Source organism: Antechinus flavipes, chromosome 6 (assembly GCF_016432865.1).
Source record: "Antechinus flavipes isolate AdamAnt ecotype Samford, QLD, Australia chromosome 6, AdamAnt_v2, whole genome shotgun sequence".
In the NCBI taxonomy this organism is placed as follows: Eukaryota; Metazoa; Chordata; class Mammalia; order Dasyuromorphia; family Dasyuridae; genus Antechinus; species Antechinus flavipes.
Window position 1 is genome coordinate 174124198 of NC_067403.1, and position 144179 is coordinate 174268376.

At 34.6% G+C, this 144179-nt stretch overlaps 1 pseudogene; it reads left to right on the plus strand.

Moving 5' to 3' along the window:
* The first annotated feature begins 25273 nt into the window (after positions 1-25273).
* On the plus strand, positions 25274-116528 carry LOC127541477 (DNA topoisomerase 1-like; annotated as a pseudogene).
* The last annotated feature ends 27651 nt before the right edge of the window (positions 116529-144179 follow it).

The following is a 144179-nucleotide window of genomic DNA, read 5'->3' on the forward strand; positions in this document are numbered from 1 at the left end:
TCAAAATACATTGTTTATTAACACAATATTTTAGTTGGACTTCTTCTTTTATTTAAAAAAGTCATTCACTCTTACCACAGAGTTATGATAATGGTTTTGGGCATAATAACTGTAGTTGATTTAAACTAACTCCCAGAAAGCTGTATATTTTATTTCAATTATTATAAACATAAATGTATTGGTCGCATATTTTAAATAAGAAACAATTTTCCATGTGAATTTCAAATTCCAAATACTCCACTGTGCTCACTATGCTTCTTTAGTTTATATATTTGATTTAATCCAAGAATATAGGTGTAAGTCAAAGATTTTGCAATAATCAAACAATATAAATATTATGACACCTTTAGATGGCGTATTTAACAAATGTCTAATGAATAATGACTTACTCTGTAATGGGCTGAGGCTTGAGTGGATGCACTGAGGTCCCAAGCACGTGAGACTAAATAGCAATTGGACTATACTCTATTAATATATATACGTGGAGAAAGAATGGCCCCTGCCCACTCTTTGTGCAAGTCCTGATGTGTTGTATAGGAAATGACGATTTTGGTGGGTGGAGGCAGGGGAGTGGAAAGGGAAGTGGAAGGAGAGACTGCTGGCTGGCGTCTTGACACAGCTGCTCGTAGTGCTATCACAATGGCCCTTCACCTCCGATCCCCCTCTGCTAGCTGACTTCCTGTCGCAGCTGCCCATATTGCTAGCGCAATCCTTCTTCACCTCTACTGAGAATAAAGATTGAAGATTTTTCCCTTAACCTGAATTCCTGACTCCTGCTGATTTTAAATACGTGGTCATCACATTACTCATCATACCTATAAAATGTTTAATATACCTCTTTTGCTATTTAATCAATCAATAACTATTTATTAAGAATCTATTACATTAAAGACACTGTGGCAGGCACAAGAAAAATCAATACAAAATTTAAAAGTGTCTATTCTTAAGATGATTACATTTTTGGGGATTACATTTTACATATATATAGCAAAAGCATGTGTGCATATACATACATGCATTGATACATAATATATCTATCTATATATAATATACATATGTATATACATTTTTTGAGTTGATTTGGGGACATAATGAGCTTCAGATGATTGCTAGAGAACTAGTCTGAAATATTCATGTAGTCCTGGCAGGTTCTAAAGAAAGAATCTGCTCCTGGATATATAGATTTGGGAATCCTTTGCATAGAGATGATGATTAAATCCCTGGGAGCTAATGATGTCACCAAGTAATTAATACCACTGCTTCATCAAAAAAGTTTTTTTCTGCAAGATTTATTATATTTTTAAATGATATGAGCTATGACAGATCTATCTAAAGTACATATATACTTAATTTTGAGAACTTGTTGATCTCATCATTTGAATTTGATGTTAGTTATTTAAAAAGATAGATCAGGTACACATCAGAAGGGAAGTTGGTAAAATATTTTTTAATAAGTCATGTGCCATTATATAACTTTTAAGGCAAAAATTATGTTTGTCCTGCAACTTCACTTGCAATTTTGAGTTTTAATCTTCTCTCAATTTAACCATTCTATCATTCATTATCTTAAAGGAATTCAAGTTTTCTCTTTTGCACTTGTTTTCTTTGTACTGTATTTTTTTCAGCCATATAGATGATCAAATATTTTTCTGCATTATCCTTTTCTCTCTCTGTCTCTGTCTCTGTCTCTGTCTCTCTCCTCCTTGCCTTCTCTCTCTCTCCTCTGTTTTCTTTGATTTTTATGTCCCAAGAGTATGGAGTTTAACTGATGGTAGCATGTTTGGTTTGTTCTTTGCACTGTTTTCATTCTTTGAATAGTATAATTTTTTTTCTTTTGATTATTGGCTAAAATTTCAAGAATTTCTTATATACTGATGTGTGCATGCACACACATAGGTATGAGTGTATGTAATTTTTCTGTCAATATGTGACACAAAAAAGATCCTTATGTACAGTTTAATTGCCATATTTCTATCTTAGTTTAACAGCTCTTCTCCTCAACTATGTTCATAGAAGCAACTTCCTCCCCTAATACTGGTAAAATCCCATTTCTAAGTTCTATCTCTATCTTTAATCTATCAATGGTGGAGATGAGGTAGTTCTGTACTTATCCTATGAACTAAGGTTGTCACTTTTCCTTAAACCACTTCTGGGCTAAGGTTCCCATCCTCTTCCATAGTTATTGCTCTTTGCTGCTTTTGTTATCCTGATCTACTTTGTCATTACTTACAAAGAAAAACAAAAAACAAAAACAAAACCAAAAACTGAATGGAAAGCCTTACCCAGGCTTATCCAGGGCCAGTTCTAGGAAAGAAAGCAGTGAATTGAAATGTCCAGAGGTAAAATTAAAGAAAGTTAAAGGATCACTCTAGTGACACTTAAGGTTGAATAATGGCTGGCCAGTAACCTAAATTATGAGTTGCAAAATATCTATTTATCTATCTATCTGTGTATCCTCTATCTGTTTGTCTGTCTATGTGATGATAAACAATTCCTCAATTGTTTCTTATAATTTTTGTATGCATATTGTCTCTCCTATTAGAGTGTGAGCTTTTCTGGGGCATGATTTATTTTTCACTCTGTAGCCCCTGCACAAGAGATGATTAAAACTTAAAGTTAACTTCATTGAAATAATTCAATCAAGAGGTAGCTAGTGGTGCAGTGGATAGAGCACCAGCCCTGAAGTCAGGAGGACATGAGCTCAAATCTGACCTCAGAAACTAAACACAGAAGAGCTATGTGACCCTGGGCAAGTCACTTAACCCCAAATGACTAAGAAAGAAACAAAGAAACAAAGAATTCAATCAATAAACATTTACTAAGTGCTTATTATTCATTAGGAACAAGTGATAAACTCTGATAATAAAAAAGAATGTTAAACAACAATTTCTGCCTTCCAAGAACTTGGATATTAATGGGGAGACAAGTATATAAATAAGGACCTTCTTGCTAGCATAGAGACTAGAAGGAAAGACAGATTTTGAAGGAAAGGAAACTCGGAGTGCAAGGCTTAAGTGCATGGGAATTCTAGGAAAAGCCTACTGTGAAATAATGGTATTTGAAGGTAATAATCTTGAAGAAAGACAGAAAAATTAAGAAGCAGTGTTGAGGAGGGAGGTCATTCTAGGTGTGAAGGACAGCTGCAAAGACTGAGAAACAGAAAATCATGTGAGAAGTAGCAAGGAGGGTAATATAGATATTTCATTGCAAGTAATGAGGTGAGCAAAGCATAACAAGTTTAGAAAAGTAAGGAGGGCACGATTGTCAAGGACTTTGAAAGTCCAATATAATTTTAAAATTGGATCTTAAAGGTAATAAGGAGACATGAGAATTGAACACATGGTTAATCCTCCACTTTAGGAAAATAATTTTTTGTAGCTATATGGAGAACAGATTGTACTAGTTAGATACTTGTTTGCAGATAGAAAAATTAGAAAGTTGTTGCAATAGTTCAGGGAAGAAGGGGATGAAGACTTGAGCAAGGGTGGTGGCTGTGTGGGTGGAAAAAGAGGATATATCTCTAAGATACTATGTAATAAACTGTTGGCTCTGTGCCTTCAACACAAATACTGATTCAAAGGGGTGTTTTTTTTTTCTCTTTACTAGTACAGAAAAAAAGTTAAATCTTAAGAATGCAGCTTATCCAAAAATACAAAGATTTTTTTTTAAGACTAATCAACAAAATAACCATTCGTTTTCTCTACTCTTATCTTTGTATAATGATTTTTTTTGGCTTTAAAAAAAATCTCAGGAGATTTCTGTTTATAAAATAAAAGTAACTATCTTTTGGTCAGTAGTCCTTCAGAATGTATGCAAATGCTAACTGGAAATGGGCACTCAAATTGATGTAACTTTTGAATTGAATCAAGTCCCAGAATGCTTCTGTCCTCAAGGGAACATCTCTTTACAATTTCCCTAATTGGATATGACATATCCCAACTAATCTACATTACTCTGCAATCTTATAAATAAAATGTGTCAAATTTTCTATTTATGTGCCATTGCATAACAGAGAGTAAAGATTCATTTAAATTCCTGTTTGTAGAATTTAAGTGAGATAAATCAACAACAGCAAAAATCAGGTTGTTGAAGCAAATTAAATATAAGTTTTCTGGAATTCTCTTTTGCATTAAATATAATACAATTTAATCTGTGTTAATGACTCATACTAAACTAGTTGAACAAGGTTTTAAATTGCTTTTGGAGGAACATAACAGAGAGCAGAGGGAAAGATTTAATAAGGCTAACTATTGTAAAATCAATTCATAAAGCATTTATTAAGTATTTACTTTATACCAGATGATGGAATAAAAAATATTGAGTTGTCATTTCCATGGAGCTCTTTTGGTATAAAATAGAGTTCTCATAGGAAAGCAATTATTTAAATTTCTTTAAAATGTGTTAAAATATAAAATTGTTCAAAGTGACTTCACTAAAAGAAAAAGATTGGTAAACAACCAAACCTGGAAGGGTTTAAAAGAAAAGTTACTTAAGAGAAAGCTGAACTATTCTTTCTATGGTGATTGCAAGATGTGGTGAATTCAAGAAACAAAAGACTGAGGGAGATAAGGAAGATCAAACAAACCCTTCATTTTTTCAAATGTTATTTACCCTTTTCCAAGCAAAACTCTGGTATTGGAAGTCAAACTCTCATCCCCACTGGGGTCTTACTTAGTTCCATTCAAGGATAGTTAGGCTGAAATCTTTTGAGAAACTATGGATCTTGTAAGAGGCTCTGAATTGTTCCATAGCTTTATAGAATTAGTATCATGTTATTTGCAAACAAGAACTTCTACAGGACCACACCATCCATATGTAGTATCTTTCATTTTTACTACACATTGGACATTCTGTATGATTTTTGTCATTGTAATAAGGCAAGAGCAAAAAGTTAAAAAGCTAATCATTTGTATTGAAGAAATTATTTTATTACTAAATAAAAAATAGCCATTTTTATTTTTATAATCAAATGATATCATTTTGTATCTATGTAATAAGCAATTAGCATATTCTCTATTTTCAGAAAAATAGGGATAGGCCTGAAGCATACACATTTAAAGGGATGAAGAAGTCTTCAATCAAGAAATGTAGCTTCATGGATTAATGTTTCCCATCAAGAAGGAATATCTTAAACACATGTCTAAACTCAAATTTGTTAGCTTTCCCCATAATCCTTATTATCTTTTCCACTTACATTAACTTCCCACTTAGTGTCCAGGATAATGCTATCCTCCCAGTCCCTCAGTCTGGCAAACTAGTTGTCATCTTTGACTTCTCACTGTCTCTTCCATTCCCCTCTCATATCCAATCTTTTGTTAAAGCCCAGAGAATTCATTATACCATTATCTCTTAAATATACCTTCTTCTCTCCTCTGACACTATCATCTCTCTATTGAAAGCACTCATCAATCTCATGTCTGGATTAATTTGTTAGCCTGCTTGTGCAGGCTATCTTGTGCATCCATCTGCCTAAAGTCTCTACCCATTCCCAGACCCTCAACCCTTCATCCATGAAAGTGACTTTCCAAAAGCTCACTTACAACTGTGTCACCCCCTACTCAATAAACCGCAATTGTTCCCTGTTCTACATTTTGCATTTTAAATTATTTATAACCTAGCCCCCTCCAACTTTTCTACTTCCTTACACTTTACCTTACATCCTACTCTTTGCAATCCAATAATATTGGCTTCCTTGCTGTTCCATTGGCAAGATATCCAATTCTAGGTTCTAAGTATTTTTCCTGGCTATCCTTAAGGCCTAGAATGTTCTCCTTCATCAGTTCTACCCATTGACATTCCTGGGTCCCATTAAATCTCAATTAAAATTCCATCATCTTCAGGAAGCCTTTCTCTTTTTTTTTTTTTAATAACTTTTTATTTATAGAACCCATGCCAGGATAATTTTTTTTACAGCATTATTCCTTGCATTCACTTCTGTTCCCATTTTTCCCCTCCCTCCCTCCACCCCCTCCCCCAGATGGCAAGCAGTCCTTTACATGTTGAATAGGTTACAGTATATCCTAGATACAATATATGTGTGCAGAACTGAACAGTTTTCTTGTTGCAAAGGGAGAATTGGATTCAGAAGGTATAAATAACCCAGGAAGAAAAACAAAAATGCAAATAGTTTATATTCATTTCCCAGTGTTATTTCTTTGGGTGTAGCTGCTTCTGTCCATTTTTGATCAATTGAAACTGAATTAGCTCTCTTTATCGAAGAGATCCACTTCCATCAGAATACATCCTCAAACAGTATCGTTGTTGAGGTATATAATGATCTCCTGGTTCTGCTCATTTCACTCAGCATCAGTTCATGTAAGTCTGTCCAAGCCTCTCTGTATTCATCCTGCTGGTCACTTCTTACAGAACAATAATATTCCATAACATTTATATGCCATAACTTATGTAGCCATTCTCCAATTGATGGGCATCCATTCACTTTCCAGTTTCTGGCTACTACAAAGAGACCTGCCACAAACATTCTTGCATGTACAGGTCCCTTTCCCTTCTTTAAAATCTCTTTGGATATAAGCCCAGTAGTAACACTGCTGGATCAAAGGGTATGCACAGTTTGATAACTGTTTGAGCATAGTTCCAAATTGCTCTCCAGAATAGCTGGATGTGTTTACAATACCACCAATTATCAGTGTCCCTGTTTTCCCACATCCCCTCCAACATTCCACATTATCTTTCCCTATCACTCTAGCCAATCTGATAGGTGTGTAGTGGTATCTCAAAGTTGTCTTAATTTGCATTTCTCTGATTAATAATGATTTGGAGCATATTTTCATATGTCTATAAATAGTTTCAATTTCTTCGTCTGAGAATTGTCTGTTCATATCCTTTGACCATTTATCAATTGGAGAATGGTTTGATTTCTTATAAATTAGAGTCAATTCTCTATATATTTTGGAAATGAGGCTTTTATCAGAACCTTTGAGTGTAAAAATGTTTTCCCAGTTTATTGTTTCCCTTCTAATCTTGTCTGCATTTGTTTTGTTTGTACAAAAACTTTTCAATTTGATATAATCAAAATTTTCTATTTTGTGGTCAATAGTGATCTCTAGTTCTTCTTTGGTTATAAATTCCTCCCTCTCCCACAGGTCTGAGAGGTAAACTATCCTATGCTCTTCCAACTTATTTATAATCTCATTCTTTATGCCTAGGTCATGAATCCATTTTGACCTTATCTTGGTTTACAGTATGAAGTGTGGGTTAATGCCTAGTTTCTGCCATACTAATTTCCAATTTTTCCAGCAATTTTTGTCAAATAATGCATTCTTATCCCAGGAACTGGGGTCTTTGGGTTTGTCAAACATTCAGGAAGCCTTTCTCAATCCTTCTTCATTGTTCCTTCTATTGTTACTTATTGCCTATTTATCTTTTATATAACTTGCTTATTGTATATATTTGCTTCTTAGTTGTTTCTTTTATTAGATTAAGAGCTCCCTGGAAACATGAAATGTCTTTTTTCTCTTTTCATATCACCAGCTCTTAACATACTATTTATCAAAGAGTAAGTGCTTAATAAATACTTATTAACTGACTTCATGCAAAGAAGAAAGCAAGATGGTCCTGAGGACCACAATGCCAGCCAGTTTGAATGACATGGGACCATAGAATTGGCCCAAGATTGAGATCTGAAATCCTGAGTTCCAGAATTCTTGTCATTAGAAACCATGAACTCAAGGACTAAGCATGGAGGGGGAGACACAATCACTAGAAAGGGGATTCAGCATCAGAGATTATAAACTCAATGGTAGATATGAGTAATATGAATGAATTCAAAAAAGAAATTATGGGTCCTGGGAGGCTATCTGATCAACCTGACAAGTAAAAATTATGTATCCAAGGGGAATATAATAAGGAATCTACCAATAAAGCAAAACATTCCAGCATTCACAGTATCAAAAGGTTTAATTTAACCTTTTACCATGAGCATGGACAGAACTTATTCTAAATAGAATTTAATTCTATTATAATTCTAATTCTAATAAAATTAATTCTAAACAGAATAGAATTACTTAAATAAGTAATATAGAATTAACTTAGGCAGTAGCACAAAAAGACTTAACTAGTCAAAATAATTTTTAAGAAAGAATATTGTCAAAAGAATATTAAGAAAGAATATAACATCCTCTGCCTATCCCTAGCCTTTGCCCAAGTGAACTAGCCATCTTTGCCTTAAATACACTGCTTCTCATGGTTGACAATAGCCTCCACAACTTTAATCCAGTGGTGCTTCAAGATTTTTCTCTCTATATTTCTTCCTCTCTTCTCTCCCCATCCTCTCTTTCTCCTCCCACTCTGGTATCTCTTATTCTATCTTTCTCTCTCACACTTTCCCACATGTATACATTAAAATTTTGCTTGATTCTTAATTCTTTTTTAGGATGTTGTATAGGAAGAAAGATCAATATCAGAGTAAACTGAACTGGGGGAGCAATGTTAAGGAAAAAGTAAAGTGCTTTTTTTCATCTTGTATGGTAAATAAATAAACATTTTTAAAAGCATTTATGGGTATTAAAGGGGCATTGATACCATATTGGGGAAAAAAAAGGTAGACTTTTAAAATTTTTTCTGGGAATTTATGCCCATGATCAGTAAGTAAATATAAAACATTTCATCAAAGAGATATCCAGAATCATCTCAAATTTACATCCTTCCAAAAACATTTTGTATTTGTGTGTATGTGTGTGTGTATGTATATTCAGTATATATTTATTTCACTTCATTACAATGTAAGCTCTTTTAAAGTATGGAATTCTTACTTTTATATTTACATTTATATCAAGTGTCTAGAACAATCAAAGTCACAGAAGAGGCACTTAATAAATGCTCACTGATAGAATAATTAATTGATTGAGATAATAGCATAGCACTCAGCTATCACTGATGAATTAAAGTAATCAAATGCAGATGAAGTATGTCCTAGGCTTCTAAGAGATCTAAAAGGTGTCATTGGAAGGTTGTTTATCATTATAATTATGCATAAGATGTTGGAAAATGGAAGAAATGGCTCAAGATTGAACAAGAGCAAATATCAAAACAATATTTCTTAATAATTTCTTGAATTATTGTATCCAGATTCTTTTTTTCATAATAATGTTCAGATAGTCCTACAATTCTTATATTGTCCCTCAATCTCCTCTCTAGATCACTTACTTTTCTAATGAGATATTTCATATTTTCTTCTAGTTTTTTTTTTGTTTCATTACTGTTCTGTGTCTTACATTATCATTTGATTCCTCTTGCCCAATTCTCATTTTCAATAATTCATTTTGTTCATTAAAATTTTGGACATCCTTTTCTAATTGATTAACTTTCTTTTCATAATATTCTTAGATTACTTTTGCTTTGCTCAATTTTCCTTTGTCCCTCTTAATTGATATTTTAATCTCTTTTTAAGTTCTTCTTTGAAATCTTTTGGGACATATGACCAATTTATGTTACTCTTTGGGGTAGGAATGGCTGATGCTACTCATCTCTAGGATAGAGGATTAAAAAAAACCAAGAAAAAGAAATTCACATGATAATTTTGTTGTATACTTGGAGGGAACAACAAGTTCTACATGGTAAATTTGCAGCTTCATGTGCAATCATCTTTTTTATTGTATTGTGTTATGGAAATGTTTGTTTTAGGACCCACACTTAACACCACATACCAAGATAAGATCAAAATGGGTCCATGACCTAGGCATAAAGAACGAGATTATAAATAAATTAGAGGAACATAGGATAGTTTATCTCTCAGACTTGTGGAGGAGAAAGAAATTTGTGACCAAAGATGAACTAGAGACCATTACCAATCACAAAATAGAAAATTTTGATTATATCAAATTAAAAAGCCTTTGTACAAACAGAACGAATGCAAACAAGATTAGTAGGGAAGTAACTAACTGGGAAAACATCTTTACAATTAAAGGTTCTGATAAAGGCCTCATTTCCAAAATATATAGAGAACTGACTCAAATTTATAAAAAATCAAGCCATTCTCCAATTGATAAATGGTCAAAGGATATGAACAGACAATTTTCAGATGAAGAAATTGAAACTATTACCACTCACATGAAAGAGTGTTCCAAATCACTATTGATCAGAGAAATGCAAATTAAGACAACTCTGAGATATCACTACACTCCTGTCAGATTGGCTAAGATGACAGGAAAAAACAATGATGAATGTTGGAGGGGATGCGGGAAAACGGGGACATTGATGCATTGTTGGTGGAGTTGTGAACGAATCCAGCCATTCTGGAGAGCGATCTGGAATTATGCCCAAAAAGTTATCAAACTGTGCATACCCTTTGATCCAACAGTGTTTCTATTGGGCTTATACCCCAAAGAGATACTAAAAAAGGGAAGGGGACCTGTATGTGCCAAAATGTTTGTAGCAGCCCTGTTTGTAGTGGCTAGAAACTGGAAAATGAATGGATGCCCATCAATTGGAGAATGGCTGGGTAAATTGTGGTATATGAATGTTATGGAATATTATTGCTCTGTAAGGAATGACCAGCAGGATGAATACAGAGAGGCTTGGAGAGACCTACAAGGACTGATGCTAAGTGAGATGAGCAGAACCAGGAGATCATTATACACTTCGACAACGATATTGTATGAGGATGTATTCTGATGGAAGTGGATTTCTCTGACAAAGAGACTTAACTGAGTTTCATTGGAGAAATGATGGACAGAAACAGCTACACCCAAAGAAGGAATACTGGGAAATGAATGTGAACTATTTGCATTTTTGATTTTCTTCCCGAGTTATTTTTACCTTCTGAATCCAATTCTCCCTGTGCAACAAGAGAACTGTTTGGTTCTGCAAATATGTATTGTATCTAGGATATACTGCAACATGTTTAGCATATATAGGACTGCTTGCCATCCTGGGGGGGGGGGAGGAGGGAGGGAGGGGAAAAAACGAAACATAAGTGATTGCAAGGGATAATGTCGTGTAGAAATTATCCTGGCATGGATTCTGTCAATGCGAAGTTATTATTAAATAAAATAAAATTTATTATAAAAAAAAAAAAAAAGAAAAATCCCTTCATAAAAAAAAAAAAAATAAAGGAAATGTTTGTTTTATTCCATGAATTGAAAATAAATCAAATATGTATTTTAAAAATACTATTTGTAAATAAGAAAGAGCATGTAGTCAGAAAATTATGATCTAATAAGTTTGATTTTTATTGCTGGCAAACTCTTTTCAAAAGGATCGTAATTACACAACTAGAAAAGGAAAGAGTTATTGTAAAAAGAATGCATGCCTTTGTTTAGATTTAGTGTTTCCAGACTACCTTCGCTTCCTTGTTTGACAAGCAGGCTGTATATTAGAACAGGGAAATGGTATAGATAAAAGATTTCCACAAATCACTTGACAAACCTTGTATACTATTTCTGTGACTAAGATGGAAATATAGGTGGGTGGGTGATGGTTAACAATATAGTTAGAGAAATCCTAGAACTATTTGAAAGACTAAATCCAAAAAGTAGTCACTGAATAGCTCAATATTAATATGAAAAAAATAATTCTAAAAAAGCAAATCAAGGGCCTGTCCTTTGACCTTAAACTGATATCTATCAGTGTTTTCAATGATAATATATAACATGGTTTTCAAACTCATGGGTAAAACAGTGCTGGAAAAGAATCCTGACATACTAAATGACAGAGTTCTAAATCAAAAGCAAGAGCTTTTAGCTAAAAGCAGACAAAATTATGAGGTGCCTTAGTATTAATTGAGGAGTATTATTTTAACAAATCAGTGATTTTTAGCCTGGAGAAGAAAAGTTGGACATTTTACCTAAAGAAAGTATAGCCTTACCACGTTTAGGCTGTCATTTGAATTAGTTAGATTTATTCATCTAAGTTTCAGAAGAAAGAAGTAAAAGCAATAGGTAGGAATTTTAGGGAAGCCTATTAAAATTCCATGTAAGGTAGTTGTTCTTAATCTAGGATCCATGGATACTCAAAGGACATTATTAAGTGTCAATAGTTTGCACCAGATTTCTGAAAGAGTCTATGATTAAAAAAAAAAAAAAACTCAAAACATTTCTAACGTTCAAAACCAATTCTAACATAAAACTTCTAACATAATTTCTAAAATTAACATTAACATCTAGCAAAAATAGAATAAATGTATCCATAAAATAGAAGAGAATAGAAAAATTTATTAGAAAGCAGAATCCAACATTCTGTTTTGAAGAAACACACTCAAAACATAAATATCCATAGAATTAAAATAAGGGATGGAAGCAAAATATATGTCTCAGCTAAAGTTTAAAAAAAAACTGGGAGTGAGATTCTGGACTCAGAACCATATTACTGCTTCTTCTCAACTTGCTTGTTCTCAGAACAGCCTAGGCCTTATAAATCTTCCTTCCCTTACATACTACTCCTAGTGGCAGGGTCCTTCTCTTTTTTGTCCTACATTTGTAGTCTTCTATCAAAGATTAGATAATTACTTATTGTGAATGGTATATAGAGGGATCTGCTTCTGATATGGCTTGGACCAGATGCTCCCTAAAGTCCATTACTAATGACTATCTTCTCTTTAGAGACATAGTGTAAACCATCTAAAATAACTTCAGAATTATTATGATGAAAAGCAAAAAAAAAAAGTGACAAATGCATTAATATGGCAAATCATGTCAAAGACATGGAATATACTAAAAATGTCAAATTAATTTACTGAATTGATATATTACCAATTTAAGACCAATGGATTTCTTCATAAAATTAGGGAAGAAACTAATAACAAAATCTCAAAATAATAAAATTACTAGGGAAAAGTAGGTGGAAATAGATAAAAAGAATAATAATTATTGAAGGATCTTTATTTTTAAAAAATGACCTGCCTGATTTCATAATACATTGTCAAGAAATCTGGATATAAAAACAAACAGATTAATGGAGTACAATGGGAAAAGTAAATAAAATATTATGTTTAAAATATAAACTTTTTTTAAAATAGGAGATAATATCCAATAGTTAGAAGGCTCTGATTGGAAGTAAAGTGAATGAAGTAAGATATAGATTGAAAGAGGTTTTCTAGTGAAATTGGATATTTGATGCAAAACACAAAATTTCAGCCTTTTTAACTGATGAAACACCACTTAGAAAAGTATTATGTATCATAGAGACTTTGTGCATTGCAAGAGAGAGTTTCTCTTGATAAATTGATTTGATATTTTATTTCTCTTTGAATCTGAGTGCATATAAGGAAAATTAATGTTTTATATCAAGGGATGGCAAATTCTGATTCCAGGTTCCATCTGAATGGGGGTAATGCTAGTGAGACAATTCCAAAGGGTTCTCTTGTCCTTCGTGTGTAAAGGACACTCCTGACTCAATGGCTATATCATTGGTGAAAACATAGGTAGCACAATAGTTAGGGTGCAGGACTTGGAATCACAAAAGACCCGAGTTCAAAACTTGTCTTGGACACTCTGCTTTGCCACTATGTACAAACCCTTTAAGCACTATCAGTCTCAGTTTCTTCTTCTGTAAAATGGGGATAATAATAGCATCTATCTTACAGAGTTGTGAAGATCAAATGAAATAACATTCATAAGGTACTTTTCAAACCTTATTGGATTTACATAAATAATAGATATTATTAGTGTTTTCCTCCCTCTGAAATTATATGCATTTCCTTTCCCTCTTCTTGGGAAAAGGGTGTAGGAGGGATTAAAAAGATGACACTGTCATTCCTTTTTGTACAAAAAGGAAATTCAATTACATGCAAGTATACATTAGAGTCATTTTATTTGCAGGAATAGTGGTTTGGAAATGAGAGGGTACTTGTGTCCTAAAACTCAAACTACCTTCTTCAGGACTTAACCTACTGCCAGGGAATGAATTAAGGACTGAAAAAAGAGAGGTCATTGTTTTGTATAATAGTTGCACGACGTGATTATTATTGCTAACGGCTAAATAAGAGGCAGGTATGTTTTAGTTTGATTTGTTTTAATCGAAGGCAATGTCTAGTTCAATGAAACTTTTCATCTCACAGCTTTCTTCAGGCTTTTCACTTTTATGCCAAAATGGCTAATACCATTAATGACTGATGTGGAGACATTTTCTAGGCAATTACTAGCCAGCTGGCAAAGGTCACCTGGCTTTAACTCAGCAATACTAACCAGACACTAATTGCCAGGAAATGCACTCCCTGTTAGACATTGCTGCTTAATTATATGCCTTTCACCTGTGAAAAAGTATCCAGGGTACAATTTAAAGCTTTGTAAGAGTTTAGTGGTAGCTTTTAGACCCTTATTTGCTCTTTATAATGGGGGTACATGCCATTGACATGGGTACAATTGAGAATATGTCAGCCTTTCCATTATCTAATTCCCTATGTTAAAGGTTTATAACTATGCAGTAAAAAATCACTTAAGGCTGAAACTTGGAAACAAAGGCTTAGCAAAGCAAAAATGGGTGGCTGAGGGATTTTTAAGACAGTTTAAAAAAACCTCCAAAATCAAGCTTTTGTTTCAAAAAATGCTGCAAGCAAAGAAAATTAAAAAAAAAAAAAACATAATTATACCCTATGCTCATCATTATGGCATGGGTTAATTGTCCAAACCAAATGTTCCCTACTGCCTGATTAGAGGGTCAGAAGTTTTGTCCTATTAATATGTGCCTTTTAAAACACTGACCCATTTCAGTATTTCATTATATTGTTCATCATAAGTGATTTCTTCTTTCTCTTTGTCCTCACAAGGGGATTTTGTCATTAACTTACATCCCAAGTAAAAAAATCCTCTAAAGAGAAGCTTACTTTCCTTTATAAAAACTCCTGTCAGAGATCAGTTGGATAGGATCTGGCTCCTTAGAAAATATCTACTTTTGGGAGAAAGTATGCCATCATTTTCATCAAATCTTTCAATTCTGTAAAATTATCTTCCCCTGATCCACGTTCTCTTCAAAAACCTTATTCAATTGAAACTTAATTATGGGCATGGTTGGATGAGGCTACACTTCCCTAAACAGCATAATATCTTCCCTCTGCTTAGAAAATATATCATATTTCTAAGAAAATTGCCTTAGATTTATTCAAAGAATGTTTTATGACAAGTTTTCTTATTCTATCATCTTAATAAATGCCTTTGTTATGCACTAATTGCTTCTATTGGCTGATTATTAATTAAAGTACATGAGTAGGGGCTCCTGAATTATAGTAGTAGAAATAGCCACCCATGGTATTTACCACTAGGAACGAACATGGCAGTCAACCTCTGAGGAGTCATCCTGTAGTTGTATGTAAAAGTAAGGGGAGTAATAGTTTTTCTCTAAAGATAGTGTGTATATGTATGTGTGTGACAGACAAATAGAGATTCTGAAAGAGATAATTATACTTTGGCCTAAAAAGGGAAAGTGACTTGCCATTAAACCTCATAGATAATAATAGCAAAGTAAAAATTTGAATCCAGGTCTTCTACTATATTATACATGCCATTTGTGGAAAAGTTGAAGAAATTGGTGATATTTAACCTGTGGTAGTAGGGCTTAAAAAGGTATATAGGGTAACTATCTTCAAATATATGGAAGTTTATTAAGGGAAAAAAAGGATTAGACTTGTCCTTTCTTATTCCAAAAAGTGAAACCAAGATCACTGAAGAAAAGTTATCTAAGAAAAACAGCTACAGCAGCAAAAAAATATGTTATGCTTAAGTATCTTTATAAGTAGATTCATAAAGGTACTCAATTATTAGAGAGCTAAATATATGCTGATAACTACTTACCATGGTTGTTTTAGAAAATATCTATGTTCCTACTAGGCAATCTAATGGTAGAGTGGAATATTCTATCTCTTACCTAAATCCATTTTTTTCCTGGCTGTTTTTTTCTGGAAAGCTCTCCCTCTTCTTCTATGAGCATCCATTAACTCTAATCTTCTCTAAGAAGACATCCCTAACACCTCTTAATTAAAATGTTTTTGTTGTTGTTCAGTCATTTTCAGTTGTGTCCAGTTTTTCATAACCCCATTTAAGATTTTCTTGGCAAAGATATTGAAGTGATTTTCATTTTCCTCTCCAGATTATTAAATAGGTGAAGAAACTGAAGCAAATAAGGTTAAGTGATTTGCCCAGAATCACACAGCTAATAAATATCTGAAAGCAGATTTGATCTCAGGAAAATGATTCTTCCTGTTTTCAGGCCCAGCATTTTATCCACTGTACCAGGTAGTTGCTTAATTCCAATGCTTACTCTCTTAATTATTTCCTATTTATACTTTATATAGCTTGATTTATATATATTTCTTTGTATATTCTTCCCTCCATTACATTGCAAACTCCTTGGGTTTAGGGATCATCTTTTGCCTCTTTTTGTATCCTGATGTTTAGCACAGTGTTGAACACAGTAGTCATTTAAGAATTGTTTATTAAGTGAATGATGAATGGTCTCCCTGTATCAATCTCTTTATGTTCCAGTATGTTTCCCCCTCAGTCATTAAAGTGATTTCCTAAAGTGCAAGTCTATGTAATTCCCCTCTTTAGTAATCCCCAGTTAATTCCTATTACCTTCGATATTAAATATCATATTCTCTAGGATTTAAAAGTCTTCACAACCTAGCCCCTTCCAAATTCTCTAGTCGTTTTACACTTCATTCACTTCTACCCACTACTTTATGATTCCATAGTGCTAATGTTCTTGCTGTTCCTCACAATCTACAGTCTCTCTTACAACTCTGTTTCTGTTCATTATCTCCCTGGAACATTCATTCCTTCTAACCTTTCATTCCTAGATTTCTTCTCTAGCTTCAGAAAGATTCAGTTGAAACATATTCTTTAGGAGACATTTCCTAGTTTTAGACTTTATACTTCCCCCTTTCTTCCCCCCCCCACTCCTCCCCCCAATAGTTGCTTACCTCTGAGTTGACTTATTTATCTAATATATATCTTGCATGCATTTATTTATTTACATGTTATCTCACCCATTAGAATGAGCTCATTGAGAAGAGAAACTATATTTTTTGCCTTCTATTGTACCTGGCACATAGGGGAAGCTTAATATATATACATTTGTTGATTGAAGATCAAACTTCCTAGAAAAGAAGGAAAAGGATCCTGAGAAAAGTTCTTAAGGTTCTTTTTTGTGTTATAGACTCCCTTGACAATTTGGTATCCATGGGCCCCTTCTCAAAGAAACATTTGTAAATTCATAAAAATAAAATAAATAGAGTTACAAAGGAAGCAAAATATTCTGACATTATTTAAAAAAAAAAACTTTTTTTGAGGTTACAGACCCCAAACCCTAAACTAACAATGAGAAGGTAGTTTTCCTTCCATAAATGGAACATTCCAAAGAAGACAAAGGATATGAAGATGCAAAAAAGTCATCTATGTCAATATATTAAAGAAAAGAACAAAATAGAAGAGAAAATAAAGGGGGTCCACTAAGCACCTAGCGTATAACTATGAGGTTCTCTCCAACAATGCAAGAAAAATAAGAACAATTTGAGCATGAAATTGCTTTGTGTGCTTCTATAAATGATGATAAGAATGATATCTACCTTCAATGAGTTCAAAAGGAGGAATATAAGTCTACAACTATTGGGGTTTACACATCCAATTTAAACTTAGTCATTGCAAAATGGCTGGGGGTTCAGAATCACATATTTCATGAGCTCAATCCATGAATAGATGACTTTATGAGAGGAAAAGGAAGAAGAAGGAGAGAGAGACCGACAGAAAGACACAGAGAGATACAGATACAGAGAAACAGACACAAAGGCACAGAAAGAAACGGGGGGGAGAAGACATGGGGAGAGAGAAAGAGACAGAGGCAGAAAGAGGCAGAGTTGGGCTTGGGAGGGGGAAAGTCATGCCCCAAAAGAGAAGAAATTTGCTAAAGAAACTTTCTCCTTGGAGAAGAAGAGGGGAATGTGTTCTCTAATATGTAATCAGGGGCCCAGGCTTAGATGTGATTAATAGTTCTGTCTTTCTTGCCATCACCACCTGGTAGTTATATTGGCATGAAGAACTGATGAATGTTTCTGAACTCCAAGCCATTTGGCTTCTATTGATTGAGAAAGACTTACTTATTAATTCAAAGACCTTCTGTGGCTTGAGAATAGTTTTGACATATGCTCTAAAAGATACACATTAACAATACAGTCTTTCTCCCAATCCTGTCGCTCTGCAATTATAATCTTTCTCATTTGCACTCCCTCCGACTCCTCGATCACTTTGCAATGACCTGTTTTTTTTTTTTGTTGTTGTTGTTTGTTTTTTTTTTTAATCTACTGGCAACCTTTGATTGTGTGAATGCCAACTGAATAATAGTTATTTATTATTGAACTTCTATGGCATCTGTTGTGGTATATGGTGTATTATATGAAAATTATGTTGTCTTACATGACTTGCCAAAAATGCATTCTTCTTGAAATGCAAGGATTGATTTCCTTTGACAAAGGCTGTAAGCTTCATTAATTTTTTTTTAAATGTCTTTCTCTTCACTGAAACTTTCAACAGCTCCTCAGTATTCTATCTCATCAGTGCTACAACCAAAAAACTACATCTAAGATAATGATAAAATAACATCAGTAGTGTAACCCAACTTGCAGAAAGGCTAAGTACAAGGACAGTTCTATATACTTAAGAATTTTTGTAACTTTTGATTCAACAATACTCACAGGGATCCTCAAACTACAGCCTCGGGCCAGATGCGGCAGCTGAGGATGATTATCCCCTCACCCAGGGCTATGAAGTTTTTTTTTTATTTAAAGGCCCACAAAACAAAGTTTTTGTTTTTACTATAGTCCGGCCCTCCAACAGTCTGAGGGACAGTGAATTGGCCCCCTATTTAAAAAGTTTGAGGACCCCTGCTAGATTAACAATAAGAAAACATGTATCATCCATTTATATCCACAGACAAAAAGGTAGACAGACAGACATATATACACAAAGTGATTATCAGTGTAAAATTAAAAAAAAATAAATAAATAACTACCTTAAAGCTATGGATTGAAATGTCATACAGAGGTCCCAGCTTAAAGAAATATTCTCTGAGACTGTTTGGCACTCCACCATCATCTTTCCATTCCTTTGTTTCAGGAAAAATCTTTTCCTCCATTTTATAGAGTTCTTTAGTAAAATTGGAATTTTCTGAAAAGGAATTTTAAATGAAAAAATATATCTAAGGAGGTGTCTTAGATTAGCTTTTAGACAAGTGAGGTATATAGATGTAAAGGAATATTATTGCATTTGAAGAAATGATTAGAGTTGATTTCAAAGAATTCTAGATAGTATGAACCAAAGTAAAGAAAGCAGAAGTAGAAGAATAATTTATACAACCAGCCATCAAAGGAAAAAAAATGAGTTACAAACCAATCCATAAATTTACTGTGCCAATCACTATACTACATCCTGGAGATACAATAAAATCAAAAGTCAATCCATGCCAGCTATGGCTTTCTGACAGACGGAATGAAATGAGATGTACAGACCTAGATTTTTTGGAGATGTTATGCATTCATTTTGGTTTTCCATGTTTGATCAAATCTGGCCTCAGACACTTAACACTTTCTAGCTGTATGACATTGGGCAAGTCACTTAACCCCAATTGCCTCACAAAAAAGAAAGAAAGGAGTGAGAGAAGAAACAGAAGAAGGAGAAAGGAAAAAGAGGGAGGGAAAGAAGGCAAGAAAGAAAGAATAAAACATCGTTATGCTATGCCTTCTTTTAAAGCAAATAAAGTGTATGTAGATATTATATTTCAACTAAGGAACTTCAAAAAATGAAAAAAATAAATTAAGATATCTCTTAAATTCATAAAATAATTTTTATACCACAAAATGCCTATAAGTTAAATAATGGCTGGGTCATCCCAGAACACTTGGCTAAATAAGATGAGATTGAGATGTCAACTGCATTATCAAAACTTCTCTCCTTCCTTAGAGGCTTGCCAATATTAATCCACAGGAATCGTCATGCATGCAGCCAGTCAAGTAAAATTTTTTATCCCCAGCAGCAGTTCCGTTGGCTTCTGTCAAATCTCTGTCAGAAGAATTGTTTCCTTGTGTCATCTGGGTGTTCTCTTTCACTGTGTCCAGTGGATTTGTGATGATAATTTCTTTGCAAGAAATCCCAAGGAGACCATTTTTTAAGGAAGGATAAACATTTCTGTTAACTTCCTGAAAACATCTCAGGGCCTGTCTTTTGTGACATATTAGAAACTTTATCATCTTTAAGAGTAGAAAGAATGTTAGTGTTCAGAGAATTCTGTATACTTAAATTCCAGTGCTTACTAGATGAAGAACAGACTGGTAAAGACTAGTTTTGTTTAGTTTGTTCATTTGTTTTTTTCTTTGTTTTTTGTTTTATTTTACCAAGAACATAGTAGTATCAATATGGTTGGCATTTTATGATTAATATAATTGTATATCAAAGCATGATGCATTGGGGACACATTTATTTACTGGTAACTAGCTTAGTGGATATGTTCTTTTTCTTAATTTGTGAAGTTTTTAAAACTAGAAAATAGTATACATTCTTGTTGACATATCAAGAAAAAATGAATACTTTAAAAGAAATTAAAGTCTCTTCTTGACAGCATATAAATGATATACTAATTACTAATTTTCTCCTTTCTTTCATTGTCTCTCTGTTTCTCTGTCTCCATCTGTGTTTGTCTGTCTGTCTCTCTCCCTTCTTTTTTTTTCTCTCCCTCCAGCTCTCTCTGCCTGTCTCTCTCTTTCTCTAACTTTCCCTTTTTTTCTCTATCTTTTGGTCTTTCTTTTCCTCTGTTTCTCATTTACTCCTAGCTTCCTTTTCCTACTGTCTTCCGTCTTTCTTATCCCCTGCCTATGGGTTTGTATTTCAACTTGCATTCAGCTTATCATTATGAGCCTAGATGGATGAAGAAAACAATAGACTCAATTCTTTTCAGTCCATGAGTCCCTTCCTGATCATAAGAGAGATGCAGAGGGAGACTTATGAATTTATTGAAGCCCCTGGTTGATCACTGAGACAATTAAACAAGATTTGTCATCAATGGAAAGAGTCAAAGCTTTTGAATCAGTAACTAAAAAGCTTCACTACAGCTTGTGATTGAAACTAAAGTTAATCAAGTAAGATGCCCAAGGGGAAAAACTAAAGATTGAGCTCTTCCATGAGAAGAATGTGAAAATCAGTTAAGAAGAAATTAAAATTTGTACTTGCATATTATCAATTCTTGTACAATTGAACTTTGACATTGAATTAAAGATCTCATTATTATGATTTTTTTTCTGATGTACTCTTACAGTAATACATTAAATGGCCCCAGAGGAGCTCCAAGGAATGAGGGCACTTCCCTCAACACCTAACAAAGTACCAGTTCTGATAAAAGATTCTGTACTTATGGTATATCACAAGCATTGACTGTCATGTGGGTACCCATCTGATAATTCAGGCCTCAGATTCACTTTTGACTAATATGACAAGAAAATGAGTTGATACATATAGATAGATTGACATATTTATTGGACTACAAAATAAATACATATACACATTTATCCTAAATAATTTAGGTCAAATATAAACACATAAATGCTGGGGCTGAGGATTATTTTTAAATATTACTTTAAATTATTCAAGCCAAAAATATATGAATAATAATAAATGTATATACACATAGATGAATATTATGTATGTATAGGTATAGGTAGTATAATATGTATGATTTACTCCTGTGTGTAAATGTATATTTGTATAAGCATGTATAGATAAATATAAAAGTACCCTTATATAACTATAGTAGATCATTCCAATTAAATATATGTGTGTAATGTATATTATATATAAAGCATTATTTTATTTTAAGTTTTAACCTTAATGATTCAAGCCAAATATCTATTTAAAGACCTGTACATTCTGGTTCCTAGCTTTCAAGCTACCTTTTCTTTCTTAGTTCACATGACAATACTTTCTTTGTACATTCTCTACTTTAGTCATTTTGCCATGTTAGATGCTCCTGGTACATGGAATTTTAGAAGTTTCCTCCACACCTTTACCCTGGCTCTATCCAGGCCTAGAATGTATTCCCTTCTCAACTCTATCTTATAAAATTCACTTTCCTTTAAAGAACGACTTCACTGTAAAATCTTTCCTAATACTCATAATTATGAACTTGCTCTCCTTCTTAAAACTGCTTTAGATTTCTTTCTATATCCTTTGTTTTTGTGTTACTTAAGACATCCCCTAGTGGAAGATATGCCCCTTGAAAAGAGACAATGTCATTTTAATTTGTGTATTCTATCACCTAGCACAAGGTTTTGCACTTTATGATTAACAAATATTTATTGAATTAGTTTTGATTGAATTAAAACTTTCCCTGATGGACTCTACTGATTATATTTCATTTTTGTTTTATATTCAATGGCTGATCTCTCCTGTCCCCAACAAAATGCAAATATGATAGCAGAAAAACTCCAGAACATAAAGAAAATGAATTAAATCAAATTTATCTGGGAGTGAAAGCAAATGAAGTCTGGGAAAATTGCTCAGAAGATGGGCAATTGCATTAATAAGAAATTAGAGAAAGAATGAGAATCACAGGCTGCACTTAAAACCCGAATTGAACCATGAAAATATATGAAAAATGCAGAGTATAACTTTCTTAAAAACACATTCTGAAATCTAAAATAGAATTTTCTGATGAAGAAGTGGACCAGCTAATAGAAGAAACATGAGAGAAGTGATAGGTGGAAAGATGATGTACTATAAATATTGAATTCTTTGTAAATATCTGGAGGATGAAATTGAGAGGCCAGCCAGAAGACAGTCAAAGCATCCAATTGGGAAAAAAGTGAAGAAAAACCTGGAATTTGGGGTATCAGTAGAGTTAGGATTGTGCCTTTTACAAAGGTCAAGTGGATTCAGTAGCAAGATTATGCAAGATCAGATCCTAGAATAAAACAAATTTAAATGAGCTATAGCCTCACATATTAACTTTCTAAGATACCATCTTTTTGTATCCTACAAAGATAAACATTGTATGAATGAAAAGCAGCTGTTGAGTCATTTTCCCCATATTAAAAAGTAAGAGAATTATCCCAATGAGGCCCAATTAGAACCAGTTTACTGATATTTAGTGTCTGAAATTAAAACAGGAAGAATGAAGCTAAAAACAACTGCTTAAATAGTACCTATAGAACAGAGTAAAGAGGTCTAAATATTGAAACAGAATTCCTGGATTCCTAAGATCAAAATTTAGACCTAGAAATGAATAAGAGACTATGTAGTAATATAATCCCAGACTATGAGAATTAGAAAGTACATTAAAAGACCATTGCATCAAACCGATGCCAGACTTCCCAAGTTCAAATCCAGCCTTAGACACTTATTAGTTATGTAACCTGGGAAGTCACTTCACCCTTTTTGCCTCAGTTTCCTTATCTATAAAATAATTCAAAAAAGAAAATGAGAAATAATTACAGATCCTTTGTCCAAAAGAAAAAAGAAAAAATTCCAGATAGGATCACAAAGAGTTTGAAATGACTCAACCATATCAATTGTTAGTAAATTTATCTTAATATCAAATCTATTTTTTTTTTTTGAAATTTCCACTCGCTGCTTTTCATTCTACTTTCTGGAGTTTAAGCTCCTACTTCTTCTAATTGACAATACTTTACATACTTAAAGATGGTTATCATATCCACCTCTGCCCTACAACATCACTACCATTACTCATCTTCTCCTCTACAGAATATGAATAATTACTTCAACTGATCTTTCTCTGAATACTCTCTAGTTTACCAAGCTCTTAAACCATAATTCCCAGAACAGAATATAATACTCTAGATGATGTCTTATGATGGTAGAAAAAAAGAGTTAATATCATCTCCCTATTCTTGTAAGCTCAATTTCTTTTAATAAAGCCCATAGTTATATTACTTTTAATTGCCACCTCACACTACTAATTCATATTTACTCTCATACACACCACAATTCTCCATATGTCTCTCCTTTCCCACCTTCCTAGAACAACTGTAGCCTCTCCCATCCCCAGTATTCATTTTTGTACCAAGTACAAGACTCTACATTTATTCTCATTTAATGTAATTTCATTAGGTTCAGCCCAATGCTTTAACCTTTTTAAGATACTTGTGGATTTTAAACTTGTCAACCAATGTATTAATATATCTCTCAATGTTTACCACCTGCAAATTTGGTAAGCAAAATATTTGCTTTTATATAAATCATCGATCTTATTCTCATGCTATGTTAACATTAAATCTTTAAAATATATTCTGAGTACTGCTATCAAACTAAGTTAGAATCTATCTAATCCATATAAAACCATTTTCTCCACAAGGAAAGAATAATATTTTTCTAACACACTTATGGCTAAAATCTAGATAAAAACCATCACTAATATTCCTTTCATCTCCTAGCAATTTTGTCTCAAAACAGAAAGCATGTTAATCTGTCATAACTTCTTCTTTAAGAAGCTATATAAAGTTCAATCTCTCCATTTTACAGAAAAAAACACTAAAGGTAAAAGAATGAAATAGAGAAGATTGTGGAGTATAGGCAGGAACTTGCCTGAACTCTCCCCCAAATCACTCCAAACATCTTTAAATCACGACAGATTTAAACTCTGCCATGATTTCTTCTTTCTTTCATTGTCTCTCTGTTTCTCTGTCTCCATCTGTGTCTTTGTGTGTCTGTGTCTGTCTGTCTCTCTCCCTTTTTTTTCCCCTCCCTCCCGCTCTCTCTGCCTGTCTCTCTCTTTCTCTAACTTTCCCTTTTTGTCTCTATCTTTTTGTCTTTCTTTTCCTCTGTTTCTCATTCACTCCTGGCTTCCTTTTCCTTATGTCTTCTGTCTTTCTTATCCTCTACCTATGGGTTTGTATTTCAACTTGCATTCAGCTTATCATTATGGGCCTAGATGGATGAAGAAAACAATAGACTCAATTCTTTTCAGTCCATGAGTCCCTTCCTGATCATAAGAGAGATGCAGCGGGAGACTCATGAACTTACAATTTTTAGAACTCACCAAAAGATAAATGTAAAGATTTTTCCAACCAAAGACAACTTAGAAAGTCAACAGAAAATGTCTTTTGCACCAGGGTGGGAGAGAACCACAATTCTGACACAGGACAAGACAACATAGCCTCAGCCCCAGAAAACCAGGACTAGGTTTTGGGGTCTGAATCAGTGGCAGCAGTCATAGTTTCCAGATCTCTCAGCTCATAGACACCAAAGATAATTTGAAAGGTCAGCAGGAAAAGTTTATCTCATTAGGCTGAGAAAACCTTGGAAAATCAGTAAACCAGAAGTGAGACATGGGAGCCATTGAACTGGCAGCAGCTACAGTGGTAGCAACAGTGGCAGTATCTTCCGAAGGTATCAGCCTAGAGATGATAAGGGGTCAAAATCTGGTTAGAAGGAGATGTCTTTCCTAGCAGGACTCTGTTGCTTTGTTCATACTCAGATCTGGGACATACTTTCTCACAGCCCCAGGACAAGGAAGAGCTCTATTACAGTAGAACTTAGAGCCAGAGTGAACCCTTCTCATAGTTTCAGTGCAGAAAAAACTGCTTGTGGTCATTTACAATGCTGATAATAGGCCAGGAGAGTAGTAAATACACTTCTCCTTGAATAATCCACCTTGGGAAGAACTGAAAACTTATAGGTCCCTAGAAAGATCTCTGAAAACAACTGCACAAAATCCCTGAAGCTTGGAATTTTGCATCCTTTACCCTGGAAATGGAGCCCTATTTTCACAAAGAATTAAAAGCCAATCAAGGGCCTGGAAAAATGAGCAAACAACAGAAAAAAATATTCTAACCATAAAAAATTACTACAGTGACAAGGAAGATCAAAACACACACTTAGAAGAAGATAAATAGTCAAAGGTCCTACATCCAAAGCCTCCAAGAAAAACCAAGGATTGGTCTCAGGCCATAAAGGAGCACAGAAGGGATTTTGAAATTCAAATAAGAGAGAGAGGGGGAAAATCGGGAAGAGAAATGAATGTGATGCAAAAGAAAGTACAAAAAGCTAATGAGGAGAAGAGTACCTTAAAAAACAAAATTGGCCACATGGGAAAGGAAGTGAAAAAGCTCGTGGAAGAAAATAATCCCTTAAAAAAATTAGAATTGACCAAATGAAAGCTAATGATTTTATGAGAAATCAAGAAAAAATAAAATAAAGCCAAAAAAAAATTTTTAAATAGAAAATAATGTAAAGAATCTCAATGGAAAAAAAGTAACTGACCTGGAAAATAGATCCAGAAGAGATTATTTTTAAAATATTGGTCTACCTGAAAGCCATAATTATAAAAAAAAAGAACCTAGAAATCATCTTTCAAGAAATTATCAAGGAAAACTGTCCTGATATTCTAGAACCAGAAGATAAATTAAAAATTGAAAGAATATGCCAATCACCTATTGAAAGAGATTCCAAGATGAAAATTCCCAGGAATATTATAGAAAAGTTACAAAACTCCCAGGTCAAAAAGAAAATATTGCAAATATTCAGAAAGAAACAATTCAAGTATAGTGTTGCCACAGTCAGAATAACACAAAATGTATCAGCTTCTACATTAAAGAACTGAAGGACTTGGAATATAATATTCCAAAGAGCAAAGAAGTTAGAATTATTACCAAGAATCACCTACCCAGCAAAACTGAGTATAATCTTTCAGGGGAAAAGATAGATATTCAATGAAATTGAAGATTTTCAAGCATTTGTGATGATAAGACCAGAGCTGAATAGAAAATCTGACTTTCAAATACAGGGATCAGGAAAAGAATTGGGGAGGAAGGGTAATTAGGAAATGGAAATCACAAGGAATTTAATAAAATTAATCTGTTTATATTCCTATCTGAGAGGATGATACGTTCAACTTATAACTACTTTCTCATTATTAGGGCAATTAAAAAGCATGTGTATATATAGATAGAGGGTGTGTGAGCTGAATATAAATATGTAATATCTAAAAATAAATAAATTAATGCATAAAAGGGGAATGAGGTGCAGTAGATAGAGCACCAACTCTAAATTCAGGAGGACCTGAGTTCAAATCTGGCCTCAAACACTTAACACTTCCTAACTGTGTGACCCTGGGCAAATCACTTAACTCCAATTGCCTCAGGGGAAAAAAAAAAAAGAGGTGGGGTGTACTGGGAGAAAGGCAAAGGGAGAAGAGGAATGGCATAAATTATTTGTTATAAAAGAGGCAAGAAAAAGTTTTATGGTGGATGGGAAAAGGGAAGATGGGGGCGGGGGAGGGGGGGAGGGAACGTTACTCTCATCAGAATTGGCTCAGAGGAAATTACATACACACTCAATATGGGTATAGAAATCAATAGAAAATTAGGAGAGAAAAGGGATACAAGAAGGTGGGGAGGTAATACAAGGCAGGGCATATTAAGGGAAGGCATGGTCAGAAGCAAAATACTTTAGAGGAGGGACAAGATGAAAAGAGAGAAAGAAAAGAATATGAGGGAGAAATAGAAATACAGTAATTGTGAAAAAAAATTGAAGCAAATTTCTCTGATGAAGCCCTCGTTTCTCAAACATATAGGGAACTGACTTAAATTAATTTTTAAAACTATTTCCCATTTGATCAATGATAAAAAGGATATGAATGGTTTTCAGATTAACTAATCAAACTATTTGTTTTCATATAAAAATAATTTTACTATTGAATAGAGAGAAACAGGTTGAGGAAATTCCAAGGTACTACCTATACATATCAGATTGGTTGATGGGCCCAAAAAGGAGGATGACAAATTTTTTTTTTTAATTTTTATTTAATAATTACTTTATATTGACACTCGTTTCTGTTCCAATTTTTTTTCCCTCCCTTCCTCCACCCCTTCCCCTAGATGGCAAGCAGTCCTTTATATGTTGGATATGTTGCAGTATATCCTAGATACAATATATGTTTGCAGAACCGAACAGTTCTCTTGTTGCATAGGGAGAATTGGATTCAGAAGGTATAAATAACCCGGGAAGAAAAACAAAAATGCAGATAGTTCACATTCGTTTCCCAGTGTTCTTTCTTTGGGTGTAGCTGTTTTTGTCCGTCATTTATCAATTGAAACTCAGGTCTCTTTGTCAAAGAAATCCCCTTCCATCAAAATATGTCCTCATACAATATCGTTGTCGAAGTGTATAATGATCTCCTGGTTCTGCTCATTTCACTTAGCATCAGTTCATGTAAGTCTCGCCAGTCCTCTCTGTATTCATCCTGCTGGTCATTTCTTACAGAACAATAATATTCCATAACATTCATATACCATAATTTACCCAGCCATTCTCCAATTGATGGGCATCCATTCATTTTCCAGTTTCTAGCCACTACAAATAGGGCTGCTACAAACATTTTGGCACATACAGGTCCCTTTCCCTTCTTTAGTATTTCTTTGGGATATAAGCCCAATAGAAACACTGCTGGATCAAAGGGTATGCACAATTTGATAATTTTTTGGGCATAATTCCAGATTGCTCTCCAGAATGGTTGGATTCGTTCACAACTCCACCAACAATGCAATAGTGTCCCAGTTTTCCCGCATCCCCTCCAACATTCATCATTATTTTTTCCTGTCATCTTAGCCAATCTGACATGTGTGTAGTGGTATCTCAGAGTTGTCTTAATTTGCATTTCTCTGATCAATAATGATTTGGAACACTCTTTCATATGAGTGGTAATAGTTTCAATCTCATCCTCTGAAAATTGTCTGTTCATATCCTTTGACCATTTATCAACTGGAGAATGGCTTGATTTTTTATAAATTTGAGTCAGTTCTCTATATATTTTGGAAATGAGGCCTTTATCAGAACCTTTAACTGTGAAAATGTTTTCCCAGTTTGTTGCTTCCCTTCTAATCTTGTTTGCATTAGTTTTATTTGTACAAAGGCTTTTTAATTTGATGTAATCGAAATTTTCTATTTTGTGATCAGTAATGGTCTCTAGTTCATCTTTGGTCACAAATTTCTTTCTCCTCCACAAGTCTGAGAGATAAACTATTCTATGTTCCTCTAATTTATTTATAATCTCGTTCTTTATGCCTAGGTCATAGACCCATTTTGATCTTATCTTGGTATATGGTGTTAAGTGTGGGTCCATGCCTAATTTCTGCCATACTAATTTCCAATTATCCCAGCAGTTTTTATCAAATAATGAATTCTTTTCCCAGAAGTTAGGGGCTTTGGGTTTGTCAAACACTAGATTGCTATAATTGACTATTCTGTCTTGTGAACCTAGCCTTTTCCACTGATCCACTAATCTATTTCTTAGCCAATACCGAGGATGACAAATGTTGAAGGGAATGTGGGGAAAATGAGAAACTGATACATTGCTTGTAGAATGGTGAACTGAATTAACTATTCTGTAGAGTAGTTAGAGACTATTCCAAAAGGGCTATAAAATCATGAATGCCCTTTGGCCTAGCAATACCACTCCTAGGCATATATCCAAAAAGAGATTTTAAGAAATGAAAGGAAAGCTACCTGTGTCTACAAAAAAGATTTATAGCAGTTCTTTTCTCAAGGTAAATTAAAGGGATGCTCCTTGCTGTGGGGAATGACTAAATTGTGGTGTGTGATTGTAGTGAAATACTATTGTTCTATAGAAAATGATGAATAGGATGCCCCTAGAAAAGATTTGAGCTCATGCAAAGTGACATATACCATGGATGAAGTAATAACAATACTGTGGGATGATCATCTGTGAATGACTATGTTATTCTTAGCAATACAAGGATGCAGGATTACTCTGAAAGACATATTATGAAAAATGCTATCCAAACTCAGAGAAAAAAGTAATTATATCTGAATATACAGATTAAAGCATACTTCCCCCCACACATACACACTTTATTTTTCTTGAGAGTTTTTTTTTTTTTTTTTTTTTTTTTTTTTTTTTTTTTTTGGTGAGGGAGGGAGACAACAATGTTTTCTTCTGAAGCATGACTTTTATATAAATGTTTTGCCTAACTTCACATGTGCCTTCTCAATGGGAGTAAGGGTAGAGAGGGAGTAAGTGAGAGAGTCTGGAGCTCAAAGTTTTAAAAACAAATATTAAAAATTATTTTACATGTAACTGGGAAAAATGTTAATAAAGAAAATTGTTTAAGTGCAAAGAAGAAAAAAAGGATAAAAAAGAGAAAGGGAAGGGAAGGGAAGGGAAGGGAAGAGAAGAGAAGGATAAAAGGAAATATAGAGAGCAAGGATTTCCTTGTTTTTATTTTTTATAATTTATTTCTAATTTTCCTTATTTTTAAATTTTAGGTTTTGAATTTTCTCTCTCCTTAATGCCGCTTTCTCACCCATTGAGAAAGCAAATAATAACATCAAATATACATGCAAAACCTATTTCCATATTAATCATATCACATACACACAAAACTGAATCAGAAAGTAAGAAAATGTATACTCACTCTCAGAGTTCATCAGTTCTTTCTCTGGAGGAGGTTTGAAAGTTTTAATCATGAGAACTCTGCAATTTCTTTGGATTGTTTTATCAGAATAGCTACATTTTTCACAGTTGATCATTATTACCATATTGTTGTAATTGTGTATACTGATCCTCTGGTTCTTCTCAAATCATTTCCCATCAGTTCATATAGGTTTTCTCTTAATTTCTCTTTTAAGAATTTAGATGCTACACCACTTGGTACATATATGTTTAATATTGATATTGCTTCATTGTCTATGCTACCCGTTAGCAAGATATAGTGCCCTTCCTTATCTCTTTTAATTAGGTCAATTTTTGTTTTTGCTTGATCTGAGATCAGGATGGCTACCCCTGCTTTTTTAACTTCACCTGAAGCATAGTAGATTTTGCTCCAACTTTCTACCTTTATTCTGTATGTATCTCCCTGCTTCAGGTGTGTTTCCTGTAAACAACATATTGTAGGATTCTGGCTTTTAATCCATTCTGCTAACCGCTTCCTCTTTATGGGGGAGTTTACCCCGTTCACATTTATGGTTAAAATGACCAATTCTGTATTACTTGCCATCTTGTTAGCCCCTGTTTATGCTTTTCTCCCTTCTTTCCCCCTTACCTCACTCCCCAGTATTAAACTTGTGAGCACCACTTGCTTCTCACAGCTCTCCCTTTTTAGTATCCTTCCCCCCTCCTGCATTAGAGTTCCTCCCCCTATCTTACCCCTTTCCCTCACAGTTTCCATATTCCCTTCTGCTTAGCTTATTCCTTCCCTTTTCACTTTTCCCTTCCCACTTTTCAATGAGATTGGAGAAGTTTCATCATAAATTGAATATGTCTAATTTTTTTTCTCTTAAAGCTAATTCTGATGGCAGTAAGATACCCACTATATTCATCCCCCTCCCTTCTTTCTCTCAGATATAATAGGTTTCCTTTGTCTCTTTGTGAGATGTAGTGTCCCCACTTTACCCTTTTTCTGGTACAATGTCCTTTCTACCTCTAGTTTCTAGAACAAGATATTAATGTATTCTTTATACATCTTTATAGCAGAAATATAGTTCCCAAGATTTCTTTTTATTTTTTTAGGTTTCTCTTGAGCTCTATATTTGTAGATCAAATGTTTTGTTAAGTTCTGGTTTTTTCATCAAAAATAGATGAAATTCATTTATTTCATTGAATGTCCATCTTCTTCCCTGGAAAAAGATGCCCATTCTGGCTGGGTAAGTTATTTTTGGTTGTATACCGAGTTCCTTAGCCTTTCGCAATATCATATTTCAGGCCCTTTGATCTTTTAATATGGATCCTGCTAGATCATGGGTGATCCTTATTGTGGCTCCTCTATATTTGAATTGGGTTTTTCTAGCTGCTTGCAGTATTTTTTCCTTCATCTGAGGGTTCTGGCATTTGGCCACTATATTTCTTGGTGTTTTGATTTTAGGATCCCTTTCAGTAGGTGATCGATGAATTCTTTCAATGTCTATTTTACCCTCTGTTTCTATGACTTCTGGGCAGTTCTCTATGATAATTTCCTGGAAAATAGTGTCCAGGCTCTTTTTTTCGTCATACTTTTCTGGGAATCCAATAAGTCTCGGATTGTCTCTCCTGGATCTATTTTCCAGGTCCGTTGTTTTCCCAAGAAGGTATTTCACATTTTTTTCCATTGTTTGATTTTTTTTTTTTTTTTTGGTTTTGCTTGACTTATTCTTGTTGTCTCCTCGAGTCATTCAATTCCATTTGTTCGATTCTGATTTTCAATGAAGTATTTTCTTCACTCACTTTTTTAATATCTTTTTCTGATTGTCCGATTGAGGTGTTTTGTTCTATTGAATTTTTTTCCATTTTGCCAATTTTATTTTTTAGAGAGCTATTTTCTGTTTCCAGTTCACTAATTCTGTTTTTCAATGATTTGATTTCTTTATCCACTCTGTCTTTAAATGAGTGGGATGATTTCTCCAGACTCTCTTGCCAAGCCTCCTTTTCCTTTTCCCATTTTTCTTCTAGCTCTCTTGTGAGAGCCTTTTTAATTTCTTCTATGAGATTCATCTGTGCTGAGGAACAGATGATCTCCTCCTTTGGGGATTCACCTGGAGACAGTCTGTTTTTAGTCTCCTCAGGGTTTAAAGTCTGCTCTCTATCTGTATAGAAGATGTCAAGGGTTAAAGTCTGTTTCAATTTTTTGCTCATTTTGTCAGAGAAGAATCAAAGACAAACTAGCAAAGAAAAAAAGAGAAGAGCCCCCCAAAAAATCTCCTTTCTTTTTGGGGCTGGGTGCTTCCTCTAAAGACTGCAGGGGGGCAGCAGCGAGGCCCTAATGGGACAGTGATGGCTGTGCTGCGCCTGTGCTCTGAGACTCCGAGAGCATGCTGAGGCACTGTAGGGGAGGGGTGGCCAGGTCCTGAGAGACTCCAGCTATTTGGGGTTGTATTCTTCACCCCCTATGTTCCCAGCCTCTCCTCCTGTCTGCCAGACAAAGTATCCAATCCTGTAGCAAAGCTCTCCCCGCAGAGATGGCTGAGATCACACCCCACCCGGCTCCAATCTGCTCAGCTGTGAGCTGTCTGATGGGCTCTCGCTGCCGCTGCCTGCCCTTAGCCTGCGCCTGATCTAAAACCATCCCCACCCTGGAACAAAAACAGACCTTTCCTGGCAAATTTCAAGGATGTCTTCTCTTGATAACTATTTGTGGGTTTTTTTTTTTTTTCAGTCAAGCATCAATTCAGAGGCTTGTCATGAAATGAATTCTGAGAGAAAATGCAGAGCTTACGCAGCTGTATGCCTCCTCTCCACCATCTTGCCATATAGGTTTTCTAAAACCACTTCCTTCATGATTTCTTTTGTCACAATAATATCCCACCCACAATCATCCATTAGCCAATTGATGAGCATTACTTCAATTTCTTTTTCTTTTGCCATCACAAAAATAGTTGATATAAATAGTTTTGTATATATAGATTGTTTTCCTTTTTCTTTGATCTCTTTAGGATATAGATCTAATGATGACATTGCTGGGTCAAAAATCATTCACAATTTTGTAATCATTTGGAAATAATTCCAAATTATTTCCAGAAGGATTTTAAGCCATGCAATACATTATCTATCTTCCTGCATTCCTTCCAGCTTTTGTAATTTCTATGTGTGAGGTAGTACCTAACACTTGTTTTAATTATACATTATCTCATGATGCACCAGGACCAGTGTTTAAGAGGTGTGAAGTATAAACACCTCTAGGCTAGCTCCACAGAAACAGCAAGTGGGGAGTCGTGGGGCTAGTTGGATTTGAAGGGATCCTCAGTCCAACCCACAGAAATTTCACCTCCAAGACAAGGTGGGAAGTCAGAAGTCTGAGTCTGGAAAGACTGAGGGAACCTCTGCTGATTAAGAAGGGCCAAGCCCAGCTGTGTTGCAAAGGCACTGCCCTGGATAAGAGGGAACCAGCACACTTGGTGAGTACAAAAGCAGTGGGGGAAGGATGTTGCTGGCTTGGGGCACTTGGGAGGAGAATGGAGTTTTGGTCTGAGGTTTCAGGTTAGAGGGGAGAGCTAAAGTGAAGCTTGTAGCAACATTTCCCCCTACCTCAGGATTAGAAGACCTTACACTAATAGTTCTCATTGGGGAAAAAAAAAAAAAAGAACAGGCAAAAAAGAAAGAACTCAATCATAAAAACTTACTATGGAAATAGGGAAGACCAGGGTTCATTTTTAGAGGAAGACAATAAAGTTAAAAAAGCTTCTTCTACCCCAAAGAGTGACATTAGATGGTTATCTGCCAAGAAAGAATTTATAGAACTCGAAAAAGATTTAGAAAATCAAATGAAAAAAGGTTGAAGAAAAACTCAAATTAAATAAATGCATAAATGAATTAATAAAATAATTAAATAAATAAGGTAAATAAATAAATAAGGAGAACCATTCAAAGGAAAAAAAAGAGATGATTAAAAATAAATTAACCGACTTGAAAAGAGATAGAATATTAAAGAAGAAAAAACATTGCCCAGGTATTTTTTGTTTGTTTGTTTTGTCTATGAGGTCATATAATATGTCTAGAAGGCATTTATCAACACATGTCTGGAGGTTAGAAAAGGTAATCAATATGGCTATGTCAATCTGAGATACATATATGCATAATATTGGACATATGAGAACTTGTAGAATTACTAAAAACAATAGGAAAGAGAATAAGAAAGAGAAAGAAAGAGGGGAGGAGGGAGTATTCAGATTGGCAGATGGAAAACCAAGTGATAAAAGAATTGAAGAGAAAACATTATCTAGAACAGAATTCTAGGAGGATAGACTATCCAGAAGGAAAACATGGTCCATATTGTCCAAAACATTTATAGAAACCAAGTAGCATTAATATTAGGAGGCAAAACTATCAGATTCATTTATCTGAGACAGAAATTTCAGTAGATTTTTTTTTTTTCTGAAACAATTGGGTTAAGTGACTTGCCTAGAGTCACATAGCTGGCAAGCTTTAAGTGTCTGAGGTTAGATTTGACTCAAGTCCTCCTGACTTCAGGGCTAGTATTCTATCCATTGTACCATCTAGCTGCCCCTACTAGATTTTTAATCTAGGTTTTTCATCGTATACTATGCTTGCCTTATTGGAAAATAAGAGTAAAACAATCAGTAATGTAGAGTGCAATTTATAAAATAACAAAAAAAGTTTGACAAAGACAAATAATTTAACAATACTTTTTAATTTACCTGAGATCTTATCTTATGATGAGAAGTTCACAAATCTGCTGACAATAATTCTGACTGGATTTTCAGAGAGTTCAGAAAAAGAAATCAATTGAGAAATTAGAGATGTGATTTATTTTTTTTTTATCCCTTTGACAAGAGGACAAGAAGGAAAATAACTCAGTGGATGAATCCAAAGGTCCTTTTATTTTTTTTTAAATTTTATTTCTGAATATCTGAGAGTCAGAGTTCTTACTATAGCTGACATTTCTTATCTTTAGACCTTGATAAATTCAGATTAGATGTTTGAAATAATACAGAAATCACATTAAGGATAGTTTAGCACATAATTGAAAAGGTGGAAAATCATGAGAGAACTACCCAAATTCAAAGATTCTGGGTTTGATTCTTGATCTCAGGGCTTCCTACTCAAATTACTTTAGCCCAGTCACTTAAAATTTCCTCCTCTTTAAGATATGATTACACAAAATATCCTATCTTTCTCTATAGTGTCTAGTTCAAATAATTGTCAATTCAGATTTGCTGATACATTAAACATGTCTTCATGCAAGGAGCTTTGCTGCAGCCTCCATCTCTAACTCTGGAACTCAAACACACTACTCCTGTGTTTCTTTCTTGATGATTCACCTTATTATTCATAAGGTCTAACCTTGTTCCTGACCAAATGTGTAGCTTTTTAGCCATCTCCCAGTCTCATGCCCCACATTTTCTGACTATTTTTTGGAGTAATAATCAAACTAATATTTCAATTCTATTTCTGTTAAGGATATGCCAATCAATTTTCCTGAAACTCTAATCATTATTCCTTCTGACTTGCTTTCCCTAAATACTAGAGCTAAAGCCCATTTATGTGTATTGTCTTCATCTATCAGAATGTAAGATCCATGAAGGCAAGAACTATGCTGTTTGATTGTATTTTATTCTTGCCATTTACTGCAGTGTCTGGTATAGTCTTTCTTTCATCCTGCCTTTCTGCCTTCCTTCCTTCCTTCCTTTCTTTTTTTTTCTTTCTACATTTCTTTCTCCCTATTTCTCTTCTTTCCTCCTTTATTTCTTTCCTCCTTCCTTCTCTTCCCCCTTCCTTCCCTCCCTCACTTCCTCCCACCCTCTTTTTCTTCCTTCCTTCTTCTCCTCTTCCTCTTCTCCATTTCTTGCTATTTTCACCCCACCCCCACCATTTTACAGATGAGGTAATTAAAGCAGGAAGAAGTTAAATGATTTGCCCAGCATCACACAGCTACCAAATGAATGATACTAGAGTTGAATGCAGGACTTCCTGACTTCAGACATACTTCTCTGAACAAAAGTTCTGCTTCTTAAAATATGCAGAATCTTTCAGTATCTGTATCTTATAACATTATTGGAAACTGGTGGAACCTTTTAGGTGAGATGAGTGGAAGACTGTGTTATGAGGATTGGGAGGAGGGGAGATTTTTTTTTCTCTTTTTTTTTCCTCTTTAAAGTTAAAAATAAAAGGGCAACTAGGCATCTTTGTGATTTCTACCTTTAATTTGTCAGTTTTAGAAATGGAAATTTTTCCTTTTTGAATGGGAAAAAAAATCATCTTTCATTTATAATACTTCTCTTAATGTATCAGACAAAGAATGCAAACTATTTTCATCCCCTCTTTTTAACTCCTCTTAATAATACTTTATGTTTTCTTCTTTTAAAGTATATCACTGCAAACTGTCATTTAATGATCTCTTCATTTGTACAGGTGATTGTAACTTAGAAACCCTAAAGCTCAGAAAGTTACCTTTTCTTTAAGAAAAAAAAATTTCCTTTCTCAAATTTAATATTAAAAAAGCAGTGCTTATCACATGCATTTAATATCCTTTAAATCAGGGGTCCTCAAACTATGGCCCATGGGCCAGATGTGGCAGCTGAGGATGATTATCCCCCTCACCCAGGGCCATGAAGTTTCTTTATTTAAAGGTCCACAAAACAAAGTTTTTGTTTTTACTATAGTCCGGCCCTCCAACAGTCTGAGGGACAGTGAACTGGCCCCCTATTTAAAAAGTTTGAGGACCCCTGCTTTAAATGTTAGGCTTCTGTGGAAGATTCTAGATAATTGAAATATAAAGATTGTTGGTATGATTCCTTTTCTTTGAAACTCAGGTAAGTTAATTTTAAAATTATTATTATTATTTTGTTTGTTTTTTGATTTTCTTTTCATTTTAAAAGGGAAAAAATCCCAAATTATAATTTCTTCTACAGGATTGTGAGTTGACACTGAAGTTTAGCCAGAAACATTTCTGCTTTAAACATTCAGAATATAGGCCTGGTTTTAATACGGACTGAAGCTTTGGGGAAAACTGTTTGGACTTATATAGGACTGTGTGGTGCTGCTTGCCAGGAACTCCAAACAGCTGCAAAACTTACTAATGCAAAAGAGGGCCATTCTCACCATCAGTTGTAATCAAATCACTCTCTCAATAAAGATTTGAAATAGAGCCAAATAAATGGGATCTGCTCAAAAATCTGTTGCATTTTCTTGGGGGTAAATGACTCCTGTCTTCCTGTCTAAAATGACAAACAGGAGGTGAGCTAATTTTGCACCTTCTATGCTGACTGTGTGGCAGGCCTTTCTCAATGTTTTTGCAGCTCTTCCTGACTCAAACCCATTCTAGCTAAGCTCTGGCAAAAGGCTGATGAGAATTGCAGTTTTAGGATCTCCAAAACTGAGGAAGTCATTTTCGATCTAAGATTTTTTTGGGAGTTGATCAAAGACTGGGAAATTACATTGAACAGCACCCATGTGCAATGAGTCTAGGAAAAAGGTCTGAGGTGAATGTTTATTTCATCTCTCATCCATTTATTTATCTACCCCTGTGACTGCAAAAATAGCTTTATGGAGAATGATCAAAATACTTCATATTTTTGGATAGATCAAGGAGGGAGGGGTAAGACAATAATATAAATTGCTTTAAAATGTCTATTGATCACCTTCCACATCAAGCATGAGAAGACTCTGTTCTAACAGCTGACAGAAATAATTTTTGAGGGATAACAGACTAGCTTTAGTGAGACTATATTCTATTTAAGACTGAAATATTCTTTACAAATGTGAACTAATCAGGCTACACATTGCTATGTGTGGGTATGAATTCTTTAGAGAGATCATCGGAATCTCTCTATGACCTTGGAAGTCCTGTGATCCATACTCTCCATTTTAGAGATGACAGAACTGAGAACCAGACATGACTTACTCAAGATCACAAAGGGCGTAGTAAGGAACAACTCTGGGATTCAAATTCAACATTCTTTCCATTGTATCACATCACTAAGATAAAACTGAGACTGTCTTCCCAGTTTCCAATATGTAGAGGGTAAGTGAAGACCAGAAAGAACTAACAACATTTCCATATATCTGGAGCATGGCAACAGAACAATTGAGAATAGATTTCCAGGCTTTGAAAACCCAAGGAAAAACTAACATACCCAGACTTTTGACCTATAGGGTACATTTAAAATTCTTAATTCTTTGGAAACAAAACTTATTTCCACCTCAACCTCATCCTACTCCTTTGCCTTCATGCTTTCTTATAACTATCATCGTAGCAAAATTTTCTCTAGGGTTGACAAGTAAAATAATAGATAATAGAAAAAGCATTGATGACCTTTATTAAGCAGGTTAATTGAAAGAAAGCTAAACCTGAGTCCTTTAACAGTATTCCTCTTCTCTGACTATTTCTCAGCACAAAACAATAAATTTTCTTCACATAATATTCTCCTGAGGATGCCCAGAAGCCTCTTCATTCCTCTGCTTACTTTTCTGGAAACTGTTTCTTTAATTGCTCTTTTTGCACTTTGGGGAATAACTAGGCAAAAGATACCCTCCAGTCTTTACCTTTGAGAAATGAACTTGGGGTTTAGATCTCAGTTTGTCATTTTTAGTTTTAGGTACAGAGATTGAAATCCCAGAACCTAGAGCCCGAGTCAGGAGACCTTGATGATTTCAGGTTAAATATTACAACCAGTCAGTCCAACAGGAAGATGAGAAGCCGAGTCCTCAACAACTAGCCCAGGAGGCTAGCATGAATGTAAATTTATGTTGATGGAACTAATGCTATATAAGAATTGAGTTAAGCTGCTTAAAGAACAAAGAATTATGGGGGTGGGAGAGAACTGCACAGAAATATTGATCATAATGTTGTTAACTTATTCTGACTATAGCTTAAAAGCAAAATTATTCTTTTGTAAAAGCTAATAACCAAACAAAATTCCAAAGGATTTATGAATAAATGTGTTATCCATCTCCAGATGACAGATAAATACAAATTGAATTATATTGCCATTTTCATTTCTTTTTTAAGGAGATGATAATGATGATGATGATGATGATTTTTTGGACATGGCTAATGCAGGAAATTGTTTTACATATTTGTAATAGGTTTTGTTTTTCTTGACTCCTCAATCAGTCAGGGAAAGGAACAAAATTTAAACCAAAAAATTAAATTAAAAAATTTTTTTAAAGTAAAAGATATTCTGATTGTTAAATTCTTATATGAACCTGGAGTACTTGGATCCCAAAATTTGGAAGAGGGACTGAGAGAAATAAGAGAAGCCCCCAAATCCCAACAACTTTAAGGATATCAGAGAAACCTGTGGGAGTTATTAATATAATACATCTGGAATTCAGACAATGAGGGCCAGAGTATCACTGTTTCAAAAGGAAAGAATTCTTACTTATAGTCACAAGACTAGGAAGTTATTATTCAAATGTTGGTCTCATTGAAAGGCAGAGTTTTTTCTTCCCACTACCTCAGGATGTCACTGAATCATCTCATGACAGACTTAGAAGGGGCCCAGAACTGCCTTACAAATTATTTCTCAATTGTATACTCAGTCTCCCACCTCCAAGCATTTTAAAGGCTCTTCCCTGTGTCCAGAATGCACTATCTCCTCTTCACCTCTCAGAAAGACCTCTCAGCTCAGCTCTGTAAAACTTCCCCTCTGTCTTTTAAATTGTTTTACAACTTTTCCTCTTCCTACTTTTCCAATCTTCTCCTACTTTACTTCTCCCCATTGTCCTTCTGATTCAGTGACATTAGTCTTCTTGGTGCTCCCCACACAAGATAGTCCATCTCTTGGTTCTGGGCATTTTCACTCTTTCACTGGAGCTCCTCCTATCTTCTTCTCTGTTTCTTGACTGCCTTCAAGTCTCAGCTAAAGTGCTTTCTTCTACAACAAGTCTTTCCCACTTAATGTTGCTACCTTTCCTCTGAGATTTTTCCCAATTATCCTGTATATAATCTATTTGTACATAGTTATTTTTATGTTGCCTTCACTGTTACATGTAATGTTCTGGCTGGCTTTCTGGAGGTCCTCCGAATGGGCCTTGGTTTCAGCAGAATGAACACCATGTGAATAGTCAGGAATAAAATCCAAAGTCTTTATTATCTCCATCACAGTCTGTCTCCTTCGCCTGGGGCTGGGCTAGCTTTCTGGGGGACCTTCAGATTGGCCTTGGTCTTAGTGGAGGAATGCAGAAGGCAGAGTCACCAGGATGGTGAGAGATGGAATGTCTCTCTTCTAGTCCTTGTTGGTCCTTATATACTCTATTACAGTTACATCATTACACCATACTATGCATGTATGAACTTAAAGAACCATATCACCATGCTAAGTACTAAGTATATAGGTAAACTAGAGAATCATTATTTCAATTCCACTGAGTTAACACCTTGTGTAACTCAGTTTCACAAGTACATTTGGCCCTCTACAATTACATTGCAAGCTCCTTGAGAATAGGGACTCTTTCTGATGTTTATATAGTCATTGCTTATCACAGTGCTTAGCATCTTGTAAGCATGTAATATGTACTTTTTGAAGAATTGACTCAAATATTTACTTTTACTATGAGAGGCTCACAATACAGTGGATAGACCATTGCAACTGGAATCAGGAACAACTGAGTTTGAATCAAATCTCAAACAATTTACTAGTTATGTAACTAGACATGTCATTCAGCTTCTCTAAACTTTATCTATGAAAGATGGATAATAGTATCCATTTTGTATAGTAGCTAGGAAGATCAAAGAAACTCAGCATTACATACATATGTGCAATTCTTCTATACATATTTTCATAGTTATTGTACTATACAACAAAAAGCAGATCAAAAAGGAAAAAAAAATAGAAAACAAAATGCAAGCAAACAACAACAATAAAAAAAAGTGAAACTACAAGTGTGATCCATAGTCTTTTCTCTGGGTACAGATGGTTCTCTCCATCACAAGACCATTGAAACTGGCCTGAATCACCTCACAGATGAAAAGAGGCAGTCCTTCAGAATTGATCATCATATAATCTTGTTGATGTGTACAATGTTCTCTTGATTCTACTTACTTCATTTAGCATCAGTTCATATAAATCTCTCCAGGTCTTTCTGATATCATCTTGCTGATCATTTCTTATAGAACAATAATATATTTCATAACATTCATATGCCATGACTTATTTAGCCATTTTTCAACCGATGGGCATCTACTCAGTTTTCAATTCCTTGACACTACAAAACAGGCTGCTACAAACATTTTTGCACACACAGGTCCTTTCCCCTTTTTTATGATCTCTTAGGGAAACAGATCTAGTAAAAACATTGCTGGATCAAAGGATATGCACAGTTTGATAGCCTTTTGGATATAGTTCCATATTGCTCTCCAGAATGATTGGATTAGTTCACAACTCCACCAACAATATATTAGTGTCCCAATTTTCCCATAAACTCTCCAATATTCAATCCAATTATCTTTTCTTGTCATCTTAGTCAATCTGAGAAATGTGTAGTGGTACCTCAGAATTGTCTTAATTTGCATTTCTGTGATCAATAGGGATTTAGATAATTTTTTCATATGACTAGAAGTGGTTTTAACTTCTTCATTTGAAAAGGATCTGTTCATATCCTTTGACTACTTATCAGTTGGAGAATATCTGGTATTATAAATTTGAGTCAATTCTCTATATATTTTACAAATGAGGCCTTTATCAGAACCCCTGAATATAAAGATTTTTTTTCCCCAGTTTACTGTTTCCTGTCTAATCTTGACACCATTGGTTTTGTTTGTACAAAACCTTTTTAAGAATAGAATCAAAATTATCCATTTTGCATTACATAATATACTCTAGTTCTTCTTTGGCCATAAGTGCCTTCCTTCTCCACAGATATGAGAGGTAGATTATCTTTTGTTCTTCTAATTTGCTTATAGTATCACTCTTTATGTCTAAATCATGAACCCATTTCAACCTTATCTTGGCAAAGGGTGTCAGGTGTGGCTCAATGCCCAGTTTCTGCCATAGTAATCTATAATTTCCCCAGCAATTTTTGTCAAATAATGAGTTTTTATCCCAGAAACAGGGATTTGGGGGTTTATCAAACATTAGATTACTATAATCATTGACTATTGTGGCTTGTGAATCTAATTTATTCCACTGATCAATTCCTCTGTTTATTAGCCAGTATCAAATGGTTTTGATAAAGCTGCTATAATTAGTTTTAGATCAGTCACAGCTAGGTCACCTCCATTTGCATTTTTAAAAATTAATTTCCTTGAAATTCTTGACATTTTGTTCTTCCAGATGAACTTTATTGTTATTTTTTCTAGCTCTGTAAAATAATTTCTTGAGAGTTATATTAGTATGGAGATGAATAAGTAGATTAATTTAGATAGAATTATCATTTTTATTATATTAGCTCAGCTTACCCATGAGCTCTTGATATTCTTCCAATGGATAAGACTTTTTTTTGTGTGGAAAGTGTTTTGTAATTGTGTTCATATAGTTCCTGGATTTGTCTTAGCAAGTAGATTCTGAAACATTTTATACCATTACAAGTATTTTAAATGGAATTTATCTTTGTATCTCTTGCTGTTGGATTTAGTTGGTAAGATACCGAATTGCTAATGGCTTATGTGTGTTTATTTTGTACCATGCAACTTTTTAAAGTTGTGAATTGTTTCTAGTAGTTTTTTATTTTGATTTTCTACTATTCTTCATGTAATCATCATGTCATCTAATAATTTGTGATAATTTGTTTTTCTCATTACCTATTCTAATTCCCTTATTATCTTTTTGTTTTCTTATTGCTAAAGCTAACATTTCTAATAGAATATTGAATAGTAATGGTGATAGTGGACAGCCTTAACCTTGTTTCACCTATGATCTTATGAGAATGATTCTAATAAAGCCCCATTACCTATGATGCTTGCTGATGGCTTTAAGTAGATGCTACTGATCATTTTAAGAAAAACTGCATTTATTACTATACTCCCTAGTATTTTTAATAGGAATGGATATTGCATTTTGTCAAATGCTTTTTTTACATCTATTGAAATAATCATATAATTTCTGTTAGTTTGGTTATTGATATAGCCAATTATACTAATAGTTTTTTTTAAAATATTGTACCAGCCCTGAATTCCTGTATAAATCATACTTGGTCATGGTGTATTTTTCTGGTGATAACTTGCTGTAATCTCTTTCCTAATATTTTATTTAAGATTTTGCACCAATATTCATTAGGAAAATGAGTCTATAATTTTCTTTCTCTGTTTAGATCCTACCTGGTTTAGTTATCAGCACCATATCTATATCACAAAAGGAAATTGGTAGGACTCCTTCTCTCCCTATTTTTCCAAGTAATTTGCATGGTATTGGAATTAATTGTTCTTTAAATGTTTCATGGAATTCACTTGTAAAGCCATCTGGCCTTAGAGATATTTTATTAGGGAGTTGAATAATAATAACATGTTAGATTTTTTTTTTTTCAGTGAAACTATTTAAAGAACTTATTTCCTCCACTGTTAATCTGGGCAAACTTTATTTTTGTAATTATTCATCCATTTCACCTAGATTATCAGATTTATTGGCACACACTTGAGCAAAATAGCTCCTAATTACTGCCCTTATTTCTTCTTAATTGGTGGAAAGTTTACCCTTTTCATTTTGATACTAACAATTTGATGTTATTCTTTCCCTTTTCTAATGAAATCAGTCAAAGGTGTACCTATTTTATTGTTTTTTTTTTCATAAAATCAACTCAGTTATTTTAATTAATTCAATAGTTTGCAAACTTTCATTTTTTAAAATTTCCCCTTTTATTTTTAGAATTTCAAATTAGATTTTTAATTTGTTCTTTTTCTATCTCTTTTAGTTTCATGTCCAAATCATTAATTTTCTTTCTCTATTTTATGCAAGTAAGTATTGAGTGACACAAAACTGCCCTTAAGAATTGCTTTGGCTGCATATCATAAATTTTGGTATCTTTTCTCATTGTTGTCATTCTCTTGGATGAAATTATTGAATGTGTCTACAATTTATTGGGTTTTTTTTTATTCATTCTTTAGGATTAGATTGAAACAATTAATTTCAATTAATTTTTGCTCTATTTTTCCTTAGCCCTTTATTACATGTAATTTTTATTGCATCATGATCTGAAAGTGATGCATTTACTATTTATTTCTGCCTTTTTGCATTGATGTTGAGACTTTTTTGCCCTAATACATGGTCAATTTTTGTGTAGGTTCCATGTACTGCTGAGAAAAATGTGTATTCCTTTCTGTCTCCATTCAATTTTTTCCAAAGATCTATCATACCTAATTAAAAAAAAAATTCTATTTAACTCCTTAACTTCTTTCTTAATTATTTTGTGGTTCTTTTCATCTAGTTTTGATAGAGTAAGTTTGAGATCCCCCATGTACAATTTTGCAATTTATTTCTTTTTTGCAGCTCTGTTAACTTTTCCTCTAAGAACTTTGATGCTATAACACTAGGTGCATAAATGTTTAGTATTGATATTAATTCATTTTCTATGGTAGCCTTTAGTAAGATGTAGTTTCCTTCCTTAACTCTTTTAATTAGATTTATTTTCTCCTTTTGCTTGATTTGAGATCAGGATAGCTACCCCTATTTTTTATTTAAGTCAGCTGAAACATAATAGATTCTGCTCCAGACTTTTAGATTTAATTTGTATGTATCACTCTGCTATAAATGTATTTTTTCTTAAACAATATATTGTAGGATTCTTGCTTTTAATCCAGTCTGCTATCTGCTTCCATTTTATAGGAGAGTTCATCTCATTGACATTCAGCTAGAATTACTAACTCTGTATTTCCTGCCATTTTATTTTCCTCATGTTAAAAATTTTCTCTTTCCTTTCCCCCTTTCCCTCCCCACCAATGTTCTTGCTCCTTCTTCTCACCTGCAATCACAACCTAGGACTCTCTGGTCTGTACTTTGTACTCAAGTCCAGTACCAACAGAGGGTACACACTGTCTTCTTCTGATTAGCCACCCAACTCCTCATCACATGTAGGCATACATACATACACACACACACACACACACACACACACACACACACACACACCCCTACATGGAATGAATGCCTTGGTAGCTAAGCCTGCTATGAACACAGATGCTCCCAGGGCTTCCTGTTTCTTGACTTTGAGGTATGTCAAACCACCACCCAGGGAGGATATATCTTTCCTAAAGTTCTCTAAAGTTGCCTTAGGTTGAATGACTTAATTATTACAAATTTAATTATTTCTACCATTCTAAAATTTACTTGGAGGATGGGAGTATAGCCAAGATGACAGAGCAAAGGCAGGAACTCACTGGCCTCAAACCCAAACTGCTCTAAATTCCCTTAAACAATGATTCTAAACAAATTTTAGAGTCAGATCACTCACACACACAAAAGATGGATTGGAACATTTATCAGCCAAAAACAACTCAGAAGATCCCAGGAAAGTTCTTTTGCACCAGGGTGAAATTCCAGCATGCAGTCCCCTTGTAGGCCACACAAGCATAACCCTAGCACTAATTCAGGTTGCAGTCCTGTCCAAATATATATACATATATCTATATCTATATATATGTTTATTAGTAGAAGAAAGTATATTCATGAGTGTCCATCTTTTCTTTACTTTTTATAAATTGTTCTTTTGTTCTCTGCTGCTTATCTTTTTACTTTATTATTTTTATCCCTTTCGCCCCCACCACCATCACCACCACTCCCAAGCAGGTCACAGTTAATAAAGGAAATATGTATGAATACATATATAGATATATACATACATACATATACACACAAACCTTGTCCTATACACTCACATATATACACATACATCTATCTTTCCTATGTCTGCTGACTCTTTGTTTTAGTTCTGCTCCTTAACTTGCATTGCTATTACTTAACATCCCTTCACCCATGGATTCCTCCCTTGTCTTCCCTCACCCTTTGCTTCCCTGTCTACCCATTCCTCCCTCATTATTTTATAGATTTCAAAGGGTGATAATATCATTTATGGTATATATGTAGTATTTAACCCATTCTCGATGTGAATAGGTTTTTAGAACTATAAGCCCTCTTCCCCCTCCAATGTTTCTGTATCTATCCTTCTACTGCACCTTATTTGCATAATATAATAAGTATATTATCTTATTTCTGCCTCAATTTTTCTATTTCAGCTGCCATATTGTTGGTGTCAATCTTAAACATATGGTATACATTTCCCATGTAACCAAAAAATAAATAAATAATTTGTCCATGTTGAGTTCCATGAAATTGATGTTTAATATTGACTTTTATATTTTAGATTTTCTATTAAGTTTGGGTTTAATTGATAGAAAAATCCTGAAAATCTTCAAATTTATTGAATGTTCATTTTTTCTCATTCAATATTATAGATAATTCTGGAGAATATTTTTGGCCATATTGTCAGCAGATATTATTCCAGGACTTGAGGTCTTTTGTTGTGGCTGTTGATAAGTCCTGTAAAATTCTAATTGTATCTCCAGAATATTTTAATTTTTTTTCTTGTTTCTTGCTAAATTTTCTCTTTAATCTGGAATTTTCAGAATTTGGCAAAAATATTCCTGTGTTTTCCACAAAGGATCTCATTGTGTGGGTAATCAGTGGATTTTTTTTTTCCATTTTTACTTTCCCCTCACATTCTATTATTCCAGGACAATTTTCTTCTACTCCAGGATAATTTTTTGCATTATTGTGTCAAGATTACTTTTTTAATCACAATTTTCAATAACAATTATTGTTATATTCTCACTTTTTGATCTGTTCTCAAAATCTGTTGTTTTTCTGAGATGTTTAACATTCTGTTATATTTTTTCATTCTTTATAATCTTTTTATTATTTCTTGATCTCTCATAGCTTCATTGGCTTTTCCTTCCCTAATTTTAATTTTCGAAGAGTTATTTTCATCTTTGAGACTCGATCTCCTTTTCTGGTTAATTAACTTTTTTTTTTAATAATCTTGCTTTTCTTGGATTTTTTTTTTAGTTTTTTTTTTTTTTTTTTAGTTTTTCCTCAATGTCTCCCATTTGACTTTAAAATTCTTTTTTGAGTTTTTCAATAAATTCTCTCTGAGTACGGAGCCATTTCATATTGCTCTTTGGGGTAAAGAAGATCTTTTTACTTTAATGTCCTTTGATGAAGATGAACCCTGATCCTCCCTATTCCTCTAATAAGTTCCTGTGGTAGGGACCACAGCAAAGAAGCTTTGCTGGATTTTTTGGTTGTTTGTTTTTTAAATAAGAGGAAGTAGGTAAGCTCCTTCACTTGTGGGGTAGGAGATAGTGCCTCTGTCTTCACTTCAGCTCTCCTCTCTGACCAGAAACTCTAAACCAAGAGATCCTCCTCCTGCAAGTGCCCACACCCAGCAACACTTATGCCTCTCTGTCATTGCACTCACCAGATATGCTGGTTCCTTCTCTTCCAGGGCCATGTCTCTATAGCACAGCTGGGCCTGGCATTTGTAATCAGCCAAGAGTCCTTCAGTCTTCCCAGATTCAGACCCCAACTACTCAAGCTGTCCAGGAAGGTGAAAGTTTCTGTGGTTTCTGCAAAGACTTCAGCTATATGCATCTCATCCTGAGGCTCCCTCCTGGGTGTTTCTAAGGAGCTAGCCTGGAGGTGTTTGCACTTCATATAGGTTAATCCTCAGCCTGAGGTAGTTCTTTATATCTATCTAGAGGATCCCTGTTACCTCAAGTTTTCTTGATTTTTCATCAGTCTATGTTCTCCCTGAGGCACAAATTTGTTCGATTTATGAGGGAACTCAGAGAGCTTGAAATTTACCAACCCATTCTACCATCTTCCCAGAATCCTCTAGCAATAGCAATTGTAAAAATATTTTAAAGCAAGATTTTTTCTCATAAATCCTCATTTCTTAAGCATAAAAGAAACAGTCAAATTTATTTTTTAAAATGCTATAATTGATAAATGATCAAAAGATAAAAACTATGCTTGAAGGGCTATAAAATCATGCATATCCTTTGACCAACAATACAATTGGTAGGCATAAATCCCCCCAAAAAAAAATTAAAAAAAAAAAAAAAGGAAAAGGAACTATCATTAGAAAATATTTACAACAAAACTGTGCATACCCTTTCACACAAGAGTGCCATTACTGAGTCTGTATCCCAAGGAAATCATAAAGGAGATAAAAGGACCCACACATGCAAAAATGTTTTGTACCAGCTTTTTATGATAGAAAAGAATTGGGAAAGAAATGGATGCCCATCAATGGGGAATGGCTAAATAAGCTGTGGTACATGATGGTAATGGAATATTATTGTTCTATTAAAAATGGTGAACAAGCTAATTATAGAAAGGCCTGGAAATATTTACATGAACTGATGCTAAGCAAAACAAGTAGAACCAGGAATGCATTATACACAATAACAACAAGATTGGGTGATGATCCAGTATAAAAGGCTTGTTTCTTCTTAATAATTCATGATCCAAGGCAAATCCAATAGACTTTGGACAAAAAAATGTCATCTGTATCCTGAAAAAAGAACTATAAAGATGAATGTAAATCAACACATGCTATATTCATTTTGTAGGAATATAATAATAACATTTAATTATTATTTATAATTAATAATATAAATTTAATAAAAACAAAATTAATTAATAATTATTAATAATAAATTCTGTTTTTTTTTTAATATCTCCTATTTTTTTCCCCTTTTTTCCTGAGACAATTGGGATAAGTGACTTGCCCATGGTCACACAGCCAGGAAGTGTTGTGTCTGAGGCCAGATTTGAACTCGGGTACTCCTGACTTCAGAGCTGGTCTCTATCCGCAACACTAACTAGCTGCCCCTGGTTTTTCTTTTTTGCTCTGATTTTTCTCTCCCAACATGATTCATAAAAAAGGTGTATTAAAAATAAATATACCTACTACAATAAAAAAATATATATTTAAAACTGCTCTCTTCTCAAAGCAAAAAATTGGAAATTAAAGTGGATGCCCATCAATTGGGGAATGGCTGAATAAACTGTAGTATGTGATTGTGGTGGGATATTACTATTATATGAAAAATTATGAGAAGAATGCTCTCGGGAAAAAAAAAAAGTGGCAAATCCTCCATGAACTCAAGCAAAGTAAAATATTCTAAAACACTAGTGTTCTGGGATGATGAGCTCTGAATGACTTTGCTCTGTTCAGCAACACAATGATCCATGGCTTACTCTGAAGTATTTATGATGAAAAATCTATCCATACCCAGAGATTAAAGTTCGTTCTCTCTCTCTCTCTCTCTCTAGTTCATTTTCTCTCCCCCTTCCTTCTCCTCCTTTTTCCCCCTTCTCCCCTCCTCTCCCCCTCCCCCTCCCCATCTCTCTCTCTCCCCCTCCCCATCTCTCTCTCTCTCTCTCTCTCTCTCTCTCTCTCTCTCTCTCTCTCTCTCTCTCTCTCTCTCTCTTTCTCTCTCTCTCTCTCTCTGTATGTGTGTTTCTCTGTATCTTTTAAACTTTATTTTTCTTGAGGATTTTTTTAGGATAGGGGAGATCATGTTTTCTTTCACAACATGACTTTTATGAAATTATTTTGCATAACTTCACATGTGCTTTTCTTATCCTGATGATGGGTAAGTTGGAGAATCTAGAACTCAGTCTTAAAAACAAATGTAAAATATTTTAAATGTAACTGGGGTAAAATAATAACTTTTTAATTTGCTTTGAGGCATTATTCTATTTGGGAAAGTCAGAAAATTTCCAGCTTTATTCCACCATCTCCCCACAATTTTCTCTCCATAGATCATCTTTTGCTTCTCTTTTTATTCCCAGGGCTTACCACAGTGCCTGGCATATAGTAAGTGCTTAATACATATTTCTTTTATTGATGGATTTACTAAAATGACCTGATTCATTCCTAACTGACATTACTAGGCAACCCACTGAAGAATTTAAGGAAGCCAAAGTATTTACTAGTCCCAAATAAAACTTTAAAAGAAAACTCTTAGGGAACAAACAAAAGAAAATTGAATGTTTCTACACCTGCACAATTTTTTTTTTCTCTTCTGCTCTCACATATCTTCATGTAACTGTCGAACAAAACCTTGCTGTTTCTCCCAAGTGACCTTTCAAATTCTCCTTAAACCACTTTGCTTAAAGTCCTACTGATTTGCACTGCTCTTTCTTCTGTTTGTCTGCTGGAGTGACTCTATGGAACATTCCTCTCTAATCATGACCTAAGTCATTACTGATAAGGAGGGGATGGAGGTGGGCTCCTCTTCCAATGCTATTGGAATAAGGCTCACAAATCTTTTCATTTTAATTCCATATGTTTCTTTTCTTCCTCTCAGTCAAAATATGAATCAAAAGACTCTACTGGTCCACTATGACCCCTTTTTAGCTCTATCATAGGTGAGGCTGTCTGGCTTACTGCTGTTTCTGCTGACTTCCCTTCCCTTCTCTGAAAGAGTCTGTTTTATCTAAGTAGAATAGGATATGAAAAGTTTATCATGGATCCCTCCATCCTGCTGAAGCTGGGAGGCACTTTCATAACCCATTTCTTATGCCCAACATAGAAATAAATATAGTCAGTTTTTGCAGATACACATTGCCATTTTCTCACACATATATAATCTACAAAATGTATATTTATACCAAAACAATATAAACATAACATCATAACATTTGTCTTGGTGTTCAGAGTGATTTTGTCCAGGGAACAGGGAATAACTCCCTTTACCCTATAAACACCAACCTCCTTTCCCACTCCCTCCCTATCCATCTTGCTCCCCTTTCTTTTCTTCATCTTTCTTTTCTGCCTCTCTCTCCTCTCCTTTCTTTCTCTTTCTCCCTCATTTTTTTTCTTTCTTTCTCCCTCGCATTTCCCCTCCTTTCTGTCCCTACTTCCCTCTTCCTCTCCAACCTTTTTTTTCCTTCTCTCCCCCTCCTTCCCCTCATCCTTCACCTCTCCTTTCCTCCTCTGGCCCCTCCCCTTGCTCCTTCTCTTTTTTTCCCTTCTCCTCCTTCTTCTCCCCCCTCTCCCTCCTCCCTCTCTTCCTCTTCTTCCCCTATTCTCCCTTCCCTCCCTCCCCCTTCCCCTCTACACTAGCTGAAAATAAGGTCCTTGAAGACAATAACAGATTTCCACTGTCTTTCTATCTTCAATGCTTAACAGAGGGCTTAGAATCTTTATTTATTTAATTTTATTGCTGAACCTGTTGACTCTGCTGAATTCCTATTGGGGATACTCTTCCACTAATGAATATCTTCTTTGTCTTCTCTGAAACTTGCAGTCTTAGAAAATTGACTGGTTCATTTAGAAATGAAGTGATTTATCTAGGGTTACCCTGTATATATCAGAAGTAAAGTTGGAACTCAGGTCTTCTTAGCTTTAGGGGCACTTTTTTATCTGTGTCATGATAAAGACATAAATGTTTAATAACTCCTCACTGAGCTGACTAGGATTGAGATTTCATTATAATCTCATTTCTTTCTTTCGCACCCAAGAGCATGCTGATACGCCATTCCTTTGTGCCCTTGGGCATCTTTGACCAACTGAGATACAAAGGAAGTATGGACCAGAATAATAGGAGCATCAGTAGCAACAGCAACCACCGTAACAGTAACTAACATTAGGGCTTATTGTGTGCTGGGCACTGTGCTAAGTGCTTTATCAGCAATTCTGCTTCTCTTGTCTTTGATAAATGTTGATTCATTTGAATTTGATCCTTCTAATCCCTAGAGTAGAGGGAAAGATGTGTCATTCTTATCCCTATTTTAGGAATCTGAGATAAACAGAAGTGACCAGCCTGGGTTCATAGATTTAATAAGTGTGTCAGGTTAGATATGGAACTCAGGTGTTGTTGATTTCAAACTTAACACTATGTAAGGGACCAACTAGTTGGGTCAATATTGTGATCTCCCCCACAAACAGTAATTCATATTCTCTCAGATAACTGAAAGATAAATTTGTGTGTTGATTTTGAAATATGTTGTTTCTGATTTCAAAATAAAATTAGGTAGTGAGGTATAGTGGATCAGAAGCTAGACTTGTCCTAATGAAGTGGGTTGTGGTCCCTTTAAAAAACTGTATTTCCTATTGATCTGTGATCCCTTTCAGAATCTCAACATTCCTGGGGAAGGCATATCCTCCCCAGATAAGTTATCTTTCCAGGATGCCAGGACTTTTGATTCAATTAGAAATCTTGGTTAAAAAGCACCCCTTTGAAGTGTTGTTAATTCCAATAGGATATCCAGGCTGTCCCAGCCCCCACTGGATCTGACCTGCTCGGACTGTCCCAGCCCCCACCAAGATACCCAATATAATAGCTTCTAATAGGTCTATAATAGGTCTTTTGCAGATGGACCTCTGTAGTTCACTCAGCTGCCAGGTCTTTCTGTCCACTGAAAACAGAATTCTCAGTGCAAAACTCCATTTTCTCATAGATCTGCCACTATACAAGTCAGTCTCTTGGCAAACTGATTTCTATCTAACAATAAACTTTCATTTATAACTAATAATTCGGGAATGAGTGAATTCTTTCATTCCTAAAACCTGTGGCCAATTTAAAGGGGATTCCTAACAACTCTCTTATAGCCACTAACCTCTAGACCACCAAGAATCTAGACCACTCAAACTCCATCATTAAGATGTAGTCCCATATTCTGTCTTAGAAATCTAATTACTTTGAGCAAGTACAACTTTGCTTGAAGATTCAGTTTATACATTTGTAAAATGGAGCTTTAATACCATAAATTTGTCGGACTATATCACAGGTCAGACAGAAATAGTCCCTATGACCATTTGGAGTTGAGAAGTCTCTAAAATTGCACATCAGTTAACAATAGCATTTACATAGTGCTTATTATGTGCCAGACACTATGCTAAGTACTTCACTTATTATTAACTCACTCAATCCTTACAACAACCCTGGAAAGTAGGTGTTAAGATCCCCATTTTACAGCTAAGAAAACTGAGGGAAAGAGGTTGAATAATTGTATTCGTCACATTATCTAGTAGGTATCTGAGCCCAGATTATAACTAGGTTTTCCTGACTCCAAGCTCCAAGCTCTGTCTACTTCATCATCTAGCTGCCTGTGATATATTTGCCTGTTCCTTGGCTTTAATCTGCCAAGACACAATAATATGAAAAGGTTTTGTTTCCTTTAATTTAGAGATTATGAATATTTGATCTGGTGACATTTATCAATCACTCAATTATATAAAAAAAAATTATCAAATACCTACTACAACACACCAGCAATTATACTAAGCCCCCAAGATATGAAGACAAAAGTGAAAGAATTCTTGCTGTCAAAGTCCATATATTCAAATGGGTTGGGAGCTACAATTTCCAAAAAAAATAAATTCAAAGTCACCTTAGAAAGGAAAGATGCCACATTCTTATTATGTTATTTCTAGGAGGCAATGCGTAATGGTTCTCTTTATAATAACATTCTTGCCTAGAACATTTTATTGATTAAATTCTCAGATATAATTTGGGATTCACATTTATCTCATGAGTATTTATAATCTGTTTGTTTACAAAGGACATAGATTCTATGGCATATAATTCTAGGCATCTTAATGGATTTTTCTAATCTGATAGATACTAAATCTTTGCAACCTGTAATGACATATCACTGTTTCTATCTACTTACCTACCTTCATAGAATACTCTGCTTTGAGCAATGAGCACAATCTCATTAAAGATAACGTTTTAAAAAAAATTTCTGATGACAATGACCTGTCCTTTATCACTATAAAAAATTTTTTATTTCATTAATAAATCCATTTGACTCATCTATCTATTAAATGCCTAGTTATTTTACATATTGTTTCTTGGGTAAATATGGATGTCTCATGAAATATTTTTATTCCATTCTTGGATAGCCATTTTGTATGATTTTAGACTTAATTCAGTATTTGTATTTTTCTGATTTAATCATGGGATTTTAGACTATGTTCACAAGAGCATAATTGAACCAACGACATGCATGCAAGTGTCATAGTTATATCCTCCAATCAAGAAAGGTATGACTGACCATTTTCTAATATTTCAATTGAGTTGAAAAGATGAAGAATAAATTGAGGATAAAACAGAGTTAAAACAATTGGGATTAAAACAATTGAGAAAATGAAGCACATTGATTAGACTGAAGAAGGGATAGTTAGCAGGACCCAGAAATTCAGTTGTTATTGGAAATTCTAGGAACTGGTATTATAAATTTAATAGTTTTCTGTTATTCTACATAAGCATAATATTTCCTCCATTAGAAAAAATATTGCTTCGTAAATTCTTCAGATTAACAATAATTAGTTCACCCACAGGGCATTAAAATGATGGCAAACTATCTAGAAGTTTAATAAAATAAGACAGGTCTATGATTTTTCAAACTAAAAATTAATGACAGCTACAAATTCAAGGCCATGTACATGTTTTCAATCTGATGCAGTTTGAATGCTCTCAATTACTAGTAGTCAAGAGATTAGTGGCAATAAGAGAGCTATTACAATTGGCCACAGGTTTAGAGTATAAAGAATTCACTCATTCCCGAATTATTAGTTGCAAAATGAAAGTTTATTGTTGTATAGGAATCGGTTTGCCAAGGGACTGATTTCTATAGTGGCAAAGATCTATTGGGAAATGGAATTTTGGTGCTGAGAATTTTCTCATAGGGCAGAAGGGTCCTGGCAGCTAAGCAAGCAAACTAGACCATCTGCAACGACTTTAGATGAGGGAAGTTGTTATACTGGATATCTTGGCGGGGCTGGGACAGCCCAAGCTGATCAGATCAGGATTCCTCAATTGAATGAGAATTTAGAATTTCTATGGGAGTTGATTTGCCCTTTAATAGTATCTCTTCTCTTATCCTGGAAGGATGGGTCTTCTCTAGACTCATTGGAGATCCTGATCTCTGAGATCAGAAAAGGGGACACAGTCTCTAAGAGTGATAATCTTAAAGGGAACAGTTCTCCTCCCCCTTCAAATCTTTGCTACTATTTTTTGAAGAGAGCCTTATTTGTTCTAAATGAATTTCTGTACATTTTTAACCAATTTTATTGTTTACTTTGAGAACAGTTATCACTTATTTTTCAGCCTTTTTGTTAAGAAAATCAATCTGTCTTTCATATCTACCCAGACACACTCATCTGGAATTCTTCATTATGCCCTAGAAACCTCTTCCTCTTGGAAGAAGTCTTAGAATTTCCATTTCATCAACACATTATGTCCCTGGAATCCCTGCCTCTGATTGAAGGACAAAATTTTCCTCCCAGAACTTTTATTTAAGGAATATCTCCAAACCAGCCAAATATTCATGTCCCACCTAGTTGTATTCCTTCAGACTACTCCATTTTGCCCTTTCATTGTGAACGAAATAAGGTGAGATCTTTCAAGACAGTTGTGAAAATTGTGTAAGGCTTAATCTATTTCAAAGTTTGAGTAGGCCTGAAGGACTTTAGGCATTTATTTTCTTGTTTAGGCATAAATTGTAAGATAATGGAGATATAAGAGTCAGAAAGCATGGGTTTCAATCCTGGCTCAACTTGGATGATGTTGTGCAAGTCCACTCCCATCTCTGGGGTTGCTTCCTCCTCTGTGAAATGAAACATCAATGTTTGCAAAGCTATTTACCTATATTGTCTTATTCTTAGGCATCTGTTCTCAAAGGTTCCTGCCTATTTTTTTTTTTTTTATTGGCAAAGGGCCAATAACTAAGGGGAAGCCCATCAACTGAAGAATGGCTGAATGTATGCCTATTAATGTAATGGTATTGAATGAGATAAGGTGAGATCTTTCAAGACAGTTGTGAAAATCGAGTAAGGCTTCATCTATTTCAAAGTTTGAGGAGGCCTGAAGGACTTTAAGCATTAAGTCAAGGGCATACTTAAAGTCTTTTCCCTGATATCTTCTTAAAAACAATAAAGTCTCCTCCCTGCTATCTTCCTAAGGGCATACTTAAGCCCCCTTCTTGTTATCCTCTCTATTTCAGCCAAATATAGGCAACTATGTACTTATTGATCAAGTTCAGCCAAATAGGGGCAACTATGTACTTATTGGTCAAGTTCAATTTCTTGGGTAGTTCCCGCATTTAGAATGTAAGATCGTTAGCCAATAAGGATGAGGGTCAGTGGTGGGAGGGGGAATTTGCGTTAGGAATTAAAAGCATGGACCCTGCCCCCTGCAGCGCTTCCTCCCTTCGATTGTCCGCTCGATGGGTGGGACATCCGATTCTCACCAGAAGGTATGATAAACTTTGCTTTGCTTCTAGAGATCTATCCAGTCTTTTTTTGTTAAATGGTTTCTGTCCCACACAATTGGGTATACTCTTTATACCCCTTTTCAGCTTCCTTTTGTCTGTTGTCTTCTCTTATCAGAATGCAAGCTCTTTGAGATGAAGGGCTTTTTCCGCCTCCCTCCCTCTCCTGTTTTATTGTATTTGTTCCCAGAATCTAGGACAATGTCTAGCATACAGTAAGAATTTAATAATGATTCTTAATTTAGTGACATTAGAGTGACAAGTCATGTGTTTCATTATATGGATTTTGCTTTGCACACCTGGATTTATTGTTATCCATCGTTATTGCTATCCATTTAAGTTTACTAAAGGTACAGTTTAGGATTAGCATTACCAAAAGGTCAATTAATTTGTGTAATTCCATTCAGTTTTGTTTTGAAAATTCTATTCTATATACAAAAGCCTAACTTTACTAGGAGAATACTGTGAACATAGAAACAATCCAAACATAATATTCTGGTGTTAATTAAAATGCATGTTAAAGCCTTTTCCTCCATGTGTCTTCCCTGGGGAAAAAGTATTTTTCTCCATCTTCCAAATGTTCAATTTGACTCCTGAAATCAACATGAAACCCTTTGGTCTCTATTTTTCCAAGTACAATTTTGTACTTAGTAAGTTTCAATGATATATAAAAACCAAGCTAAAGTGAGTTAATCCCTCACCTCATAGAGGGATGTGTATGTGAGAGAAAGGTATTAGGAGAAATACTTGTATATTTGTTATTGTATGTCTACAGTAAGTATCCCTTTGTAAAAGCTCATCTGATATTAAGTGGTTAAGCAGAATAGGAGTGCTCATCCCAGCCTTTCCCACCCCACCCCAAAAAAATATGTAAAAGCATAATCAAGGAGGGCTTGAACCACTGAAAAAAAGATTCTCCAGATCATTCAACCTACTACAGAAACCTGAGAGGCAAGGTATAAATATAACAGACTTGCTCTCATAGAGTAGGGCCAGAAAAACCATGTTACATATGTACATCAAGCATTTCATATGATATGTTGGCATAACTCCTACTATGACTTGAAATCTATACTCACTTCTCAGGACTTAGCTCAAACATAGTGCTTCCTAACCTTTACCAAAGATGTCATATGTTAGAACAATTGTCTCCAACAATATTGTTTGTGGTATATTTTATGGTAATTTTAAATATAAAATAGTTCTCCATATGGATATGTTATTTTGACATTTTCTCTCTGTTTGGGTATATTTTATACAAGATATCCTAAAAGTTCTAAAAATCTTAGTGTAGTTTTAATCTTTAAGCTTTAAAACTGCACTAAGACTTTTGGGACGTCCTTATATATCTGTAAGACATTGCTAAGCCATGAGTGCAGAACTGAGTTAAAGGCTTTGTGATAGTGTATGAAGGTAAAATAAATGTTATGGATTTCCTAGTGCTTCGTTCACTAATCATGAAATTAATGATGAGTTGTTCTCTATCTTTTTTTTCTTTTTTGGTTATACATTCTAATACAGTTTTCTTGCCAGTGTTTTTAGTTTTCTTTTAGCATTACAATCTATGAAGGCCTTATAATCTAATGCATAACATATAATTGACCTAAATTTAGAAGGGTCACTGGTATTCTCATCTTTTGGTAATAAATATATGATACCTTCTTTTCAGAAAGAAGGAAACAGGCTTCCATAGTCCATTCAGCTGGTAAAGTAATTTACTAGTAATTCCCGAATTATTGTGAAGCATTTGAGCTAGTAATTATGGCTCTTATTCAGCTCTGCTGCCTTTTAGTTTTTTAGGGGAGCTAGAGTTTCAGTCACCTTCCTTCTTATAACCTTTCTGTTGTTCATTATATTGCTAATATGCAAACTTTCTGTTTCACATTTCATCTAACTTGCATTTCCATGGTCCTGGCCTTTTTTCAACAACAGAAAAAAAAAAAATAACCAGAAATTTTCCATATCCTCTTTTTCTGAAAGTTATATTTCTCTTCTAATTTCTCTGCTTCTCAATTCTCTACCATATAATTTTTGGCTAGGCTGTGGTGTTTTCCTTCTTTCTCTCCAAGGAAGGACTTGGTGGACCAAATTGAGTCCTCGGGGAGCCTGGACTCTAGAGAAAGCGATCAAACTCTTTTTCTCACATTTTTCAATCTTTATGCTCCCACCCTGGAATCCCCAAAATAATCACTAAAACTTGAGCCTGGTTTATATCTAGGATTCTTCTAAAGAGGAAAATAGAAAGGTATTCAATTATATAATAAAAATCAGGTATAGGGCAGCTATTAATTTCCTCCACACAAAAAGAAATGCTTAACACAAGATATTCATGTATGTACATTAATAAAGACTTAAATAAGCAAGGGTAATGACATAACTACTATTATATATTCTCCAGAGTTTAAGGACTAAAATATCAAACATGACATTATTTTAGGACTGCTGAATCATCATTCTGCTGTTAATTTGACTTTTCCTTCTCCCTCTCAAATTTCCTCTCTTCTGGATAATAAGGTTAGGGAATTAGACTCATTTTCCTATTTATAGTCATCTTCTCTAATGCAGAAACTTCTCCTCATGGTCAGATCCAAATGAGAGGTGAGAAATATTGAAAAGTTAGGTTTACACAGTTGAAAGCTTAAAAGTAATGTAAGATAAGTACTATTGACCCTGACCCTGACCTTATTAAGCTACTGACCAATGGGTTTTCAAAATGTGAGAAATAAGGGAAGGTTTCCACAGAACAATTAAGTTTCAGTCTCTCAGAAGCCTTAACCATATAAGGAATTGGAGAGCTAGAAATACATTAGTGGATTTAATTACTTAGAATGAGTCTTGTGATTTTGAGAAAACCACTATTTTAAGATAAGAGCCGGTCCAATTGTGGTCAATGACCTGACTTGACCAAATTACTATTGTGCCGATTTAATAGACTAATTGAATATTGAACATACTCCATAGGAGGAGTTTTCAGTCATTTTTTAACATGGGTTTATGACAGGGAGGGGGACTTGTTTATATATATTTAGGGGGAAACATACAGTGGACATATGAGAAAGATTGTAACCCAGAAGGGAATGGATCAATCATTCTCTGAAGGGAGGGACTGCACCATCTAACAAGTATAAAACTTCTCTCACTTCTGTACTCAGTGCTTCCTTTTCTGGAAGAGAAAACATTAAGACAATTCCTTAAGATTTTTCTTTAATAAATTTTCCTTGATATCTGATTTTCAGTGTCAAGTATGTTTCTAACAGAGATCCAGGTCACCTATGTATAGGAAAAGGAAAAGCAAAACTTTAAAAGATAACCAGGATTCCAAGGCCCAGATTCAGTTAGGTAGCCAACATAAGTAATTTAGTTGCTATGTGCTCAAAGGTTGCCCATTTCTTTCAGGATAAGTAGAGGACAACTTAGCTTCCATCTATTATGGTAAGTACTGAGAAAGAAAAGATACCTGATACATGGTTAGTTGAAAAACAAGACAGAAAATGAAAACACTTCCTTTAAAAATAAAAATAAATGAAAATGTTGAGTCATCAATTCTTCTTTTTAAATCTTCTTTCTCAATGGCTGATAAAGAGTTCTGCCATCTTATAAATATCCTTTCACTTTAAAACAAGTTCTTCAGTCACATGTGTCCTTAGAACCTTATTATACTCTTCTCTTTAAATCCTTATTCTCCTCAGCAATTAAGCTTATTTGGCTTTGAATTATGATTATTATCATCTTTCTAAATAATTATTATATAATCTTGAATGTTGGTGCCATTACATTTCCTTTTATGGATATATATATATAAAACTATATAGATCATCTTGGCAATTAGATTACAAAGTGTCAACAGATGTGGAACAGGTGGAGAAATAATGCATTATTTATAATTCCGGACTGATTGTAAAAACATAAGGAAATTGGCATTAAATAATTAAACCAAGCTATATATTTTTCTATCATTTAGAATTCTTAGCCATTTTCAAGATTTAGTTGAGATGTTATCTCATATTACATATTATCATATCATATATTATCATAATATATTTCTTACCTGGATGCCTAACTGGATTTTTTTAACTGCCTTTTAATTCCAGGCCCCAGGATGTTAGTTTGGAAGACCTTTATCATCCTATAAGATCCCATCAGCCTTGCAACTCCACATGCTCACTGCCTTCTGCCTCTCTGGTTGCAGTATTAACCATGAAATCCAATTATATTTGGTACATTCTATTTAAGGACAAAGTTTGCACAGATAACTCATTTCTCACCTACCTACACTAATTTAGGACTTTTCTGACTAACTTCACCATCACTCCCTGAATCTCAAACCTAATTATCTCCTCTTGAAACCATTACTAGTATTGTCATTTCCTCTTTTCCCGCCTACTTTTTTCATCTTCCTTTTCTTTTTTGTCTTCCTCCATTAGATTGTAAGCTCCTTGAGGACTGGGAATTTCTTTTCTTTTTCATGTTTGTATTCTTAGAATTTAAAATAGTGCCTGACACATAGTAAGTGCCTGATAAATATTTATTGACTATTCTTTGTGATCCATAATTTTTCATGTTTTTTTTTTTATTATTTATTTTCATGTTATCTTTTATTTAGTAGTCAGTGACCAGTATTTACTAAGTACTATGTGTCATGAGCTTGGACAGACTTCAAAAGATAGTGGAGAATAGGAAGGCCAGGCATGTTATGGTCCGTGGAATCAGAAAGAGGTGAACATGACAGAACGAATGAACAATGACAGAAAACTATATGCCTTGTGCTTAGTGTCAAAAATATGGTTAGGTAAATTGATTCTCAAGGAACTCACAGTTTAATGGAGAGACAAAATGCAAGCAAATTATGTACAAACAAGGTGAGCAGCCTCAGAGGAAAATGCTAAAATTAGTGCAGATTTGAGAAAGATTTTTTGTTGAAGGTGTAACTTTAATTGACACTTAAAGAAGCCAGGAAAAGAAGAAAGGAAAGATGAAGAGTAAAATGCTTCAAGTTGGGAGATGGAATATTTTATGCAACATACAGTGTTCCTGAATTACAGAGGGGAGGAGAATAAATTATAAAAAGACTGGGGGAGGGGAGGTAGGAAGGGGCTAGATAAAAAGACTTTGAACATCCTATGATTTTATATTTGATAAACTGTTTACATGTTTTATGATACAGTATCATGCAAACTTAAGGACATGGATTTTTAAAAAACTCTTGTTCTACTGTGGAGATAATCTCCCAAGGTAACTTCTGTACAATTAGTGCTTTAAAAATACCTATTGTTTAAATTAATATGGAAATATGTTTAAAATTATTGTGCATGTGTATATATAATATATCAGATTGCTTGCTGTCTTGGGGAGGAGAAAGAAAGGGAAAAAAATTGGAACTCAAAATCTTACAACAGTGAATATTGAAAACATGTAATTGGAAAAAAAAATACTATTAAGTAAAAAATGCCCATTGTTTTGGTTTGAATATCATTATCTTTTTTATCCATCCTTGGAAATTATATTTGGTACATTGACCAATGTATGAATTTGTTTTGCTTGATTACATATACATATCTGTTACAAGGGTTTTATTTTCAGTGAGAGTTGGAAAAATTGGAGGGGGAGAAAATTAATGCTTATTAACTGAAAAAAAATTTAAAAACAACATTAACAACTTGCAAGGAGGTTAAAAACCATATGTACATATGAGAAAGTGAAACAAGTGAAAGAAAATATTGAGCTCCTTCATCTTTTCCTTCAGTATTACATTCCAGTCTTAGAAATGAACATCATCGATTTCTTTTGACTATTGGAGACAGCAGCCAAGTCAAGGAATGAAATGAATGCAGGATGCTGTGGCCAAATTTCTATAGGATTCAGCCAAAACCTGCACCTCAGGACTTAGAGCATGCTGGTCAACCAGCATCCCCTGGGATTTCTGCTGCTCTGGACTTGTTTGCATTGGAATCCAGGAAAAATTGGCTCAGTCACATAGCTCTGTGGTGTTTTTTGTTTGTTTTTCACTGGGACTGTGCTGTGCTTTTAAAAATATAATTCATCCATGCCGAGCCCTCTGGCCCATGATTTATACAGCAGAAGTAAGTTAATATTTTCACAGATCATCTTGACAGGAACCTGTACTGTGTAAAATGATCAGGTCTGATTAAGGAGGAATTCAGCATTTCTTTGTGGGTATGTGAATAAGTTTAGGTTCACATACAAGTAATGCCTTTTTTATTATTTGGTTTTGCTTGACTTTTTTTCAAGATAAGAAATAGACAAAGAATATTTTCTCCCTGATACTTATTTCTATTATAGTGTTATATGAACTTCAGCAAGTTATCTTTTTTCTGAGTTTCAGATCCCTCACCTATAAAGTCAGGGGATTGGATTATGTAGACACAAAAGTCCTTTCCAGTTCAAAATCCATGATTCTGAGTTAGCCCTAATCAACAAAATTTTCCCTCAGACCTTTCTAATAACTAAAATCTCTATAGTTGTGTCTCAGTTTTTTTTCTCCACTTCCTCTTCATTTTTTTTGCAATCTGGTTTATAATCTTCTCACTCATCTTAACCATTCTCATCAAAGTTACCAGTGATTATTTCATTCCCTAATCTGATGGTCCCTTTTAATTCTTGATTTATTATATTTGGTGCTACTGAACATTCTTTTGGGATACTCTCTTTTCTCTAAGTTTTTAATGAGACTTCTCTTTCCAGATTCACTTCTGACTTGTTTGACAGCAGCTTATCAATTTTTATTTCTGGCTTTTCATCCATTTCACTCTCCTTAGCTACAAGTATACAACAAAGCTTTATCCTGGGCCCTATGGTCTTTACTCCACTTATTCTTATACATGGTAATCTTATCAGCTCCCATAAATTTAAATAAACTTTTTAGGGAGATGACTCTCAGATCTCGATATCCAGTTCCAGTTTAATCTTCAGTGTAACTTTACCAATTATCTCCTTCAATTGCCAATTTCCATTTGAATAGCTGGATTTTATACTCAAAATGTTAAAAATAGAATATATTTAAACACTCTCCTTTTCCAAATATCACTAATTCTGTCAAAGGTCTCACTAACCTTGCAATGTCTTGGATTCATAATTTCCTAGACCTCTCCTTCTCTATAAATCAGCATGTCCAATTAGTTGAATTTTTTTTTCTTTACTATTTTTACGTTCACAATATTCTTTATGTCTAATTGCTTCTTTTTACTCACAGGTACCATTTTAATTTAGGTTCTCATTCTCTTTCCCTAGATTATTCAATTGACCTCTCTCCTTTAAGGAACTCAACAGACTTGTTTATCTTGTTTACTGTCAAAGAAATTTTCCTGACTATGTGACTTTCTTATTTAATTTATGGCTTTTTATTGCCTTGAGGATCAAATATAAACTGCTAGAAAGCTCAAAAGATAAAACACTGGACCTGGAATCAGAAAGACCCTGTGTTCAAATCCAATCTTAGACACTTACTAGCTCTGTGATGGACAAATCATCTAACTAACCATCCTCAATGTCAGTTTTGTCATTTTAAAAATGATCAGAAAAGCACCTGTGTCACAAGGTTGTTGCTAGGATCAATTGAGATAACATTTGTAAAGCTCCTATTGTAATGTCTACATATAATAGATGCTTAATAAATTCTTATTCCCTCCATCTTCTTGTAAAACTTTATACAAGTAGTCCTAAACTATCTTTCAAGTTTCATTTTATATTTCTTCTTTTATCATAATCTGAGATCCAGCCAAATTGGCCCTTTTTCTGTTCCTTGCGTGCGCGCGCGCACACACACACTTCATTATCTAACATCATGTCTTTGAACTGACCCAAAGAGAACAAAGGGCAACCACCAACATGAATCCTTAAATTCCTATTACAGGTAGCATCATTTTCCTTTTTAAGCATATTTTTTTTCACTATCTTACTTTTTCTTTTTTATGTTGTACCTTTCTTTTCCCAAAGAAGTAGTAGAGAAAGAGAAAGAATCTGATCAATACTTATTATTTAAATTACATCGTTTTGTTCTGTTCTCATATGATCATCTCTCCTCCCTAAAACGGGCTCCCAAAGTCTGTATAAGAAACTGTTTTTTATATCTCAACTCCTTCCTAAAACAAAACAAAACAACAAAATAAAAAACAAACAAACAATCATCATAACCAGATGCTTATTTTGCTTGTAACCATCTTCTCCCCAACTCTAGTGGAATTCATATTCTCCTCTCCCCTTTCCTTATGTCTTCCTGTTACCCTATGGAACTTAAAATATTTTCCATCAAATACTATGGTATATATGTGGTTATTTTATTGAGTTTAAATAATGATGAGATCCTTCCATATTTTTCTCCATCTTTGCCTATTTTGCATTCTCTGGATGTGAAATACTAAATTCTTTTGCTTCTCTTTTCTTTTTTTCCTCCACACTGTTCTGGTTAGTCTTCTGAATTCTCTTTAAGAAAAACATCATTTTCTCAAGAGAAAATTTATTATTTTAAATAATTGTATTAATTAACAAAATTCAGTTTCTCTTCCTTCCATCTCTCTCATCAGTTTTTTTTTAAAGGAAAAAGTAAACCAAATTCTAGAACAAATAAACATAGTCAAATATAACAGATTCTTGTGTCAGTCGCTTCCAAAATATATGTCTTAACACACTAAATCCATTCTCTCTCTGAGAAAATGGGTATAATATTTAGAAACACACAAACTCTCTGTATAGGCAATCAGAAATAAAATATTTGATCTTAATTCTTGTATATGTATGTTTAATAATTTAAAAGCTTAATTTTACTCCAGTCTGATCTTTCCTACATATTGTTGGAATTCATCTTTCTTTGCATTAGAGAGTAGATGGGTAGAGAAAGATATCATCAATATATTTTATTTTGCATTCCTTATCTAATTTATTTTGCATTCTTCTCACTTAGAGACAGTTACAATGCCTAGCACCAGTTAGAAGTCTCAGGAAATCTAGGAGCAGTCAAAATGAAAAAACTTCCTTTTATTCAAAATTTTCAAGATATATTTTAGGACATTGTCAAGAAGATTGAATGTGCCCCATGAGGGGAAAATGAGCTGTAGGATGCAATAACTTTGTAATTTGCATAAAGGCATCAGCCCTCTGAGAGGAAACCATTTCTAAAATAGACCCTTTTTCCCTCACTACTAAACTGGACTTGAATTTAAGGAAATAGCCCATTTTTATTATCCATTCCTGGCTTCCATGCTTGCTATAATGGTGGCTATAAACTGTACACAGTTAAGGCAACTCGGCTGGAGTCTGAGCCAGTAGTCATTATTCTATAATCCATCTATTTCTGTGAGACTATGAATTTCTGGTTTCTTTCTCTTCTATTGTGAGCCTGTGTGAGGTCTCAAAGTTGTCTGCTTCTCTATTAACCATCTTTTACTCCCCTATTCCATGCATATACACCAACCTCTATGTGAAATTTCTTCTTATTTTTCCATTTCCCTACCCTTCCAGTGACATTTTACCTTGTCACAAAGGACCTGATTTTCACATTTAGAAACTGTCATCCTCAGTAAAATACAAAACGGAAAAGAGGTAAATGGAGTAACAAAGTGGAATAATTTGCCAGAGATCTTTTAATTTCTTCTACTCATTTCCAGCAACTCCCACTTAAATGTTTCTGTACCTAGACATATTCTTTTATTGTGATATTCTCTAAGAATGAGAAAGCTAGGCACTTTAGAGTGAATTTCCATTTCTTCCTTAAATTTTCATGCCAGTAACTTCTCTGAAAGTTTGACATTAGCATTCATGGTTTCTTAAAGAAATTAAAATTACCACTACATTCCCAAATCAGAATTGTGACATCAGAAGCTTAATGTGAAAGGGGAAAAAAGTTCCTATCAACTAATCATGCAGAAGTAGAGTGGCCTGCCTTGTGAGGGATTGGATTTCTTTTGATAGAGGGTTTTCATTCTTTTGATTGAATTCAGCAAATTTGTTAGATATTTACTATGTGCAAGGCACTAGAGGGATACAAAGACAAAAAACGAAATCTGTCCTCCATGATATTAAGTGCTACTCCAAGAAAAAACTACCACAACATTATGTATCTAGAAAATCACATATAAGTATGGGACTAAGGATTGAATGGTCAACTAGGTGGTGCAGAGTATAGAATACTAGGTCTGGAATCAGAAAGATTCATTTTCTTGAGGTCAAATTTGCCCTCAGACACTTACTAGCTGTGTAATCTTGGGCAAATCTTAACTCTTTTTACCTCAGTTTCATCATGTGTAAAAGAAACTGACAAACCACTCCAGTATCTTTGCTAACCCCAAATGGAGTCACCAAGAGTTGGCCACAACTGAAAAAATGACTTAAAAATAACAAGTGATTAGATCTATAGTTTCAAGTTAGGGAAATGCATTGATCCAAAACTCCATTACAGCTTAAGAATCTTAGAAAGTTGCTTAGATAAATAAATAGTTCCCAACATTTTGGTCTCAGAATCTGATTAAACTGTTAAAAATTACTGAGGCCCCCAAATAGTTTTTGCTATTGGAGAGAAATTATTTCTCTTTTGTGTTAAGATCCAGGTTTTCCCCCTGTTTCTTTATTGAGGCTCCTAGATAAGCTTTGATTGCAAAATCTATACTCAGTTTCACTAAGACCCTCCAGAAAAAAATAAAAAAACATACTTTCAGCTCCTACTTCAGTAAACTGAACTTCATTTACCATCCTGTTTCACTTAGGGCTATTTGGATGTTACACCTCTTGAGTTCTCTCACAACAAAAGCTGTTCACATTTCAGTTCTCTACTGCGTTTTGTGTTGTGAGCACATTCCATGTACTGATGGGTGAGCAGAATTAACTTTGCACAGGTTTTTGTACATTTTTAGTGTTGGAACCTCAAGGTGGGTTCCCCACCTGCCTCAGTAGTCAGGCCAAGGTTGGGTAAACAGACAATTTTTAGGGCACCTTTCCTAGCCCCTTCCTCACTCCTGGAGGTGAGGAGTGTGATACTTAAAAGCCTATTCAGATATCCAGGGGACTGCAGAATACCACTGCTGCTTCTAATGACAAGATAGCACTGCGGCCTGGATTACCTATGTATAGGATTATGACTATAGCTCCCAGTATATTCACACTGCTGCTTTATCCATCTCCATAGCCATAGGACTTCGAGACAGGTCGAAATGGTGAAATGGTATGGTGATGTCTTTTGATTTGTGCATAAATTAGATTTAAATGAGGCATTTTAGCCTCTTTCTTTCAAAGAGGACAAACATGGCATCAAAGTCAACTAGCAAACTCTTCAACTTGAAAAGGCTACAAGGCAAAATTAAAATGGAATATTGGTGCATGATTTTTTTTTTTTTTTGCAGATGGTTCTGCACTCAATACAGCCTCCAATGCTGAGATGTAACAAAGCCCTGATTGATTATGTGCTGCTTGTGCTAATTTTGACTTAGAATATGTGTTTTCTTGGTATTAATTGTTATCAGCCAGCACCTAACCATCCATGTATTGAACCATTGGTTAGAGCAAATGAAGAAGCTTTGAGTGTGGTAAATGAGTTTATTTACCTTGGCAATATAGTATCTAGGGATATATAAATGAGGTTGACACATGCATCACCAGAGCTGGTTCAGTGTTTGGGAGGCTCTAAAGGAAAATATGGGAGAGGAGAGGTATTAGACTGACTAACAAACTGAAAGTATATAGAGCCATTGTGCTGACTTCATTGTTATATGCCTGTGAAACCTAGACAGTATACCAGTGCCATGCCAGGAAACGGAATCATTTCTTTTTGAATTATCTTAGGAAAATTCAGGGATCACCTGGCAAGATAAGGTACCAGACACTGAGATCCTTTCTCAAATTAAACTGCCAAGCACTCAAGATCTTTTGCTGAGAGTATAACTCTATTGGGTTGTTGAAATTGCCAAATGCATTGTTGAATTGAATTGCCAAATTCATTGTTGAATTTGCCAAATTGTTGAAATGCCAAATGCCAAAAAAAAAAAAAAAAAAAAAAAGACTATTTTTTGAAAAACTCAAATACATCAAGCATTCACAAGATGGTCAGAAAATACAACACAAGGATATTCTCAATGTCTCTCAACAATTTTAGGATTGATTATATAACATGAGAGACACGGGCACAAGATTGATCAATATGGCATGCCCTCATCAGAGAAGGTGTTTTGCTCTATGAACAAAATAGAATTGAATTAGCTCAGAAGAAACATGAGGTATGCAAGTTAGAGAATCCACACCTAATATTCACAGGGATTATTTGTGTCTGATAGATGGCAGAGTATTCTGAGCTCATATTGGTCTATCAGCTACAGTCAGACACAATAGCATGACTATAATCTAGTGATATCATGAATGAAAGACAACAACCAACCAACCAACCAGCACTCAACTTTCACCTTTTGGCCAAGAAGTTGTAGTAGGCAAGCAGTTATATTCCGATAAACTGTCTCAGCAGGTTCAGTAAACCATATTGAAGGTAATTTACAGGCCACATATTTATTCTTCAATGAGTTAGGGGATTATCTACCCCAAGCAAGGGAAGATTTCCCCTAGGTGGGAGGATGGGAAACATTGTGTTCCAATGGTCATGAAAGCATTGTTCAGTGCTTAGAGCTTGGTCAGATATAGAAGAAACCAGCAAGAATATCCAGCATCCTCAGTTAAAGTCATCTTGACTTTTGTCTTTGTATTTGGGATTGGACAATTCTGGAGGAGATTGAGGCTAATGATTTTGTGCAACTCTGCCACACTTAAATTAAGTGCATTTATACTATCAAGATGTTATTGCTCCTCTTCAAAAGCAAAGAATAAACAAGAGCCATAACATTAAACACAAGAATGCTTGTGATTATACACTCATATAAAGATGAAACAGTCTCTCATAGTGGGTTGCAGGGCTAGGATTTCAATGGTCATTCTCTCTGCTTTGGTTTGGAGAGCTGTCACACACCCCAAGCCACTAAACAAAGGGATATAATAAAATGCAGAGACAGAATCAACCACCAGAGTTTATGAGACGAAAAATTAGAGTACAATCTTTAAGAAAATGAAGGACAAAATTAAAAGTGACTACTAGTCACACCCAGCTGAAGAAAGACTGGGAATAGAGGTAAGAGCCATTAGTTAGTCTACATTGCTTTCCCCCTCCCCCTCTCAATAATATAGTCACTTGATCAAGAAACCAAGATTAGGAACAAAAACAAAAAATGTTAAAAAAGCAGTTAAGTCTAGAAGCTAGTCCTTATAGCCAGAATATCTCTTAGAGGATTGAATTTGAAGAATGGAACTACAGAAGTTACTACTTCGTTCCCAGTGCTGCTCCATATACTGGAGGTAGGAAACTATAGTATAATTGGGGAGTTTTTGAGATTTTATCCAGTTAAATGTAAAACAACTTTTTTTTAATACTTGTATTTAAAACTTTGAGAAATTGCATGTATTTATTATTTCAAAGTCTTTGACTCAGTTTCATTCAAAATTTTTATTCATATATTGAAAACAAAATAGATCAAAAGATGGTAAAAAAAATCTTTAGTATTTAAGAGTTTAATGTACTAGATGGCCCAATGGATAGTGGTTGACATAGAAAACCTGAATTCAAAATATGACTCAAATGCTTACTGTGTGAATCTGGATAAGTCACTTATTCACTGTCTCCATCAGTTTCTTCACCTATAAAAATGGAAATGGTGATGATAGCATCTATCTCCCAGAGTTGTTATGAAGATTGAATGAGATAATATTTTTTATATATGCTTTTAATTCATAAAGTCCTGAATGGGACTGATTGGATGAAGTTTAAAAGGTCTAAAAGGTTAGACGCTAAGTAATAGGAAGTTACAGAAAATGATGTGACCCATAGGAAGCAGACAACTTTGTTGACCATTGGCCAAGGATGGTCAGTTCCTTTTAGTCTATTCAAAGAAAAGGCTTGGGTCTTTTGCTTTTAAATCCCAACAAGCCTGAAACTTGTCAGGTTTATGAGCACATGTGGGAACAAGGATGGCTCCTAGGTGTGCTGGGACTCTCTCTGCAGGGACTAAATAAATGCTTTCTCTTTGTACCGAAGATGTCTCTGATTAGTTAATTTGAGACAGGGGGTCTAGCATCCTTCCTACACAGTGTATTGGGTCTTGTCCAGGATCTGGAGCTTCCCAGAGAGATGGCTGGGATCCTGATTCAAGGCGGTGCCAGGTTGGGTTTTTTCTGACAATACTTGAGATCAGACTTTCAGCCTTCCTCTCTGTGAAGAATGGGTCTATGTATAAGTTATGCATAATTTATGGAAGCACTATCTGTGAATGTGTCCTTGGACTGTCCTTAGGCAGCGTGGTGAGCCAGAAAAGAAGTCCTATAAACAACAAGACAGTGGAGCTCTGTGGTTGGCTTTGAAAGCTAAGTGACTGCTTCTGAGCTTGATGTCAGAGTCATTAGAGGGTTATCTCTGCATATTACAGGGGATCAAGCTGTGAGATTGGATGCAAGAAAGAAAGGGAAAAAAGTGCACTTGACAGGGTATTTCTGTTGTGTGTGTGGAAGAGATAGTTCTCTTCTATGTAATTTTTTGTCTGTGTTTGTATCTTTGTGCAGAATGTCTTTGTTGTGTTTGTTCTGAAAGCTAGAATTTGTTAAAAAAGAGAAAATTTTGATTTTCCTGTAGATTCCAACCCAAAGGTAGAACTGCAGGAAAGTCTGTTGAAAATAATGATTGGGGAATTTAGCAATTGCTAAATCCATTTCAAGATTCCAAAACAAATGCTATTTGAGTGTTAAGATAAATGTATTTTATTTATGTGTGTAAGTTAGTTTGGAAGCATTTCAATTAAATTGGGGTCTCCTGGAGAAGGATAGTGCATAGAGTAAAGTCTCATTTTCTTCCCCTTCCCCAATCCCTGTATGCAGGCATACGTGGGGCCAGATGGAGAGAAAGAAACTATGCTCAATCAGTTTAGTAAAATTTGTCATTTGAGATACAATAGTAAAAATGGTTTTATATTTTTGAAAATTTAAAGCCATATTTGATTTGATTTAAAGTTAAAATATAGGTTATTAAAACAAAGTTCCGGTAGTTTATTGGGGGGGTTACTTTTATATCCCCCCAATTAGATGGTATATTGCTTTCTAAAGTATATATTGGGTAATTTGTAAAATTATGAGTTATAACTTAAAATTTTGTCAGCTCTGCTGGACATATGTATAAGTTTTATGAAATTTTATGAAATTTATGAATCTTAAAGTTTAAAGTTTAAAAAATGATTTAAAGATAATGGACAAGATTGAGTTTCAAAACCAACTAATCATTTAAATGGAGCATCTAATTAGAAGGTTTATTGGTTTGGGATCATGTTAAAGAAAAGGAGAGAGTATATTGGAGAGGGAGAGAGTATGTTGGAATTGGGAGGAGCAAAAGAGATGGGATGAGTTACAGGGGGAGAGATGGCATGAGAGAAAGGGAGAAAGAAAGAGAGAGAAAACTGGTATGTTGGAAATGGGGGGAAAAGAGAGAGAGAGAGAAAAGCACAGTATTTTGGAAAAGAGAAGAGTTAGGTTGAATAGAAAGGTACAAGCTCCTAGTGGAACTTACCATTTGCCAGGGAAAAGGAGACAACTTATAAGGTTGGGGCATGTCTTTGGCTGGAAGGCTGGATGCTGGGGGACTTGGCACCCTAAAAAGAGTTAGCTATGAGAAGTGGGAGTCAGGAAACGTGGTGGAATTGAGAGAAATGCCACATGGAGTGGAGGAAGGGCTGCCACATGGAGTGGAGGAAGGGCTGCCACATGGAGTAAAAGAATATACTACAAACTACTCAGAAGAAATTGTTACAGGTGGAAGTTAGTATCTTAAACGAAGTAGAAGAATGATCTTGGCCTCTACTGAAGGTAGGATCCTTGTGATTCAATTTCCCAGTGGTCTTTTGAATGAGAACCCATCTGATTATTTCTGAGTCTGGCTTAAGGGGGAATTGTTAAAAACTAGGACAGTTACCTGAAGAAAAACTGTATGTATTAAGGATTTTTTATCCTATATGTGCTCTCAGGTCAAGATTTCAAGGACCAATTTTGATACTATTTAAATCATATTTCTGATTTTTCCTCTTATGCCAAATTTCTGTAATCAAAGCAAGTAATCAGTGGAAGATATAAGGGACAATACAAGTATATAGATAATTTTCTGATTTGCAAATCAGCCCTGGAGGATTCTCTGATTGCTGCTATAAAATCTTTAACTTTTTTGCTTTCTGGGGCTAGAGTTTCTTTGTCTAAAGGCCCACTTTGTTTAAGTATTGGGGCCACTCTCACTTTCCCTTTTGCTCTTTGGAAGAGGAAGCAGACAATCTTATCATTCCCTGATCAGGTCAAAGTTTTTATGACTCTGAAAGCTAAACTAATCTGCCTAAGCCTTTTACACTGTATGTTGATGGAAGGTGGGGCTTGGTCCTAGGGGTCTCTAGAACTCTATCCTAGACCCTTGGCTTATTTTGAAAAGATCTATACTGACTTCATTTTTCATGTTTTACATGATCATGGGGGCTATATGGAAAGAAAGGGGATTTTTGACAGCCAAACAATTCCCCAATAAGTATGCAGGGAAAACAATTACTGCTAGCTGTCCATGGACCTAGAGAGATTTCTATTTGTTTCCTAAAGGAAGGGGAATTCACCTCAGGTGAAGGGAAACAGGCTTACAGATCAGGTGCCTGTGTTGCTGCTTCTTTGCCATGGCACCTTTAATTCCCTTATTCCTGACTCATGCATTCCATATAGCTCCCAGGCAAGTAGATTCTGAAAAGACTGTTAAAAAGGCCTGCACATATGCCCCGTTGCAGAGGTTTCAAACTGCTTTTTTTTGTTTGTTTTTCTGTTTTTTGTTTTGTTTTGTTTTGTTTTGTTTTAAGCACTTTACTAATTGCTTAAAAACCTTCCCTTGTAAGGTCTAGGGATTTTTCTGGGAAAGATCATACTCACTAAAGGGCACAATGTTCTACCCACTGCACCTACTCCTTTGAGTAAACAAAAGCAAGAATTTTGGGGAAACATTCTTTGGTATTTATCCTAGGAAAAGCTGTTTGGATGAGAGGCATTTATGATAGCTTCATCTCCCCACTCCCCAAATCTTCCTCTAGGTGGGGTTTCTGGTTACTGTTACTGTCCCTAGTAACCTTCATATTAACTACAATTTGCTTATTCTTTCTCTTTTGCTCATATTTAGTCCTTGTATTTTTAATATGTTTGTGAGAGTTGCTTCTTCCAGACTCTGATTCATGAAATTCTGACTACTTGGTCAACCTGAAGTCACCTGAGATCTGATTCTGATATTCAGCACCAGATGCTTCTAATGCCCCTACAAGTCACTTATCTCCCCTCTTCAGTCTGGACCCCACTGGACAAGTGGGTCCTATGCCCCTTTTCAACCTGAAGCAGCTCCAGAAGATGAGACCTTTGTCTCTCTGTCCCAAATGAATCTGGATCCGGACTGCTTGAGGTAAGAATGATGTGACAATGGCCTTAAGGCCACCGATCTCCACAGTGCTATAGTTCTATGCTTCCAGATGCCAATCTGTTCTGTGCTGACTGGGTTTCCAAGACAGATTGTGGGAGTTGGTAGAAGCAGGGTGTCTGATTCCTGCTCATTGTTTTTAAGCAGCAATATCCTGTCACCAGCTTGCTTATGCACTTAATCATTAGAGTAGTTCAAGATTTAGCTAGGTTCAGGAGTAGCTAAAGTGGTTCCTGAAAACGTCCACTGATGAGCGGGTGTTGGTTCTAAATAGTAGAAGGCAGATTACAGGTAGTAGCAAACAGGGACCAATATGAAGGTCTAGGTCACAAAGATGCCCTAGTGGGGGGGAGGGGGGAGAAATATATATATATTCCCCCCCCCTTACTTCCTGTCACCAGTTCTTATATATCCTTTTACAATTACATCATTACAGCATACTGAATATGTGTAAACTAGAGAACTTTTACATCACCATGTTAAGTACTAAGTATATGTAAAGTAGATAACTATTGTCTCATCAATTCCGCTGAGTTAACTTGTTTCAAGTATATTTCTGCAGAGTTCTGGCTCTCTACAGATAAATACATTAAGGTGTTTTTTTTTTTTTTTTTCTTTACTTTGTGCCAATTAAAGGTAGACTCTGAAGACTTCAAGTTTAAGTCTTAAAGTCATTTGGGCCTAAAGAATAATGTTAATATCTACAACTATCTTCTCCAGAAGATGCTTTGACCATAGACCAAAGATTTGGAGAAAAGATTGTGACTAAACATGTAGAGATTCATTACCATCCTAAAACCAAAGCTGAATAAAAAGAATACTTTTAAAGTAACTAACATCTATGCACTCCAATTTTAGCATTCTCCTCTTTCTAACTTCAATTCCTGTTAAAGGGACCACTACTTTGCCAGTCACCCAGGTCTACACCCTTGGCATTATCCTAAACTCCACACTCTTTCTTATTAACCCCTCCATCCAATGTTGCCAAGGTCTGTTGATTTTGCCTTCATAACATTTTTCAAATGAGCCACCTTATGTCCTCTAACACTGTTATCACCCTAGTGCAGACTCTCACTCTCTTCTTCTTGGACTATTGTAATTTAGACAAAAAAGTTTATCTCCACTGAAGCTTGATTGACTAGAATTCACCTTAGGCTAGAGATTCCTTATAAGATGGGGTGACATCAGAGATTAGCTCAAACTTCAGAAATTGAGATCTTGAAGTGAGGATAGAGAAAAAGGGGAATTCTGAATCTCCCAAAGTCATTAGTTATTAATTATCATTTCTCTCATTATATAATTACTTCCAATGACATAGATGATGGAAACAACCAGAATACTAGGCAATTCTAACTTTCCTTTTATATATGGGACCTTCAGATTATAGTTTTAGAGTTGAAAGGGACCTTAGAAGACTATTGAGTATAATTTTTCATTTTATAAATGAGAAAATGGGAACTCAGGTAGGTTAAATGGTTTGGCCAGGATTACATAGTTAGTGTTGAAAGCAGGAGTTTGAGATCTTCTGAATCTATGACCTATATCCTATTCAGTGACCCCAATATTTCAAAAGCTGTACAAGCCTTGGAAATTTTCTCATAAAGCAAAATAGACATTTAAAAAGACCCCCCTACCTATAGCACATGATTATTGTGAGGAAAACAATTTGTAAAATGTTATATAACTATGAAGAGCTACTGTTTTATGTTTCGTTATTTACACAGAAATGGCATTGGTTGATTTCCCCTGAGACAAGTGTCCTTAGGCAGTGAGTGATGAGAGTCAAAGGAAGAAACCTTATTGAATGAATACAGAATTAGGAGAAGCCTGAAGCACTGTATATGCTCATTAGCTTCTGTTCCCATAAATTAAATATAACTTCACTTTTATATGACTTTCCTGACTCATTATTCTCAAACTAGCACCAAAATGACACCGAGTCACTAGGAAAAAAAAAAAAAACAAAAAACTATCAACAAGCCAATATGGAATACTGCATACTGTGCTAGAAAGCTTGAAATGGAAGATTTTCTATTCTATTTGTATTCTATAGTTGGAAAAATAAAATAATAAAAATTATTTAAGTAGAGGTTTTGTTAGGGTCATCCTATATCTATGAGAAGCTAAAATTAGCTACCTAATTTGGAATTAGGATTTGGAAATAGCTTCTAGGCCTAGTTGTCCAGATAAAAGGGTTTTTAGGTTTTAAATCGAATGGTTCTAATGTTTAGATCTGTTTAAAATGTGCTGATAATCAGTTTTCAAAAGTGGGTGAAGGAACTTCACTAAGAAGAGAATAAGATACCTTGTGATGTTTTGTTGTTGCTTGTTTTAAAATTGCAAGCTAAGATTCTCTTTTTTTATACTTTGTGAACCACTTTTATTTCTCTTTGCTCTCTTAGGGTCCTAGATCTAGAATTGGAATGGACCTTACAAGTCATCTATTTCAACTCCTTGAATTTATAGATTAAGAACCTGGATCTGATAAAGGTTACTTTTTTTTTTAAACCAAATGATAAATTGATATTGTGTCAGGGATGAGGTTCGAACTTGGGTCTTCCAACTCTAAATCTAATTCAGTTTTCACATATTTTCTTCTCAGTGTAATCCACCTTTCCCATATTCCTTGCCTACTAAGAAAGCTGACTTCCTAGTAAGCTGTCTTCTTGATGTAAATAAATTGCCTTTTGCCACATGGATTCTTGGCAAATTTTCCAAAAAACCTTAGACACTGACCAGAGGGAACTTATCACCCTTTATTCTTGCACCTCATCATTTGGTGGCCCATTATGGGGATTGCTGAGAATCTGACTGAGGTAAAGCCTTTTCTTATTATCTGTTCTATAGCTAGGATGACTCAAGGTTGTCTGGAGCTCTATGTACAGCAGAATTCTGTCTAGGGACTCTCACACTGGAATCCCTGCGCTTTGACAAAAAGTCCCCTTAATCAGGGAAAATTTTTGTCATATATCTCTCTTTAGGGATGCCTAGGAGAATGACGAGCTATAGAATCGAGAAATCTGGGGCTTAAGGCAAAATGGGATATTTTCTCCCTAAGGAATCTCCCTTAGAAAGTCTCTCAAAAAACAGAGACAAATTTGGCTGAAAAGCTCTCAAAACTAAAAAGCTTAAATTAAAACAGCACTGCAGAATGATGCTTAAATTTGCTAGAGGGAAATTAAACTCCCTCCTTTCTGCTCCTCTAGGGTCACAGTGTAATGCTGGAGAAACTGAGCAAGATAGAAATTAGAGAATATTTAGTAATTTATTTAATGGAGAGATTTACTGGGACCAAATGGATCCATGATTTGGTCCCGGGGTGAATGAGATTATCGTCTCAAAGAATCCAGCAGTGAATATCAGATACAAGATTCTTTTATAGGGTTACAAGAACAATGACATAATGGGAGAGGTACCTGGATGGGGATGACGTAATGGGGGTAGGAACCTAGGATGAGGATGACATGATGGAGGCATGGCACCTAGGATGACATAATGAAGGGAGGTACTGGAGAGGCTCCTGATATTCTAATGATGTCTAAAATGGATAAAGACCTTTATCGCATCAAACATTAAGAGGGAATGGTTAACCCGAGGCAGAGTAACCGAATAGGACAATTAGGGAAACTGGGTTAGGACATTAAGAGAAACTATGGCACAACATTCCACACTCTCTACATTCCTCTAGAAGGTCTTAGCACCACCAAAACAATGTTTAAAGCTAGAACAATGCAAGGACTTATGACAAGGACAAGTCTCTCCCTGATAACCCCAGAGTTAATCAGCAACACACAAAGCTCCTTATTGTAAGCAGGTCCTCTGCAGGGGGTGTGCATCTTAGCCAGAGAATCCAGTTTGAGATGAACAGTTCACTGTGAGTTAGGTCTGTGATCATTTGTGCATTTAACTCAGCCTCTGCTTATAGAGCAGCAAGGCTCAAGACAGCCCTAAATTCACTGCCCATTCTAAGAGGGGCACCCCAAGTCCTAGGGGGAAAAGTGGGGCCTGAAGTAGCTCCACCTGTCCCCTCAATAGAACAGGACCAGCTACTAGGATCCAGATTTCTGAGTAATGTGTGCACAGTTATACCAAGGCAGGCAAACCCAAACTTTTAGAGGCTCTATACCAAACTTCTGTAAGGTCCTTTGAGAATACTGAAATACTAATTAAGGAACTGGGGTTACAGGAGTCAAAAACAGATCAGAGAGACTACCGGTCCCAAAACAGGTGTCTGACTTCAGGATGTTTCTGAAAAATAACCCCCCAAAACTGAGTCTACCAGGGCAATTTAACAGAATAAGGGATTTCAGATTTAAAGCATAACCAGCAAATCATAGTCCAGTAAATTTTAAGCAAGGAGTAAACAATGAAAAGGATTGTTTAAAGGACTTCCAATTACATCTGAACTAGAAAGATAGGGGGTGCCTAATAAAATACACCAGTTTCCCCAATTTCCTATGTCTTCCTCCCTTTTTTTTTCTTATGGAAAGGAATAATCAAATAACCATTCCACATATAAATCCCAAGAGTGAATCAAAATTCCTATACATATACATAACAGATTAAAGGTCCCTCAAACATAACAGCAATAGTTACACAAGTTTTAACAATTTCCATGCCAAGTCTTAAACACAGTAATACAGTTTTAACAATTCAATCACTTCCCCACTCCTCCATATCAGTCCAAATTACATCAGGAGCAGGGGCAATAAGTTTTCTTAAAAACTGCTTCCTCCTGAAGATAGGCGGAGATGCTCAGTCCAGGGAGTGGGATGGGTGTAGTGTGGCGTGCTGACAATCAAAGCTAATCTAGGTCCCAGAATCAAGTCAATATATCTGTAATTTGACCAAATCTAGAAAGAAAAACAAATCTAACAAAGAAAGGTTAGAACAGTCTGAGATAGAAAGACTGGTCCACAAGGACTGCTACAAGATATGGCCTCTCATTGGTTATTCAGTTTTTTTTAAAAGGTTTATAACTAGACACAATATCTAGTAACCAATAGATGACCAGACTAAATAACTTATTTGCTCAAGTATTTAGGATATAATGATTACAGATAACCAGGTATAACATATAACCAGATTGGAAATAGCAAGGTATGACATAATTGAATTGCATTAACAATTTCTTATTGACCATTGCTCTGATTATAGAAATCAGTTACAGGAGGAAAAAATGCAGGGACATATTAATTACAAGCCCAAGAAATTTTACCTCCAATAACAAATCCCATTTACCAAAGTTTTGGATACGTACTAAACAGATATTTACCATAACCTTACATTTATACAAATCAGCTTGCTCGTTTTAGCCAAGAACCAGGTACCTACAACTTGATTAATAAAGAAAGTCTGGAACAGTTTAGAGGGAGGGGGGAGGAGAGGATTCCACATGGCTGCCCTTCCCCCCAGTCCACCTCCAAAGAGGCAGGGGGGAGGAAAGTCGAACTAAACTTCACTCCAGGCTAACTAGATGCTCCATAGAAGTAGCAGAGAGCAGTGAGGGGGGGGTGGGGGTAGGGTGAGTTTAATCTTCACCTTTGAAGGCAAAAGATTCCTACCCCACCCAACATTTAAAGTAGCAGAAAGCAGTTGGGGCTGGGGGGGGGGGGTGGAGGGAGAGAAAGGGAGATTCCATAAAACCCACATGTCCATCAGAGATGGATTTAAAGCATAACTTACAATGATACAGGTAACAAACTCTGAACCAAAATACAGCTTTAAATTCCCAATGATATAAAAGTGCTTTTCCTATCATATTTCAAATAATGAAACAGCATTTCTTTCTCTCCTTCTGGCCCCATGTGGCCATTATTCCCAATGGACTTCTCCTAAGCTCCAACTTGGCCAGACTTGAAACCTTCAGAAAAGTCAGATCCTTTTTGCTATATACTTTACCTAATTAGAGGCACATGACCCCTTTCAGGCAAGTTAACAGAACTTCTTTAACAAGCTATTGATCTTTTTAAGATCTCATACTAAAGACAACTAAATCTAGCCTGCATAGGCAACAGTAAAATTATTTCCAACAATTTTAAAACTGCCCCAAAGAATACTCAGAACAAATCTGGCATGCGAAGGCAAACTAGTAAAATTATTTCCCAAATTTAGAATCATCCTAAAATTCCTAATCAAATGTTTTCTCCAGCTCGAGTTCAGAATTATACTAAGTATAGTTGCAACATTGAAATCCCCAAATTTCTTGATCATCATTCTTAAATTTAACAGAACTCTTAAATTAAAAAATTAACAAATTAACAAATTAAATTAACAAAACAAATTACACAGATCATAGAACACACATAGAATGCACAGTCAAAACATTTAACACTTACCAGGGGCTATCTGGGAAGAATAGCCCTAAGGGAAACTGTCAGCTGCAGGCTTTCCTTCCATAATCCAAACAGAGCCTTTTTTTTTTTTTTTTTTAGCCAGATGGTGTCTTTTAAAAAAAAAAAAAAAAAAAAAGACTGGAATGCCCAGAGTTGTGCCAACAGAACCAGATGTGTCTTAGACACCCAGGTAGAGTCCCCTGTGTCCAGAAGACTCTACTCCCAGAATTTATGCCCATCAGAATTTCATAATTCTGGGAATCCAGATGCTAGCATACAGAACAGGTCTTAAGACTTAACCAGATGGTACCCCAAAAGGTATCCAGACAGACTTACTCTCCTGTGGCCAAAATGGGGGTGTCTACCATCAAGCTGTTGTGGCTGGAAACTGCTCTCTTTCCTGGAGGCTCTGGAAAAAAAAAAATCCGGGAAGGTGGGGGAAGGGGAAGGCAGCCTCTCCAGGCCAAGAATTCAGATCCAAGGCCACCCTGAGGCCCAAGGCAGAGACCAGAAAGTCTCTTATCACTAATCCTGCTCATTTTCTAACATCTCACTGGGGCCTCCAAAATGTAATGCTGGAGAAACTGAGCAAGATGGAGATTAGAGAATGATTTAATAATCTATTTAATGGAGAGATTTACTGGGATCAAATGGATCCATGGTTTGGTCCCAGAGCTGAATGAGGCTATTGTCTCAAAGAATCCAGCCCTGAATGTCAGATACAAGATTCGTTTATAGGCTAATAAGAACAATGACAAAATCAGGGAGGAACCTGGATGGGGATGATCTAATGGGGGGAGGAACCTAGGATGACATAATGGAGAGAGGTGCTGGAGAGGCTCCTGATATTCTAATGATGTCTAAAATGGATAAAGACTTTCATCTCATCAAACATTAAGAGGGAATGGTTATAGCCTGAGGCAGAGTAACTGAAAAGGACAATTAGGGAACCTGGGTCAGGATATTAAAAGAGAACTGTGGCACAACAGCAGGATCCTTCCTCTGCATCCCTATTCAGTCCTTATCAGGAGGCTTCTGTATCCCTTCCAGAACAGGCTCTTATGTCCAGCAATAGCTCTTTAACTCTATCACTTACCTGAACTAGATCCTGAGACTTCCCAGCCCCCACTCCTCAATCTCTCTGATATATAAAGTGGGACTCTTTATTTTCTCCTTCTCAGGATACTGATTTTTAACCTCTGTCCCCTGGGAGAAGCAGCAGACTGTCAGGGAGAGACACTCAGAGCAGAGATATCTCTTTCAGTGTCAAATCTCTCCCAACCTAAGGAAAAACCTGGCCATTACTCTGAGTTCCCCACCCAGTTTTTTGAGGGGTCCAAGGTCAACACCCTCCTTGATCTTTCCTGAGGAGATATTAATATTAAACAATCTGCCCCAGATATATGGAGGAAGCTGCAGAAGCCATCTTTGGGCCCTCAAATTCCATTACTAGAAATAGCTGTTGAAGTCTTTAATGATAGGGATCAAACTGCAGCAGAGAAGAGAAGCTACAGAATTAAAGCGAGATTTGGAGAACAGTCCCTACTCTTGGCTACAGCCATTTCTGGGAACCATAGAGGTTCGTGCTTTATGTGTCATGGAAACTGTCTGAGGAAACTCCCTAGTCCTTGCCCTGAGGAGAACTGGAGGAGAGACTGCCTACAGGGGATGAGCTGTCCTTCCAGTACCCTGCCCTCCGGCAAGAGTTTGGGGTTTGGTCAATCTCCCTCTCCATCCACCACCACAGCCCAACACCCGACAGCCCAACATCCCACTGATAAGACAATTGAATTTCTCTTTGCTAAAGGGATTTCATTCTTGCTCTGGCACTCTGGTCTCACTTGTCCCTCCCCCATAGAATGGGGGAACTGTTTTGAGACTTTTCCTCTGCCTAGACAGTTGATGACCTGTCATTTAAACACTCATTCCTTATTATGCTCTCCTATCCTGCTCCCTTATTGGGACATCATTTAATGGTGAAATTGGGGACTCAGTATTCTCTTCTTAGACCTCCAGAGTCTCCCTGCAATACTCCAATCCTTTTTGTTAGAAAATGGAATGGGGAGTTTCACATAGTGCAGAACTCAGGACAATTAGGGAAGTAGTCACAGTTTAAGGTCTAACCTAGACCTTAAAGATGCTTTTTTTGGTATACCTTTGCGTAATGACTCACAATTTTTCTTTGCTTTTGAATGGGTGAATCCAGGGGAACATCCCCATCAACTAACTTGGACAATTCTGACCCAAAACTTCTGAGATAGCTCACACCTATTCGGACAGACACTGGCTAAAGAGTTAAGACATTTGGAGCTGCTTAACTACAGTCTTATCCCTCTCTGCAGTCCTGAAAGGCAGAGCTATGCCCTGGGCATTCCCAGACTCATTGCCTACTTCTCAAAGAAACTGGACTCACTTCCCTAGAATGGCTCTTGTGCCTTAGAGAAGAAGCCTCAAATTTTACCTTAGGGCACCAGAGCATTAAAAAGAAAAAAGGGCATCAGTGGCTTGCTAGTGGGAGGCTTACTAGATATCAGGCTCTCCTTCCAACCTGACTTTGGGTGTGTCACACTCTTAATCCTGCCACTTTGTTCCCTAAAAACACTCAGGTGACTTTATTCATAAAGACTATTGTTTCTTAAATGAAGGGGAATTCACTCCAGGTGAAGGGAAGCAGACTTACAGATCAGCTGCCCATGTTACTGATTGTTTGCCCCTGACTATGGCAATTTTAATTCCCCAACTCCTGACTCTTGCAGAGTCTGCACATGTGCCCCTTGTAGTGGGGGTTCAAACTGCTTTCAGTTTTGTTAACAGCTTTACTAATTGAGTAGAAGCCTTTCCCTGCAGACTCTCTAGGTATCAAGGCGCTTGCTAAAAGAGATCATACCTCTTCTAAGCCTATCTAGCTTCCTGCAGAGCAACAAATAGTCCACCTTTTACATCTCAGGTATTTTAGCACTCTGGGGAAAGAAGGGTGAAATTGTCTGTGTCCTTCTCACTCTCACTCTTCTACCTTACTCTTTCTCACTCCAAGGATGAAAACTTTGTTCCTAGCATTTTCTCTTTGGCTTTTCTTGATGTCCATGCCAGTAGTTAATTCCTTCTTAGCCTTTCACCTCTGTGGACAGTGGTGTTGTGCCACAGTTCCCTTTTAGTGTCCTGCCTCAGTTTCCCTAAATTGTCTTGCCTCAGTTTCTCTGAATTATTCTGCTTCATTTCCTAATTGTTCTGCTCAATCCTGTAACACCACCTCTTTCTCCTAATCATCATGATCCAGATAAGGAGAAAGACCTTCTTAGACATCATGACCCCAGCCCTTCCTTTTTTATCAGAATGTCTGGTGCCTCCCCCCATTCTGTCATTGTTCTTCTTTATCCCAACTTATCAGAATGACCAGTGCCTCTCCTCACCCTGTCTGAACAGGACTGATAGTCCGTTCCCACTCTCAGTGCTCTGACTCTGCCCTTGGCTTAGTCTACCCCCTGGTAGATTAGAGACATGTGTACTTTATGGGAAGCACACAGTTGCTGGATGCTTTGGACATCAGCCCTGGGGGCAACGTGCCCCTAGCACAATCTCTCCCTTTCAAATAAATTATTAAAAACTCTCCTCTAATCTCTATCTTGCCTCATTTTCTCTGGCATTACAGTGGGAGCATTCAGGATTGTTGGATAGGCTTATCAGCATCCTTAAGGCACTCCATAGATGGGAGCTGATGCATTTTTTTGGGCAAAGGCCCATTCCCAAACATCACCATCTCCACCCTGGATGACTTCCCATTTTTAATCTGCTTCTGAGATTTGTTTCCTCAGCTCCAAGCTATGAACTTCTAACTACTCCTTCAACCTGAACATCATGAAACACTCTACATCTCCTAGGCTGAGCTGCTACTATATTCAGATCTTGTACTTCCCCTCCTGGCCCAAACCCCTATTGAATATAGTGACCCTTGCCAGCTTGAAGCAGCTATAGAAGAGGAGACCTTTGTCTTGTCACCCCAAAGGATTTGGGTCTGGACTGCTTGAGGGGGGGAAATGATGTAAATTGTGTCCCCTTTAACCTTTGGGGGGCTCTGAAACTATCTCCTTTAATCTATGGTAGAAAGGTGATCTCAACCTTTCCCCTAAGATGGGCATCCTCATGTCCATAAAGGAATCTCCCATAATAAGTGATCTCATTCAATTTTGAATTGAATTGAATTGAAAATCAATCTTTCAGATTCATCCAGAGATTAGGCCCCAGGTTCGGGGGCCAAAGATCAAAACAAGCCCCGATATATCTAGGGCTGCATGCCCAGACAATTTCACAGAAGTCCTAACAGGATGCCCCTTGCCCACTAAGAAGTCTGTTTTCCTTGCAAGTTGGTTTCTTGTTAAAGAGACAGGTCAATTCTCTGAGAGCCTCCCCAGCTGTGGATCATAACATCTGAAGGAGTTGCAGGGCAACCTTTGCTGACACAGGTGTTGCAGACTGGAAATGAGATAAACTGGAAGCAGAGGGAAGAGGAGAGAGGTCAGAGAACACAACAGTCTCTTAGGTCAGAGAACAGCAACTGCCTCTCCGTCTCCTTGAATCATCCTCTCTTAAAGAGAAGTTCCATTCTACAGGTCTGGGTTATTTCTCCAGCAGCCACTGTCAGGTGGCTTCCATGTATTCCAGCAACTCTCCCATGAATTCTGAATTCCAAATAAAGCCATTCTTTGCCACAAATCTCTGGCTGGTATTTATTGGGATTTGCGAATTCTTTCACGAAGCTTGCCACCATCAGGGGATCCCATTGCTGTTAAGGCATCTTTTACCGTCCATTTTCACACCTCATCATTACTCATTTTCTAGGGTGGAGGAAATACAAAGCTATTTCATTTCTGCTAGACAGAAAGATTGTTATCCACCTTGATATGACATGACTCTCAACATGAGCTAAAACCTAAAGATTCTTTTAGAAACTTTACTAAAAGAATCAAGTTAGGAACATATATGAGTCAAAAACATAAGACTCCACTGGATTTTATGTTCCCAGGATGAACTCAGACCATGCAAGCTGAGGTTTCTGCTGAGGGGCTATCAAAGGGAGACCGAGGACTCTAAATGTTGGGACAAAGATCACCAGCCCAAATAAATCAAGGGGATTCTCAAGGTGGAAGCAGAAAGGATTTTTATTTCTATCTCATGAGAAAGATCATCTCTCAACAAGTAGTCACAAGGAAAGTCAAGGTACAATAAACAGACAATGATTATATATAAGTCTAGGGTAACATTCCCTATATACTGGACCTTTGCCCTGATTAGCAGGTCAAATGACCTCATATTCTAAGTCATAAATGAGGAAAAACTTCTAACCCAACCACATCTTTAGGATCACTAAATTACCTTATTTGAGAGTTTTAACGCCAAGATGGCCCTAACTTATTCTCACAAAGAAAAGAGCTATATCATTCCAGTCTTTGCAAACTACATGATTTCTAGAGAAAGAAACTTGGGTGTGAGGCTCTGTCAACCTTCACTTAGTTTTCACAACACTGTTTCCATCTTGTAAGATAGCTTTCACAATTCACTTTATTCATAAGTTACATAAAAGTGATTTAAAAATGAGGAAAGAAAAAACATGAATGTGTCTCTCATATCTCAGAGGATTATATCATAGGTTAAAAAAAATTCTAGATTGTTCAATATTCTGAGGGAAGAGGGAGAGGGAGAGTGGATTCTCTGATACAAGGTCATACAAATTGTGAGATCCAGATTGATTAATAACTAGGGAATTAAAAACCCTGAGTATAAGTATTTTGTCTTAAGAATCTTAGAATTGGCCCAGGTAATATAAGTTTCGAGTATGAATAATGACTCTAATCAATGCTACCTCCAGAAGCACCAAACTATGTCATACACAGTAGATTTGTCTTATTCTCAAGGATTCCAGAACCAATTAACTACATTAAGCCAAGGTAACCAGCTAAACCAATACTTTACTTTATTCTTTTAAGTTATTTGTTTTCCTTACATAAAAGAAAATTCATGAAAGCTCTTTAATTATGTGGCTTGGAAATAAGTGTTATCATCACAATTTCATTCTATTTCTCACTGAAACTGAATGTGTAGTCCATCTGGCTCCAGAGGAAACAAAAAAGGGAGAAAGAGATTGCTCTGAAGTGACCTTATCTTTCACATATCCACATGCTAAAAATGTGTTTGGCCTCAGTGCTAAAAGCAAGTCATATAAGTACATTCCAATGTTACCCAAAGTTCACACCATAATTGAAAAAGGAAACATGCACAGGGATGCCCATTCAGGTAATTTATAGAAAAAAATTGTCTTAAGTCAACCAACCAATATGTTCTGTTTCTATAAGACACTATAAATGCCCAAACAAAAATTAAATATTTTAATCATTTTGCAATAAGAGGTGGTAGTTGGTAAGAGATATAGCATTTAATTCAATAAATTAAGATTGTATGTATTCAAGGAAGCGCCAAGAAGCTATTTCATTTGGTGAGAGAGGAGAGAAAGCAGAGAGGAAAGCAATGTCTTAAAGATTCACTAGACCATCAACTCTGTCATAGTACTGAAAAAAGTGTGTCTTGCAGTGTTGATAGTTTCTCTCTCCACTGAAAATTCTCTTGGCATGAACATGAAAGCATTATGATAAATGTATTAAATGATGGAATTCCTTGTAAGAAAGGTAGAGTAGAGAAAATGTGATCATGGAACACTATTTTGAGATCTTTGGTGCATCCAAGAAGACTTCTAAATCACTGAACTTACAAAGTATGAGTGAGAAAAATTATGATCTTTTACTGGTGTTTGAATTGAAAATTCTGAATATAGGAAACAACTAGTCATGGCGGCTTCATTTCAAAGAATCAGATCTGTGGAAAGAGTGACTCTTTCATCTCAGAGTAAAACATCTTTACAAATTTTAAAGAAAAGCTAAGATAAAGCCTTTCCCAAGAAGATAATAAAATAAATCAAACAAACAAAACCCCAATCCTGTTAGAATTATTCAAGTATGAAAAAATGTGCTGTTGAAATATAAATGAAGATAGTTATGAATAAGAGAGCAATGTAAAGTTAGGTACTAGGGAATCCAAGAATTAGGACAGATAATAGCAAAGATCTAAAAAGGAACTAGAGAGTAATAAACAAGCATTTTTAAGCACTTATTTCCAAGTTCAGTGCTAAGCACTAACGATATTAAAATAGGTTAAAGGTCTTTACTCTCAGGAAAGTAACATTCTAATGGAAGAAATAATATGTAAATATGGAAGAGAAAAGGTAACATATGGGATGTGATTTAAAAAGGAGAAGGAACAAATAGCTGGGGAGATAAAGAATGGTCTCCTGCAGTAACTGATGTGCAAACTGTGTCTTCCAGAATGCTAGCAAAAGAGTGACAAAAGATAATATTCTTGCATGTTATAGCATGGAGGCAAAACACTGAGTGTCAGTGTATGGAGAATGTAATATATAATATAAGAAGACTGAAAATATAGAAAGAACCTGGTTGTGAAGAATATTAAATGACAAACATGTGATTCTTGTGGTAATAGGGAATCCCTATAATTTATTGAGTAGGGGTCTAATATATGCAGATCAGTATTTTAGGAAAATCACCATGGCAGCTAAATTAAAGATATAATCAGATTGGAGACAAAGAAGACTGATTTTAAAGCTCTTTCAATACTCCAGGTCAAGGAAGTGATTGTGTGTGGTAGATTTTTTGAAAGTAAAAGTGTCGAAATTTTGCAACAAATCACCTATTTGTGAAATTGAAAGTCAGGCGTTGATTGGGAAAAGGTAGTACCCTTAACAGTAATATAATGGCTTTAAAGAAGACAGATGTTTTGTTTATTTATTTTTGGTTTTAGAAGGGAGGGATAAGGAGTTCAATTTTAAATGTTGATTTTTAGATATTGGTCTAGTTTGAGATATCCCAAATGTGAACTCAGAAGACCAATAAGAACAATATCAGGGGACAAAACCAGACTCACAAAGTCACCATATAAGGCAAAAACAGATAGTGGAACATTTAAACAACAACAACAACAACAACAACAAAATACCAAGCTGAATCATGCAGGACATTTTCAAGAATCCTATAATGAGCAGGAAAATCTGCTCTATTTGATTATGGTACATCAGGACAAAAGGAGATAGAGCCAACTCTCAAGATATTATGCAAAGAGAAACCAATAGAAATGGGGCCACTGATAAAAATTGTATGGGACTGCTGGCAGAAAGAAGTAGAAAGTTAGGGATTTCATTAAAGAGCAGAGTCTAGCATTAGTATCACTCTATTCCAGAACTGCACTAATGTGGTATCCACATTAAAAAGGGAATAGGACCTCTAAGGCCAATCCACCCCATCCAAGGTCATGGGAAAGAAAAGAGCTTGACTCTGACACAAAGTCTCATTAAGGAAATGAAACTAAATATATGAAATCTGAAGAAAACTCTTGAACACAGTGAAGAAATACAGTGTGGTTAAGAGAAGCCCAAAAGGTAAGTTCAAATAGACAAAGTAATTTCCCAAGGACAAATAAAAGCTCAGGAAGAACACAATAGTTTGATCAATGTATTTTCAAGTCAAAAGACTGAACAGTTACAATGTAGGACCTGGATAACAGGTTGAGAAGAAACAATTTAAATATTAATAGTCTCCCTGAAAACCAAGACTAAAAAGAGAAACCTGGATACCACATTTCAAGAAGTCCTAAAAAAAAATTGTCTAGATATATTTGAAGCAGAAAATAAAGTGAAAATAAGAAATCTATTTGTCCCTTCCAAAATAAATTCCAAATTGAAAACACATAATTTTGAAATCAAAATTCAGAACTTCCATAACAAGCTAGTGCTGCAACTTGATGCCAGAGAGGGAATATTACAATAAGCTATTCCAAAATGTTTAAAAAAAAAAAAAAGAAAGAAAGAAAGAAAAAGAAAAAAGAGAAAGCCTTACAATCAAAATAACTTATAAAAACACTTGATTATAGTCCTATAAGTATAAAAGAAATGGACTTTTAACATAAAAAAGGACTTTCAAGTATTCCTGATTAGAAAGTATAGAACCTGATATCTTTGGAAACAATATAGAAAAAAGAAAATAATTAACATTTGAGAAACTGGAAGAAATGGAAGCATTATGATTTTCCTCACTGACTTTCCTTCTTTTGACTTCAATCTTTCCCAACCTCAGAGATTTTTATTTGTTTTTCCAATGAGTTCTGTCTTCTCTTTGTATGGTAAAAATATTTAAGCTTCATCTTTCCAATATTGTTAAGATGTGTGATAAGATGATTTAAAATATTTATTTTTTTCTCATCCTTTTAATCTCTTTTATAGATTTGGTACATATGCAACTTTAGTATATCTACCTACTTTATTTATAGTTATATATTCACAAAATCCTAAATTTTGAACAAGATGAGTACTTCGAGGCATCTAATCTAATCCTTTGTTACAGTTGAGGAAGTAAGATGCAGCTCACTTTAATTAACACGCTGAAGGCCATATAGGTGGCAAATAAGTTTGGATTTGAATACAACTCCTTTCACTATAAATTCAGTGCTCTATAGAACACTGTCACCTTCCTATAGTGGAGATGCTTTCTCAGGAATATTTTTTTTTTCCTAGTGAGTAAAGTTTAGAAACCACTGCCCTCTGTCAAATCTCTAATTTTACAGATGAGGAAACAGAAACCCAAACTGGTAAGGTGATTGACTTGAGATGGCACAAGTATTAAGTTACCAAATGTGGCTCCTTTCTTAAGATCCCTTCTGCCTCTATTAAAATTCTTAATCATCAGCTTTTTTAATATTTTCATTAAAATCAAGAATTTCAGGCAATCTTGCATATTCAATGAGCCTTGCTGAAACTTGCTAATATTATGAAATTTAAAATTTTGCATTATGATAGAAATGTTTTAAAGTCACAACATTAAGGTAAAAAGTTAAGTTTTTCAGCAAATGCAACAGCTCAAGACAATGTAAGGTGATGAAAGAATGGAGGTGGGAGCACTTCATTTTAAAATGAAGCTATTAGTAAACCTGATTTCTAGCTGACCATACTGTTTATCTCTATTGATTATTTATTTTCTTTGGGACATAAGGAATTTATGAAAATAACTATATTTAATGAAGAAAAATTCCCTCAAGAAACTAGTATTTTTAATGATTTTTTCAATATTGATTTTAAACTATCTGATTACTATTTTATCTCATTCAACATATTTTTGCCCAGGATTTATTTACATTTCTCTATGCCTTCTCTTTCTAATTCAGCAAAACAATCAATAGGCCAGGCAAATGGTGTTGTCCATCATACTCTAAAACCTTTTTTATTATTTATAACAACTTTCACCTTTGTTATTGATTGTTTTCTATCACTAGGTGAATACATAAAGGTGAATATAAAAATACGGCATATAAAACAATAGAATAGAAATAAATATTTTTTAAAAAATATTACATGGCTTTTAAAATATGCTACATATATGCGTTTATATATGCATACACATATGTATATACCTATGCACATATACATACATATCATGAACAAATGTTTTTCTTCCAGTAGCCTAATACTTAAAGCAACAATTATCACATCTCCCATTAAAATATCAACCAACTATGAGGAAATCATAGGATCGATTATGAATAAGCTAGTATGACACCACCACTCTGATATTTGTATGGAGTTGAATTCTCCCAGATATAGCACTACCTCCTCCTATGTAAATAAAAGCCAAGCCATGTCTTATTTTGCTCTTTCAACATTCCCTCTATGGGATAAACCCTATATTTACAAGGAAAGACTACAAGGTAAAAATTAAAAAAAAATAATAATAAGAGGTGTCATCAAGAAATTTAAAAGCAAATAAGAGCATTGAAGATAAAAGGTGAACAAAAAAAGATAAAGATATATCTTTATAAAGATATAAACCTGAAGCATCATGGAATGCATCCCACCCCATCCTCCTTGAAAAACCTCCTCTCCCCCCAAAAACAACACATGTGCATCAATATATTGTGTGGAACAACAGTGCAGAAGAAGAGAGTAATACCATAAATGGGGAAAAGGGAGTTGGAAGGCAAAAGAAAGTGTTGTGTCCTTAACAAGTTCAAGGGTGAACAGTGAAGGGATAATCACTCCTATGGGCACTCAGATAGAAGAGTTGTTAAAAAATGGGAAAAGTAGAAGAATAAGGGAATGGAGGAATTTAACAGGAAGTGTTAGTCGAATGGAGATTAGCAGACATTAGTGTGCCATAGGGAACTCTAAATAGTTCATAAGGTCTGATTATTCAATCTTCATTGTGGGCATTTACATTTCAAAAAATAGTAAATACTATAAATCAGGACTTGATTTACTACTGTGTTGATTGTTTAACCTTAAACAAAAAGTGAACAATGAAAATTAAAAATGTTTGTGAGAATTGGAAAAGAAATAAGAGAATAAAAGGGAAAAATAAGAAGAGAAAAAAAGTAGAAGGAATCAGAATAGGAAATAGGGAATATTTTTGGCAGACAATATGCTAATATACTTGGAAAATTCTAAAGGCTCAACTAAATAGCTGAAACAAGAATTATATATATCAGGATATAAAGTAATTCCATCTAAATAATCAGCATTCCTATATGTCAGAAATAAAAAAATCTGCAAATAACAAAGAAAATTCCTTTTTAAAGTTGAAATAATATACCTATAAAACAATATACAGTAATGTGTACCTGAAAGTACATGTGCCAAAACAAGCCCAAAAACTATATAAACAAAAAAGCAACAACAACAAAATAACTTTTTATACAAGGAAGATTAGATTTAAATAATTGGAGAAATATGAATTTTTTCATGGATAGCAGGATCAAAAAAATTAAAATTAAAATTTTACCCAAACTAATTTATATATTCAATACCATCCCAGTTAAATTATTTAAAAAATAAATAAATAAATTACTGAATTTGAAAAAAAGTGATAACAAAATTCATTTGGAAAAAACAAAATTCATGAATAGCAAAAGAAATTATGGGAAAAATAAAAATAAAGGAGATTTAGCAATAGCAAATCTTACATTATATTACAAAAGCAGTAATTTTTTCCCCCAGTTACAGGAAAAAAAATTTTTTGTTGTTTTACATGTACACTTTTTAAAAATATATTTCTATATGTATTTGTTAAAGAAAAATCAAAACAAAAGGGAAAAAACCAGGAGGAAAAAAAGTAAAAATAGTATGTGTTGAACGACTTTCAATTTCCATAGTTCTTTTTCTAGATGCAGATGGTATTTTCCATCTAAAGTTTATTGGGATTGCCTTGGACCACTGAACCACTGAGAAGAACCAAATATATCATTCTTGATCATCCCACAATCCTGCGGCTGTTGTATACAATGTTTTCTTAATTCTGCTTATTTCACTCTATATCTGTTCAAGTAGATTGCAAATCTTTCTAAAACCAGCCTGTTCATCATTTTTAATACAATAATAATATTCCATTACTTTCATATACCATAACTTATTCAGGCTTTCCTCAAATGATTGGGCTCTGTTCATTTTCCAATTTCTTGTTACTACAAAAAGAGCCACTATAAACATTTTTGCATATGTAGGTCCTTCCTGATCTTTTATGATTTCTTTGGGAGATACTCAGTAGTGGCACTACTGAATCAAAAGGTATGCAAATCAAATTTTGATAGCACTTTGTGCAAAGTTCCAAATTGCTCTCCAAAATGGTTGGATGATTTCACAACTCCACCACAAAGCATTAGTGTCCATTCCAATTTGTATTTCTCTAATTTATGATGATTTAAAGCATTTTTTCATATTATTATAAATGATTTTAATTTCTTCATCTGAAAAGTATCTGTTCATGTTCTTTGACCATTCACCATTTATAAATTTGAGTCAATTCTTTATTTTAGAAATGAGGTCTTTATTAGAAACACTGGCTATGAAAATTTTTCCCAGCTTTCTGCTTCCCTTTTAATCTTGGCTTTAGTGGTTTTGTTTGTGCAAAACCTTTTAAATTTAATGTAATCATATTTATTCATTTTGTATTTCATAATATTCTCTAATTCTTCTTTGGCTATAGATTTCTTCCTTCTCCAAAGACCTGATAGGTAATCTATTTCTTTTGTCCTAATTTCCTATAGGATTATCTTTTATGCCTAAATCATATATCCATTTTGACCTTATTTTGGTATGGGGTATAAGATGTAGGTCTATGTTTAGTTTATGACATATTTTCCAGTGTTTTCAACAATTTTTGTCAAATAGTGTGATCTTATGGAAGCTGGAGTCTTTGGGTTTATTAAATAGTAGATCACTATAATATTTATCATATCATTCATATTTGAATGTTCCACTGATCTACCAATCTATTTCTTAGCCAGATGGTTTTGATGACTTTCTTTACAATATAATTTTAGTTCTGGTAGAAGCAGTAAATATTAAAACTTATCTGGAACCAGCTAAAAAGTAAGATGGTAGATCTATGAACTAGAGTAGACATATAATATATAGGAGCACACAAGATCATTAAATTTAATGATCTTGTCTTTGATATAAAGAGTTGGAAAAACTGGAAAATGGCATGGCATAAATTGGGCATAGACCAATATCTTACATTATTTCCCATATAAGTCAAAATGCATATACAACCTAAATATATAGAGATTTTACAAGAAAATTAGGAGAAGTATATTACTTATCAGACTTATGGATAGGTGAAAAATTTATAAATAAGCAAGAAACAAAAAACAAAGTTACATGTAAAGTGGATAATTTCAATTACATTAAATTTTTAAAAAAATTGTAAAAATAAAACAAGAAAATTGTGGAAAATTATGCATAGCTTATCAGATAAATGAGTCCTATCTAAAATATAGAAAGAGCTTTGTTAGAATATGAGGCACTCCCCAATTGATAAAAGGTCAAAGAATATGAATAGGCACTTTTCTAATGAAAATATCAAAACAATTGTAAAACATTATTGTTTAGAGAAATACAAATTAAAGCAAGTTGAGATATCATTTTACACTTACTAGATTGAATAAATTGGTTGCAGGGGAAAATTAAAAAAAATGTTCTCCATTTTGAGAGCAATCTGTAATTATGTCCAAAGAGTTATTAAACTACCCATGCCCTTTGACCCAGCAATACCACTACTAAATCTATTTCCAAAGATGATTAGGTAAAAAGAAACAAGTATGTGTTCTAAAATGTTTGTAATAATTCTTTTGTGGTGGCAAATAAGCAGAAATGCAGGGATACCCATCAATTGGGGAATACCCATCAAGTTGTAGTATATCATTGTGATGGAATACTACTGTGCTATATGAAATGATGAGCTTAATAATCTTAGGGGGAGAAAAAAAAACCATGAAATGATTTCCACTAAATAATGAAGAGCAAAATGTACAGAACCAGGAGAACACTGCATACAGTAACAACAATACTATATTAAGGACAACTGAGTGAATAAATTGTTTAACTATTACAATATCCAAATTACCTATAAAGGACATATGAGGAAAGATGCTATCTGGATCCAGAGAAGAGCTGATAAATAGGAGTTTATATTTATATACATATTTATGTATAAAACAATTGTACACACAGAAATGGGTTCATAGGGGTAGTTAGATGGCACAGTGAATCAAGCACCAGCCCTGAAGTCAGGAAGACCTGAGGTCAAATCAGGACTCAGCCATTTAACACTTCCTAGCTGTGTGACCTTGGGCAAGTTACTTAACTCCAATTATCTTAGCAAAAAAAAAAAAAAAAAAAGAAAGAAAGAAAGGACAAAAGAATGAAAGAAAGAAAGAAAAAAGAAAACAAATGGGTTCATGGTTTAGACATAAAGAGTGATATTAAGCAAATTGGAAGAACATAGGATAGTTTACCTCTCAGATTTGTGGAGAAGGAAGGAATTTATGACAAAAGAAGAACTGGAATACATTATTGAATACAAAATAGATCATTTTGATTATGTTAACTTAAAATTTTTTGTACAAACAAAACTAATGCAGACAAGATTATAAGGGAAGCAATAAATTGGAAAAACAATTTTTACATTTAAGTGTTCTCATAAAGGCCTCATTTCTAAAATATATAGAGAATTGATTCAAATTTCTAAGAATTCAAGTCATTCTCCAATTGTTAAAGTCAATGGATATGAACACTCAATTTTCAGATGAAGAAATTAAAACCATTTTCTGTCACATGAAAAGGTGCAAATTGATTGATCAGAGAAATGCAAATTAAGACAACTCTGAAATACTACTACACTCATCTCAGATTGGATAAGATGACAGAAAAAGATCATGATGAATGTTGGAGGGGATGGGAGAAAAGTGGGATACATACATTGTCCATGGGATTGTGAATAGATCCAGCCATTCTGAAGAGCAATTTGTAACTGTGCCCAAAGGACTATCAAACTATTCATACCCTTTGATCAAGCAGTGTTTCTACCTATCTTGTATCCCAAATAAATCTTAAAGGAGGGAAAGGGACCAACATATACAAATATGTTTATGGCAATCCTTTTTGTAGTAGCAAACTGGAAACTGAGTTGATGCCCATCAGTTGGAAAATGACTGAATAAGTTATGGTATATGAATGTTTTGAAATATTATTGTTCTATAAGAAACGATAAGCAGGATGATTTCAGAGAAGTTTGGAAAGACTTACTATGAACTGATGCTAAGTAAAGTGAGTAGAACCAGGAGATCATTGCATGTGGCAATGGTATGATTATATGATGATCAGTTCTGATGGACATGGCTCTTTTCAATAATGAGATGATTGAGGCCAGTTCCAATGATCTTGTGATGGTGAGAACCATCTGCACCCAAAGAGAGGATTTTGGGAACAGAATGTGGATCACAATTTAATATTTTCACTTTTTGTTGTTGTTGTTGTTGTCGTTTGCTTGCATTTTTTTTTTCTTTCTCACTTTTTTCCCCTTTTTGATCTGATTTTTCTTGTGCAGCAAAACAATTACATAAATATGTATTGGATTTATATAAATATATTGGATTTAACATTTATTTTAACATGTTTAACATATATTGAATTACTTACTATTTAGGGGAGAAGATGGGGGGGAAAGGGGAAAAATTTGGAACACAAAGCTATGCAAGGATCAATGTTGAAAAATTATCTATAAATGCGAGAAGATTTCTTTGATGGATATTCTCCTAGCAAAAAAAAGAATGTTTGTGTAATGGTGGATAACAATATCATGATGGGTTTTTTCTAGGGCAAGTTGGTACTTGAGAGACAATCTTCTCTGAGAAACAGTTTTGACAGCATAGATAACATTATGGAGCAAGAAAAACAATGTGTAAATACACATATTATCCAAAATGATGGAAAAAAGAACATGAACCAAAAGATAAGATGGCACAGAGCAGAGCCACTGTGGAAAGGGTAAGAATTTACCACATGATTAAGGATATAAGGCATTTAGTACTATGTCACACTGTTTCTATCCAGTGTTACAAAGCTATAGTGCAAGACGTTCTGAAGACAAACTTATAGAAATCACTCAGAAAATAAATGCCAAATATGATACTTTAGAACATTTTGCCCTATGAGGAACACTAGAAAATTAAAGAAGGAATAAATAATGCCATAGACCATGGATCATGTTCTTGCTCTATGTGAAAATTCAGTGATATGAAGATATTTTTTATGTTTTTATGTCTATATTTATAATCACTGGGTAGAGCCCAAGGAATTAAAATCATCTCTCAATACTACATGCAAGGAGATACTTAATATAAGGTGGGTTTTTTAGGTCCTATGTTATCTAAAGCTGTCCTTCCTTCTTGAAATGACCAATGACATCAAGAGGGTGATGTCTTAATTTACAAGTAAATTAGATTGAAGTGAAGCAGGACTATACAAAGTCATCAGGCTCAATCTTTCCCCTAAGATCATTTGAGTCCAGTGGTCAAAAACAGGTCAGGACAACTGGATATGATTTCAGATGCAGTAGGAGACTTTAGCATTTTTAAGCTAATGTCTTTCCCAGATTTCAATTTGTCTGAGGCAAACTCATTTAGTGACTTAAAGCTAGGTAAGAAATAATGCAAAAGATATACTAGGTTACCTGCTTAAAAAACATCTTGGAGGGGAAGGCCCTCAGGGTTTCTAGTCAGAACAGAATTGTTATTTACACTCATTCTGAGTCATCAAGATCTAAACTGTGATCAAGTGAGACTTGGACTAGGATTTATTATTAGCAGTTATCTAGAGGTAGAGTGGATAAGTTGCTGCATTTGTAATCAGGAAACGCTAGTTTTGAGTACTGTTTCAGAACTTACTAGCTATATGACCCAAGAAAAGAGAATTTATTTCTTCTTGTTTTTTACATTTATGAAAGAAAGGATCAAATTCTATAGATTGTAAGATCCCTCTACTATTATTCATGAAAGACAGTGTGGTATAATAGGTAAAGAGTGGCCTCAGAAGCAAAAGTCCTGCCTCTCACATGTAAATTATGTGACCCTATAAAAGTCACTTAGACCTCTAGGCTACTCTGTAAGACTATAAAAGGCAGAGATTATATTGACTTATTATTGGTAAAGGGAGTTTCTTAACCTGAGAATTGAGTTCATGATATCAATGAAGTCACATGTTTAGTTCTCCTATGATGTCATTCAAAAGACTTGACATAGTGAATGAAATGATTTTGCTTTTTAACAAATGACTAGGGGTATGACATATCAGTGATTTAAACACATCTCATATCTCACATATAGTCCATCTTTCTGAGACTTGTATGTCTAGTCAAAAGAAAAAAAATTTTGCTAAAAGATCTTTCCTTCCTTTACTAAAAATAAGTAAAAATCTATTTATTTCTAGTATTTATAATTAAGCTGTCACTATTCTTATTTTCATGAAATTGAGGGCACTAACTATCAATGCACTTGGATAGAAAAAGGATCATGAAAATTTAGAGGTGAAAAAAAATCTTAACATTATGGTATCCTACAGCAATATATATATATATATATATATATATATATATATATATTTTACTTCCTTTCCTGTGGTTTAAGAAATTATAACCACCATCCAATAAAATCATATGGTCAGATGAACTAAACCAGACTAAGGGTAAACCAGAGTCTGGGAAACAAGTGGTGAGTTGGAGGGGAGAAGAGTTACCCCAAATATGTATAAACCTCTTAGAGGAATGGATGGATAACAATTTGTTCCAATGACCATAAACATGGAAGAAGTAGGCAACTGGTTGAACCTCAAAAATACCAAGATGATCCACTGCATCCTAGGTCATCAATAGTTCTATTGATTTTTATTTTGGCATTTCATTTGAATAACTCTGGAAGAGAGAGTAAAGTTAATGACTGTACAATTCTGCTTCACTTAAATTCAATTCATGTAGAGTTAATATATCATCTCCCAGAAGCCATTGGTATTCTTCAAAAATAAAGGATGAACAACAGTTGTGTGATCCTGGGCAAATCATTTTATGTCTCAGTTCTCAGCTTTTTCCTATGTGTACTGGAATTAATAATAGTACTTGTCTCCCAGAGTTTCAAGAATGAAAAGAAATGTAATATTTGTAAAGCTTTTTGAGGAAACCTTAAAGTGCTATCAGTATTATTGTTATTATTTATTAATGTTGGCTATATATAAAATTTCCTCCATAGAGGAAAATCCACATTGGTGAGATTATACTTGTAATGAAAATATGAAATTATAGATTTTCTGTTTCAAGAATCTTCAATCCTAGATTTTACAATCAAAGAGCTCAGGCAAAGCTTTGAGTTCCAGGTCATCTTTTCTTTTCTTTCTTTTTCCTTTAATAGCATTTTTATTTTTCCAAATACGTGCAAAAAAAAATTTGACATTAACCTTTGAAAAACCTTGTGTTCCAAATTTTTCTCCCTCTCTCCTTTCCTCTCCCCAAGAGAGCAAGCAATCCCATATAGGTTAAGCAACTGCATTCTTCAAAACATTTTTCTATATTCATCATGCTAAACAAAAAAAAACCAGATCAAAAGGGAAAAACAAAATAAAAACACAAGATAGAGGAAAAAAACTATCAAACAAACAAACAACAATGAAAAAGGTGAAAATACTATGCTTTGATCCACATTCAGTCTCCATTGTTCTCTCTCTAGGTGTAGGTGGCTCTTTCAATCATGTCTAACACAGAATCTTTTCATAAATGAAAAAATGGAGACCTAAGCAGGTCATTAGGCAGCTAAATTTTGTCTCTTAGAAGTCCCAAGAGAATTTCTCTAACTAGGTTAAGTTAAAGTCATTAAATATTCTATATTAATTTGCCGCAATTAATTCACAATTTACAGGGAAAGGGTTCAGTGTTCAAAAACCAAGAGGTTTGTTCAGGGCCTTGTTTTCTTCTTTCTATCACTGTGATATTTGTATATCATTTAATTTAGAATATAAATTCCCCTCAATAAAGTCATGCATTTTTTCACAATTTGTAGAGAGGTTTCTGTAGATGAGCATATACATAAACACACACATGTGCACACAAACACAGACCACACACATGCATATCTAAATGGAAGAAGGCTACATCAATACATATTAAATTTCAGTTTTAAAGCCCATTTAAGTCAAGACCTACAAAAAGGAAGTTCTTATAGCAATTTGAAACTAGTTCTAATGTTCTTTCCTGTGATGACAATTTTCCATTACACCATCAGATAACCCTGCACTATGTGATATAAATATTTGGCAGTTCTTCATTTGGCAAACATACATTTACTGTATTACAATAGACAAGTGAGATATACTGCATAGACAACTGAAAAATGCAAGACCAGGGGTTTGTAAGAGAAATGTAAATATTTGGTTCTTGAAAGTTACTATCAATTATAGCTTCTTAACAACATGAAGGGTTAAGTTCTATAAGGCATCATTTTCTTTCACAGAAAGTTTAATATAAAATTTCCCATGTTCAAAGATGAAGAATCCAAAAAAGTAGACAAACAAACCATTTCTTCTTTTGGTTATTATACTGCTAAATTATGTATAAATTTCATTAAAAAATTATATATATATATATATATATATTAAAAAGTAATAAATTGAAGTAGACAATTTTAAGTATAGAATATGAACTCATAACAGCCCTAATTTTCTGATATATAAACTCATTAAAATTCATATTGTTTTCAGACTTTACATTGTATATTTGAAATAATTACCCTATAATTCAGTGTGAATATTCATTTGATGCATTTCTAATAATAAGCATACAATATGAACACCAAATTAATGAAGACATTTTTTTTCCTAAGTTGGTCATGAAAAATGTAAAAGGAAAAAAAAAAAGATTTCCAGAAGTACTTGTTTAAAAAAGAGGATTATACCACATTCGTTACTGGGGAAATAGAAAGTTTCTGTTAGATAAGTTTGGCAACTAGGAAAAGCCATATTAAATGCAAATACTAAATTGATTGTTGTGTCTTGTGTACCTCACCTATTCCACTGATCCACTTCTCTATTCCTTAGCCAGTTTCAATTTTTTTTTTATGACCACTGCTATTTAGGGTCACCTTCCTTTGCATTTTTCTATTTCCTTTTGCATTTTTTCATTAATTCCTTTGATATTCTTGATTTTTTTGTTCTTCCAGGTGAATTTGTTATCTTTTTTTAGCTCTATTATATGTATATATGTATGTATATTTTATAGTTTCATTGGTATGGCACTAAATAAGAGGATTAATTCAGCTTCCTGGTGGTTCTTCCCAAACTTCCCCTAAGAAGCTGGCATCCCTGCAATCATTACATCTCTCTGGCATCAGCTTTCTTTTTGGTTAATCCAGAAGCTTTTTTTGCTTGAAACCATTATGCTTTCTTTCATATCACAATTGTTGCTCATGCCAACAGTCAGGACACTTTCATTTTTATCTAGTCCTCTTCTGTGAAATGAGGACTATTGTATTGCATGTCAAAAAACATCATCACAACTTTGAGATAAACCTTTGAGATTTTATTAAGAATGTTAATTGAAGGAGCAAGCTAGGTGGCAGAATGAATAAAACTCTGGTCATGCAATTAGGACAATCTGAGTTCAAATTTATACTCAGACAATTATTAACTATCTAATCATGGTGAAGTCACTTAGCTCTGATTGCCTCCAAGAAAAAATAAGAAAATAAAATAAAGGAGAATAAAAAGGAAGGAAGGATGGAATGAGAATTACATGTTATATAAGCCTATATACTCCCATGAAAAGGATCAGAATTTATTGAATTAGTTTAACATTGAATTGGGCAGGAACTTTTATGTACATATTCAATGAAGGATTTTTTTTTCTCTGCTTTAAATCTTAATTTTCATATTAGCAAAGCCATGTTAGTTGGGCTGACAGCAGGATTTAATCAAATCAGAATGATATTTATGTCCAAAATAAATCTACATACTGAATAATTAACTGTAGTCACTAAATGACATTGACACCCCAACACACACACTTAATACTGAATGTGATGTTAATGATCCCATTACTTTGAAAAGCTTCTATTGGCCTGTAGATTATTTAAGCGTTAGTCATAAATTTACCCTTTAAAGAGAGGGGGGAATAAGAAGGGAAAGGAGAGAAATGCACTTAACTATGTTTCCACTCAATAAACTGACTTTCTCCCCCTAAAATAAACACAGCTCCATTTCCTCCTGGGTGCACACATATATTCCTGTGGTTTGTAGTTGCTACAAATAGGAGAAGGAGGTGGTGGTTTTCACAAGCTGCTGATACATAAGTTGTTTTTATTTGCATTTTGAAGATGAGCACATTGGATCAAAAAGATTTTTATCATCTTATTATTTATAGCAGTTGTCAAAGTAAAGAGTTTTAATTTGGAGAGCTACTTAGTCTTTCAAACTAAAATAGTACTTGGAGAAAATTTCTAATACCAAATGCTTTGCTTTCTGCCATACTATGGTAAGCAACCCAAATCACCCTAGAATGAATTCATAAGTTTTTTAATTGGCCTAGAATAAGACTGGGCATATTTTGAAAGGTATGTAAATTGTAGGGACAAGAAGAAAAGCAGGGCACAAATGCTATATCAGAAAGGTTAGTAGGAAAGAAAAAACTTAGAACTCAAAATTTAAAATAATTAAATGTTATTTTTAAAATACACACATATATACATACACACACATATATGATCAGAAAATAGTTAACAAGATAAATAAATATATATATTTAAATATCTACCACACAAAAAATAAAGTTAAGCCCAATCTCAAAGATTGTAGAGATTATTGTCCTAAAATAGATTGGTGCCTGGGACTGAAGTTGGAGGGACGTTTTTGACTGTCATTGGCATTCTGCTGTGTGGGAACTAAATGAAGCTATGAACTTAAACTTCTTTTCCTACTTAGGGCCTGACATGGTTTAAAAAAAAAAAAAAGGGAGGGAGTATATGCCTTTCACATTGTACAAGGAATAAATGTGCCTACATGTGTATGCATACATATATATATGAAAATATTATATACATGCATATATACACACATTATGGAGATAAGGTTTTCAATATCTGTTTGAATAAAAACAGCAAATTTAATGTAGATCATGAAAGATCAAATACATGTAAGTGATACCCAATATTTTGGGTGATTAGAAAACAATTTTGCAGCATTACCATTTCTCTGTGAGGTCTTAAACACTAGGTGTTGATACAAAGGGAGCAGATTAGTTTTGATACCTGTTATAAACAAGAATTTGTTTTTGTTTTTGATGATACATATTTTTATTTCCATATTCAATATGCATTCAGATGAATGGAAAATCAATTTAGGGTTTTTTCCAGTTGTTTGAATTTGAAAATTTAATTTAAGTAATTATCATCTTCAGCATTCTGTTAGCTGCTTCTGGGGCAGATACATAGAGATCCAGAGGAATTTTTTCCTGTTGAAAATGAAGGAGAAAAACAAAAGCAAAGAGATCATTGAAAAGTAACATTTGGGGGATTGTAGATTAGAGTTCCATCTGTAGCACTGTAAAATGCTATATGACCTCTGTTATAATCAAGGAAAATACCCACTTTAGGAATAGGTTGAATAGAGAATTGATTCAAATTTATAAGAATACAAGCCATTTCCCAATTGATAAATGATCAAAGGATGTGAAAAGACTATATTCAGGTATAAAATGCTCTAAATCACTATTGATTAGAGGCTAAAGAAATGCAAATTAAAGCAACTCATACCTATCAGATTGGCTAAGATGAAAGGAAAAGTTAATGACAAATATTGGAAGGGATTGAGAAAACTGGGACACTAAAGCATTGTTGGAGGAGTTGTGAAATGATCCAACCATTTTGTAGAGCAATTTGGAATTATACCCAAAGGGCATAATGGAAGAGAGGAGTGAAGGAGAGAGAAATAAGGGAGAAAAATTTGAAACTCAAGATCTTATAAAAATGAATGCTAAAAATCTTTTTGACATGTAACTGGGAAAAATGAAATAACATTAAAAAAATTTTTTTTCAGGCTTTATTCTCGGAAAGGTCAAGCATAAATGATACCCAATTTTTTTGAATATAGAAAAAATATTTTACATGCATAGTTTGCTTAGCATCAACAAATCTCCCTGTAATCGGTGAGGAATGAAATACTAGGTGTTCATACAAAGTAGTTTGGATATCCTGTAGAAACAAGATAGATTTTTTTCTTGTTGGTTTTGATGATGATACATAACTTTATTGAAATATTCAACATGAGTTTTTTTTTTTAATTTTGTATTTTAATAGCCTTTTATTTACAGGTTATATGTATGGGTAACTTTACAGCATTGACAATTGCCAAACCTCTTGTTCCAATTTTTCCCCTCCTTCCCTCCACCTCCTCCCCTAGATGGCAGGATGACCAGTAGATATTAAAGTATAAATTAGATACACAATAAGTATACATGACCAAACCATTATTTTGCTGTACAAAAAGAATTGGATTCTGAAATAGTATACAATTAGCTTGTGAAGGAAATCAGAACTGCAGGTGGGCAAAAGTATAGGGATTGGGAATTCAATATAATGGTTCTTAGTTATCTCCCAGAGTTCTTTCGCTGGGCGTAGCTGATTCAGTTCATTATTGCTCCATTGGAACTGATTTGGTTCATCTTGTTGCTGAGGATGGCCAGGTCCATCAGAATTGGTGGTCATATAGTATTGTTTCAACATGAGTTCTAATAAATGGAAAGTTATTTCAGAGGTTGTTTTGTTGCTTGAATCAGAAAAATCTCATTTTAGTAATTACCATCTTCCTCTACATTCTGCTGGTTACTCTTGGGAGAGATACATAGGTGTTTTTCCCCTTTGGAAAGCAAAGAGAGAAATAAGCCTCATTTGGGGAACTATAAATTAGAGTTCCATTTGTAGCATTGTAAATGCTATGTGCCCTCTTTCATAATCAAAGAAAACGCCAACCTTATGAATAGGTTGGCATCAAACACCACAAATGAAAGTCAATGTCAAATGTGAAGGCTACCAGAGTAAATGTATTTCCAGATAACTTCCAGACATTACCCTTCTTTCTGATCAATTCTTTACAGATGCTCACTTCCCACTCCCTTTTATTCCCCACCTCTACTTCCCAGTAGTGTTCCCTAAAGGTGAAGCTCTGGGTAGTCAAGACACAGAGCAAAGTCAAATCTTTTTGGGTTGTCAGGCACATCCTGTGAGATAGAACTATATTCAACACTGCAAATCATCAGAAAGGATGACTGTTTTAGAATCCAAACTTAAATTTCCTGTAGGAAAAAAGGGGGAATAGAGGGTTATCATTCACCTTGGATTCTAGAGTTGAAGTTTAATAACTCAAAAAAGTATTCTTTAATCCTGGGAGAACCTCAGACTGGAATTCTGGTCACAGTCCCAACTCAATGGAAATACACACTCTAAGTTTTTGTCCTCCCCTCACTTGGATAAGTAACTTAATTTTTGTAGCTTAATTTCCTTAAAACAAGGATGATAGGGTTAGATTGGATGATCTTTAGGCTCTTCCCACTATTAGATTTACATTAGACCCCATGTTATAAGGCAATGATTATATATTTAGCAAAACTTGATGAAATACCAATTATGTTCAATCAGTATACCAAGCAGTGAAATATAGACAGATAATCATGTAGGTATGATGAAATTAGTATAAGATGAACCTGAAAGAAGTTTATTATTGGCATAACAATTTTATAATATAAAAATTAAAAGGTAGAGGTGATAAACATTTCAACACTGGAAGAATCAGTTGTTGCTTTTTTAAACTCATGTTTAAAAGATTGACTCAGAGGAATTCACTCTTTTTTTTTTTAATTATTCCAGAGAATGCTGTCTTCAAGGAGTTCATATTCAGTCAGAAGCAATTTGAGAAATACACAGTTTGATAATAAATAGAGTGTCAATATGGAGCACACTGCAAATAATTTGGGATTTCCAGGAAATTTTGAAATGTTAATTGAGATCATTATGGATGTCTTACTGGGTAAAATCAACAGTATTTCTATCATTCCAGGGATAGGGTATATAGTCCATCTGGGTGAAGCAATCATTGAACTTTGAAGAAGTACCTTCTCATTCCTAAAAACAAAATACATTCAAGTTACAAAGTTTTACAGAGATCTTAGAGAACTATCTTGAATAAAAAAAAAATCTCAGTGAGCTGCAGTAATACATATTTTGTTGAGCCACTTCATCCAACCATTCTTCACAGACTGCATGTCTGACTCAGTTTGTCATAGAATAGAAACTTGCCTTTCCAATATGCTTTGTGTGTGTGTGTGTGTGTGTGTGTGTGTGTGTGTGTGTGTGTGTATTCTAGAGGGAAGAAATAATGAGATATTTATTCTTCTACTCTTTAGTCAGTGCCCATAACATTATTTTGTCTTGGACAATCCTTTTTCTTTGTACAAACTATTTTACAAGAAAAGTGCATTTATTTGAAAAAAAATTAGGAATTGCTAAGAACCACCCGCTGACCTCTGTTTCTTTGCCTTGATGCCATCTAGCTCCCTTGTGAAATGGGGACATCATTCTATTGTGAAAGAAGTGCCATTCTTACTCATCTCTTCTCTTCCTCTCTTACAAAGAAAATTCATGACAGACACTACCCATTGTTTTCATGGAGAAAGAGAACAACAGATGAGGAAAGTAGAAAGATGAGGAAACTCAAAAGAGTTGAAGTCTGAGATATTGAAGAAATTTAAAATAAGGCTGCATTCAGGAATTTGTTAATAATGTTAGTAAAGTTCTATGTAATTCAACTATTCTTGTGCCAAAGCCCCCCAAAACAAAGAAAACCATTGGCCTTTACTCATCTTACACTAGGGAAGATTATTTCTTGGGGCAAAAGTAGAATATTAGAATGAGTGGGAATCTCAAATCTTACCTAGACCTATGCTATGTGTATGATGTCTATAGCATTTCAGAAAGTTGATTCCTCAATTTCCATTTGAAGTCTCACTCTGGTAGGGAAGTAATCACATCCAGAATGAAACCAAATCATTTTGAACAATTTTTCTACAGAGTGAGAACATCACATGGTATGCAGATAATGGAACTTAGAATCTTTAAGGCAAGAACTGAAATACTGTCATTGATACTAAAGAGTTATGTGACACTTTTCAAATGCCCTGAAACTCAGTGCCCCACTTCTCTAGAATAGGTATAATAGTAATTGTCTTGCCAAGCTCAAAGGATTGCTGTAACTTGAAATTAAGAAAATAGATATGAGATATTTTGAATTCTTGAAAATCAAATCAATTTGGATAACTCTCATTGTTATTCATACTTTTGGCCCTAGTTCTCTCTGAAAAATAAGTTTGTCTAATCTCCATGGGGTTAGATGGTCAGGTATTTGAATATTATAGGACTTCCCTTGTTTAGCTCCTCCCCCATTCTATCCGAAGCACTTTGTTCCCACCTTGAACTTTAACTGGGAATTGGGTATACATAATAGAGTTACCAAACTGCATTAAAATCTGCTATCAGTGCTAGCATAGAGATCTACCAGGAATCTGATTCTGACCAGTTGTTTATTCCCCTATTATCAATATAAGAAAATTGAGATCATTTGGTCCTTGTCCTTAGCTAAACTGCACTTGTAGAAGAAAAATTCTGGAATTAGGCCCAAAGTCATTAAATTAACCCAATAATGCCACTACTAAGCCCATTTCCAGAGATGATTCCAATAAAGAACCTAAATCTGCTTTAAAAAAGTTTATAGTAGCTTTCTTTCTGGTGGAAAATTCTTGAAATTTCAGGGCTGCTCATTGACTGGGGAATGGCTATACAAATTGTGGCATATGATGCTGATGGAATACTATTGTACTATAAGAATGAACTCAATATTTCAGAAAAAAAATGGAAAGATTTGCATAAGATAATGAAGATTGAAATGAGCAGAATCAAGAGAATGTTGTATGCAGTAACAGCAATATTGTTTTAAGAACGCCTTTGATAAAAACCAATGCAGCCAAGATTAGAAGGGAAGCAGAAAAGTTGGGAGAGGGGGAATTACATCCAGTTTCTGCTAAAGGCCTCATTTATAAAATTAGAGAGAATTTACTGAAATTTATACAAATTTGTATATTTGTATTTGCATAAATATATATCATTTTCAAATTGATAAATGGTCAAAGTATATGAACAGACAATTTTCAGATGAAGAAATTAGAGCCATTTTTAGTGATATTAAAAAATGTTCTAAATCACTATTGATTAGAGAAATTCAAATTAATACAATTCTGAGGTACCACTTCATATATCTCAGACCAAAACAGGAAAAGGTAATGATAAAGGATATGGGAAAACTGGGATACTAATACATTATTGGTGGAGTTATGAAATGATACAACCATTTTGAAGAGCATTTTGGAACTATACCCAGAAGACTATAAAACATTCACACTCTTTGATGTAGAAGTGCTTCTACTAGGTCTGTGTGCCAAAGAGATCATTAAAAAGAAGAAAAAACCCTACAGGTTCAAAAATGTTTGTAGCAGCCCTTTTTGTAATGACAAGGAACTGGAAACTGAATGGATGTTCATTAGTTGAAGAATGGATGAATAAGTTATGGTATATGAAGGTAATGTAATATTATTATTCTATAAGAAATGATGAGCACACTGATTTCAGAAATGTCTGCAAAAAGACTTATATAAATTGATGTTAAGTGAAGTGAGTAACACCAAGAGAATACATTATACACAGTAACCACAAGATTATATGATGATCAACCGTGATGGACTTGGCTATTTTCAATAATGAGGTGATTCAACACAATTCCATTTTTTATTATAGTAAGTTTATTTTTAATACACATTGATTATGAATCATGTTGGGAAAGAAAAATTAGAGCAAAAGGGAAAAATGGGATTGATTTAAAAAAAAAAAAGGAAAAAAGTGTACATAGCATTTGTTGATTTATGTTCAGTCTTCTTATTTCTTTTTCTGGATGCAGATGGCATTTTCTGTCAAATCTTTTGAACCAAGCCTTTCATAGTTGATCATGTTACATTTTTGCTATTATTGTGTACCATGTATTCCTGCTTCTGGTTGTTTCACTTAGCATCAGTTCATGTAAATCTTTCTGGGCCTTTCTCTTATCAGCTTGTTCATTATTTTTATAGAGCAATAATATTCCATTACCTACATATACCACAACTTGTTCAACCATTGCCCAATTGATGGGCATCCACTAATTTTACAATTCTTTGCTACTACAAAAAAAAAAAAAAAAAAGCTGCTATAAACATTTTTGCGCATGTGGGTCCTTTTCCTTCCTTTATGATTTCCTTGGGATATAGACCCAATAATAGCACTGCTGGGTGAAAGGATATGCACAATTTGATAGCCCTAGATTGCTCTGCAGAATGGTTGGACAATTTCACAACTCTACCAACAATACATTAGTGTCCCAGTTTTCCCACATACCCTCTAAAATTTATCATTATCTTTTCCTGTCATCTTAGCCCTCTGAGAGGAGTGAGGTGGTACCTCAGAGTTATTTTAATTGACATTTCTCTAATAAATAGTGAATTAGGCCACTTTTTTCCTATTATTATAGATGGCTTTAATTTCATCATCTGAAAATTGTCTGTTCATATCCTTTGAACATTTATCTATTGGAGAATTACTTGTATTCTCATAAGTTTAATATAGTTCTTTATATACTTTAGAAATAAGCAAAACTGGTATAAAGTTTTTTTGCCTAGCTTTGTATTTCTTTTTTAATCTTGTTTCTGTTGGTTTTGTTTGTGCAAAACTTTTTTAATTGAATATAATCAAAGTTGCCTATTGTGTCTTTCATATTATTCTCTAGTTCTTTTTTGGACATAAATTTTTCCATAGATCTGATAGTTAAATTATCCCTTATTTTCCTAATTGTTTATAGCATCATCTTTTATATCCAATTCACGTATGCATTTTGACCTTATTTTGGTATGGGATGTGAGGTATAGGTTCATGCCAAGTTCTGAAATGATATTTTCCAGTTTTCCTAGTAATTATTGTCAAATAGAGAGTTCTTATTCCAGAAGTTGGGGTTTGGGGATTTATCAAATACTAGATTGCTATAGGCCTTGATTATTGTGTCATATGTATCTAATCTATTCCACTGATCCACCACTCTATTTCTTAGCCAGTACCAAATGTTTTTGATTATTACTGCTTTACAATGGAGTTTTAGGTTTGGTACTGCTAAGTCACTGTCCTTTGTTTTTTGTTTTTTTTGTTTTTTTCATTAATTCCTTTGATATTCTTGACCTTTTGTTCTTCCAGATGAATTTTGTTGTTATTTTTTCTAGTTCTATAAAAATGTTTTGACACATTGAATGGTATGGCACTGAACAAGTAGGTCAATTAAGGCAGAATTGTGATTTTTATTATATCAGCTTGGCTGAACCATGAACAATTGATATTTTCCCAATTGTTTAGATCTGATTTTATTTGTGTGAGAAGTGTTTTGTAATTGTTGTTCATATAGCTTTTGAATTTTCTTGGCAGGTAGACCCCCAAGTATTTTATGTTGTCTACAGTAATTTTAAATGGGATTTCTCTTTCTATATTTTGCTGGGCTTTGTTAGTAATTTATAGAAAAGCTGATGATTTCTGTGGATTTAATTTTGAAAATAAAAAAATTATTTTTAATGCTTAAACTGCATTTTCATGCAGTTTGTTTTTAATGCTTTAATTGCAGTCAATGGTGAAAAATTATCCTTGCATATGTTTTGAAAATACTTTTTATTATCTTGCTGCACAAGAAAAATCAAATCAAAAAAGAAAAAAAAAGAGAAAAAAGACCAAAATGTAAGCAAACAACAACAAAGAGTTAAAATACTATGTTGTGATTCACACTCTGTTCCCACAGTCCTCTCTTTTGGTGTAGATGGCTCTCTTCATCACAAGATAATTGGAACTAGCCTCAATCATCTCATTGTAAAAAAGATCTATGTCCATCAGAATTGATCATCATATAATCTTGTCATTGCTGTGTACAATGATCTCCTGATTCTGGTCATCTCACTTAGCATCAATTCATATAAGTCTCTCCAGGCTTCTCTAAAGTCATCCTGCTGATTGTGTCTTATAGAACAATAATATTCCATAACATTCATATGTAATATCTTATTCAGCCATTCTCCAACTGATGGGCATCCACTCGGTTTCCAGTTTTTTGCCACTATAAAAAGGGCTGCTACAAACATTTTTGCACATGTAGGTCATTTTTTTGTATGATCTCTTTGTAATATAGCCCCAGTAAGAACACTATTGGATAAAAGGTTCTGTACATTTTGATAGCCCTTTGGTCATAGTTCCAAATCGCTCTCCAGCATGATTGGATCAGTTAACAACTCTACCAACATTGTATATGTATCCCAGTTTTCCCACATCACGTCCTGTTGGAATCTTTACAAACTGCTAACTAATTAGAGTTGATCTGATCTTACAAGAAGATGTTTTGGGCCAGAACCTGAAACAAGGTACTAAGTAGAACTAATTGATACAAGGCTTGTGTTGACACCTTTACTCACTGAACTTTTAGAAATTGTTAAGTACAGAGAGATCTATTCCAGAATATTTTCCACTTGGCTGGCTGATGGCAGAAGAGAGTTCAGCTGGATTGGAGAGGAGCACTCTGGTGCAGACACAGAGCACTTTGGGAGATTTCAGCAGAATTACGCCAGAAGCCCTCTCTCTGAGGCAAGAAGGAATATTTTCCACTTGGCTGGCTGGTGGTGGAAGAAAGAGTTTTCAGAGGAAGAAACTACGAGTCGAGAGTTCAGCAGACAACCAGATTCATCTTCATCTCACACCACTGTGGTTGGTGGCTGGGCTCCTGCACTCCCCCCACTGAGACCAAGCTGGTCTGAAAGACTCACCAGAAAGCTAGCCGAGCCCCAGCTGAAGGAGACAAGAGATTCATTCCATCTTTGTGCTGGCTGGAGGCAGAAGAAAGCAGAGGCAGAGGCTGAAGGACAAAACCCCTGGATTTGGAGATATTCGGAGGACTCTAAGCTAACCGGGCTATATTAGAGACAATAAAAGATCTAAACTTTTATCACCTGGCTGTGTTTTGAGGTGATTATTACTTTCAACTGATACTAAAGCTGCCTCCAAGAAAACCTCCCCGAGAAATCTACACCTCTCCCCCAGAGAGGTGTACTCTCTTATTTTAAAAGAAAAAGATCACCGCATTTTGGTGCCCTGAACAGGGACTGACAAAATCCTGATCCAGTGGAAAAGCCTCTGATCCTGATCTAGTGGAAAAGACTCCTCAACCCAGAAATTGGGGTGAATGCAACAAAGAAATTTTGTCAGAAGAGTTAAAGTAGAATTTCAGCTAAAATGGGACAGATGTTTAGAAAACAGCCTTCTGTTTCTGTTCAAGGAAAATGTTTAAAGAGCATTGTCAAAATTATGGAAAGCCAAGGTTTAATTATAAGTTTACAGCAAATCACTGAACTTTTACAAACTGTAAAGGACATATGTCCTTGTTTCTCTCTGGAAAAGGAATTAGATCTAAATGAATGGAAATTGGTAGGAGAGGATCTTTGTCAGTTCTATAATAAAAATGGGCCTAACTTGATTTCCAAAGACATACTTAATACATATAATTTAATACAACTAGCTTTAGGAAATTTTATAAGTATTAAAATAAGGAAAAAGAAGAAACAGCAGCAGGGAGAGGTGTCAACTATACCAGGTGAAAAGGAGCAAGAATCAGATAAGGATGGAGTTAAGTACAATTCTGAGTGTGATACTTCACAGCAGGAGGAATTAGGTGATTCCACATCTCATTACCCTCCCCCCTCAATTAGCCCTTCATGGGTGGAACAAGGGGGAGGGAGAGAGACAGAAATACAGTCAGCTTCTCCTGTAAAGCAGAATTTGACAAGATTAGAAAAAGCATTAATCAAAGAAAAAAATGAAGGAGAAGATGTATCTGATTTTATAAATGCATATCCTGTGATTGAAAAGCTTGACTCTTCAGGTCAAAAAGAGAGAAGATACACTCCTTTTAATTTGGAAAAAAATTAAAGATTTGAAAAAGGGTTGCACTCTTTATGGGGCTACATCATCTTATGTGAAGATGTTACTGGATAATTTGTCTTATGAAATCTTAACCCCGAATGACTGGAAATCCATAGCCAGAACATGTCTAGAATCTGGACAAAATTTATTGTGGCTTTCAGAGTTTCATGAATTATGTAGGATTCAAGCCCAATGCAACAGACAAACAGGAGTTATTGTACAAGTTGCTTTTGACCAACTAGCTGGTCAAGGTCAGTATGCAGAGAGTTCAGAACAGATTTATTATCCCATAACAGTGTATGAGCAAATTTCTAAGGCTGCAATAAAAGCTTGGAATTCTCTCCCTGGACAGAAAGATGGAAATAATGCTTTCACAAAAATAGAGCAAGGTCCCAATGAACCTTTTGCAGATTTTGTGGGATGTTTGCAAACAGCTGTAATAAGAACCATTGGAGATAATGCTGCAACAGAAATAATGACTAGACATTTGGCTAAGGAAAATGCCAATGAGGTTTGCAAGAGAATTATATGGGGGCTAGACAAAAATGCTCCTTTAGAGGAGATCATAAGACACTGCGCCACAGTGGGCACAAATGCTTATTATGCCCAAACTATGATGAATATGGAAAGACAAGGTCCTTCTTGGCAAAGGAATTCTAGAGAAACTCGTCGATGTTTTCAGTGTGGAAAAGTTGGACATCTAAGAGCCCAATGTAGATACAGAGATAAAATGAGAAGGCAGGGTGAGAGAAAACCCAAAACCCCATGTCCAAAATGTAATCGAGGCTTTCACTGGACTTCTAAATGTATATTGACCCAGAGGAATGAGAGGCAGGACCCAGCTCCAAAGTATCAATCAAAGAACAGATGGGGCATGATAGCAGCTGAGGTTACACCCAGAGAGACTTTAGAAATTCAGGACTCTGATGTCATCAACCAACAGAAAAACAATCAGGATTACAGATGGGAAGAATACAGGCCTTTTAAGACAACAAGGCAATATCTAGTGCAAACAGCTCCAATGTAATTACCTGATGATGAGGAGAAATCCCAAATTTGGTCAATAGAAGGGAATTAGGTTAACTGCTTGGGAAGAGGATCTGCTTATATTTCCACAGATGGAGAAAGAATCAGATGGCTGACAATGAAATTGTTAAAAAGACTTTTAAAAATCTTCAAGAATCATTGGATTTTCTAACACAAGATGAGATTGTTTCAGTTCTTGAAAAACCAGCAAGAATCATTGGATTCCCTGAGATGAAAAATTGTTGATGAGACTTTTGCAGTACATCAGAGCTTACAGGAACTATTGGATTCCTGGCACATGAACTAATGGACATTGGAATCCTTTTGGACTGTTTCTATGACTTATGGACATGTGTAAATTTTCCACTGGATCAGGATTTTGTCAGTCCCACGTTCAGGGCACCAAAATGCGGTGATCTTTTTCTTTTAAAATAAGAGAGTACACCTCTCTGGGGGAGAGGTGTAGGTTTCTCAGGGAGGTTTTCTTGGAGGCAGCTTTAGTATCAGTTGAAAGTAATAATCACCTCAAAACACAGCCAGGTGATAAAAGTTCAGATCTTTTATTGTCTCTAATATAGCCCAGTTAGCTTAGAGTCCTCCGAATATCTCCAAATCCAGGGGTTTTGTCCTTTAGCCTCTGCCTCTGCTTTCTTCTGCCTCCAGCCAGCACAAAGATGGAATGAATCTCTTGTCTCCTTCAGCTGGGGCTCGGCTAGCTTTCTGGTGAGTCTTTCAGACCAGCTTGGTCTCAGTGGGGGGAGTGCAGGAGCCCAGCCACCAACCACAGTGGTGTGAGATGAAGATGAATCTGGTTGTCTGCTGAACTCTCGACTCGTAGTTTCTTCCTCTGAAAACTCTTTCTTCCACCACCAGCCAGCCAAGTGGAAAATATTCCTTCTTGCCTCAGAGAGAGGGCTTCTGGCATAATTCTGCTGAAATCTCCCAAAGTGCTCTGTGTCTGCACCAGAGTGCTCCTCTCCAATCCAGCTGAACTCTCTTCTGCCATCAGCCAGCCAAGTGGAAAATATTCTGGAATAGATCTCTCTGTACTTAACAATTTCTAAAAGTTCAGTGAGTAAAGGTGTCAACACAAGCCTTGTATCAATTAGTTCTACTTAGTACCTTGTTTCAGGTTCTGGCCCAAAACATCTTCTTGTAAGATCAGATCAACTCTAATTAGTTAGCAGTTTGTAAAGATTCCAACAACGTCCAACATTTGTTATTATCTTTTCCTGTCATCTTAGCCAATCTGAGAAGTATGTTGTGTTACCTCAGAATTGTCTTAATTTGCATTCTATGATTGATAGTATTTCAAAATCCAATCAGAATCAAGAAAGCAAATTAGGAAGGAAAATCAAAGAGAAAAATGAAAGACTATTGAAAGAGTATGGTTTCTAGGTGATGAGAGGACTTCCAACTTCAACCTTGAGCTTCCATGTCTTTTTCAGAGTCTTGGCAACCATCACAAGATGGGAATGTTGACAAGGTGATTTATTCCTGAAGATGTAATTATCAAATGTAGCAAAGAATCCATAGTTCATCCTCCTCCTCCTAGACATAATTAGAAAGAAGTTTGACATGATAACAATATTTCCTGGTTATTGACTTGGACTAGAATATCTGAAATCCATCAGGTAGATTACGAATCAAGGGAGAGAAAAATTGGCAGAACTATGAGACAGTTCAAAAATAGAAGAACTGTATAGACAAAATCTGGAATCAATACCAACAAGACTGGAAATCCAAGCAAATGAAAGTCCAACAGAGGGCTGTAACATTGTGTTTCACTGACAAACTTGCTCTAAGAACTGGTAATGAGAATGAAGAAGGGGAGATAGCTGATACTGTGTATTGCTTTTCTTTCCAGGTAGAGCACAATAGCAATATCTGGAAATGGATAACCAAGAATACATAGTTGAATTTGATTTTTTTAGGGAAGGATTCCATATGACACTACAACAAGGTCTCTGTAGAGAAAGGGGTTTTTAAGAACCTTCAGCTATTTATGGAAAACAAGCAGCCTGAGATTATCTTTTTTGACAGATTTAATACCAGTATCCTCAATAAACAACTTTAATATCTCATGGAACAATTGACAGCTAATGTCTTCTGTACATCACACTACAGTGGCAGCTAAAGAAGCTCACTGACCCTGCAGAAATGATCTCAACAAAAATCCTTTTCTTATAATGGTGCAAATAAAGCTTTTGTGATTCTGTGGAACCATCAGAGGACACTATCAAAGACTTTTGATAAGTCTAGGCTGAATCTGCAAACTAAGATTGTCACTAAGAAAGACCAGCTAACTGATACAAGAAGAGATCTGAAAAGTGCCAAAAGTGAGGCCAAGATCCAAAAAGATGCCAAGTCTAAAAAGATGGTACAAGTTAAGAAGGCTGTATAGAGACTGAAGGATTTGATAAAATTGAAGGTTCAGGGCACAGAGAGAGAAAAAAACAACAGATTGCCTTGGGAAACTTAAAATAATCAAATTTAGATCCCAGATGAATTCATCCCATATAAATTCAGTATTTCATTGAAGGGTTTGAGTTTTTATCTACTATATATGAAGTTTGATTATAATTTTACACTTAAGAGTTTGAAATAACTTCTATATTTTAATAGAAAATGAATTTCTAACCTGCACCCCTTCCCATTTTGGCAATTAAAAATTTAAGTAAAACAAATGCAACATACCTGTTAGAGCTATCTCAATTGTCATAGGAATCAATTTTCTTTTTGTTTAAAACAGGTGTGATATTAGCAATGTTTCAATCCAGACATCTGTTTTCAACAAAGTATTATGGCAAAATGCTTCTTGACTTGAGGGTTCCTTTTCAGTGAATTTTATTTATTGCAATTATTTCAAAATATTTAGACTTTTTCCTTCATCTTAAAGATAGTGTAGGTTAAGGTTGTGAACGATTAGGGATGAATAACTTTGAGAATAATGAAATGATCAGTGACTGAAACAATTTTCCCATCATTCTTTATTCTGAGTATGTTTTGCATGTTTCTAAAATAGTTTATTCTCTCTCTTTTTTTCTTTCTAAATCCCAGTGTTTCTACTTGAGTCTACTTAAGATTTCATTCCTTTTTTTCTCTTGTATTTTTTCCTTTTTAAAAAAAAATTTTTTATAGCTTTTAATTTTTAAAGCATGCATGAATAATTTTTTGACATTGATCCTTGTAATGTCTGGGCTAGCTTTCTGGAAGTCCTTCAGATGGGTCTTGGTCTCAGCAGGATAGCACCACAAGAATGGTCAGGAATGAAGTCTAGAGTCTTTATTCTGGCCCAGTCTTGATCTTAGTGAAGGAGTGCAGAAGGCAAGAGAGCCACCAGGAGGATGAACAAAGATAGAATGTCTCATTTCAAGTCCTTCTCAGTCCTTATATACCTTCATACAATTACATCGTTACAGCATACTGAATATGTGTGAACTAGAGAACCATTACATCATCATACTAAGTACTAAGTATATGTGTGAACTAGAGAACCATTATTTCATCATTTTCACTGAGTTAACACTTTCTTTCAAGTATACTTCTCCAAAGTTCCATCTCTCTACAAATCCTTATAAAACTTTGAGTTCCAAAATTTTCCTCTCTTCCATTCACCCCCTCCCCTAGATAGCAGTAATCCAATATATGTTAAACGTGCTAAAATATATATGTTAAATCCAATATATGTATATATTTTTATACAATTATCATGATGCACAAGAAAAATCAGATTAAAAAGAAAAAAGTTTCCCTTGTATTGCTGTAAAAATAAATAAATAAAATGTAAAAAGCTGAACTGTAATATGAAGATTTGTTGTTGTTGTAATATTTAACATTCACTGTTAGTTTAGGGCATGTGCCAAGATCATTTTACAAATTATTCTTCAAGTATCTTTTGTTTTTTATTATGAATTTACTTTTATTCAAATATAGGTTATATAAATAAATTCCTACAACACAATAGAAAAAAAAAAGAATAGATGAAACTTCCATCATCTAGAGTCCTTGTATGAAGGAGCTCAGATTCAGCTCTAGAGCTATCAGGTTCCATGGTCCCCTAGACCAAAATGCATGAATACATGACAACAGCTTTTTTATCTTCTTTAGGATGACTAGAGATAGGGGGGCAGGACAGACTATGAACCTTTTCAGTGATCTTCTGTGCTGAATGGAGGGGCACAGAGTTGTCCCCTGAATCAGAATTTAATTTGTATTATATGGTAGTTTCTTGGTTAAAATATACAATCCTGACAACCTGGTGTGGGAGTAGGGATGGCAATGAAGCTGAACTGGGAAAACTAACCCTCAATGCATGGAAAAAGAAAATTTACTAGGAAAAAAAGATTACAGATGAAATACAATTCAGACTGATTTCAGAAAAACCTAGACTTACATGAATTGATTCTGGGTGAAGTGAGAAGAAATGGGAAAATATTGTACATGGTAACAATAACACTGTGTGATGATCACCTATGATTGACTTAGGTTCTCCAAGAAATTCACTAATTTAAGACAATTCCAAAATATTCATCATAGTTTCAGAAACTGGGCAATCCCCCTAGAGTTATGGCATATTTCCAGTGGGTAGAGATTGTGACTAAAATCCCATAGTCTGAAGTTCTTCCAGGATTAGGGGATCTTTCTCTTAATTATGATAATCTAGCCTCTGAAACCCTAAGCGAATTATGCTTTTTCTATTTTCTATAGAGCATTTAAGTCCAGATCCTTTGGCCAATCTTTATCTCACCCTGTTTGATGATATGAGAAGAGTTGAGTATGGTTATGTTTTACAGGATGTGGCTAACAACCCAGAAAGATTTAACTTGCCCTCCATATCTTAGTTCCTCAAAGCTTCATCTCAGGGTTACACTACTGGGAAATAAAAGTAGGGAATAAAACAGTGGGAAGTGAGCATCTTCCCAGAATGAATGAAGGGCAATGACCGCAGATTATTTGATATAGATGTACTCTTTTAATCTTCACATTTGGAAATGTCTTTGCCTCCGTTATTCAATCATGATGTTTATGTATGCCAATATATTTATAAATTGGGAATTTTCCTTGATTATGAAAGAGGGCACATAGCATTTTACAATGGAACAGGTGGAACTGTCATTTATAGTTCCCCAAATGATGATTTTTAAGGGCCTCTTCACCCTTGATTATCTCTTTGCTTTCCAAAAATGTAAAAGCACCTCTGGATCTCTAAGTAGCTAGTAGATCCAAAATTAATTAATAAAATTCTATGAAAGCTGACAGTTAATTAAATGAGATTTTCAAATTTAAACAAGTAAACATAACCTCTAAAATCATTTTCCATTCATTAGAACACATGTTGAGTATACCAATAAAGTTACGTAGCTTTTGTTGTTGTTGTTGTTGTTGCTGCTGAAGAATTGGAATTAAACAACTTGCCCAGGATCACACAGCTAGGAAGTATTACGGATCTGAGACCAGATTTGAACTCAGGACCTCTTGACTTCAGGGCTGGTGCTCTATCCATGGAGCCACCTAGCTGCCCCTATGTATCATTTTCAAAACTGATTTTAAAAAAGTCAATTGTTTATATACAAAACTATATATCCCACTTTATATAAACACATAGTGTTTGGACACTTCACTGATAACTCAGAAAATTGGTGATGCGCAGACTAGGTACACTGCATATGAAAAGTCATTTTCCTATATCCTAAGGCACTGGATGTCAAATATATTACATATACTTGATATTCCCAAAATATAAACATAGAATTTTCACATGCATATTCAAACATAGATGTGTATATAATACTTATGTCCATATAAAATATATTTACATACATTACCAATGTGTGTATGTATGTGTATGTGCATATGTATGTGTTATGTAACTGTGGACCTTTTCCAAAGGAATATGTATTTACAATTTATAATAACAGGTATACAGATTTACTCCTTGTGCAACATAGGAGACATTAACCTGCTCTTCTTTTCTACTAGGTCAGACCCTGGGGAGGGAAAGTGACTTAGATTCATAGCTTATCTCTGTTCCCACCCAGAATAGTCCTAATAACAAGTATAAAATCTCCCTTAAATTTGAGTCAAAGGCACCAGTCTAACTCAGGACATAGCATAGTTCCTGGCACCAGGTAGATGAATAATTAACATCAGTTGATTGATGGACATACTTATGTACACATTTATATTTTTGTGTATCTATATCCATATATATGATTATTGTAAAATGCAATTACACATTTAAATGGCACAAGACATTGTACATTTATGCATAACTTTCTGATAATGAGTATTTCCAAGTAATGTAGGATTAGGACCCTGTTTTGCTTCAAATTGAACTAAATGCAATCTCATTTTATTGCATATTTTTTTTTTTTGCATAAAGTACTCATCGTAATATAGTCTTTTGCATTTTTCATGTGATGTTTCACTGGAACAAGTTTTTCCACAAATTTTTAGATCACAACTCACCTATGCATGCCCACTATATGTATCTATTAGTTCTGATCCCTGAAAAATAGCATCTGTTACTATGGAAATTCTGGGAATTTTTACATCAATTTAGTAGTAGCTCAAGTTTTACTTAATTGTAAAGATATTAAAATTTAATTTAATATTTCCTTTTTCCATTTACATGTAAAAAATTGTTAACATTTTAAAAGCAAATTTCTCTTTTCTTTTTTCTTCTTTACCCCACTGCATGAAGAAGCAAGCAATTTGTTACATGTTATATTTGTATAATCACAGGAAACATATTTTCTTGTGAGCCATTTTGTGAAAAAAAAAACAGACGAAAAAGAACATCAAAAATTAAAAAAAATGCTACAAAAAGTGTGCATTGCTCTGCATTCTGATTCCATCAGTTCTTTTTCTGGAGATGGATAGCATTTTTTAAAATAAGTCCTCTAGAACTGATTTGAATCGTATTTCTGATAATAGCTAAAATCATTTACAATTCATTATTGTATAATATTCTTGTTGCTATATACAGTGTTCTTCTGGTTCTTCTCATTTCACATTGTATCATTTCATATAAGGCTTTCCAAATTTTTCTATTAGCATACTGTTTATCATTTCATATAGCACAAAAGTGTTGTATCACAATCATACACCACAATTTGTTCAACCATTTCACAATTGATGGGTATTTCCTCAAATTTTAATTCTTTGCCACCACTAAAAGAACTGCTCTTAATACTTTTGCATGTATAAGCTCTTTTCCTTTTATTTTACTCTTTGAAATATAGACTTAATAATGGTATTGTTTAAACAAAAGGTATGAAGTGTTTGTAGCCCTTTGGGCATAACTCCCAATTGTTCAACAAAATGATTGAAACTTAGTGTATCATTTCACCAATAGTCATTAGTGCTTCAGTTTTCCCATATTTCGTCCAACATTTTGTCATGTTCCTTTTCTGTCATATTATCCAAACTCATAGGTGTGTTGTGGTAGCTTAGAGCTGCTTTAATTTGCATTTCTCTAATCAATAGTGATTTGAATCACTTTTATATGACTATAGATAGATTTGATTATTTCATCTGAAAATTTCACTGCTTGTTCATATCCTTTGACCATTTGTCAACGAGGACTGCCTTGTGTTTCCAAAAATTTGACTAAGCTTTCTATATGTTTGAGAAATTAGTTCTTTATCAGAGAAAATTAGGGTAAAAGTCTTTTTTTTTCACAGTTACAATTACCATGTATTTCTTTCTTATCACCTCACTTATAATACTATTACTACTACCTCTCTTTCTCTCCCTTTCTCATTCTCTTTCTCTCTCTCTCCCCCCCCCCTCTCTCTCTTGCTCACTGTCTTTTTCTCTGTCTTTCTCTTTCTCCTTTTACCTTGTGCATTCTCAACAGTATTTTGTTTCTGATTTTTACCTCCCTGAATCCACTCTTCCTTTTATCAGCCTCACCTCTTTCTCTTTTTGCCTTCCCTTTCTACTTTTCTGTAAAATAAGATAGATATCTATATTCAACTCAGTGTTTATGTTATTGTCATTTTGAGCTTATTGTGATGAGAATGAGATTTGGGTACTTCCTTCACCAAAACCATCTCCCTACTATCCCCATGTCACTCTAATATAAAAGTTCTTTCCCTCTTTTTTATGTCAGATAATTATCTCTATTCTATTTCTCCCTTTCTCTTTTTCCAAGTGCATTCCTGTTTGCCACCTCTAAATTTTGGTTTTTAAAAATAATTTTCCCATGGTAGTAAACACACATTCTTACTTTCTATCCATGTGATGCCTTTAAAATGAAAAAAAAAGGTTTGGGAAAAATGTGGTGTTCTTTTTCTTCTTTAAAATAATTTAAAGGTTCTCTCTGGGGGAGAGAGTAGGTTTCTCGGGGGAAGTTTCTGGAGGCAGCCTTAATATCAGGTCAGATCAATAATTACCCCAAATGCAGCCAGGTGATAAAATTTCAGATTTTTTATTGTCTCCAATATAGCCCAGTTAACTTAGAGGCCTGTCTCTCTACTTGGTTTCTAGAGCTCCCTCCAAATGTCTCCAAATCCAAAGGTTTGTCCTATAGTCCTCTAGCCAACCAAGTGGAAAATGGAATGGATCTCTCTTGCCTCTGAGAGAGGGCTTCTGGCTTTCAGTCTCCAATATAGCCCAGTTAGCTTTTCTAAGAAGCCTCTCTCTCTCCTTGGTTATAAGAGCTCTTGCAGCTTTGTCCTTTGCTTCTGCCTCTGTTTTCTTCAGCCTCTAGAGCCAGCACCAAGTTGAATCTGTCTTGCCTCTGAGGAGCTCTTGCAGCTTTGTCCTTTGCTTCTGCCTCTGCCTTCTTCAGCCTCCAATCTTGCTAAACTCTTGACTGGGCTTATATATGACTCTTCTGAGAGAATGGGATTGTGGGTTTTCTCCCAGAGTGCTCTCTGGCCCTAAAAGCTTCAAGGGAGGTGTGAATTTGGATATCTCATACTAAACCCTCAAATCCCCCAAACATGTGAACTCCAATGAGTAAAGGTAGGAACACAAGCATTGTATCAATTACATTGAGTTAACACTAGGATTCTAGTCTCCCTTGAGTTATCACCTTGTTTCAAGTTGAGTTAACATTAGGATTCCAACAGAAAAGTATCATTTTTCCCTCTTAGAATGGAAACAGCTTCACCTTGTTGAATTTTATATGATTTCTCTCTCCTGTTTAGCTTTTTGTGCTTTTTTAAATGCTTTTTTTTGTGTCTAATATTTTAAATAATAATATTTTAAAATCAAAAGTTTTCTTTGCAGCCCGTCTGCCACTTTTCATCAGAAGTGATTGAAAGTTGTATGAAAATCTATTTCACTCTTGAAGTATTATACTTAATTTTGGAAATGCTGGGATATTTTTGGTTGTAATCGTAAATTTCTTTTGCTTTCTGGAATATCATGTTTCAAGTCCTCTGATACTTTAATGAAGAAACTACTAAATACCATGTGGTGATTTTAAAAAGTTTTGGTAGCATAATAAGGCCAGCACTTTACTAATAATAAGATGATCATTTGGCTGTTTCTTTTAGACCAAATGGCTATGGGGTCACAGTGCATAAATTTTTCAAAGGCTAGGTATTCCTGAGGGGTGGCAATCAGTTCTGATTAGATGACATAACAGAATGTGAGAAATATTTTAAAAGATAGGCTGAGAGTTATTTCATGTCAGACTTGGACAGAGAATCTGTTTATACTAGACTACCCACAGCTTTGGGCTATTTATTCAAAGAATTTATACCTCATCTTTGCCTGAGCAGAACACAATACCTTGTACCAGGGTAGGGTCTCAAACAAGAAAATTAGTCCAATCTCACTTTCAGTAATGTCCTTTTAGAGGGAATTTTAAAATGAAATTTCAAAATCTGGATTTTCCAAGAAGGGGGGAGTTCTTAATCTCCCCAAATTAGTGGATATTAATAACAGTTTCTCTCAGTTATGTTATCCTGATGTTGGCTCCATGATACTTACATTATTTCTTTTTGGTTGCTTTTAATATGTTTTCCTTGATTTTGGAGCTCTGTAAATCGCCTATTATATTCTAGGGAGTTTTCACTTTAGTATCTTTTCTAAGAATTGATTGGTGTATTCTATCAATTTCTATTTTACCCTATAGATCAAGAATATCATGGAAGTTTTTCCTAATAATTTCTTGAAGAATGATTTCTACACTCTTTTTCTTTTTTAAAAAACATATAGTTCGGTTATTTTAACATTATTTCTCCTGGATGTATTTTCCAGGTCAGTTGTTTATTCAAAGAGATATTTCACTATTTCTTCCAGTTTTTCATTCTTTTGATTCTACTTGATTCATTTTTTTTTGATGTCTTATGTAGTCATTAGCTTCTACTTGCCCAATTCTAATTTTTAAGGAATTTAATTTTGCAGAGAGCTTTTATATCTTCTTTTCCATTTGCTCAATTCTACCTTTTAAGTTTTGTTTTGTTTTGTTTTGTTTGTCAGGAGATTTTTGTACCTCTTTTTCCATTTGAACTATTCTGACTTCAAAGCATTCTTTTCTTAGATTTTTATGCCTCTTGCTATTTGGCCTATTCTACTTTTTAAGGTGTTATTTTCTTCAGTATTTTTGTGTGTGCTTCTTTAACCAAGTATTCATTCTTTTTTTCACATTATTCTTGAATGAGTCTTACTTCTCTTCCCAGTGTATACTTTTTTGAGTTTTTAAATGCTTCTTTCATAGCCTGGTGTAAATTCATATTTTTCCTGAAGTTTTGGATGTAGCTATTTTGGCTGTGTTGTCTTTTTCTGAGTGTATTTTGATCCTGCCTTTCACTATAGTGACTTTCTATAGTCAGGATTTTTTTTCTGATGTTTTCTGATTTTCTAGTCTATTTCTTTAATTTTACCATTATGCTAAGGGGTATTCTGCTACTGGAGTAGGGAGAGCACCATGACAGGCTTCAGGGTTATTTTGTGCAACTGTTTCTAGAGGAAATTTTAGGCTCCTGTTTTTGTTTGTTCCAAGGTGGTGTGAACTACGGAAACGTGTGGTTTTTTTAGTCTCCTATACTGTGCATTCTTTACCAATCAGGAATTGTGACTAGTTTTCCGCTTCCCCTATGCCTATGAGCTCTGGTGTGTTAGAGGTACTGTTCAGCTTAGGGTGAAGATCCAACAAAGAGACCCTGATCTATGTACAGGAAAAATAACAGAATCCTATCCACAGACCCCAGCCAAGAGACCCTTGTATTCTTCTGATCACTGAATCAACCTCCTTATTGTATGGGCTGGAACATCAAGAAACTACCACTGACACTTCTGATTGAGTCACTCTCATTCAGTCACTCAAAAGGCTGCTTGTGTTTTGCTGGGGCCATGTTTGTGCTGATCAGACTTTCTCTGGACTGTTCTTTACACTTTTCCTAACACAACAATCCTTATTTTTTTTTTTTTTACAAACAATCCTATGGAAAATATAAAGAATTTTGCCCTAAAACTTGACAAAAACAGTTGAGAACTGTTTTTTTAAACTACATTTTCATATTTATTGATAGTTTTTAAAAGTTCTTTTTTTAAAAAGAAGTTACATTTATCTTCAAGAATTGCATTAGTTATTCTAATTTTGAAATTCTTGGCATGCATATATACTTGCTGCTCCTATCTGCCCTAGAAATTTAGCAGTCTGTGAGTGAAACTTTGGTACTTACAGAACATATTGCCCAACTGAACTGATAACTGGGATCTAGGAATAGATAATGGAAGTAGCATATTACTAGATCAATTACTATGATTAATGCTAGCACAGAGAACCTCCTAGAATATCTTTTTGATCATTTCTCCGATTCCCTGGTGTCAATAACCAGTGTAAGAAAAGGGAATGACAGCTAGATGGTACATTGGATATAGCAGCAGCCTTGGAGTACTACAGGTCAAATCTGGCATCAGACACTAAATGCTTTCTAGCTCTGTAACTCCTGTCAAAGAAAAAAAGAAAAGAAATGAAAAAGAAAAGAAAAGAAAAGAAGTGAAATGAAAAGAAAAGGAAAGAAAAGAAATGAAATGAAAAGAATTGAGAAAAGAAAAGAAAAGCACAGAAAAGGAAAGGAAAGAAGAAAAAGGAAGAAAGAAAAATTAAATCATTTGCATCCAATCATCATTGACCTGGTGTTCTTTCTTTGGTTAAAGTACCAAATTGTAGAAAACTATTCTGTCCTTAATTGCCTAGATGTAAACACTGTGAATACCTAGTCCCATTACTAGTATGAAATACAAAGGTGAAAACTCAAAAAGGTGAGAACTCTCAGGAAGAAGAAACTAGAAAAGGTAAGGCATGGGTTCACACTTTGATGATAAAATGAGGGGAGGGGCTAAAAAGACAAGCCCTATAAAAGAACCCAACATATTTACTCCTGTAATTTTGTTGGTTTCCAGAGTTCAGGGAAGGAGCTAATTCCACAGCCTGTGTTGACTATTCCTGAAAAAAGGATTGGAAGGTAAGCTTCCTTTTGGAAGATTTTTCATTATTATGCATTTAGAAAGATAAAGCTATCTTAGTTCAGTAAATAGATTGAAATTTCAGGTGGTAACAAAAATACATATTTCTTCTTATTTGGTAAGTAGCTAGCTTGAGAGGACATGATCATTTGAGACTTTGCTATCCTATTACTACCTCATAATTAAAAATTACCTGTCCTGATTCTTATAAATGGGATCACTATTCTAAACAGAACTCAATAAGCAAAAACAATTAGAGACTTTGGTAAAACCTGAGAGAAGCTAAAAATGTATTTTTTGTTTTTTAAGATGATGGAGACTGATTGGGGGAATAAAAGGAACAAAAAAAATGGAAAAAAACATATAGTAGCAGATGGGAGTGTCCCTCACCCAGGTTTACTAGTATGAGAGCGCTCAGGCTCAGCTGTAGAGCTATTAAATTCCATGATCCCCTTAGCCAAAATGAATGATTATATGACAACTTGTTGTCTTCTTCAAGATGGCTAATAATGGGGAGACAGGACAGACTATGGGCCTTTTCAGTGATCCTCTTTGCTGAGTGGAAGGGCACATAGTAGTTTAAAACAGAAATTAGCCTGTGTCACATGGTGACTTCTTGTTTAAAAGCAACCATATTTAAAACCTGGCATATAGGGAATGACAGTGGTAGTAAACTTAGAAAAAAATAATCTTCTACCCAGAAATAGAAAAGGAAAATTCATTGTCAAAACAAAAAATGATTAGAGATGAGGCAAAGCCACTATATAGAATTATATCTTAGTCCCCAATCTGCGAGCCCCTGGACTTTTATTTCTCTGGTTACTCAAGGAGGCTGAGTTGAAATTTGGTGACTCTGAGCCAGGTGTTTAAATGTGGGGAGGATATGGCTCACTTCTTGTCCAAGCCATCCACTGCTTCTCAATCCCTACAGAAGAGTCTGTTCCATAGTATTGAGATAAGCTCTATAGTACATGAATACTCTACATAACCTTTCACTATTTTTTCTTCCCAGGTCTAGGAACATGGATGTCAAAAACTGGCTTGAAAGCCTCAAAGTGGATGCCACCTGTCCCCTTTGCTCATGCTATTTAATTGTCCCAGTGACTATCAAATGTGGCCATACCTTCTGCAAAGATTGTCTTCTCAGCTTCTGGAAAAAAATCTACAAACCGGAAATCTGCCCAGTTTGCAGGACAACCATTGCATGTGAGGAAATTGTTCACAATAGGAGGCTGCAGAATCTGACTAACATTAGCAAGATGCTCAGACCTCACTTACTCCAGACCATCAGGGATCTGCCCATCTGTCACAAACATGGTAAAGAACAGACCTTATTCTGTGAGGAGGACCACAGACCCTTGTGTGGATCTTGCTTTTTAACCACAGATCACAAGGAGCACAATGTTCTTCCCCTGGAAGTGGCTGTCAGTCAGTGCATGGTAAGATAATGCATTCATTTTCTTAACCTAGAAGAGATACTGTCTGCTTTTTCATCTCTCTTCCTGATTAATTGGGGACACACTGGGTAGAAAAGAGATGGGACTAAGACTTGATTTTTTTTTTTTTTTTGCAGGAGAAGCTAGATGCTACATGCAATATTTTAAGGAGCAAGAAGGAAAATTTTCAAATGGAATTGGAATTTAAGAAAGGCAGAAAGACACAGTGGGAAGTAAGTATCTAGTTGCATTTTTATTTTTATTTTATTTATTTATTTGTTTGTTTTTGCTGAGGCAATTAGTGACTTGCCCAGGGTCATACAGGTAGGAAGTGTTAAGTGTCTGAGGGCAGATTTGAACTCAGGTCCTCCTGACTTCAGGGCTGGTGCTCTATCCACTGTGCCACCTCGCTGCCTCTTCTGGGTGCATTTTTTAAAGACAGAAATGTGGAAAGTGTCCTCTCGACAATTCCTTTCAGTTAGAATTATAACAGATGTAAAAGGCAGAAAAAGTAAATTTTGGTAAAGGAATAGACTCATATTAACCATGAAAGATAATGACATATTCATTCATAAGCATTTTGATCCCCCAATAGCAGGATTATTTAAAATATAATCATCAAACATGTATAATTTTTTTATCTAATTGACTTCATACAGTTTTGTAAAGAATCAGTGAGCATACATTTGAAAAGTGTTCAATTTTATATTTACAGAAGATACTCTTTCTGATCTTTGCATGATCAACTACTCCTTAATAAAAGAGTTTTCAAGAAGGAGTTGCTACAAATAAAGAACTGAGGAAGCTGGATAGTAAAGCTCTATGTGTTAACATAGCACATGAGTCTTTTCACATATACAAAAGGAAATAATAGCCAGCAAAGACCTTTGATGTGTTTTTAGATCCTGACACTCATTGACTTTCATTTCCTGCTTTTTTTCCCAATTCATTGGGTGACAGGAGGAAAGCCACATTCTCAAAGCTTTGGTTGTATCTGAATATGAGAAAATGCAACAGTTCTTTTGGGAGGAAGAACAAGTTAAATTGCAAACATTAGACAAGGAAGCAAGAGACTTGAACAAGGAAAGCCTGTCCCAAAAAATCATTAATCAGCTAAAGAAGTCAGAGAAGTACCCTGTGGAGAGGATCAAGGTGAGTGTTTGATGTAAAAACATAACTGCTTCAGAAATGAGCAGTAGGAGGCATTTGAACTCTCAATTCCAGAATGCAAGAAGAAGGGTGAGTTCCTTTCTTTATAATTTGACTTTTCTAAATGCATTTGTATTTGTATGAGCAAGACTTGGTGTGGAGCAAGTGTAACCAGACAAAAAGTAAGAGCAGGGATCTTCAAAGAGTGAGCCTTGAAAGTATAAGGCAGTTATAAATTTCACTTGGGTGTGCTCCTTGTTCTAAAGAACTTATACTCTGCTCTTATTATAGGGGCCCCATTCTCCAATAGTCCACCACAAATCTTCCTAGCAAAGCATAGTTCTCTGTGCTGAGCCAAAAAGGAAAAAAAAATGATAAATTCAACATTTAGAAAGGATTTGCTAAATTCCAGATGCTTTGCTAATCCCTAAAAATAGACATCTAAGGAATGAGTCTTTTCACCCCAAGAGCTTTTTATTTAATCACAAAGAGGATTTGTAAGTAAATACAGAACAAGTAGAAGAATGATATATAAAGGTTGATTTGAAAGCTAAGACTACCAAAGGAGAGAATTGAGAAATGCTAAAGGAGAGGATAGAATTAAATTATGTCTTGAACAAAGAGAATAACTCATTGAGGCAGAGTGAGGAGATCATGCATTTCAGGATTTTTTTTTTTTTACTAAGAAATGATTTTTCTTGTGAGAGAAAAACCAAAAAATATAAAATGCTTTAAAGGGGCAAATTTTTTTCAAAAAAGAATTGGAATGTTTGTGTGAGAGAAGTCTCTTTTCTTTGTGATAAACTTGGAAGTATGTTCTTTCCTGAAGGCTATTCAGAGAAGGAAGAGTTAAGGATGGACAGCAGAGAAAAAGGCTAATTGTTTACTGGAAGTAACTTGTACTAAAAAAGAAAGGGAATAACTCATTGTTGCTGTTGTTGATTGTGATTTAATTCATATCCTAAAATATGTACAGAAAGAATCAGTTTTTTGATGAGCTTTTGAGAGTTTTGAAGAGAAACTCTCTGTACTGTGCCTTTAAGGATTTCTCCTTTAAAATAAAACTATCACCTTTCCATCATTTACTATTCCTTAGGAAAAGGGTCTTAAAGAAACAATTTACCTCAACAAGTTTCTCAGTGGAAATTTTGGAGAAGGCAGATATCTGGTATCTGGTATCATACCTCTTGAATCTGTTCAGATAAAAAAATAGGAATTAATAGCTGGAACATTTAATGTTTGATGCTGACCCTGACATTTATTCATTCTGAACTTTTTTCTTTATCTTAATTTCTCTGATGACAACTGGAAATCCAGTCTCAGAAGCAGTCTGTTAAGTCTGAATTTGAGAAAAAGCACCAGTTCTTGTTAGAGGAAAAAGAGCTACATCTGCGAATATTGGACCAAGAAGTCAAAGACAACCTGGAAAAATTTGAGGAGAGCAAGACAAAAATGAAGCAAACGATCTACAATCTACAAATGGTGATATCAGAAATAGAGAATAATTATGACAAGCTTCCCGTGGAAATGCTACAGGTGAGTGCCTGTAACACAAGTAGAGAATGATTAAAACAAGAAAAGTGCTGTGGGCTGTGGAAGGGGAATGATATTACTATTTAAGTACTTGACTATTTAGCTTCATAGGGATTACACTTGTTTTTCAGAGGAGAGAACTAGGGCCAAAAGATTGAAATATTACAATGATAATATTCAAATTAGTTTGATCCTTTAAAAATCCAGAGGAATCCACATTCATTATCTGAATTTGAAGTCCCTTCCATCCTTAGAGGTTGGAAAGACAAAAAATTTTAACTCTATTCTAGAGAGTGATGAGCTTTGGGCATTTGAAAGGCTTGCATATTGTCACATAGTTGTTTAGTGTCAGAGACAGTATTTATAAGATTTTTGTTTTAATGACTCCAGTTCCCATAATTGTTGGAATCCTTACAAAGTGTTAACTCATTTGAGTTGACAGAGACAATAATTATCTAGTTTAGCATAGTACTTAGCAAATTCTCTAACTCACTAATGTATTTAACTAATCACCATGAGAATAGCCAGGTGTTAAAATCCTTTATTATCTCCTTCACAATATGGTTTCCTTGCCTGAGACCTGGGCTAGTTTTCTGGAGAAACTTTCAGAAGTGCAGGAGTCCAGCCACCATGGTGGTGTGAGATGAAATGAATGAATCTGGCTCCAAGTCCCACCTTGGCTGAGTATGTCTCAGCTTTATATACTCTATTTTAATTACATCATGGTAGATGTGAATCTTGTAGAATAGATGTCAATCTTGTAGAACAATATTAAATACTAAGTACATGTACTGAACTAGAGAACTATTAATCACCTTGCTAAACTAGATCACCATTGTCTATCAATTCCACTGAGTTAACACCTTATAAGATTAAGTACAGAATTCTGGCCCATAACACCAATTCATTCTAATATTCCACTTTTCCCCCAATAAATCATCTCCAAAGTAGGAAGAGTAAGGGTTCATAGTTTTCTTTGTTTCTTTGGGCTTTGAGATAAGTAATTGAGTTCCATAAAACTTTACTAACATTAAGCCCCTTGAATGCAAAGTTACTTTACATTATGGGTTCCACTCTGTGGAAGTTTTATATATATATAAATTTTCTTTAATCCTTTTCAACAAAAGATGTATATAAGTATCCCAAAGTCTCAAACTTCCCCCCCCCCCGCCCCAATTTTCTCAGCTGTGATTTTCTTACTCCATGAAAATAACTGGTAGACTCTGTCACATGAATTCCCTATATGAGAGGGAAAAAGCAGACATAAGTAAAAAATGTTACTTATTCTACTTATTTCACAATGAAATGATTTCCTCACTTTACAAGAGGTTCGAATGGCATCAAGGCAATGAGAGAAGGGCCACTGTGTGTATTATTTTAACTATACACTTCCTTTTTGGGGAATGAGGGAAAGCAATAATTTTATTTTTCCTGGAAAATAGTTGTCAGGGAAAAAGGGGGATTAAGAGGAGTGTGCAAGTAAGTTCAAGTATTCTTTCAAAAAGACAAGATAGTGAAAATTCTCTAGAAGTAGAAAAATTAATCTCTTTTTTTTTCCTTCACTCTAGGATGCAAAAGGCACATTGGAAAGGTGAGTTTCTATTCCATGGCAAACTGAGTCAGATATGCAGTTTGTGAAGGAGTGTGACTGATGAAGGGGCTCAATAAAATGTGTAGTGCTGCAGCCCTCTGATTTTTTTTTTTTAATCAAGATAGTTCCCTGAGATCTCTTTACAAACTTTATAAGTTAAGTATGTTTTGTTTTTAGGAATATGGACCTGCTTCTTCAAGATTCTATCATTGCTTCACCCAAATGGACCATGTACCCCATCTCTGGAATGACAGAAATGATGCTGACTTTCCGCAGTAAGTAATCCAGCATGATCTCAATTGATACTTCAGAATTCCCTGGAAATCCCAAATTGTTTTGCAATGTGCTCCATATTGACACTCTACTTATTTCCAAACTGGCTATTTCTCAAGTTATCTCTGACCTATTATAAACTCCTTGAAGCATTCTCTGGGGGAAAAGAAGACTGAATCCCTCTGAGGCTCAGCCTTTTCAGACAAGAGTTAAAAAAAGCAGCAACTGATTGTGCCAGTGTTAGAATATTTATCACCTCTGCCTTTCAAATTTTATTTTGAAAAGCTGTTATGCCAAAAATATCAGCTTCATGCTACACCAATCTCATCATATCTCCATGATTATCTTTATATGTTTCACTACCTGGCAAACTGTTTGACTGTAATTGTTGCTTCATAAAATTTTGCTAAATATTTGATTATTGCCTTATAACATAGGATCTAACATAAATTTAATAGTTGGACCATCCTAAGGACCTTCCAGTTTGATCCTATCCTCCTCATTTTAAGGAAATTGAGTTATTAGAAAATGAAGCTACTCACCAAATTCAGTGCCAGAAATAGGACAAAAACCTAGAGTGATGGTATATTTCTAGTGCGTTGGGACTATGACCACAATTTCAGAGTCTGAGATTTTCCCAGATTAGAGGATCCTTCTATTAGTTAATAAAATCTAGCTCTGGAACCCAAGGTGAATGATCCCTCTCCTTCCCCTCATCACCTTGTTGTTGTTGTTGTTGTTGTTGTTTTTTCTTATAGGGCATTTATGTCTGGATCCTAAAACAGCCAATCCTCATCTCATCCTGTCTGAAGATTTCCACAGTGTTGAATATAGTTCTGTCCCACAGGACGTACCTAACAACCCAGAAAGATTCGATTTTGCTCTTTGTGTCTTAGCTAACCAGAGGTTTACTTCAGGGAAACACTACTGGGAAGTAGTGGTGGGGAATAAAAAGGAGTGGGAAGTGGGCATCTGTAAACAATCAATCAGAAGGAAGGGCAATATCCAGAAGTTACATGAATACAAATTTACCCTTGTAGCCTTCACATGTGGTGATGATTTTCATTTGAGATGTTCAAATCAAAATGTTCCTTTATGCCAACCTATTCATAAGGTGGGCATTTTCCTTGATTATGAAAGAGGGCACATAGCATTTTACAATGCTATAGATAGAACTCTAATCTATAGTCCCCCAAACAAGATTTTCCAAGGTCCCCTTCACCCTTATTTCTCACCTTGCTTTCCAAATGGAAAAAACACCTCTGGACCTCTACATCTCTGTCTCAGTAAGTAACGAAGTGGAATGAAGAGGAAGATGATAATTACTAAAAATGAGATTTTTCAAATCCAAGTAACAAAACAACCTCTCAAATGACTTTTTATTGATGAGAACCCATGTAAAATATTTCATAAAGTTATGTATCTGTATCAGGATGTATTCTGATGGAAGTTGATTTCTATGTCAAAGAGACCCAACTGAGTTTCAATGGATAAATGATGGACAGAAACAGCTATACCCAAAGAAGGAACACTGGGAAACGAATGTGAACTATTTGCATTTTTGATTTTCTTCCCGAGTTATTTTTACCTTCTGAATCCAATTCTCCCTGTGCAACAGGAGAACTGTTCGGTTCTGCAAATATGTATTGTATCTAGGATATACTGCAACATATTTAACATATATAGGACTGCTTGCCATCTTGGGGGGAGGGGTGGAGGGAGGTAGGGGAAAAATCGAAACATAAGCGAGTTCAAGGGATAATGTTGTAAAAAATTACCCTGGCATGGATTCTGTCAATACAAAGTTATTATTAAATAAAATAAAATTTAAATTAAAAAAAAATAAAGTTATGTATCATTGTCAAAATCAATAAAATTTATTTTGTTTATACAGGATGTCAAAACTTAGTATGCCCATTTTGTATGCACACCTAATGTATGGGTGCCACAGTCGTAACTCACAGAAGTTATTGGTGATGCTCAAAATAGGCATATTGGGCATGCAAAGTCATTTTCTTGCATCCTAAAGTATTGGATATCAAATATATTATGTGTACTTGATATTTTCAAAATATAAATTATAAAATTTCTTGTGTATATTCAAACATACATGTGTGTATAAAATCTATAGCCATATAAAATATACTTACATATATTACCAATGTGAGTATGTCTGTGTATGTGTGTATGTATGTGTTATATAACTTTGGACCTTTTCCAAAGAAATATATATTTGAAAAGTTATAATAACAGATAAACAGATTTACACCTTGCACTACATGTGGGGCATTAACCCACTCATCTTTTTTACTAAATCATATCCTAGGAAGGGAAAGAGGCTTGGAGTCATATCTTATGTCATTTCCCACATGGAAAAGACCCAGTGACAAGTATAAAACATCCTTGAAACTTGAGTTAAAGGCATCAGTCTAAGGCAGGATTTAGCTTAGTTCTTGGAATGAAGTAGATGCGTAATCAACATTGGTTGATTGATATACTTATCTATATACACATTTTTATTCATTTGTGTCCTCATCTACATCTATTTCTAGAAATATCTATATCTATCTATCTATATGTGTGTGTGTGTGTGTGTGTGTGTGTGTGTATTTTATATGTGATCATTGCAAAGTACAGCTACAGGACAGGAAATTTTATATTCATGTATAACTTTATGAAATTAAGATTTCCCAGTAACTGATAGGATAAAGGCTCTGGGTTGCCCCAAACTGAATTAAATGCAATCTTATTTCATTGCATAATATACGCATCATAACAATCCTTTACATTTGTCTTATGATGTTTCACTGCAACAAGTTTTCTTGTAAATTTTTACATCACCACTCATCAATGAATGACTACTATACATATTTATTGGTGCTGATCCCTGAAAAACATCATCTGTTAACATGGCAATTCTGGGAATTTTCCCAGCGATTTAGTAGCAACACAAGCTTTTACTTAACTGAAAAGGTGTTAAATAATTCTCAATTAAAATTTTAATTTAATATTTCATTTTCCCCATTTACATGCAAAGCAATTGTTAACATTTCAAAAACAAGTTTCTCTTTCCCTTTTTCTTCTATACCCCACCACGTGTTGAAGCAAAAATTTGTTATCAGTTGTATATGTGTAGTCATAGAAAACAGATTTCCATGTTAGTCATATTGTGAAATATGACTCAGAATAAAAAGAACACCAAAAAATAAAAAAAGTCTTACATAAAAAAAGTATGCTTTGATCTGCATTCAAACTCCATCTGTTCTTTTTTTTTTTTTTTTTTGAGATGGATAACATTATTTTATTATCAAATATCCTCTAGAACTGATTTGAATCATATTTCTGAGAATAGCTAAGTTGTTTACAGTTGATTATTCTATATAATATTCTTGTTATTATACACAATGTTCTCCTGGTTCTTCTCATTTCACATTGTATCAGTTTGTGTAAGTTTTCCAGGTTTTTGGGATAGCATACTGCTCATCATTTCTTATAGTACAGAAATGTTCTATTGCAACCATATACCACAATTTGTTCAACTATTCCACAATTGATAGCTAGTTCCTCAATTTCCAATTCTTTGCCATTTGTATTTTTTAATCAGTTCTGATGAGAATGAGGTTTGGGTGCTTCCCCACCACCACCATCTTCCCACCATCCCCATCTTACTCTAATGCAAAATCTCTTTCCCTCTTCTTTTATGTCAGATAATTTACCCCACTCTGCTTCTCCCTTTCTCTTTCTCTCAGTGCATTCCTGTTTGCCACTTCTAAATGATGGTTTTTAAAAATAATTTCCTCCTATAACACATACCCTTACCTTCTATCTATGAGTACTCCATATTTTTATTTTTAAAATGAAAAAAAGTTTCTAAAAGTTAAAAGTATCATTTTCTGCTGTTGGAATGGAAACAGCTTCACCTTATTAAATCCTGGATGATTTCTCTTTCCTGTTTAGTTTCTTATGCTTTTCTTGTGTCTTATATTTTAAAATCAATGTGTTTCTTTTCAGCCTCTGTTAACTTTTACTTACTTTTGAGAAGGCTAAGGTATTTTTTGTTGTAATCCCAATTCTTTGGTCTTCTAGAATATCAAATTCAAATCCTCTTACACTTTAATGTAAAAACAACTTAACACTGTGTTGTGATTTAAAAAGTTTAGGCAACATAATAAGGCCATCACTTTACTAATAAAGGATGGTCATTTGATTGTTTCTCTTAGACCCAATGACTGTGGTGTCATCATTTATGTCTCCTTCAAAAACAAGGTATTCCTGAGAGGTGACAAACAACTCTGATTGGATGACATAGATGGGCTAAGAGTTTTATCATGTCACCCTTGTGCTGAGAACCTATGTCTATATCCACCACTTTGGACTGTTTATTCAAAGAATTTATGTCCCATCTTCGCCTGAGCAGACCACGATACCTTGTAGCAAGGTGGGATCTCAAACAAGAAAATTAGTCCAATCTCACTATCAGCAATGTCCTTTAAGAGGGCATTTTAAAATGAATTTTTAAAATCTGGACTTTCCAAGAAGGGGGGAGGGAGTTATTAGTCTCCCCAAATCAGTGGATATTAATAATAATTTCTCTCAGTTTATGTTATCCTGATGCCCTATAATATTTGGATTATTCGTTTTTTGTTGCTTTTGATATTTTCTTCTCGACTTTGGATCTCTGAAATTTGCCTATTATATTCCTGGGAGTTTTCACGTTAGTATTTTTTCTAAGAGTTGTTTGGTGGATTCTTTCAATTACTATTTTACTTTTTGGATCAAGAATACCATTGAAGTTTTCCTTGATAATTTCTGTGGATTTTTTTTCATTTCAAAAATTATGTTTTTTAAGAAGTTATTTTCTTTTTCCATTTCACAAATTCTGTTTTCCTGGAAGTTATTTACCTGTTCTAATTCATAAATTCTGTTTTCCTGGGAGTTTTTTACCTTTTCCATTTCACAAATTCTCTTTTTCAGGGAGTTATTTTTCCACTTTATCAAATCTATCTTTTAATGAGTTATATGCTTTTTCCAAACCCTCTTACAGGGTTTTCCTTTCTTTTCTCCATTTTTTTCTAGCTCTCTTTTGAGATCCTTTTTAATTTCTTCTAGGAGAGTCTTGTATGATGGGATCAGGTTACATTACCCTTTAGGACTTCATCTGGAGACAGTCTGCTTTTAGTCTCCTCAGGGTTTGAAATTTCTTCTCTTTCACCATAAAATCTGTCTATAGTTAGAGTTCACTTTGCATTTTTACTCATTTTTTAAAAAATGTTGAAATCTGCTTTTAGGGTAAGAAATTTACCCTAAACTTACCAAACTTCCGCTATAGGCACCAGTGGAACAGTAGTAGCTGTGCTGGGATTGTGCTGATTCACTCCTGTTGCTGGTTGGGTGTGGCCAGGTCCCGTGAAACTCTGGTACTTTTGTGTTTGTGTTGGATTTTTTACAATTTCTCTGCTTATCTACTGGTTTGCAACCAGGGCACAGTGTGATATAATCCTCCCTATAGATTCTCCACAACACAGTGTCTGCACCACCCTGCAGAGACTGCATTCTACCCCAGGTCTGCACAGCATGTGTGGGCCTCTGTGCTCTGGCTGCCTGCCCCTGTTGTCCATCTCCCACACCTGACCCAAACAGATCTTTTTGGCAATCTTCAAAATGATCTTCTGCTAATAATTTGCTGCATTCCCAATATCTGTGGATTCTTCCAGTCTAGAACTAATTCAGAGGCTGATTTTGGAAATTTGTTGAGGGTCCAAGGAAAAGTTTAGAAAGAAGTATGTGTCCTCTCCACCATCTTGGCTCCTCCCCGATAATTTCTTGAATAATGATTTCTAGGCTATTTTCAAAAAAAAAAAATATGGATTTTGGGAGTTTAGCAATTTTAAAATTATTTCCCCTTGATCTATTTACAGGTCAGTTGTTTTTCCAAAGAGATATTTCACTATTTCTTTTATTTTTTATTCTTTTGCTTCTATTTGATTGATTCTTCTGATATCTCATGTAGTCATTAGCTTCTATTTGCCCAATTCAAATTTTTAAGGAATTCATTTTTGGAGTGAGTTTTTGTATATTCTTTTACATTTGCCCAATTCTACTTTTAAGTTGTTTTTTGTTGTTCTTGTTGTTGTTGTTGTTTATTTTTAGGAGATTTTTGTACCTCTTTTTCTATTTGGCTGATTCTGGTTTTCAAGGCATAAGAATGCCTTGGATTTTTGTGCCTCTTTTACAATTTGGCCTATTCTACTTTTAAGGTGTTCTTTTCTTTTCTTTTCTTTTTTTCGGTGTATATGCTTCTTTAACCAAATATAGACTTTTTGCATGTTTTTCTCAAATTATTTTCATTTCTCTTTCCAATGTTTACTTATTTTATTTTAAAAATCATTTTTTGGAAATATAGGGAGATATGATCAAAAAATAAAATAAAATAAAAAATATATCAAAAAAGAAAGTATGAGACAGCATTTATTTTGTGCGTGGTTATACAAAATGTTTACTGCTTGGTTCATCACCTTATTGTTTACTTTCAATTTTGTCTTAATTAAATGCCCTTTTTGTTTTTGGAAAAAAAAAAATTAAAAACATCCTTTTTTGGGGTATGGAGTTCAGATAGCAGAGAGTAGAACTATCTTTATCTGAGCTCTTCCTGATGTCTCTCAGATCAACACCAGCTCAAATCTCTAAACTGATTTTTTTTTAAATTTAAATTTTATTTTATTTAATAATAACTTTGTATTGACAGAATCCATGCCAGGGTAATTTTTTACAACAATATCCCTTGCACTCACTTATGTTTCATTTTTTCCCCTCCCTCCCTCCACCCCCCCCCAAGATGGCAAGCAGTCCTATATATGTTAAATATGTTGCAGTATATCCTAGATACAATACATATTTGCAGAACCGAACAGTTCTCCTGTTGCATAGGGAGAATTGGATTCAGAAGGTAAAAAATAACTCGGGAAGAAAATCAAAAATGCAAATAGTTCACATTCGTTTCCCAGTGTTCCTTCTTTGGGTGTAGCTGTTTCTGCCCATCATTTATCCATTGAAACTCAGTTAGGTCTCTTTGTCATAGAAATCCACTTCCATCAGAATACATCCTCATACAATATCGTTGTTGAAGTGTATAATGATCTCCTGGTTCTGCTCATCTCACTTAGCATCAGTCCATGTAGGTCTCTCCAAGCCTCTCTGTATTCATCCTGCTGGTCATTCCTTACAGAGCAATAATATTCCATAACATTCATATACCACAATTTAAAAATTCTCCAATTGATGGGCATCCATTCATTTTCCGGTTTCTAGCCACTACAAACAGGGCTGCTACAAATATTTTGGCACATAAAGGTCCCTTTCCCTTTTTTAGTATCTCTTTGGGGTATAAGCCCAATAGAAACACTGCTGGATCAAAGGATATGCACAGTTTGATAACTTTTTGGGCATAATTCCAGACCTCTAAACTGATTTTGGTATGACAGAATACACAAATATTTGGAGTATAATAAATTTCTAGTAGAAGATATTTTGGAAGAACTTCAGAAAAAGTTTTTTTTCAATAGGCTGGGGAGGGGGTAGGAAGAGGAGACAGGGGAGGCCAAGTGCAGGCACAGCATAGGGGCCAAAGATGGTGTGGTTTCTCTTCAGGAATCTATTGGGAGGCTATTAGCCAAAATACAGCTCCACTAGCTATACTGTCCTGGTTCAGAAGCTAGTGGATCAGCAGATTAGCTGTGAGACTTCTAAACAATGTAGAAAATATAAACAGTGAGCCTGTGAAACCCAGAATAATGTGGGACTTGGCCATGACCACCCAGCACAGGAAGGAAGACAGAAGAACTGGAACAGAGCAGCAAAAAGTCATTGTTGCCTGAAAAGAAAGCTTGGGCAATATCCCCTTTGCCCTAAATGCAGACCTCAACCTTTAAAAAATGAGCAAAAAAGCAAAAAAAAAAAAAAATTCTTTGAATATAGATAGCTTTTATAAAGAAAAAGAACAGACCTTAAACTCAGAGAACACTAAAGGCAAATTGTCTCCAGATGAAGCCCCAAAGAGTGATACGAGTTGGTCCCCATCTCATAGGGCTCTCTTGGTGAATTCAAAAAGGATTTTAAAAGAGAGTTATAAGAAAAATGGGGAAAGGAAATGAGAAACATTGCAAAAGAGTTTGGAAAAAGAAAACACAGAAATTATGTGAAAAAAAATTCCTTACAAAATAATGATGAAAAGGAAAAAGTATATATCTTCTTACAAAAGAGACATGAAAAAAAAATCCAACTCAATGAAAAACAGAATTTGTGAAATGGAAAAAAAAATCGAATGAACAAAACAGCTCATTTAAAAATTCAATTGGCCAAATGCAAAATAAGATTTAAAAAGCTACCTGAAAAAAATAATTCACTAAAAATTAGAATTGAACAAATGTAAGTGAATGACTCTATTAGACATCAAAATTTATTCAAACAAAACTAAAAAATGAAAAAAATAGAAGAAAATGTAAAATACCTCATTGGAAAAACATTGACATGGAAAATAGATTTAGGAGAAGCAATCTAAGAATTTTTGGACTTCCTGAAATCATGATGAAAAAACCAGCTTAGCCATTATCTTTCAGGAAATCATCAAGGAGGACTTCCCTGATGTCCTAGAACCAGCGGGTATAATAGCCATTGAAATAATTTACCAATTGCCTCCTGAAAGAGACCGCCAAATGAAAACTCCAAAGAATATCATAGCTAAATTTTGGAGTTATCAGATCAAGGAGAAAATATTGCAAGCAGCCAGAAAGAAATAATTTAAATATGGAGGAGCCATAATCAGGATTACCCAGGGTCTAGTAGCTTCCACTTTAAAGGACTGAAGGGCATAAAATCTGATATTCTGAAAGGCAGAGGAGCTGGGACTGCACCCAAGAATCAATTATCTAGCAAAAATAAGTATTATTTTTCAGGGGAAAATATGGCTATTCAATGAAATAGATGAGTTTCATATTTTTGATGAAAAAATAGAGCTGATCAATATGATGTTCAAGAACAGAACCCAGCAAAAGCATGAAAATGTAAAAATGAAAGTAAATAATATAGTTGTGTCTTTTAAAAGTTAAAAAGCTTATATCCCTATGTGGAAAGGTGATATGTTTAACTCTTGAGAACTGTACTTCTGTTATGGGTATACTTAGAGAGTCTAGGTATAATTTGATTTTATTGTGATTATATAAAAGAGAAATTAGAAGTAAAATGGGGCTTCTATTGTAAGAAAATGAAAATAGAGGTAAAATGGGATAATTTATATCTCTCAAAGAGAAGAGACTACTTACAAATGAGGGAAAGAAGAGGGGAACATTATGTGAATCTTACTCTCATCAGATTTGACTCGAGAAAATAGCAGACATATTTAATTTCACAGAGTTATTTGTGTCACCCTATAGGGAAGTAGGAGAGGAAAGGGAAAAGGAAAGAGTGAAGCTAATAGAAGGGAGAAAAGAAGTAGAAAAAGAAAGGGATAAGAAAGGGGAAGGGACTATAACAGGGATGGGATGTTTGAGGGAGGTGGTGATCAGAAACTAAATACTGTGGAGGGGGGCAAAGGGGGAATAAAGAGACAAATATAACGGGAAAAATAAGATGGTGGGAAATACAGAGTTAGTAATTTTAATTATGAATGTGAATGGGATGAATTCCCCCATAAAAATGAAGCAGATAGCAGACTGAATTAAAGCCAGAATCCTACAATATGTTTACAACAAACACATTATCATGTGTAAGGGCATAAAAATACATGCAGAGTATAGAGAAAAAGCTGGAGCAGAATCTATTATGTTTTAGCTGAATGACATGGATAAACAACAAGGATAGTGATCCTGATCTTAGATCAAGCAAATGCAAAAGTAGATCAATTAAAAGACATAAGAAAGGAAATTACATCTTTCAAAAGGGTATTATATGTAATGAAGTAATATCAATACTAAATATATATGCACCAAGTTCATTTAAATTCCTAGAGAAGTTAAGTGAGCTGCAAAAGAATTAGAAAGCAAAACTATACTAGTGACGGATCTCAACCTTTCTCTCTCAGAACTAAATAAATCAAACCACAAAATAAGAAAAAATTAAAGAAAGTAAATAGAATTTTAGGAAACTTAGGTATGATAGACCTTTGGAGAAAATTGAATGGAGACAAAAAAGAGTATATTTCAGAGTATATTTTCATCTCAGCAGTACATGGAATCTACAAATAAATTTATCATGTGTAAGGGCATAAAAATATCAAAATCAAATGCAGAAAGGCAGAAATAGTAAATGCATCTTTTTCAGATCATGATGCAATAAAAATTATATGTAATAAATGGCCAGGGAATTATAGATTAAAAATTAATTGGAAACTAAATAATCTGATCCTAAGCAATGAAGGGCAAAACAACAAATCATAGAAACAATTGAGAATTTCATTCAAGAGAATGACACTAATAAGACAAACAGGTCAAAGTTTATGGGATATAGCCTAAGTAGTTCTTTGGGGATCTTGTATATCTCTAGATGCTTAGTAGCATAAATAGAGGGAAAAAAGATGAGTGAATTGGGTTTACAACTAAAATAGTAGAAAAAAACAAATTAAAAACCCTGAATTAAATACCAAATTTGAAATACTGAAAATAAAAGGGGAGATTAATAAAATTGATAGTAAAAAGCTAATAAAGAAAACTAAAACTTGATTTTATTTTTAAAAAGTAACAAAACATTTTCTTAATTAAGTTAATTTATTTAATGTTGGATTAGAAAAAGGAAAGAAGAAAATCAAATTTTTGTTATCAAAAATGAAAAGGGTGAACTTTACAACAATGAAGATGAAATTAGAACAATAATTAGGAGCTACTTTATCCAACTATATGCCAAGCAACCTGATAATCTTCGTGAAATGGATGAATACATACAAAAATATAGATTGCCAGATTAACAGAAGACTAAATAAATTGCTTAAATAGTCCCATTTCAGGAAAAGAAATTGAACAAGATATTAATCAACTCCTTAAGGAAAAAAAATGTCTAGGGCCAGACTCATTTACATATTATATCTATCCAACATTTAAAGAACAATTAATTCCAATATTTATAAGTTCCAAACTATTTAGAAAAATAGGGAAAGAAGGAATCCTACAAAATCCTTTTCATAATACAGACGTGGTACTGATACCCAAACCAGGTAGGGTCAAAACAAAGAAAGAAAATTATAGACCAATTTCCTTAATGAATAGTGGTACAAGAATTTTAAATAAAAAATTAGCAAAGAGATTACAGTAAGTTCTCACCATGATAATAGACCATGACCAAGTTAGATTTAAACCAGTAATGCAGTGCTGATTCAAAATGAGGAGAAGAATTAGCATAATTAGCTAAATTAATAACCAAACCAACAAAAATCTTACGATAATCTCAATAGATTAAGAAAAAGCATTTGACAAAATCCAACATCCATTCTTATGAAATATATTAGCAAATATAGGAAGAAATGGAATTTTCCTTAAAATTATCAATAACATCTATTTAAAGCCTTCAACAAGTATCACATGTAATGAGGATAAACTAAAACCATTCCCAATAAGATCAGGGGTGAAACAAGATTGCCCACTATCACCATTACTATTCAATATTGTATTAGAATTGTTAGCTTTGGCAATAAGAGAAAAAAAAAGGCAATAAATAAATTAGAATAAGTGAGGAGGAAACCAAATTATCACTCTTTGC